Here is a 138787-nt window from a genome sequence, read left to right as displayed (position 1 = left end):
GGCCTGGGCACTGTCCTTGACCTCTTCAGCTCAAGGCAAGTGCTCTACCACTTGAGACACAGCGCCACTTCTGGTTTTCTGGTGGTTACTTGGAGATAAAAGTCTCAAGGACTTTCCTGCTGGGGCTAGCTTTGAATGGCAATCCTCAGATCTCAGCATCCTGAGTAGCTAGTATTACAGACTTGAGTCACCAGTTCCCGGCTGGTTATATTATTATTTTTTAGACAGGGCCTCTATAAAGAGCCTAGGCTGTCCTCTTTCATATACTTTAACTCATCTCCAAATTACTTATTATATCTAATACAATATAAAAGGCACCAGTGGCTCATGCCTGCAATCCTAGCTACTCAGGAGGCTGAGGTCTGAGGATCGTGGTTCAAAGCCAGCCCAGGCAGGAAAGTCCATGAGACTCTTATCTCAAATAAACCACTAGAAAACCAGAAGTGATGCTGTGGCTCAAGTGGTAGAGCACTCGCCTTGAGCTGAAGAGCACAGGGACAGCGCCCAAGCCTAGAGTTCTAGCCCCACGACCAACCAAAAACAAAAACAAACAAAAAAAATGCTATTAAATAATTATATTGATTAGAGAATAATGATAAGAAATGAAGTCTATACATGTGCTGGAGCTTGAATTTATACTGGCTTAACTTGCTTAGGGCTGGTACTCTACCACTTCAGAACCATGTCTCCAGCCCAGCTTTTTGCTAGTTAATTGGAGTGGAATCTCATACATTTTTCCTCTCCAGGCTGGCTTCATACCTTGATTTTTCAGGTTTTAGTCTCTCAAGTAGTGAGGAATACAGGCCACTGTTGCCTGGCACAGAAGTACTATATATACATATATATATATATACATATATATATATAATATATGTACATATATAATATATATATATGTATATGTATATATATATAGTTAACTTGTTGTAAAAAGTGGCTTATATAGCCGGGCGCTGGTGACTCAGGCCTGTAATCCTAGCTACTCAGGAGGCTGAGATCTGAGGATCGCGGTTCAAAGCCAGCCCAGGCAGGAGAGACCGTGAGACTCCTATCTCCAATAAACCACCAGAAAACCGGAAGTGGCGCTGTAGCTCAAGTGGTAGAGCACTCGCCTTGAGCTGAAGAGCTGAGGGACAGTGCCCAAGCCCAGAGTTCAAGCCCCATGGCCGACAAAAAAAAAAAAAAAGTGGCTTATATATACATATTATATACATGCTATACACACAAACACATTAGGAAAATGGAGAAAAAGGAAAAAGACTGGACTCAATGCTCAGCAGGCAAGGACTGTTTGTTAAGATACCACATTAAGAGACATACTCTTCCTGTGGGATTGGAGTTTGTTTGTGGAGGTGGGGGAGAAGCTGGGCTTTTATAGGGTTAGGGTCAAGGACAAATGGTTTCAAAATCAAAGGACCTTTAGGTCTGGTGAGGAGGGAGTTTCTGGTCAGGCTCACAATGGAATATTCTGCTTGAGGTAGCAGGAACTTGTGGTCAGGCCTGGAGAATGTCTATTTCTTCCATCTTGCTGGTTTGGGGGCAAGAAGACTACTTGTGAGGGAGGGAGTATGATAGGGTTAGAACCCAGGGCCTAAGCACATGCTTTACTTCTGAGTCACAACTAGTCCAGGAAGACAAGTTGGGTCTTAAAAAGTGAGGAAGGGCCTGGGAATGTGGTTTAGTGGTAGAGTGCTTACCTTGCATGCATGAAGCCCTGGGTTCAATTCTTCAGTACCACATAAACAGAAAAAGCCAGAAGTGGCTCAAGTGGTAGAGTGCTAGCTCAGGGACAATGGCCAGGCCCTCAGTTCAAGCCCCAGGACTAGGGGTGGGGAGGAGACTGATTTCTGGGGTCCTGAGTTCAAACTTCAATACCAAAGGAAAAAAAGAAGATACTTAGGTCAAAGTACATTAGAGTCCATGATAAAACCAACAAAGGATTTTTGTGGGAGAATAGACTAAAAAGTTGGGAGTAAATCATGAGAGCAGAGGCCATTGGAGTTTGTTGTTCTAAAACAATGAGTTTTGGTGAGGTATCACAACTGTGCCCATAGTTTCAGCTACTAGAAAGGCTGAGGCAGGAAAATGTCCAGTTCCAGCTCAAAGTGGGTGACACAACAAAACCCTATTTCTATATAAATAGCTGGTATTTAACAACAACTTGCTTTGTATAAAAAAAGATTGCTTCATTTAGTCCTTCCAATTACCTTATGAGCTAGTTAGAATTGTTTCCATCGATTTTTTTTCTTTTATTGTTATTCCAAAGATATTATACAGAAGGATTACAGTTATATAAGTCAGGTGATGAGTACATTTCTTTTTGGACAGTGTCACCTCTTTCCTAGCTCTCTCCCAGTTTTTCCTTCCCGTTTCCACCCATAAGTTGTATAGTTTATTTTCCGTTGTTCGTTTTTGTAGGTTGTGGGGCTTGAAGTCAGGGCCTGAGCACTGTCCCTGAAACTCTTTGTGCTTAAGGCTAGGGCACTTGAGCCACTCAGCCACTTCCGGTTTTTGAGTAGTTAATTAGAGATAAGAGTCTCACAGGGGGCTGGGAAGGTGGCTCAGTGGTAGAGTGCTTGCCTTACATACATGAGGCCCTGGGTTCGATTCCTCAGCACCACATAAGCAGAAAAAGCTGGAAGTGGCTGAAGAGCTGAGGGACAGTGCTCATGGCCCAGAGTTCAGGCCTCACAACCGACAAAAATAAATAGATAAATAAATGAAAATAGTTCATAATAAACATGTTTTACCTTCAACACGAAAAGCTCTTGAGGCCAATAAAATATTAAAAAAAAACAAAAAACTTGATTTAAAAAAAAAAAGGTCTCACAGGGACTTTTCTGCTCTGGCTGGCTTCCAACCGTGATCCTCAGATCTCAGCCTCCTGAGCAGCTAGGATTACAGGCATGAGCCACCTGCGCCCAGCTTTTTTTTTGTTTTAGTTCATTTTCCACATAGTGTCTGGTGAGTACCACTGTTCATCTTTTGTCCCTCCATTTCTGTGCCCACTTCCTCTCCCAAAGACAGACAAATAAATAAACAAGAGAAAAAGAAAACAACGACAAAGAAAAAGACCTCTTGTTCATTTCCATGTAATTTTAAGGAAACCTGGTCTATAGTAACATTATTTCTTCAAGGTGAAGTCACAGCTAGGAGTTGATGGATCCTGGAGTCTGTTCTCTTCATCGTCATACTGAGAGGGTGGGTATGGACATGAGGGAGAGCTCTGAGAATATTTAAAACAGAATAAACCCCAGAGTCTACATCCGCCTGTGTCAGAGCGAGGATCAGGGTGTTGTCAAGGATGAAGCCCAAGTTTCCGACTTCGATGTTTGGGACCTGCATGCAAAAGCTCAGAGAGCCCGGCTGCTAGCTAGTAGCCACAGCCCCAGCCCCAGCCCGTGATCATCCCTAAGGGTGGGAGCAGAGGCGGTCTCGGCTGCGGTCTCTGCTGGCCTGGCCCCGCGCAAGCCCAGAAGAGGGGGGAACGCAGTGCCATCTAGCGGAAGTCTCTCGGTAGCACCGAGCCTAATGAGGTCACTGCCAGAAGGCACGCCGGGAAAGGGAGTTGCCGGGGCTGCATGCTAAGGGAGGTAGAGATGGGGAGTGATGGACATAGCCCGGGACAGTGCGCACCTGGCCTGGATCTACTTTGGGGACTCAGTATGCACCCAAATGCAGGACTTCCTGACCCAGGGTCTTGAATGTATAGCATCACCAAGAACCCTACAGTCCCTTCCTTTCCTTTGTAGCCTGTGACCTTTGCCAACAGCTTTGGTCACCCTGACCTGTTTCTCAGACTGCATATCCAAGTTCTTCCTGCCCTCATCACACTCCTCTGACTTGTACAACGTACTATAGGGCTCTGGAGGTCCTGTGGATGCCTTCTGCACCTCCAGTTACATCACTTTTCTCTGTCCCAACCGTGTTTTCCCTAATTCCTGCCAATATCCATTTCAGTGGTAAGACCATACCAGGCACATTCAATCTATTTTCCTACCCTACAACTGGAGGAGGGATCTTTAAAGATTCCGTTGATCCCAAGACTATTGGGCAAGTCGTGTATATGGGCGCCTGCGTGCAAACGCATATGCCAGTCTTGGGCTTCAACTCAGGGCTTGAACACCGTCCCTGAACTTTTTGCTCAGGTCTAGCGCTCTACCTCGTGAGCCACAGCTCCACTTGACCCAGCCATACCACTCCTAGGCATCTACCCTGAGCATCATGAGCCAGGATACAACTAGGATACCTTCATTGCTTCACTATTCACAATAGCCAAGATATGGAAACAACCCAGATGCCCCACTACAGATGAATGAATCCATAAATTGTGGAACCTATATACAATGGAATATTACGTAGCCATTAGGAAGAACAAAATAACAGCAGTCGCAAGGAAATGGATGGAAATAAGCCAAGATCAGAGAGACAAAAGGCATATGGTGTCCCTTTTATGCAGATTTTTTTTTTTTTTTTTTTTTTGCCGGTCATGGGGCCTGAACTCTGGGTTTATGCAGTTGTTAAATTCAAAATACAACACGATATGAGAAAGTAAACAGGACTCAAGAAACAAAGGACCGGAGCTGGGAAGATGGCTCGGTGGTAGAGCGCTTGCCTTCCATGCATGAGGCCTTGGGTTCGATTCCCCAGCACCACATAAGAAAAAAAGCCAAGCCGGGCGCTGGTGGCTCACGCCTGTAATCCTAGCTACTCAGGAGGCTGAGATCTGAGAATCGCGGTTCAAAGCCAGCGCGGGCAGGAGAGACCGTGAGACTCCTATCTCCAATAAACCACCAGAAAACCGGAAGTGGCGCTGTAGCTCAAGTGGTAGAGCGCTCGCCTTGAGCTGAAGAGCTGAGGGACAGCACCCAGGCTCAGAGTTCAAGCCCCACGACCGACAAAAGAAAAAGCAAAAGAAAAAAAAGCCAGAAGTGGCACTATAGCTCAAGTGGTAGAGCACTAGCCTTGAGCTGAAGAGCTGAGGGACAGCGCCCAGGCCTAGAGTTCAGGCCCAACGACCAGACCCAAAAAAAAAGAAAGAAAGGACCTCTTCTTAATTTGTCGTATTGTTTTTAATGACTGTGTGTTCTAGACTCCACATATTGAATGTACATGTGACATATGAGGCAGCTAGGAGGAGGGCACAGCATTAGAGGGAAACAGGTGAAAAAATACAGCAGAGGGGTGCATCAGCTGCACTGGACATTCATGAAAGTGAACTAAGCAACTCAAGGGCAGCGATGGGAGGAAGAGAATGAGAGAGAAAGAGGGAACAGCTCACACTAAGCAAAAGGAAAGAACTATACATATCACCTGATTTGGAAGAAATAGTTGTATTGTCTAAGTTTGTAGAGTTCAAAAGCTTTATGGACCATGATAATGACAATTCGCCTTGTTTGTGACTCTAGCTAAGTATCACCATCCCACAATATTGTGAAATTTATATAATCACTGAATCTCAATAGAGAAACTTAAAAAAAACAAGCAAACAAAATGCTCATGGACAGTGCTCAGGTCCTGAGTTCAAGCCCCAGGCACCAAAAAATGAAAGAAAATTTAACAATGTCATCCTCTCCCTGCTCTCCTGATGCCTTCACTCCCCACCAAAATGCAAGTGCCAAACCGGTCTGCCTTGTTCAGGGTTAGGTGCCTGAACTGAGAAGGGACTCAGTAAGTCCTTGTTGAGTATTGAATGAATGAAAATCTCCTCTCCCTCTCTCATTCCCTCTCCTCTCCAAGGAATAGTAGTAGGAAAAACTCATCAGGGAGGGAGGGAGGGTCTTCTCCCAAGCCCTTGAGCTAGGCCAGGTCTAAATTTTGGGTGGGAAAAAGGCTAGAAAACTTCATTCCATTGCCTTCCTTACTTCTCTCAATCCATCTCCCTCTACTTATCTTACTGGGGCTTGAACCCACACTTTTGCATCAAGGGTGATGCTCTACCATTTGAGACCCACTACACTTTCTGACTTTGCTGGTTGAACTCTTGTCTGAAAGAGGCATTCCTTAGGTACTTTCAACCTACTGGTCTCTAATCATAGCTCCTGAGGACAACTAAGCCCAGATATAGGAACAGATTTAACTCATTTCAGTCTTTTTTCATAACAGAGTCTCAGATTGAAGCCAGCGGGGCTGGGCGGGGGTGTGGGGGGATGAGGGGGTGGAGAAGGGATCTCTGAGACTCTTATTTCCAAGTAACCAGCAAAAAGTTGGAAGTGATGGTGTGGCTCAAGTGTTAAGAGTGGCATCATTGAGCGGGGGAAAAAAAGCCTAAAAAGCCATCCACACTTCCCTGTCTCAGCCCATCTCTTTTCAGGCCTGTGGGAGGCCATGTGACTTACGTTAGTGACACCTGGTGGCCAGTTAGACTAGTTCATGCCTATAAGGCAGAGCCTAGTACCATGCCTGGGACACAGAAGGTCCTCTCCTTTGAGGATCACAAGAATGAATGAATGTAGACTGGAGAAGGATAAGAAGGAAGAGATGTATGTTGGGGCTTGGAGACCCACCAGGGGAACAAAACAAGATTGCAGGAGTGGGTTAGACAACTCATCTACTCAGGGTTGTACAAACAAGTAGGCCTCTGCTGCTCTTTCTTATCTATCCTGTATTCTAGGGGCACAAGGAAGTCTCTCACAACTATTTGGGAAAAGACTGAAATGAATTAAATTGTGAGTTGCATGGTGTATGATATATCTCAGTAGAGCTGTTTCCAAAGTATATAATCCTGTTGGATATTCTTTCCTAGAGGATGGGGTTCATTATTCATTCCCGAAAGGTATTCTAGCTCATCCAGCTGGATGTGGAGCTGTGGCTCAAGAGGTAGAGTGCTAGTCTTGAGCAAAAAAGCTAAGGGAAGGCTGGGAAGGTGGCTCAGTGGTAGAGCGCTTGCCTTGTATGCCTGAGGCCCTGGGTTCGATTCCTCAGCACCACATAAGCAAAAAGAAAAAAGCTGGAAGTAGCACTGTGGCTCAAGTGGTAGAGCGCTAGCCTTGAGCTGAAGAGCTGAGGGACAGCGCCCAGGCCCAGAGTTCAGGCCCCACGACCAGACCCAAAAATAAATAAATAAACAAACAAACGAAAAAGCTAAGGGACAGTGCAGTGCCCAAGCTCAGAGCTCAAGCTCTAGTAGCAGTGCATGTACGCATGCATGTGTGCACACATGTGCACGCATGCGTGTGCGTGCACGCGCGCGCACACACACACACACACACACACACACACATGGTCACTGGGGTTGGGTGGGCAAGAAAATAGTTCTTCATATCTTGTCCAGGGCCAATGTTCTCTGAACCAGTGCATGGAAATTTATTTCTTTTCCAGGAACACGGGTGACTAGTTTCAGAGAAGACTTGTGGGAAATGTAACTGAGCCTGAAATAGAAACAAGAGACTGCCCAGACCTGCACTTCTGGGGCGTATGGAAAGAAAAAACAACCAGAACATTGGCCTGAAAGGGGCAGCCTGGAAGTTTGGCAGCCTACAACGGGGGCTTCACTGCCTTCTACAGCCTTTGGCTTCCTTCTTAGATGACCAGAGGCCAGTCTGGAAAAGCTGTGAATTCCCTGCTTGTCAGTACAACTGGCCTGACTAACAGTACCATACAAGTAGCTACCATACAAGCATGATTCTTCCCAGGCCTGTGCCACAGCCCACATTGTCTGCCTTACTCTCCAGATCCCCATTTGTATCATTGACCCTATGAGAGATAAAATTGTATCCCAAGGAAATGTTCTGAAACCTCAACCTCTAGGACCTATGTGATAGTCTTTCTGTTGCTAATAACACAATACTACAAACTCAGTAGGCTGAAAGAGGTTTATTCTGGCTCCCAATTCTGGTTCAAGGTCAAAGGGCCTTGTAGGGAGTTCTTGCTGGCAGAGTCCCAAGACAATGCCAGATATCATGTGGCAAGAAGCAGGAAGTGTGTGTGAGTGTGTGTGTGCTCGGAAACGCACGTCTGTCTGTCTGTGTCTCTGTGTGTCTCTACTCTCCTTCTCTCTCCTCTGTCTCTGTCTCTCTCTCTTTTGCCAGTCTTGGGCTTGAACTCAGGGCCTGGGCACTGTCCCTGAGCTTCATTTTGCTCAAGGCTAGCACTCTACGACTTGAGCCACAGCGCCACTTTTGACTTTTTCTGTTTATGTGGTACTGAGGAATCAAACCCAGGGTTTCATGCATGCTAGACAAGCACTCTACCACTGAGCCACATTCCTAGTCCTCACTCTCCTTCTTATACAGACACTAGGACTTAGTCATGGGTGGCTTCATCCTGATAACTTTATCTAATCCTAATCACCTCTGAACTCCACGCCTGGATTGTTTCAATCTTCTAAATGCCTTGCAAATGAGGATTATACTCTAAAATGACTTTCTGGAGGGAATGAATCATAACAACCTATAAAAATGACTTTAGTGCTGGGTGCCGCCAGAGGCTCATGCCTGTAATCCTAGCTACTCAGGAGGCTAAGATCTGAGGATGATGGTTTAAAGCCAGCCCAGGCACAAAAGTCTGTAAGACTCTTATCTCCAACAAACAACTCAGAAAACCGGAAGTGGTGCAGTGGCTCAAGTGGTAGAGCTCTAGCCTGAAGCTGAAGAGGTGAGGGACAACATTCAGGCCCAGAGTTAAAGCCCTGTGACTGACCAAAAAATTAAAAAAAAAAAAAAAAAGTATAGCTGAACATATCTTTTCAGAAGGCTGAGATCTGAGGATCAGAGTGGAAGGAAGCCAGCCTGGGCAGGAAAGTCACTGAGACTCTTATCTCCAATTAATTATTGAAAAGCCAGAAGTGGGGCTATGTTTCAAGTAGTTGAACCTCATCCTTGAGCAAAAAAGTTCAGAGAGAGTGCCCAAGCTCTGAGTTCAAACCTCAGGACTGCCTCCCCCTCAAAAAGAAAGAAAAAGGTTGGGGATGAGGCTTAGTGGTAGAGTGCTTGCCTAACATGCATGAAGCTCTTGGTTTGATTCTTCAGTACCACATATACAGAAATAGCCAGAAGTGGCACTATGGCTCAAGTGGTAGAGCACTAGCCTTGAACAAAAGAAGCTCAGGGACAGTGCCCCAGGTTCAAGCCCCAGGTCTGACAAAAAAGAAACAAACAAGAAGGAAAGAAAGAAAGAAGAAAAGAAAGAAAGAGAGAGAGAGAGAGAAGGGAGGGAAAGAGGGAGGGAAGGAAGGAAGGAAGGAAGGAAAGAGAAAGAAAGAAAAAGGAAAAAAATGACTATAGCTGACTGCCGGTGGTTTAGGCTTGTAGTCCTAGCTACGCAGAAAACTGAAATCTGAGGATTGAGATTTGAAACCAGCCCATTCAGGAAAAAGAAAAAAAGAAAAAGAATAAAAATCACCCAGATTCCTATTGCTAGAGTCACTGTTGATAGTATTTTGTCTTCTTTCTTTCCATCCCTTTATGTAAGCCAATTATAGGGAACAGAGATGGTAGGGGATTCCCTCCAGTCTTAGGAAATGATTTTTTGAAAAACCAGAATTTCCAGGAATGCCTGGTATTTATGGGAACTCATGGGCATCTGTGAGTGTGGTTTTCTTCCTGTGTCTGCTTGCAATGTGGGAAAGGGTCCAGGCAAAGACCTGGACAGGAATGAACTACTGCTTCTTTACTTCGACTTGCTAGGCCCTCCCCTGTCTGGGACTCAGCATTCTAGACTTGCTTGACAGCAGGCAGACACACCCTATGAAAGTAGAATTGTTCCAGGGGTTTTATGAAATCAAGCACAGAGCTGGGCTTTGGAGTGTATCACCAGATTTTAAGACTTCTCTATTTCCTCATTTGCTAGGGCAAGTGAAATGGGTCATCTGAGGCCCCACCTCTAAAGCAGGGCTAGAATTCTAGCTTCCTGACATAGGGCCTGTGAGGACTAAGTGAAGTGGTACATTGCAGCACATGAGATAGGGTCTGCACTGATGCAAACTCTTCACTGCCTTTCTGAACGGTCTGTCTGAGAAGGCTTAGGCATGGCCACCTCCTATGCAGAGCCAGAATACTTCTCCTGGTAGCTGATAGTAGAGAGAATCCTGGGGGCTTGAAGGGAAGCTGGTGTATTAGGTTGTGGCTGCAGGTAAGTTTCTGACTTTCTTAGTACTTTTAATTTTGGGGTAACCAAGGGCAATTGAATGGAGGTTGTTTTATTCACATTCTGCCCCCCCTTTTTCCCCCCAGGTCCTGGGGCTCCAACTCAGGGCCTAAGTGCTGTTCCTGAGCTGCTTTTGCTCAAGGCTAGCATTCTATCTCGTGCTCTACTTTAGGCTTTTTTTTTTTTGGGGTGGGGGAGGATGGGGAGGGGGAGGGTCGGTCGTGGGGCCTGAACTCTGGGCCTTGGCGCTGTCTCTCAGCTCTTCAGCTCATGGCTAGCGCCCAAACACTTGAGCTACAGTGCCACTTCTGGCTTTTTCTGCTTATGTGGTGCTGAGGAATTGAACCCAGGGCCTCATGTATGCAAGGCAAGCGCTCTACTACTGAACCACCTTCCCAGCCCCTACTTTAGGCTTTTTTTAGTAGTTTATTGGAGATAAGAGTCTCTAGGACTTTCCTGCTCAGGCTGGCTTCAGACCATGATCCTCAGATTTCAGCCTCCTGAGTAGCTAGGATTACAGACATGACCTGCCAAGCTCCAGGCTTGGAATGGAGTTTTCTCAAGCCTTATTCCTACCCTAAGAGTCTGGCCTGGCTTAAGAGTTTAGGGGTTAAGAGCTTAGTGGGAGGGCCCTCCCTCCCTCCCTCCTTCCCCCCCTCCCCAAGTCTCAGGAAAAACCCTTCTCCATAGAGTACCTAATAGCCTTGGCAAGGTGCCAGGGCTGAAGAGGAAGCTGCAGTCATTTTTAAAGTTTCATTTTTAGAGGGTTTTTTTGCTGGTAGTGGCTGAGCCAGCCTTTTGCCTGCCATCTCTCATCTTCTAGGAACAAAGTGCATCAGGAGGCAGAAGGTAGGGTTGGTAGCCCTGGGAAACGGGAGCAGGGCAGGCTGAGGACAAGGAGTCCTTGGTCCTCAAGGGTTCATGGATGAGTTGGCCACATGGGTGACACTTCCGGGTCTGGATCTGGGCTAGTTAGTGCTTTTTTTTTTAAAAAAATCATGCCTGTGGTCGCACTGGGGCTCTGCACTCTTGGCAACAAACCTTTCGTGGATAGATCTATGGCATGGTGTGTGTCCTGGTTGTCCCTTAGAGGTATCTCCAAGAGCAGCCTGTGGGAATGGCTGAGCACCCAGGAAGGGGAAGCTAACGGAGGTGCCCTGCTAGGGCCTTACTCTCAGAGTGCCAGGAACATGGCCATGGATTTTTTTGGTGCCTACAGATGCCGTATTCCAGCCTTCATTCATCCATACCACGGCCCAGGGGTCAGCGGGCCCAGCAAGCAGCTTTGGTGTTGCTGGCAGCCTGCCTGGTGGTTCTTTGGGGGCTGGGGGAGTCCCCAGTCCACACTCTCCGTTGCCTGGTACTCTACTTAGCTACTCTACAGTTTGAACTGCTGTTAAAAAGGATCTGCTGTCTGGCTGAAGAGGTGTGTCACATTCAGTCCAGGTAATTCCCTGCAGTTTCTATGATGGCTGGGCATCCAACATGTCTCACTCCCTTGATTCCTAGCTCTATTCTTCCCTGGCTAAGCTAGGCTCCGGGCTGAGGCTGGGCTGTCCTCTTCAGGTACCAAGGAAGCTACTGGAAGGCTATAAGGGCCTGTTTGGGATGCCCCATTCGCCATGGAGCCCTGCTGCTGCTGTCCTGTTATTTCTACCCATCCCTCCGAAACATCACTGGCCTGTCCCTCAGCTGGGTGCTTGTCATTTTGGTCCTCTCACAGGCTCTGAGCATCCTCCTGGGCCTTCAGGTATGCTATACAAGAAAAGGTCTGGGCAAGTGGAAGAAGTGGCTAGTGTGACCTGCCTGGGCTCACTACTGGGCTTGGGGAGGGATTAATGGTTAGAGTCTTGGGAGTGGAGCCTCGAATGTCCTAGGGAGGAAGCCAGCTACTGGCTGGGAGAACTTCCTGAAAGAGGAAGGCTATGGGTGTATCTTTCACAGAAGTTCTCCAGCCCTATCTTTCTGTCCACAGAGCCTGACTCCAGTTGAGATCTCAGCAGTTTCTGAAAAAAGGAACCTTAATGTGGCCCAAGGGCTGGCATGGTCGTATTACATAGGGTACCTGAGGCTGATCCTGCCAGGTGGGCCATTCTCTGGACCTCCATGTCTAGATACATGGCTTTCTGTGTTTCTAGAACTCGCTGTTCTTTTTAAAATGTTTTTGTCTAACAAATCATTGGCTTCCCAAATCAGCCCTCTCAGCATGAAGGAGATTGCCGTTATGCCCATATGGAGCACAAAAGCCATTTGGTGACTTGCCCAAGGCAAAACCTTGAAGGCTTTTGATATTTACTCTGTGCCCTGTGCCCATCACGTGCCTAACTAATCATCATCCTCATCATCTATTTTAGATAAGGAAAGTGTGATTCTGAGAGATGACTTCTCCATTTTACATGCCTTAGTGAGAGAAGGCAGGATTTGAACCCAGGTCTATCCAGAGCCTGAACCCTAGATCACATGGAGCTCATGTGTCTCAGTCCTCTGCCTTGCAAGCCAAGGCGGTTGCTTTGTGTATCTCATGCCTCTCTTTGACCCTAGGGCTTCTGCAAGGAAGCACTCTGGAGCTGGAGGCTGGCTCTCTGTGCCTTGCAATACTGAGAATGTCTCCTCCAGGGCTTTGCCAGCCTCTCAGACCCTGATGGCTGAGATGGAGAGGGATGGGGTTGACACAGAAATCTAGTGGGGAAAGAAAGAGAAGCTAGAACTTCTTCCCCTGCAGCCTCCTGTATAATGAGAGTGGGGTAGACCCAATTCTCTTGCACCCACACTGAGGAGGCCAATGCTTGGGTCTCAGTCCTGGCCTGGAAGGGAAGGTTCATGAGGATGACTTCTTCATCTTCCCTATCCTAGGGCTCCAGGCTCGGATCCAAACTTACAATCAGCTCCATAACAACATACTACAGGGTGCAGGAAGCCAAAGGTTGTACATCCTCATCCCATTGGACTGTAGGGTACCTGATGACGTGAGTGGGGCTGACCCCAACATCCGATTCCTGCACATGCTGCCCCAGCAGAGCATTGACCGTGCTGGCGTCAAGGGGAGGATTTACTCCAACAGTGTCTATGAGCTTCTGGAAAAAGGGCAGCCAGTGAGTGTGCAGGGTGATGTGGGCCCCTGGGGTGGAATCAAGGCCCTGGAGAACGCTTCTCTGAGCCTGTTTCTCCCGTGGGTCCCAGGCCAAGGCAAGATTCAATTCTGAATGATAATGATAAGTAACCTATATTGAGTACTTACTAAATGCTACTCTGGTTGCATCATGACCGCCAGTTAATCCTCACCACCATCCTGAGACTCTGACCCTATAAAGGAGGAAACGGAAGCTCAGAGATACAGTGAGAAAGTGGACAGTTTCAGCTGGAGTTTATCATGCTCTCAACCATCAAGCTTCTTTATAATGAAGTCTGTGAAAATGTCTGAAGGAATTCATGGAGGTGTGGGAAAACCCAGAGCAGAGCCGAACCCCAGAGCCCTCCCCGAGGAATTGATTTCAACAACAACAGTTGACAATTCAGTGCAATGATTAAGAAGGTTCTGGGAAGGCTGGTTTATCCCAGCCTGGCCCTGGATTCAGGAAGGGAGATGTCAGAGGCAAAGGCAGACCAGACAGCAGAGACTCCATTAACCTAAGGGAGGGAAGTGTCAGCCCATGGCACTGGGGTCCAGAGACTATCAGCCTAGCTTAGTCTGGTCTTTCTGTCACCAACTCTAGGCAGGCATTTGTGTCCTGGAGTATGCCACACCCCTGCAGACTCTGTTTGCCATGTCACAAGATGGTAGAGCTGGCTTTAGCCGGGAGGAGCGACTGGAGCAGGCCAAACTCTTCTGCCGGACACTTGAAGACATCTTGGCTGATGTTCCTGAGTTTCAGAACAACTACCGCCTCGTTGTATATCAGGGTGAGAAGTCGGTAGGGTAGAGAGGTCCTAGGATCTCCCAGAGGTCAGGACACGGACAGCACCCTTTCTTGGGCTTTCCCAAGTCATCAGAAAAACTAAACCATACCCTTTCCTCCTGAGAGGTCCCCCTGCTGCCCTAAGATGTTAGTCTTTGGATGTAGAATTTCAGTGGAGTATAAAGAATGGGGTTCTAGAAGCCCTTCACTTCATCTATTGACAGTGTAGGAAGCAGAAGTGTCTGGAGCCTTGGCCCTGTCACTCCCTGGCTACATGACTTGGCAGATTTCTTTCCCTCTCTAAAAGTGAGAGTGGGCTTCCACTATCCCTAAACCTACTTCTAAGCCAGGCTACACTATTATACTATGTAATTGCAGCTACTCAGGAAGGCAGAGGTGGGGATGATTGTGGTTTGAGGTCAGCTCAGGGAAAATATTAGCAAGAACTGATCTTGGTCAACAAGCTAGGTATAGTGACCTGTGCCTGTGATTCCCAGTAGTACTAAAGAATCAAGGTTTGAGGCTGGGAAGGTGGCTCAGTGGTAGAGTGCTTGCCTTGCATGCATGAGGCTCTGGGTTTGATTCCTCAGCACCACATAAACAGAAAAAGTGGCGCTGTGGCTCAAGTGGTAGAACACTGGCTTTGAGCTGAAGAGCTGAGGGACAGTGCCCACAGCTCAGAGTTCAGGCCCCACAACCGACAAAAAAAAAAAAAAAAAAAAAGAATCAAGGTTGAAACTGGCCTTGGCAAAAATCTACCTGAAAGCAAAATCTACCTGAAACTCTAACTGAAAGCAAAAAAGAGCTGTAATGTGGTTCAAGTGGTAGAGAGCCTGCTAGTTTCAAGTTTAAACTCAGTATTACCCCCCCAAAATCAGACAAAATAAAAACCGGCTCCTAGCTTTAGGGTTCTATTAGATTCTAGTCCCAGAGGTTGAAGGGTAGGTGGGGAGAAGGGGGTAGGGAGGATGTCTCAGTGATTCCTCTGGGCATGTTCTAATGGCAGGGTATAAGATTCCTACCATTTCCTAATCCCCTGCTCATGCCCTGTTCCAGAACCTGCAGAGGGAAACAGCTTCTCACTATCCCAGGAGGTTCTCCAGCACCTGCGGCAGGAGGAGAGAGAGGAGATTACTGTGAGAAGCTTCCAGACCTCAGTGATGCCTCCTTATTCCGTGCTGTCCCAAGAACCCAAGCTCCTCATCAGTGACATGGAACAGCCCCTCCCACTACGCACAGATCTCATCTGAGGCCCAGGGCATCTCTCCTGAGCCTCCATGACTCCCAAGACTGATCTGAGTGCTTCTTTTAGTGGCTGGAGTCCCAGCAGTTATTTTTTCCCACTTTACAGAGAAGGGCCCTGAACTTGACATCTCTAGAGAAGTCCTACATTTCTTGGGCAAGTCAATTCTTTCTGAGCCTTAGTCTCCTCTGTGATGTAGGATTATAACTGCTCCTCCAGCCACCTCGATAGGAGTGTTGTAAGAGACTGTATATACGTGTAGGGTGTTTTATAAACTAAGGGCCAGTTAAACTTAAAGCAGGTGTCAGGCTTGTCCCATTGGCTATCTAGGCCTCCTCTACCTTGAGCTGACCTATCTACATGGTATCAACAAACTCCCTTTGTCCTCAAGCTTCTGGACATGTTGGCTCAATGGGGAGGTCCAGCAAGAGAATGGGGAGAAGGAGAGACATAGCCAGGGTATTTATTTCCCCTGCTCCCTTCCTGAGTATCAAAGTCACTATGGGTTCTCCTGCCAGGTAACCTTCACAGTAAATCCTCTCTCTAGGTTTCTGGCAGAGCTTCTAGCAATGCTATTGGTTCTCCATTGGAGAACTGCTGTTTGTTTGTTTGTTTTTGTCGGGCTTGGGGCCTGAACTCTGGGCCTGGGTGCTATCCCTGAGCTCTTAAGCTCAAGGTGAGTGCTCTACCACTTCCAACTTGTTTTGTTAATGTGGTGCTGAGGAATCGAACTCAGGGCCTCATACATGCAAGGCAAGCACTCTACCACTGAGCCACCGTCCTAGCCCTGCTTTTTCGTTATTGTTATTGTTTGTTTTGTTTTGTTTTGGAAGGGGTCCTGGGGCTTAAACTCAAGACCTGGGTACTATCACTGAGTTTCTTTTGCTCAAGATAGCACTCTACCATTTGAGCCACAGCTCCACTTTTGGCTATTGTTGGGGAGGGACGGGGGTAGATTAGTTAATTGGAAATAAGAGTTTTACAGTCTTTCATGGGCAGGCTGGCTTGGAACCACACACCTCAGATCTCAGCCGCTTGAGTAGCTAGGATTATAGTAATGAGCCACTGGCACCCAGCGAGCATTGTTTTCTTGTGATTTCCTTATATTCTGTTTTCTTCTTATATTCCTTTTAAAAGCCACTTCTGAGATTACCCAGTGTGATTGTGTTATCTTTTTGCTGCTAGACTGACACCTACAACAGACTGATATTTATTACCTCAGTGAGGTTTGAGGAGTTTAATGCTTGCCTACCAGGCTGGAGCCCTGGGTTCTATCTCAGCATTCAAAAGAAAAATAACTAATGAAGTATGGAGCCAAGTTAGAAATCAATAACAAAAAGAAACTTAGGAAATTCACACATTACATACTCCACAATAACCAATAGATTACAAAAAATCACACAAAAAACCTGGAAAATGTTTTGATGTTTTTCTAGAGCTAGAAATAGATTTTAATTTTGTCTTTGATAACAAAAACATCACATATTACCTCTGATGCCCAAATCTGCTTACATATGTGTGTTGCTGCCTTCCTCTCTCTGTGGACGGCCCAGCAGTTGGGTGGTGGGTAAGGCACTGAGCCCAGCAGTCTGACTAAGGGCACAGAGTTGCCCTTTCCAGAGGGGAGCTGGGGAACAGGAGGATCAAGAGCTGGGCTGAGCTAGCACACAGAAGCCATGACTGGAATACAGATGCAACTTGGGGAAGGGCCACTCAAAAAAGCAGTGGCCACTGAACATATGTCCCCAGAGAAGAGAGCTTGCAAAAAAAACACAAAACACAAAACGGAGTGCAGTTGGACGCCGGTATCTCATGCCTAATTCTAGCTATTTAGGAGGCTGAGGTCTGAGGATCACAGTTCAAAGCCAGCCCAGGCAGGAAAATCCATGAGATAATTTTTTTTTGCCGGTCATGGGGCCTGAACTCTGGGTCTGGGCGCTGTCCCTCAGCTCTTCAGCTCAAGGTTAGCGCTCTACCACTGGAGCCACAGTGCCACTTCAGGCTTTTTCTGTTTATGTGGTGCTGAGGAATCGAACCCAGGGCCTCATGCTTACAAGGCATGCACTCTACCGCTGAGCTACCTTCCCAGCCCTCCATGAGATTCTTATCTCCAATTAGTCACCAAAAAATCTGGAAGTGAAGCTATGGCTCAAGCTGTAGAGCACTAACCTTGAGCACAAAAGCTCAGGAACAACACCCAGGTCCTGAGTTCAAGCTCCAGGACTGGAATTAAAAAAAAAAATTAGGGTGAGAATATGTTTATGTGAGGAAACAGGACATATACTTTGAGACTTAGACAATACATCTAGTCACCATGCCACACCTACGTTGCCAGCACTGAACCAGTGCAAAATAACCATGGTGGGATAATTGTGAGGCAAGGCAGCCCATTTCTACTCGTTCCACCCAAGCTAGATTTGTTCCCTCCCTCCCACCTTGTTTTTACGCATTTCTAAGTGCAGCCTCTTCCTCTCTCCCCTCCACCCCCAAATCCTGGGGCTTGAACTCAGGGCCTGGGCACTGTCCCTGAGCTTTTTTTGCTCAAGGCTAGCACTCTACCACTTGAGCCACAGTGCCACTTCTGGCTTTGCCATTTATGTGGTACTGAGGAATCGAACCAGGGTTTCATGCATGTTAGGCAAGCACTCTACCACTAAACCACATTCCCAGCCCCCTTCAGCCTCATTTTGAGCAAAGTCTCCACACAAACACACATGCCAGAGGAAAGCAGCTGCCCTTAAAGATGGCCGAGCCATGGGATTTGAGAAGGAAGCACTTTCTTTTCTCTCCAGCTGTCCCAGTCATCTTGTCTCCAAGACTTGAGGACTCTAGCATATTAGCAGCTCCTGCACCAGGATCTAGCTTCACCTTGCCCCATCCATCAGCTATAAGCATGATACAGAGGCTGTGGAGTCTGACAGCCTCAAGTTCAAATCCTAACTCCATCATTTAGTATCAGTGTCCAGCTGGGTGCTTCAATAAGTCACAATCTTCCCAAGTATAAAATGGAGGTAAGATGGCACTTCTTATCAAGGTTATTGTGAGGCGTGAATGGCATAGTGTCTGTAGTCTCACAGATGGCTCGGTGTCTGGCACATAGCTGACCCAAAGAAGTAGCAGCTATTAAGATGATAGCTTTCCTCTCTCCACTCATTGTTTTGCCAGTCCTGGGCTTGAACTCAGGACCTGGGCACTGTTCCTGAGCTTTTCAGCTCAAAGCTCTACTTCTGGCCTTTTGGAGGTTAACTGGAGATAAGAGTTTCACAGACTTTCCTGCCTGGGCTGGCTTTGAACTGAGATCCTGAGATCTCAGCCTCCCAAGTAGTTAAGATTACAAACATGCATCACCAGTACCTGGTCTTTTCTCCAGTCCTTTAAGGAAAACCTAGGCTCTGTACAAACTGCAACTCTACCTCTGCTCCTGGCCATCTTCCATTATTTCACAGCTCCCCCTGACTATATAGGATACTCACTGAGGGTGGGCCCTGGGGTTGACTTGTCCTCAGGAGTTCCCCAGCGTAAAGCATCAGCAATCCTTTCATAAATATCTATCCACATGTTCTTGACTGCACATGGGTAAGGTTCCAAGGTGTCAGGGAAAGGGGTGCCTTCCCAGTGAGCCACCAAGAGGCCTAGTTTTGTCTTCCTGGTCCCTGCCTACATATTCCTGGCCCCACGGCTGACTTTCCCTAAGCTCTTCCTACAGGGAAGGGCACCTTTCCCCAAACAAGTTCCATGAACCTCCTTTACCTTTCCTGTTTTCCACCAACTGGCAAATTCTGGAACTGAGAAATGTTTTTTATTTTTCTAGTTATTTTAATTTTTGTTAGTCATGGGGCTTAAACTCAGAACCTGGGCTCTGTCCTTGAGCTCTTTTGCTCAAGGCTAGTGATATACCACGTTGAATCATGGTGCCACTTCCTGAGAAATGTTTTGTAGTAAATTCTACATGTTTCCTCACAGGCCTGTATATGCAGAAAGTGGGCAGAGCTGAGTTTCAAACTTCCCATCACATCCTGGAAAAGCAAGACAATCAGGAAGCAATTCAAAGTCAATCCTCCAACTCTGAATGGTGCTTAGGGTTTCCAAGGTCTTGAAAGGTTAGCAAAAGGCCTGGGCCCTGTCAGCCAAAGAGCTGCTCTCCAGTGAGTGAAAGGTAACAGACATTCCTGCCTTCCCCAAGTCCCCAGAGTCTAGAACTATGGCCCATCATGGTTATCTATTCCAGCTTTTCCTGGCTAATCTTTATAGGACCCAAGGCATGAGACTTCTGACATTCCTGTATGAGGAATTTTCTTTTTCTCTTTGTTGTGAGACTGGGACTTGCACGAACTCAGTCTCTGATGCTTCACTCATTGGCTTGGCCCTCTACCAACTAAGCCAAACTTCCAATCTCTAAGCTGAATTCTCTTTACATCACAAGGAAAGAAGACTTAGGAGTGCAAGGAGAGAATAGGGACTCAGAAGAGGTGGTTTAGGGTCTAGAGGGCCCTGAAAAGAGGGAACAACTTCCTAAGTCTGGCCTTGGGCATTGGGAACATCCACAGTAACTTGTCTCTGGGGATTGTCAATCTGCTTTTATTTTCCTGGCACAGCTGAGTTTTCTCTATAAACACGGAAAGTGGAGCATTAGCCGAGTCCTGTGCACCTTCTGTAGCTCTGATGCGCACACTCCAACTTGCTTGTGCTTGAATTTCTAGTTCATTATCATCATTATTATTATTGTTGTTGTTGTTGTTTTATGCTGGTCCCGAGGCTTGAACTCAGGGCCTGGGCCATTCCCCTGAACTTTTTTGCTCAAAGCTAGCACTCTACCACTTGAGTCACAGTCCTATTTCTGGCTTTTTTGTAGCTTATTGGAGATAAGAGTTTCACAGACTTTCCTGTCCAGGCTGGCTTCAAACTCTGATCCTCAGGTCTCAGCTCCCTGAGTAGCAGCATCACAGGTATAAGCCCCTGGTGCCCTGCCCCATTTCTAATTCTGAGTTAAGGAAAGTTCTTTCAAAATCTCCATGTCTACAGATATGTGTCTTCCCCGATGCTGCGCCTGGGTCCATCTGGTGCAAGGTCAGAGGCAGGGACAGGAGCTCCCTGCTGGACGTCTTTATGAGTGTCCTGGAAGCCCAGAGGCCTCCAGTGGATGAGGTATATGCCATCCTTTGGCTTTGAGGCTGGTGGCTCTGTAGGAAGAGTGGCATGGCCTTGATACAGCTTTGGCCCAATGTGGACTGCCAACACGATACAAACTGCCAGCAGGACAAAGGCAGCAATGATAATAGTGAGCAGCGGCAGCCCATCCTCAGGAGGTGGCTCCCAGGCCCCACCTAGCACCTCTGGGAGCTGCTTCTGGGGCTCCTGCTCCAATGAGCCATTCACAGCTTGAGAAGCCTGGAATGGGATAAAAGGCAGAAGGGAAAGGTTGGCAAGGGCATGTATATAGAGAGAGGAAGTACAAAATATAGAGAAAAGGAAACAGAGACAGACAGTTCCAGGGAAAGACAGGAACAGAAGCAGAGACAGAAACAACAAGAGTACATAGAACGAGGGCCTGGGAAGGTGGCTCAGTGGTAGAGCGCTTGCCTTGCATGCATGAGGCCCTGGGTTCGATTCCTCAGCACCACATAAGCAGTAAAAGCCAGAAGTGGCGCTGTGGCTCAAGTGGTAGAGCACTAGCCTTGAGCTGAAGAGCTCAGGGATGGCGCCCAGGCCCAGAATTCAGGCCCCACGACTGACAAAAAACAAACAAAAAAAATGGCATACATAGAACAGCAGAGACAGAAAAAGTCATTGAGAAAGGGGCAAAGAAAGAGGCTTCAGCACAGTTCAGCATAATAGAATTTGTCCCCAGAGTCACCTCCCACTGCCTCTCTTCCTACATCTCCAGCAAATACCTAAACAGATCCTGTATCAGTCTGAGCCTATGTCCTGGGCAGTGAGCAGGTCTGGAAAGAAGAGTTCTTATCCAGTCTCTGAGGCTCCCATAACCCTAGCTTACTAGAAGGTAGAAAGGGGAGAAGGCTTGGGTCCTTTCCTCCAGTTCTCCTGGGGCCTGGAGTAGGGGCCACGGTAGATTCCTAGCTGTACTCTAGCCAGTCCATTTGTCAGGGTTCCTGAGTTGTTTTACAAGAGTTAGAGGTATGTGCTTTCTACTTCTGTCTCCAGCCTGCTACATGTTGAGTGAAAGTGGGAGGATTGCAGTGAAGTATATAAGCCATAAAATCACAACCCCAGGGCTGAATGTGGTGGTATATACCAGTAATCCCAGCTACTCAGGAGGCAGAAATTGAAGGATTGTGATTCAAAGCCAGCCTATATTAAGAAACAAAACCAACAAACAGGTGCAAGAGACCTCATTTCCCTCCCCAACCACCATCCTGCCACAGACAAGACTGCATTGGCCCCCTCTCTCTAGCCCTGAGCCCTGAGCCTGGGCCTCCCTGTGGTTAGGCAATTGGGGTCCAGGAAAGGGTGTCAGGGCAAACCCATTTCCTTTAGCCACACAGTTATGTCCCATCTCCTATATGTGTCCCCGTGGAAATACTGCCCACTTCCCCTTACAAAGTGGAGCTTCTCTGGGTTCTCTGGGAGCTCTCTGAGCCGCTGACCCAGGGTTCCCAGGGCAGGGGGCAGGAAAGCAGCTCCGGTTGTATAGGGAGAGAAGGAAACTCAGGCCTGGAAAGGCATGGGGCCCCTAGAGGGAGTCAGGCCAACCTGGCAGGAAGGGGTGAGCAAAGAGTCTACCTGGTGCATTGTCCGGGACTTTCACAGGGCTCCTTTGGGACTGGAGGCCAGCTGGGTAAAGCAGTGCTCGCTGCCCTCGCTCCCCTACCCAGAGCTGCCACGTCTGCGGGGCACACGCCCTCTGCATACACCCTTACTGCTCTTTCCCGCGCTCATACTTCCGGGAACATCTGAGCTACCCCGGGCCAGCCCCTAGCTCTGAGAGTACCTTGATCTTCCTCCTTGGCACCTGCCTTCTGAACTTTAAGAACCTGATCAGCCTGCTCACTCCTCAACCCTTCTCTATCAGACTCCAGCCACCCAGCCAACACTGTTTCTTCCTACTAGATCATACTGACTCCCATCTCTACAGATTTCCTGCTGTCTTTTGATGGTTTGGTTTGGTTTGGGGTTTTAGTTTTTTTGTTTTTGTTTGTTTGAGATATGGTCTCTAGACAGCCTAGGCTTGTCTCAAACTCACAATTCAGTGGTGGGATTACAGGCATATCCTACTGTACCTGGATCGATCTTTTTATTTTTTCTTTTCTTTTGTTTTTTGTTTATTTTTGAATTCAGGGCCTCTCTGCTTTCAAGGCAGGAACTCCATCACTTGAGCCAAATCCCTAGCCCGTTGTTGTTTTGAGACAGTCTTACTGTTGTAAGGTAAATCATTCCAGAAGCCACATTTTAAAATTTAGAATATTGGAGTCTTTATTATACAGTTAACAGGCTGCAGGTCGCCAGTTGTTACAAAGGCCTGCAGCATGCAAATACACATAACCCTGCTCGGAAAGATACTAAAGAGGAAAGAAATAACAAGAACAATACCAATAAGCCAATTCAGCTCCAATGGAGAGCTGAATTGGGATGCCATGAAGAGACTGGAGGTGAGCCAGGAGCCAGGAGACAGGATAGATCTCAGATACACAGGTGGCATGGATTCCTGGCTGCTAGGCTGGTCTGGGCCAGGTCCATACAGGGGGCAGATCCTCAGGAAATTCCCAGTCCTAGGCAGTAACCTATCAGCCAAGTACCTGCCCCTGCCTCCAGGGGGCAGTTATGGAACTTTCTGATCTCACCTTAATCACACCCTACATCTAAACGTCTGATAAAAAGTTCTAAGTCCTAGGCATTTATCCAAATGACTACAAAGCAGGCCACACTAAAGTCACAAGCACAACCATGTTCATTGCAGCTTTGCTTACCACAGCTAAGATATGGAATCAACACAGATGCCCCTCAGTGGATGAATGGATCAAGAAAATGTGGTATAAGCCAGGCACCAGTGACTCACACTTGCAATACTAGCTACTAAGGAGGCTGAGATCTGAAGATCATAGTTCAAAGCCAGCCTGGGCAGGAAAGCCTGTGAGACTCTTATCTCCAATAAGCCACCAGAAAACTGGAAGTGGTCCTGTGGCTTAAGTGGTAGAGTGCTTGCCTTGAATTGAACAGCTGAGGGACAATGCCCAGGCCCAGAGTTCAAGCCCCACAGCTGACAAAAAAGAAAGAAGAAAGGAAAGAGAACGTGTTATATATACACAGTGGAATTCTATGATTCTATGCTTTCATCAGAAAGAATGACATTGTCCCACTCATGAGGAAATGGAAAGACTTGGGAAAAATATTAAGCGAAGTAAGCCATACCCAAAGAAACATAGGTTACATGTTTTCCCTCACTTGTAATAAAATGTGCCTATAAATCTACAAGTAATGGATCGTAAAAGGCAAAAAATGACACCTGGATATGATTAAACAGGACCCCAAAAATTCACACAGTGAGACCAAAGGCAGATATTCTTTGGAGAGGATCCCAAGAACTCAATAGCTGTGTGCATATGATCATATAAAATGATGCTTATCAAAATGAACTCCAAGAGATAGTAACAAGAGGCTTTAAAAAAAATTATACTTTTTTTTTTTTTTTGCTTTTGTCATTGTTTTTGATTTCTGCACCTTTGTCTTGTATGTAAATTTGTCTGATTTGGGAAAGGGAAAGGGAAGCACAGAAACAGTGGGACAAAGGATGAACTAATTCAGAAGTGATAGTCATTAGCAGTTATGTTGGAAATGAACTATACAACTTGGGGGCGGAGGGGGTCAGGATGGGAACAAAAAAAAACAGAAAATGAGGGAAGGGGTGACACTGCTCAAAAAGAAATGTACTTACTACCTGACTTTTGTAACTTTAACCCCTCTGTACATCACCTTTACAATAATTTTTTTGGGGGGGGGTCAGTCGTGGGCCTTCAACTTCTGGGCTTGGGCGCTGTCCCTTAGCTCTTCAGCTCAAGGAGAGTGCTCTACCACTTGAGCCACAGCACCAATTCTGGTTTTCTAGTGATTTAATAGAGATAAGAGTCTCACGGACTTTCCTGCCAGGCTGGCTTTGAACCAAGATCCTCAGATCTCAGCCTCCTGCGTAGCTAGGATTATAGGCGTGAGCCACTGGCATCCAGCAATTTTTTTTTTCAAAGCTGTAGATTGCAGGTACTGATGGATAACACCTAGCTATTTAGGAGACTAAGATCTGAGGATTGAGGTTCAAAGCTAGATTAGGCAGATAAGCCTCTTCTTTTTCTTTTTTGGTCGGAGATTGAGTTTGAATTTGATCCTTGACGCTTTTACTCATTGGCAAGCACTCTAACCCCAAGACTTTTAGCTCTCATTAGCCAGAGCTGGAGGTATGATCCAAGCTGCTTTAAACCCTGTACTGGTGTGTGCAGGTGCACACACACACAGACACACACACACACACACACACACAGAGCTATAGGAATGTGGGAATAAATTAAAATATACTAAAATTGATTTTCGATGTGATGACTGTGCTCATCTAAAGTAGTATGGTCCGAACATACTAGAATGATTGAATTTTGAAGAAGAAAACATCCAAACAGTAGGAACAGAGCTTGACACAGTGTGTAAGAGCCTAAGTAGGGTGTGGAAGGCATCTGTGAGGCAGGGAGCAGGCAGAGACGGCAGCTTAGTTACTGCAAGGAGAATGATCAAATAAGTAAACATACTAAGGACAATGTGAACCAGATTTCAGAGAAAAGCCTTGGAGAAGTGGTGTAACTGGATGTAATGAGTTCACACATTGATGAATGCAAAGCCAAAATGCACAGCCAAGAGATAAAAGAGTAGAGAAAGACTTATTACCTACAGCAGAGAAGAAACTGGTGTTCTTTCCAAATTGTCAAGAAAAGTCAGCCTGAGGTTTTTATTTAGGGATCTTATACATATTAATATAGAAAATCATATTAGAAATAAGCACATTCCTAAGTATGTTCAGCTTTCAGGTGAAAAGCCCATTCTGGTGGTGCAGGCCTATAATCCAATTCTAGCCTTTGAGAGGCTGAGGTAGGAAAGAGATATTTTGGAACTAGCATGGGTACATAGGAAGTTCCCTGTTTCCATGCCCATACCTTTTTTTTTTTCATTAGTTATGTTTAAAATAGGGTGTTAAACATCTGTCAGGGGATAGTCTCAGACTTCTGGCCACAATCCTCCTACTTACAGCCTCCTGTGAAGCTGGGATTACAGGCATGAACCACATTGTTCAAAATTGTTAATTGAGCTGGTAGCTAACACCTGTAATCTCAACTATTCCGCCAATCTAAGGATTGACTTTCTAAGCCAGCCTGGGCAGGAAAAATCTATTAGACTCTTTTTTTTTTTTCTATCAGTCATGGAGCCTAAGTGCTGTCCCTGAGCTCTTTTGCTTAAGGTAACCCTCTACCACTTTGAGCAACAGTGCTACTTCAAGTATTCTGGTGGTTAATTGGAGAGATGAGTTTTAAGGAGAGCCCAGTGCTGGTGGTTCACGCCTGTAATCCTAGCTACTCAGGAGACTGAGATTTGATGATTGTGGTTTAAAGCAATCCTGTCAGGAAAGTCCATGAGACTCTGATCTCCAACAAACCCAGAAAACCAGAAATGGCACAGTGGCTCAAGTGGCTGAGGGACAGCACCCAGGCCCAGAGTTCAAGCCCCACAACCAACAAAAGCAAAAAACAAAAAAACAATCTCATGGACTTTCCTACCCGGTCTGCCTTTGAACCATAGTCCTCAGATCTCAGTCTCCTGAGTAGCTAGGATTACAGGCGTGAGCCATCATCACCCAGCTTCTATTAGACTCTTATCTCCAATTCTACATCAAAGTCCAGAAGTGGAGCTGTGGCTCAAATGGTAGAGCTCTAACCTTAGCTTTGAGCACAAAAACTCAGGAACAGCACTCAGACCCTAAATTCAAGCTCTAGGACTGGAACACACACACACAAATTATTAGTTGGGATGTGTGTCTTGCTAACTTTTTTTTTTTTTTTGGTCGGTCATGGGGCTTGAACTCTGGGCCTGGGCGCTGTCCCTCAGCTCTTCAGCTCAAGGCGAGCGCTCTACCACTTGAGCTACAGCGCCACTTCCGGTTTTCTGGTGGTTTATTGGAGATAGGAGTCTCACAGTCTTTCCTGCCCGGGCTGGCTTTGAACCGCGATCCTCAGATCTCAGCCTCCTGAGTAGCTAGGATTACAGGCGTGAGCCACCAGCGCCCGGCTCTCTTGCTAACTTTTTGTCCAGACTGATCTCAAACTGTGATCCTCCTGATTTCTGCCTCCTGAATATCTGGGTTTACAGGTGTGAGGTAGCACTCCTGGTCTACAGCATATATTTCTGAGCATGCTCAGTTTAAAGTCATAGTGGCAAACAGGAACACTTCTGGGAATGCACAGTTTAATTTTATAACAAGCCAAATTTATTTCAGGTCACCTTAAAGAGAGAGTAAGAGTGGCTCAGTGACATTGGCCAGTTCTAGACAAGTTTCTCCAAAGAATTTTAGCTAAAAAAAAAAAGGAACTATACTCTGAAGATACAGTAATACAGGCATTTGCCCCGAAAGGAACTTGCCCGGATTAGTAGTCAACATCTATACCTGAGTACCACTGTATACATCTGCCACCTAGATCTCAGTCTGTAGACATCACTTTAAATAATAAAGGTTATTGTAGAAATAATTGATTCTAAGGCTACGGCAGGTAAATAAGTACAAGATAAACTTGGAATATTTCTTCCTACTGGAAAATAAAGAAATGTTTAAAGAACGATAGGTCAGAAGGATTCAGAAACAAGTTTGAAGGGCCTCCCTTCAAGGGACAATTTGAGCAACAAAATCCCAAAATATTATATTAGAGCTCATTAAGCAAAACATATGACTCTAGAGAGATATAAATTTAAAAAATGAGTACATTGACATGTGATAAGAAATGGAATATTTGCATAGTTTTTAAGTATATGCCCACAAAACATTCATTGATTACCAAGTGGAAAGCATAATTGTAGAGTGGAAAAAGTGGACTCTTCTGTGCTGCTTGTCAGTCTCCCAAAAGATATGTCCACATCTTAAGCCCCAGAACGTGTGAAAATTAGTGTCTTTGGAATAAGAACTTTTGCAGGTGTATTAGGCAAGGACCTTGAGATGAGGGAATCAACTTAGATCATTCAAATGGGCTGCAAATGTCTTTCTTGTTTGTTTGTTATGCTGGTACTGGGATTCAAATCAGGGTCTCAAGCTCTTGCTCAGCTTTTCCTGCTAAAACCTCATGTAATATACTTGAGCCATGCCTCCAGCCTTTTTTTCACTGCTTAATTAGAGATGGAGTCTTGTAGACTTTTTAGACTGGGCTGGTTTGGAACCTTGCTTCTCTGGATCTCAGTCTTCTCCTGAGTAGCTAGGTCTTAGCTTCTGGTCCCTGGCTTTAAGTGTCCTAAGAGACACACAGAAGAGGAGGAGGATAGATGAAGTGATGTAGTTAAGACCAAGGAATCCCAAAGAAATCAAACTCCACCCAGAAGGTGGAAGAGCAAGGAACAAATTCTCCCCTAGAGTCTTGAGAGGGAGAAGGGCCCTTCTGCACCTTGGCTTTGACTGCTGGCCTCAAGAGCCATGAAGCAATAAAATGTCTGTCTGTCTGTCTGTATATATGTATGTATTTTTGCCAGTCATGGGGCTTGAACTCAAGGCCTGGGCACTGTCCCTGAGCTTCTTTTGCTCAAGGCTAAGACTCTACCACTTGAGCCACAGGGCCACTTCTGGCTTTTTCTGTGTATGTGGTACTGAGGAATTAAACCCAGGGCTTTGTGCATGCTAGGCAAGCACTGTACCACTGAGTCATATTCTCAATTCAAATATCTGTTATTTAAAGCTACTAGTCTATTGCCACTTGTTACAATAGCCAGACGATGTGAATATACTGGCCAGTAGCCACTTTTAAACAAACAATCAACATGAACAATCAAAGTCATGCCCGTGCCCAGCATCATGGCACAGGGTTGTAATCCAAACATTTGGGAAGGAGTGGAGGCAAGATGACCAAAAGTCTAAGTCCAGTCTGGCAGAAGGAGAGATATTAGAGATGTTGGTCCTCAGTTTTTCTTTTTGTTGGTTGTAGGTTCAAAACAACCAGAACACTACATCAACTCATACACAAAGCTGTTTGAATTCCAGTATGATACACACACACACTCTCTCTCTCTCTCTCACACACACAAGCAACAAAAATTATACACCATTTGATAGGACACAAACAGAGGGATACCATATTGCTTCTGTGATATTCCTGCCAAAGAAAAACACCTGAATCTCATCATAAGGACACATCAGACAAACCCAAGTTGAGGTATAATTTATTTTTCTGGTACTCAGAACCTCATGCTCACTCAGCTTGCTTGCTCTCAGCAGGCTCCCTACCAGTTTAGCCACACCTCTAGCCCATAGATGTTCTATAAAGTAATTAAACTAAAAGTTTTACAAATGTAAAGGTCTTTAAAAGTTAAGAATAGAAAGCTGGATGCTGACGGCTCACCTGTAATCCTAACTATTCAGAAGGCTGAGATCTGAGGATCACAGCTCAAAGCTGGATTGGGCAGGAAAATCTAGGACACTCTTACCTACAATTAACCAAAAAAGCCAGAAGTAGAGCTGTGGCTCAAATGCTTGAGTGAAAAAGCTCAGGGACAGCACCCAGGTCCTGAGTTCAAATCCCAGGACTGGCAAAAAAAAAATCTGGGCTAGAGATGTGGCTCAATAGTAGAGTATCAGTTGAACAACTGTGAGGCCTTGAGTTCAAACTCCAGTATTGTTTCCAAAAAAACCAAACCAAAGCCGGGCGCCGGTGGCTCACACTTATAGTCCTAGCTACTCGGGAGACTGAGATCTGAGGATCGCAGTTCAAAGCCAGCCTAGGCAAGAAACTCCAAGAGACTCTTATCTCCAATAAACCACTAGAAACCAGAAGTGGTGCTGTGGCTCAAGTGGTGGAGCACTCACCTTGAGCTGAAGAGTTCAGGGACAGCACCCAAGCCCAGAGTTCAAGTCCCACAACTGACAAAAAAAAAAAAAACCCAAACCAAACAAACAAAAAACAAAGGTATGATTATGGGTAAGATTCATCTGCTCCTAAGGTTTTTTTGTTTTGGCAGTGCTGGGGATTGAACCTATGCTCTTGAATTTTTTGAGTTTACTCTAACAAATATTTGCCACATGACAGTCATTGTGTCTGGTCCTAGGGATATTGGAAAAGTTGCAATGCAAGCCTGCAGTCTGCACAAGAGAGGGTTATGGGAGGTGAGCTAAGTCTAGGATGGAAGCTAACAACTCCCCAATGGAGTATGGGAAGGCAGAAAGAGAGATACTGGAGAATTTGGTCCTCCGTTTTTCTGTTTTTATTGGTTGTAGGGCTTAAACTCAGAGCCTGGATGCTGTCCCTGAGCCTCTTTGTGCTCAAGGCTAGAGCTCTACCACTTGAGCCATAGCACCATTTCATTTTGATTGGGTAATTGCAGATAAGAGTCTCAAGGGGACTTTTCTCCCTGAGTTGGCTTGGAACGGTGATCTTCAGAGTAGCTAGGATTACAGGCATGAGCCACCACTGCCCAGCAGTTTTTCTCTTTAAAATAATAAAGTCCAGGCCTCCTCAAAGGATGCTTCAAGTTCCATCTGGATTGAGAGCACATAGGAGGGAGAGGAATGTGGAGAATTCAGTCTACAAAGCATGGGTGGTTGGTGGGCGGAGCTTAGGGCTCAATATTGGGTGAAGAGAACCTGGTATAAAAAAGCAGACTGCAGGGGAGAAATCTCCATGTGGTGTGTGGAGGCTCTGGACATACCCCTGGGAGGAGAAGGTGGGAATGGGGGCAGGCTATTGTCATTAGTCATTATGCATAGGTCCTACAGACCAGAGTAGCCCTGGCTAGGCCACATGGTGGCTGTTGCTCAGCCTCACATCCTCATCTGGGCTGCTTGCTGAGCAGGGCCCCTGGAGCCAGGCCCAATCTGTTTCCTTCTATTCTTTGACAGGAAGCTCCTGGAGAGCCGGCCCCCCCCCCCCCCACCCCGCCCCTGCGCTCCCTGTCTTTTCTTCACTATGGACAGAGTCTCCAGTGAGTGCTTGCCTGCTGGCCACATACCCAGCTGATATGGGAACCACTGGGGCCACACAACTGTTCTGGGCAATCCTGGGCTTGCTCCTGCTTCAAGGTAAGGGATGCCTGCCACTTTCCTCTGATTCCTGCTTTTCCATTCTCTCCAGGACACATACCAGGGTTCTGCCTATGGAGGGAAATTCCACAGCCTTTCCATGGAGGATGTTACTTGGATTCAGAAGTGGGTATTGCCATTTGTAAGACGTTTTCAAGGGTGAATCCTAAAGAAGCTGGGCATTCTCCTCTTAAATGTGGAAAAGGGCTGACTAGAGTGAGACTGAGGCCAGAAAGCTTTTTCTAGGGAATGCACAGGAGAAGCCTGCCGCTGCCTCAGTGAGCCTTCCTTCTGGTCTCATTGCCGGGGTCACTTTGTGGACAGTTCTAGCACAAAATTGTCTACACCTAAGGCTTCATGGGTGTCCTCCTCCTTTTCTTCCTTCTTCTTTTTCTTCTTTGTGCTCTTCCTGTGGTTTGAACTCAGGGCCTGAGCACTGTCACTGGCTTCTTTTGCTCAAGGCTAGCACTCTACCACTTGAGCCACAGCTCCACTTCTGGTTTGTTAATTGGAGATAGGAGTCTTATCTTCTTTTCTACCAGGGCTGGCTTTGAACCATGATCCTCAGATCTTACTCTCCTGAATAGTTAGGATTATAGGCCACCAGCACTGGGTTTTGTTTTGTTTTGTTTTGTTTTTTTCATTTTCTTCTTCATCTTTTTTTGTTGGTCATGGGGCTTGAACTCTGGGCCTGGGCACTGTCCCTGAGCTCTTCAGCTCAAGGCTAGTGCTCTACCACTTGAGCCACAGCGCTACTTTCTTTTTTTCCTTCTTTCTTCTAAGCAGTTTACAACCTGGGAATGCCAAATGCTGACCTTAAGCTCTAATCATAGCAAGAAGGCCTCAGGTCACAGACAATTATTCACTAAGGAGGATGTGAATGGCATTGGGGAGTAGATGACACAGAGTCCCTCTCCTCCAAGAGATGGCTCAGAGGCAATACCTCTCACACAGGCCTGTAAGTCCTGAAGCAGCTTATAAGAATCCATTTTCTCATGGCTGCTGGGAGCCATGAGAAAGACTAGGACACTGACTCACAGGGCAGCAACTTCCCCTTAGTCACCCTTCCCCCCTCCCTCTCCCACCCCAAACTCAATCCTCTGTGGAGATTTATAAGGCTTGTTCTATACAGCAAAATCCCCAACATACCTGGATGGAGAAGGTTGACGGCCCTGCTTGGTGGTATGGTACCAGAGTACCAGAATATACTCTGCCTTCTGGAGACATCAAACATTTCTCTGAAAGCCCATGGGCTGAGAGTAAACCCTGACAGGTTCTCCCCTCTCAGGAGACAGATTTGAGCTGGGGCTGGTAAACCAGGTGAAATTGCAGTAGGGAACTTGCCAGGTCCAGACCTTTCCTGGCTTCATAGCCATTGTGCAGGCCCAGGTGTGGGCCAGGGCTTCCAAATGTCTGAGCTCACTCTACCTAACCTTATCACCTGGAGTCTCTCCTATCTTTCTCTTGTTTTTTGGCAGATTGGAACTCAGGGTCTTGCTTTTAGTAGGTAGACATTCTACTCTATCTCCTAACTTCTCAACTCTAGAGCTCCGATCGCTTACTAAAGCTTTGTTTTTGATGGACTGAGGGCTCCTTTTGAGCATATTCATGCTGGCAAAGGGACTTGAGTGTGCATAGAGACAGAGTGGACTTCAGACCTAGAGGATTTGAAAGAATCTGTAAATTGAAATGTCTGGAACTGACTGAGCGTGGACTGAGTGTGTCAGGCACTGTATTATTAGGTGCTTTATATCCATTTTCTATTCCTCACAATAATTTATAGGCTATAATATCATTTGCTTGTTTTTGGTGCTGGTGACAGCGACCCAGCAACCAGGGCTTTGAGTATGCTAAGAACATATTCTAGCCCAGGGTTACATCCCAAGCCCCTCCCTTGCAATTTTTTATTTTTATTTATTTATTTTGTGATGATCCTGGGCTTAATCTCAGGACTGTGTCTTGTTCCTGTTCTTTTTTTCTTCTGAAGGCTGGTGCTCTATCACTTGAGCCACAGATCCAGTGCTGGCTTTTTGCTGGTTAATTGGAGATGAGTGTCTCACAGACTTTCCTACCTTGGCTGACCACGAACCATGATCCTCATACTTCAGTCTCCTGAGTAGCTAGGAATACAGGCATGAGCCACTGGCTCTTGGCTTTTCCCTTGCATTTTAATGAAGAGAAAACTGAAGCTCAAGTCAGACAGTAAATGACAGTAAGAACTTGAATTCAAGCCAACCAAGACTGTATAATACATGGTTTGAGAGGTATACTAATCTATGCTGCTAAGGAAAACTGGGGCATAGCTGTAAACAGGCAGGAAGGAAATGAAGCAGGTAGGGTTTGAGAGTGAAGACCAGGAAAATCAGAAACCTATATACCTAGAGTTCTTTAGGTGTCTGCATACCCAGTAATTAGAAACCCCAGCCCCACAAAAAACATGTTCCCTAAGTCCCTCCCCTACTCACAAGGAATTGTTACAGGTAAGAAAGTAGGAGAGGAGAGGGTAGCAGAGATATAAAGGAGCAGCTCATTGAGACTTGGTGCTTGTGACTTTGGAACTCCTCCCAAACTTCTAGGTTGTTTTCTTTTTCAGGCCTTACAGAACTCAGACAGTACATAAGGTATGCTTGATCAGTAACTGATAGTTTCAAGAAGGCCTTGAATTGGAAAGATTCATTTCTCAGCTAAAAGGGGTCCTTTTTAGGTTGGGTTTCTTATAAATTTTAATTCTTCTCTGGCCACTCCACTCACAAGGGAATGTAGCTACCAGATCTTGACCTGGAAAAGCATGGCCCAGGGTTTGGAAAGCCTGGGCTTGAAAACAATTCATTTTACACTATACAAGTGATAGCCCTATGGAAGAAGGTAATGGCTTGAGGAAAATAAACAAGCAGAGCAGGTTGCCACAGGCTGAGGCGGGTCCCTGGCATCCAGCCAACTCTGGCCTCCCAGGTCTGGGCTCCATATTTCTCTGATGATGAGAGGCCAAGGGAGCAGCAAGGCCAGACCCTGGGGTGGCTGTCCCAGCCCGAACGGAGGGACGGGAACCCAGCTGGGCGGTTCCACTTCCCCACGTTGTTTTCCTTTCACATTGTTCACAGGTTTCAAGAATGATTTCATTGTGGAAAGCGGGCAAACACAACCTGACCTTTCAGGGCCCACACACACATAGCTCATACAACATCTGCAGAGACCCACAGAAATACATATGTCCATAGAGAGCAGCGAATGAGTAACTAGGGACTAGTAACTAACTCCTCTCTAGCTTTGACCGGTAATGAACATCTTGGAAATCACGCCTGCTTGTGAGAATAAAATGGTCCTCCTTCTAGAACCTTTATTCTTCTGCTGCTTATACTTTTGGTCTTGCTTCCTGGGCAGACCTCTGGCAGTGGGGGAAAGGCAGAGAGAACCCCAATATAAGCCCCATTTTATTCACCTTCTCTTATTTCTCTTCTCTTTCCCTTGGGGCAGGGCAAGGGACAATCTTCACAGAAAAAACAATGGGCCATGCCTAGAGATCTAGAGTACCGGGTCCTTGTCCACATACAGTAGCTTATTGTTTCTCTGTCTTTAGATACATCACTAATTAAAAATAACCTTTGGGGCTGGGAAGTTGGCTCCATGGTAGAGTGCTTGCCTTGCATGCATGTGGCCCTGAGTTCGATTCCTCAGCACCATATAAGCAGAAACAGCTGCAAGTGGAGCTGTGGCTCAAGTGGTAGAGCACTAGCCTTGAGCTGAAGAGCTGAGGGACAGTGCCCAGGCCCAGCGTTCAGGCTCCACGACCGACCAAAAATAAATAAAATAAAACATAAAATACCCTTCCTTTGACCTTGTGTCAGGTTGCCTTAACTTCCAAGGAGGACTGGAGAGAGAAGAAACTCTTCTGGGACTTTGAATCATATGGTGATTGTGATGATACAACCAAGTCCCAGTCTCAGAGGAAGCAGCAGTATAAGCTAGTGTCCACATCCCTTAGCTCTCTGCCAAGTGTCTCCCTTCCGCCATGGGAGGCCTTGGATGGCCTGGAGACTTACTAAGCTTAGTAATTTGTGTTTTGTTTTGTCTTGCAGGTCACAACTCCCAACCTACAACAACCCAGACCTCTCAAGGTAAGATGACTTTAAAGGGCCCACTCCAACGTTTGGGCCTAGGAATTTAGGACTGGGACTGGGACTGAGGCAAGAGCTCTCAGAGGCCCAGTCATCTTGGCCTAAATCTAATGTGCCTTGAGGAGAAGAGGGATTAGCATGGCCAGTGGCTCATGCCTATAACCCTTGTTACTGAGGAAGCTGAGATTTGAGGATTGTGGTTCGAAGCCAGCCGGGGCAGAAAAGTCAATGAGACTCATCTCCAATTAATCACAGAAAAAGCCAGAAGTGTAGCTGTGGCTCAAAGTGGTAGAGCACTAGTCTTGAACAAAAGAGCTTAGGGACAGCACCCAGGCCCTGAGTTCAAGCTACACAATCAACAAAGGAAAAAGGAGGAAAGAGATTAATGGTTGAGATAGAGAAAGTATGGAGTAAGAGCAGAAAATACCAAATATGAAGAATAAAGAAGAGTCAGAAGCCAGGCACCGGTGGCTCATGCCTGTAATCCTAGCTACTCAGGAGGCTGAGATCTGAGGATCACCGTTCAAAGCCAGCCCAGGCAGGAAAGTCAGTGAGACACTTATCTCCAATTAACTACCAGAAAACCAGAAGTGGTGCTGTGGCTCAAGTGGTAGAGCGCTTGCCTTTAACTGAAGAGCTTAGAGACAGTGTCCAGGCCCAGAGTTCAAGACCCATAACCAATAAAAAACAACCACCACAAAAAAGAGTCAGAGCAATAGGAAGTAGAACCTCAGCTACTGATCATTTGTTACAGGAGTCTTCAACAGTCTCAGACTGACCATAGAGGCAACTTTGCCTAACACAGGTGAGTGATTACGGCTACCCAGATGCTAGCCTCCTACCTCCCACATCCCAACCTCCAACCATTCAGACCTGCTTGGATCCCAGAGATTCTTAGGTGGGTAAGGGAGTGTGACATCACCTCATCATCTGCCTCTGTTCTTGTAGGAAACCAATCTTCTTCAGAACCTGGTAGCCCAAAGATTCTGTCCAGTACCAGTGCCCCAGGTACTCTGCCAAATGGCACCCAGGGAAAGTACTGGGGTGCAGAGGAGCTAGACAGTTTTGCTCTACAGAATATAGACATGTAGAGGGCTGGGAAGGTGGCTCAGTGGTAGAGCGCTTGTCTTGCATGCCTGAGGCCCTGGGTTCAATTCCTCAGCACCACATAAGCAAAAAGAAAAAAGCCGGAAGTGGCACTGTGGCTCAAGTGGTAGAGCGCTAGCCTTAAGCTGAAGAGCTGAGGGACAGCGCCCAGGCCCAGAGTTCAGGCCCCATGACTGGACCCAAAAAAAAAAAGAATATAGACATGTAGGAAAAGAGATAAGCAATCAAGCCTCACACTGGCAATTCCAAAGCAGGGGGACAAGTTCTGGGGGAGGGAATATATGAGGAACAGAAGATACTGAGGGGCCCAGGTAAATATCAGCTACTTTATATTTGGGGTCCAGAGACAGGGTCCAAAAGAAGTAGCCTCAGGAGTTGAGCCCAAAGAGGAATTAAGCCAACAAGTGAAGATTGTGAAGACTGGGTGAAGGGTGGGAAGATATATTCTGGGCAAAACAAACTGCAAAGACAAAAAGTCCAGAGATGAACCAGAGAAATCATCCCTTTCAGAATGAAAGCTGTAAAGGATTTAGGCCTAACAAGCCCTTTGTGCACTTGTGCTGGCTTTTGGCCCTGACCAGGCCACACATGCTTCCTAATCCACAGGCGTTCCACAGGAGGCCTCTTGGAGCTCCCCAGTGTCCCCTAAGCCTGTAGTGCTGAGGTCAAGCACTGTGGATGGTCATTCCCCATCTTTGCTGGGCCTGACTCAGCCTCAGACACAGAAGCTCACATCAGGACTTGGTGAGCACTGAGGGTTGATGGAGCAGAGGTGACTCTGGGATTTTGTCTGGGTGGATTCTCTTCAGGAGGCCCTGGAGCTGGGGGCAGGAGAATGGGGTGCTCTTGAGGCCAGGAGCCCACATCAGTGGCTGGTTGAAAAATAGAAGTTTGAAGAGTAGAAACAGGAAGTTGAGTGTAGTTACAGTGAAGGTAAAACATATTTGGGCTTGGGACTGAATGGCATAAATTGCAAGGGGAGGGAAAGGAACCTCCCAAAATGAAGGGGAAGAGAGGCTGGGCAGGGTTAGGCCCTTCTCGGAGCAGGCTAGAGAAGGGTGGGTGGCCTACATCTTTGCCATTTGCTTCAGGTACAGACACAGGGACCCCACACAGCAGCAGCAGCACAAAGGGAGGTATGGCCTGTGACCTTTTTTTTCAAAGCTCCTCAAGAGCTATAGCTCTTAAGAGTTTTCATAAGCCTGCACTGATTTGGGAGGGAGGTGATCAGGGAGAGAAAAGCGGAGCAGCTATCAGGCCTAAAGTACAGTGAATTGAGCAAGGGAAGGAAGGGGGGTATATACTACTTTTTAAAAGAGGCATAAATGTGTACCCCTTAACTGGAATCCTGACTTGTTGGATCAGGACCAATGATAAGCATCTGGTATCTTCTTTTCTGCGCTCTTAGCCATTGGCCAAACAGAGATTACTCTACTCTGACCAGTCTGGCTTCCTAAATCGGCAGCATAAATCCCTTTACTCTGGGTCTCAAGGGATGTTGAGAAGAGCCTTCTGAAGGCCTCTAGAATCAGGAATATGAGAAATCAATGGTATTGGTTACATCTCCAATTATGACTTCTGTCCTCATGGGATCTAGTCACTGTGGCAGAGTTGCAAGTCTTTTCTTTTAATTTTTTAAATAGATTGTGAGGTCTCTGTAGTCTTACCTGGAGTCGGAGTGGAGTGGGAAGCAGGAAGGAAGCTAGCTGTCTCTAGTAGGCCATGCTGATCTACTTCACTGGTATGCTGAACTCCATCCTATTTCAGAAACATCTCAAAATGCTACTCCCAGTTCAATCACCACGAGCCTGAGGACAAGGGGAAATTTGACCATTGTGCCCAGCCCCACTTCAGAGACAGTGCTCACTGTGGCTGCCTTTGGTGAGTGAAGAAGGGAAGGGAGGGATGTGGAAGGGGATTCCACTTTAGGAAGTGATTTGGAGTCTGGGTTTAGGAGCACAAGTTTGAATTTCAATCACTTTTTCCAAGGATGGTTTGATAAGCAAGGCCCTAATTGAAGAAAGGCTCAATTGGCTTATCAGCCATCTTTTCTTGACTCCATTGGGCTCCGTGGATGCCTCTGGGCTGAGCAGCTTACTCTGCCTACAGAGAGCAGGCTGATAGCTCCTTTGTTGCGTAGAGAAGTGGAATCCATTTTGCTCTCAGAGCCTGTCTATATTATACTTTGCTTTATGCTTTTTTTCTCTTTCCTTCTTTTCTTTCTTTCCCTCTTTCTTTCTTTTCCTTTCTTTCTTTCTTTCTTTCCCTCTCTTTTTCTTTCTTTCTTTCTTTGTGTGTGTGTTAGTACTGGCTCTTGAACTCAGGGCCATGCACTCTCAGTTGACTTTTTCCACTCAAGCTTTTCTTTGTTTCTAGCTTTTCGCTAGTCAATTGGAGATAAGACATCTTAAATTTTTCTGCTCAAACTAGCTTCGAACCTCAGTTCTCAGATCTCAGTTTCCAAAGTAGGTAGGATTATAGGCATAAGCCACTGGATTATTCAACTAGGTTACGGTAGGATATTGGACTCTAAATGCTCTCTCCTCTACCTCCTCTTCACTTCATTCTTCTCCCAATTCAGGTGTCATCAGCTTCATTGTCATCCTGGTGGTTGTGGTGATTGTCCTAGTTGGTGTGGTCAGTCTCAGGTTTAAGTGCCGGAAGAATAAGGAGTCTGAAGGTACTAGTGTCTACCTGCTGTGCTTCTTTTCCTCTCCTTCCCTTGTGCTGAGGGACCTGGTGCTAGAGGCCAAGGCTGGTACTCAGCCTGGGCTGAGGGAAGAAACAGCACAAAAGAACCATTTGATGACTTAAGAGAATCCCCATTGTCGGGCATCGGTGGCTCACACCTGTAATCCTAGCTACTCAGGAGGCTGAGATCTGAGGATCACGGTTCAAAGCCAGTCTGGGCAGGAAAGACCGTGAGACTCCTATCTCCAATAAACCACTAGAAAAACCAGAAGTGGTGCTATGGCTCAAGCTGTAGAGCACTTGCCTTGAGCTGAAGAGCTAAGGGACAGCACCCAGGCCCAGAGTTCAAGCCCCATGACCGATAAAAAAAAAAAAAAAAAAAAGAGAATCCTCATGAGGGAAAGTGGGCTTCTGAGTTCCAGCATGTGGCCATAGTACAGCTGTGCCTTTGTGTTTTACAGATCCTCAAAAACCAGGAAACTCAGGGGTATCTGAAAGGTAAGACTATCAAAAGAACAAGAAAGAAATGTATATGACTTCAATTCCTGTAGTACAAGAGGAAAACACTTCATATCCTCTACGTGTGTAGAGGACATAACACACAAAAGATCCCCCCCACAGATACACCACACACACACACACACACACACACACACACACACACACACACACACACACACACTACAACAATCCTGAAGCTTTCACTGAGGCTAGCATGTAGTGTCAGGGCAGAGATACACAGATATTAGGTGAGTAGAGATGGACTGGACTCTTCAGCACCAGAGATAAACTTGTCTTCCCGTCACAAAAAGCATAGAAATAGATTCTAATATGCACCATGTCCTCTCTCTAAGCTGAGGAAGGTCTTATTGAATACCTATCACATGACGATCTACCACGTGCAGTACTATCGAGCTCATATAGCATGTGACTTCTTTTTAAGAAAGTTTATAACCTGGTCAAGATCAAGCAAGCAATAGGTAGCAAAATTAAAGTTTCAGTATGTCTTTGTGTTTCAAAACACTTTGGTCCATTCCCTTGGTAGAGATTGTGTGTGTGTGTGTGTGTGTGTGTGTGTGTTACTGGGGATTTAACTTAGAGCATTGCACTTGTTAGGCAGGCTTTCTACCACGAGCCATTCTATCAGCCTCTACTATGCATGTTTTTGAAACCAAAAAAAAGTTTGAAGCATCAGCCTCCACAGTCCTTTTTTTTGGGGGGGGAGGTGGGAGTCCGATCATAGGGCCTGAACTCTGGGCCTGGGCCACAGCACCACTTCCAGCTTTTTTCTTATGTGGTGCTCTGGGCCTGGGCCACAGCACCACTTCCAGCTTTTTTCTTATGTGGTGCTGAGGAATCGAACCCAGGGCCTCCGGCATGCAAGGCAAGCACTCTACCACTGAGCCACCTTCCCAGCCTCCAGTCCAGTGATTCTTTACTCCCTTGTCTCCTCCGGTCTGTAATCTCCACTCCCTTCCCACCCAGCTGTTCCACAGCCAACGGTGAGAAAGACAGCATCACTCTCATCTCCGTGAAAAACATCAACATGAATAACAGCAAAGGCTGCCCCTCAGCAGAGAAGGTGCATTTTTTTCTTTCCTAAATTCATTTGCCCAGCTCCTGCTGCTACTTAGTTCCCTATCCTGTTTCTCCAAAGAAGTTAACCCTTCCTTGCTATGTATTTATTTATAGGTTCTTTAAAAGTGACTGTGGGTCTTGGCGAGTCCAAGGATGTTGCAGCTGTTCCAAGACAAAGAAGAGGTGACATTGGTAGAGGCAACAAACCACATAGAAATTATTTTGTGTCATGTCTGCTCCCCGTTCTAAAGGATCCTGGAGCTCCTCTAGATTTGGGAGAAAGCTACCCATATGAGACACTCCTGCTCATGTGGAAGCCACTCTAGAAATCTGACCTCAGAACCACAGAAATGAGTTGATACAGCAAGAGCAAGGAAGATGATGAGATGGACTGATCCTTTCTACTTGCATTAAAATTATGTTCTGGCCTGCAGCCTAATTTCTTTTAAGGTCAATATGATTACCATAGCCTGCCTGCCTGTCTGCCTTTTCTTTCTGTTTTTCCTCCTTCTCCCTTTCCTTCTTTCCCTCCCTTCTTTCTTCCTTCCTTCCTTCTTTTTTTTCTTCCTTTCTTGAGACAAGGTCTTTGTAGCCTCAGCTGGCCTGGAACTCGTGTGTAGCCCAGACTGACCTTGAATATGAAACTCTCCTGCCTCAGCCTCCAGAATGCAGAGAAGGATTACAGACATGTGCCATCTTGCCTAGTGCCATGAAGTATTCCCTCAAAATCATTGGAGCAGCTTTGGGGCTTCTTTCCCAAGTCAGCATGGATGTATGGAACATCCTCTGGATAGCTCTCCAAGTAACTTGTGAGGTAGTGGAGACTTCTTGTCAGGTCTACCTCTTTTCAACTAGTTTAATAAGTAGGGTTCACAGACGAATCACTTCAATAGAAGAGAGAAAGAAGCCGGGCGCTGGTGGCTCATGCCTGTAATCCTAGCTACTCAGGAGGCTGAGATCTGAGGATCGCGGTTCAAAGCCAGCCCGGGCAGGAAAGACTGTGAGACTTCTATCTCCAATAAACCACCAGAAAACCGGAAGTGGTGCTGTAGCTCAAGTGGTAGAGCGCTTGCCTTGAGCTGAAGAGCTGAGGGACAGCGCCCAGGTCCAGAGTTCAAGCCCTATGACCGACCAAAAAAAAAAAAAAAAGAAGAGAGAAAGAAAGGAATGTGAATAGTAACCCTCATCAGCAATAACGAAGCTTGAAATCTGCAAAGCAATAGGAAGCTCAATACATTTAGATTAAAAACAACACAAAGACAAATGTTCTCTGCCTGCCCCAGGAAAGACAGGCATTACTTTGGTTCTAGCCATGCAATGAGCATTGGGAAATTTTGTCTTGAGGATAGGTCTGTTATGTTTACATCTCAGAAAGAGAATCAAGAATCACAGCTTTACTAGGAAGGAAAATAGGAATAGGTATATCTTAGAAATAGGTATGTCTGCTATGAGATTAGTTTGGAAAAGAATCTCAGTTGGGAAGAATCAAGAGAAGAGTTGTTTGTATGCCTACAGAGAATGTTTGGTTTTTATCACCATCTGCCAGCCGGCAGTTGAGAACACAGGGATAACATAGCTTCCTCACTGCCCAGCAACAAGATGCTATTTTCTTCTAGCTTCACAGAGGGATATGACAGAATACTTAGAACAAAGACTTCCATTACCCTTTCTCATTACAAACTCTATTAAAACAAGACTGGAGAGCCAGACGCTAATGGCTCATATTTATAATCCTAGCTACTCAGGAGGCTGAAATCTGAGAATTACTGTCAGCAATAGCCTGGATAGACAAATCTGGGAGACTTATTTCCAACTGACCAGTAAAAACCCAGAACTGAAGGCATGGCTCAAGCAGTAAAGTGAAAGCACAAGCAAGAGCTTGAGGCCTTAAGTTCAAGACCCAGTACCAGCACAAAACAAAAGCAAAAAACAAAAAATCAAGAAACCTACTGAATTCTACAAATTTCCAGTGCAGGCTGTGAACCTGTTCATATGTACATACTGTGTCCAATACACTAGATATTAAAGACTAGGTCATGGGCTGGGATGTAGCTCAGTGGCAAAGCACTTGCCTAGCAAGTGCAACGTCCTGGGTTTGATCCCCAAAACCAAAAAAGAAAAAAAAATAACAGTTAAAAAAAAAAGACTAGGTCATGACATTTTCTAAAAAGAAATGTTCTCATAGCTGGGCATGGTGGTTCATGTTGGTGATCCTAGCTACTCAGGAGTCTGAGATTTGAGGATCGTAGTTCAAAGCCAATTAACTAGCAGAAAACTGCAAGTGGCACTGTGTCTCAAAATGTCAGAATGCTAACCTTGAGTAAAGGAGCTCAGGAGCACTATCCAGGCCCTGAGTTCAAGCCCACGACTGACAACAAAAAAATGTACTCATTACCTGACTTATGAAACTGTAACCCCTCTGTACATCACCTTTATAATGACAATAAAAAGTATTTAATAAAAAACTTAATGAAATACTGTTAAAAAAAAAAGTGAGGGGCTGGGAAGGTGGCTCAGTGGTAGAGCGCTTGCCTTGCGTGCATGAGGCCCTGGGTTCGATTCCTCATCACCACATAAGCAAAAAGAGAAAAGCCGGAAGTGGCGCTGTGGCTGAAGTGGTAGAGCGCTGGCCTTGAGCTGAAGAGCTGCGGGATAGTGCCCAGACCCAGAGTTCAAACTCCACCACCAACTAGAGAGAGAGAGAACCATCCAGACAGTAAAAGATAACAAACAAATTTATTTACACTCTACACCAGAAAGGGGACCTGCGACTACCTTGTCCTGGGCTAGGTACCCAGAACCAGGAGCAGCCTTGACCACCAAACCTCCAAGCCTCCAATGAGTCGGTCTGCAAAACCCCAAACCTCAGACCTCCAAAGCTCCAACGCTCCCAAGGGGAAGGCTTTTCCTTTTTTCCCTTCCTCCTCCTGGGCAGGCCTCTCCACTCTCCACAGGCCTGCCCTGCCCTCCTCAGGCCTGCCCTGCTCCCCTCCTGCTGTCCCTCTTTCCACTCCATCTCACTACTCCCCCACCTCAACGGGACTACTCTCCACTCTGCTCTCTACCCACTGCCTCCTGCTCTCCCTCTCCTTCGTTCCTCTCTCCCCACTACTCTCCTCAGGACTCCCTGCCTTCCCCCTACTCCTACTTGCGACCACACGCCCCCCCCACCCCCCCCCCACCGCCCCCCCCCACCCCTCCGGCGGCAGGGCCTCCGGCGGCAGGCCCTCCGGCGGCAGGCCCTGTGGGTCCTTGACATCAGCCTCTCAATGCCCCACCCCCTCTAGCGGCCGGGCCTTGGGGCCAAGCTGATTAGCTGCTAGTTATTACACAAATGCCTATAATCCTACCAGGAAGCAGAGATCTGAGGATGGAGATTTGAATAGTTTGGTCAGACTTTTTATCTCCAATTAAACAGCAAAAAAGCCGAACTGATGGCATGACTCAACTGTTGGAGTGCCAGTGTCAAGTGGAAATAAACCTCTCATGAGCTTGAGGCCCTGAGTTTAAGTGTCAGTACCAGTTAAAAAGAAAAAAAGAGAAATCTATTGAGTAGAGATCATGCAGGGTGGTAGCCAGAGACCAGTTCTAGGTGACTCCATGCAAGTCTCTGACACTCTCTGTACTTCTTTTTTTTTTGGGGGGGGGGGTCCGGTTGTGGGGTCTGAACTCTGGGACTGGGCTTTGTCCCTCAGCTCTTCAGCTCAAGGCTAGCACTCTACCACTTGAGCCACAGCACCACTTCTGGCCTTTTTTTTTTTTTTTGCTTATGTGGTGCTGAGGAACCGAACCCAGGGCCTCATGCATGCAAGGCAAGCGCTCTACCACTGAGCCACCTTCCCAGCCCCTCTCTGTACTTCTTTTCCTTCTGTCTTAGCAGAGGACAGTGAGCTCTACCTCATACATGCTCCAAGGTAGGCAAATACAAGAACAAAGGCAGAGATATTGGGAAGTAAAAGGACAAGTTAGCCATTTGTAGATGCAAATCGAGCCTTGCTACCCATGTCCCACTTTGGAATCAAGACATTGGTTCCCCAGATGTAGGCAGTATTGGATGCTGAGATCTCATAGCTGGATGATGTTTGGCTGATGGGGGTAAGTGAGAGGATAAAGATCTGGACCCTGTGCTTCAGTTTCTCTGCCCTGCCCCAGTCTTGTTTGCCTCACGGCTATTGTTGCCAGGAGCCCTCCCGAATAAACCTTTGGTAAGTACAGCTCAGAGTCAGATTTGCTGGAGGACCCAAATCAACCAGATGTTTTTCTTATTTAAATCATACTATAAAAGGCACATGAAACCGTGTGTCAGTGGCTACTCAGTAGGCTGAGATCTGAAGATCATGGTTCAAAGCCAGTCCAGACAGGAAAGGCTGTGAGACTTTTTTTTTCTTTTGTCAGTCGTGGGGCTTGAACTTTGGGCCTGATCGTTGTCCCTCAGCTCTTCAGCTCAAGGCTAGATCTCTACCACTTGAGCTACAGCACCACTTCCGGTTTTCTGGTGGTTTGTTGGAGATAAGAGTCTCACAGACTTTCCTGCCCAGGCTGGCTTTAAACTGCGATCCTCAGATCTCAGCCTCCTGAGTAGCTAGGATTACAGGCGTGAGCCACCGGCACTCGGCTTCTGTGAGGCTCTTATCTCCAGTTAACCGTCAGAAAACCCGAAGTGGTGCTGTGGCTCAAGTGGTAGAGAGCTCACCTTGGGCTGAAGAGCTCAGGGACAGCGCCCAAGCCCAGAGTTCAAGCCCCACGACCAACCCCACCCTCCCCACTCCCCACACAAAAAAGGCACATGACTTACTAGCTAGTTCTTTTTCACTTTCATTTCATTTCTTTTCTTTTTTTTTCTGGTTGGTCATAGGGCTAGAATGCAGGGCCTGGGTGCTGTCCCTGAGCTTTTTTACTCCAGGCTAGTGCTCTACCACTTTGAGCTACAATGCCACTTCCAAACAGTTTTCTGGTGGTTTATTGGAGATAAGAGTCTCACGGACTTTCCTTTCAGAGTTGATTTTGAGCGTGATCCTCAGATCTCAGCCTCCTGAGTAGCTAGGATTACAGGTTTGAGCCACCAGCACCAAGCTATTACTATCTGGCTTTGGTACAAAATTCAGTCACTGAGATAGAACCTCTAAGTGACATAACAATGTGCAGAAGTTCTGGGTTCTGTTTTAATTATTATTCTGCCTTGAGCACTTAGCTCAGTTGCTTAGCATAATGGACTCATCAGATCAAGAACAAGGGTCTCATTCTAGGTAACTCAGTTAATGTCTCTAATACAAGGCTACACATTCTCACTTGACTCTGGAAAATGTCCAACAAATATGAACTCTTAGTCATAAGGTACTTATATATGGGGGAAGGGGTGAGTTGGTAGTAATATCTTTGAGATTGCAAGGCTGTCTTGCTACTGATGCCATTTTGCTTTTCCTGTTACTGAGGAACTATTCTTTGGGAAGAGGTAGAGGATGTTGTACCCCCTTAATGCTGAGTCCTGCTCTCAAGCAAACTATATTTGAGGGGTTCTTTGGGAGGATCCTACTATTTATGTAAACATAAGACCACACCTCTGACAGGAAATCTGAGTGCAGCCTTCTGCTGCCCTTATAGTGTCCCTAAGACAACATCTCTTCCTGGATGTCTGGACAACAGGATGGTGGCCATTTACAAGAAGCTTCCTTCCTTTTCTTACCCAGGACTACTTGGTCCTGAAGTAGGAACAGGTGTGTGTGGGAGGACTTTAAAATGCTCTCTCATATCTTCTCCCATCTTACGGGTTAGCAATCAACACACCAGTTCAGGCACACAGGCCCTATTGGACAAGAGGAACATTAATATATTACCTGAATGGGTTAAACTGTTTTATCAGCAAAAGCTCCCTTTAATTCCACAAATACCTTTAAAAAAATAGAGCTGGGTGCCGATGACTCACATCTATAACCCTAACTACTCAAAAGACTGAAATCAAGCCAGGTGCTGGTGGCTCACGCCTGTAATCCTAGCTACTCAGGAGGCTGAGATGTGAGGATCGCGGTTCAAAGCCAGCCCGGGCAGGAAAGACCGTGAGACTCCTATCTCCAATAAACCACCAGAAAACCGGAAGTGGCGCTGTAGTTCAAGTGGTAGAGCGCTCGCCTTGAGCTGAAGAGCTGAGGGACAGTGCCCAGGCCCAGAGTTCAAGCCCCACGACCGACAAAAAAAAAAAAAAAAGACTGAAATCTGAGGATTGAGGTTCAAAGCCAATCTTGATAGAGAAGTCTATGAGACATCTCCAGTTAGCACCAGAACTGTTGCTGTGACTCAAGTGGTAGAGCGCTAGACTTGAGCAAAAAAGCTTAGGGACAGTGCCCAAGACAGTACCCAAGCCCCAGGGCTGGCACACACACACTCTCTCTCTCTCTCTCCCTCTCTTTCTCTCTCTCTCTCCCTCTCTTTCTTTCTCTCTCTCTCTCTCCCTCTCTTTCTCTCTCACACACACACACACACACACACACACACACACATGTAGAAAATATTGATAGAGGGCTGGGAAGGTGGCTCAGTGGTAGAGCGCTTGCCTTGCATGCCTGAGGCCCTGGGTTCGATTCCTCAGCACCACATAAGCAAAAAAAGAAAAAAGCCGGAAGTGGCGCTATGTGGCTCAAGTGGTAGAGTGCTAGCCTTGAGCTGAAGAACTGAGGGACAAAGCCCAGAGTTCAGGCCCCACAACCGGACCCCCCCCCCCAAAAAAAAAAAAAGAAAAGAAAATATTAATAGAAACTTGGTTACAGGCATGTTGGTCCTCACCCTGTCAAATTCTATGCACTGGGCACTGGTGGCTCATGCCTGTAATCCTACCTACTCAGGAGGCTGAGATTTGAGGATCATGGTTCAAACTAGTCCATGCAGAATAGTCCATGAGCCTCTTCTTTTAAAAAAATTAATTAATTAATTTTTTTTTTGTCAGTCGTGAGGCTTGAATTCTGGGTCTGGGCGCTGTCCCTGTGCTCTTCAGGTCAAGGTGAGCATTCTACCACTTGAACCATAGCACCACTTCCGGTTTTCTAGTGGTTTATTGGAGATAAGATTCTCACGGACTTTCCTGCCTGGGCTGGCTTTTGAACTGTGATCCTCAGATCTCAACTTCCAGAGTAGCGAGGATTACAGGTGTAAGCCACCAACGCCTGGCCCATGAGACTCTTAACTCCAATTAACCACCAGAAAACTGGAAGTGGAGCTGTGGTTCAAAGTGGTAGAGCAAAAAGCTCAGGGACAGCATCTAAGCCCTGAGTTCAAGGCCCCTACCACCACCATCACCACCAACAACAACAAATCTATTCAAATCTACTGGAAAACTCTCATGGCCCTGCTCACCACTATCCTCTTGGATTTTTGTATATGTCCTTTCTTTGAACTTCTTTCTGAACATACTTAGGCTTGTAGATCCCAATATTTCTTATTTCCCTCCCAGCTGCTCTCTTTCCTGGCACCTTTACCCAGTAAACTCTGAGCCTACAGATTTTGAATTTGACAGTGGAGACTATTTTTGCTAAGTGGTTGCAGAATATAAGCAACAGCTGGCACAGTAGTATTCTCAATGTTAGGATTTGGAGTTCTAAGTTTGTCCAAGTGATGCAGTCAAAGACAGACTCACTTTCTTTCTTTCTTTTTTTTTTTTTGGTCCAGTTGTGGGGCCTGAACTGTGGGCCTGGGCGCTGTCCCTCAGCTCTTCAGCTCAAGGCTAGCACTCTACCACTTGAGCCACAGCACCACTTCTGGCTTTTTTCTTTTTGCTTATGTAGTGCTGAGGAATCGAACCCAGCGCCTCATGCATGCAAGGCAAGCACTCTACCACTGAGCCACCTTCCCAGCCCCATCCTAGAACAATCTTATGCCGATCTCTTAATCAGTAGCTAAGTTTTCCTTCCTACGTAAAATGAAAATTATCAAATATCTAGACAGCTGTCATTTTCTCAGAGCTTATGGGGGGGCAGAGCACTATTTTTAGGTGTTCCATTAGTAACTGATGATATAAATGACATAATCCTTTAGTGGTCAACTCGTTTGGTAGTTTTCAAGTATATGGGCTTTTTTTTTTCTTTTTAAAAAAGTAGGCCACAAAATCTCCTTGATGAACACAGATGCAAAGATCCTTAACAAAATTCTAGCCAACAGAATCCAGAAACACATAAAAAAAAAAACAAACCATACATTACGACCAAGTAGGCTTCATCCCAGAGATGAAGGGATGGCTTAACATACATAAATCAATAAATGTAATCTATCACATCAACAGATCCAAGGTCAAGAACCACATTGACACGGAAAAGGCCTGTGACAATATACAACATTCATTTATATTAAAAGCTCAGGAGAAAATAGGAATAGAAGGAACATTCATTAAAACAATAAAAGCCATATATGACAGACCAATAGCCAATATTATACTTAATGGGGAAAAACTACAACCAATTCTCCTAAAATCAGGAACAAGGCAAAGATGCCCACTCTCATCACTCCTCTTCAATATTGTTCTGGAATCCTTAGCGAGAGCAATAAGACAAGAAAAAGATATTAAAGGCATCTGCATAGGAAAGTAAGAAGTTAAACTATCCCTATTTGCAGATGACATGATCCCAAAAACCTCACCCCCAAACTCAGAACTTATAAAGCAGGTTGGCAAGGTAGCAGTATAGAAAATCGGTCTTTTTTCTGTACACCAACAATGTACAAGCAGAAAAGGAAATCAAGGAATAAACCCCATTTACAATAACCTCAAAAAATATTTAAGAATTAACCTAACCAACGAAGTAAACGAACTATTTGATAAAAACTTAAAGAAATTATAGAGGACACCAGGAAATGGAAAGACCTTCTATGTTCTTGGTTAGGCAGACTTAAAATAGTGAAAATGGCCATACTGCCTAAATTTATATACAATTCAATGCAATTCCTATTAAAATCCCAATGACATTGATCACTGAAATACAGAAAACAGTCCAAAAATTCATTTGGAACAACAAAAGACCTAGAATAACCAAGACAATTCTAGACAAAAAAAGACAACACAGGAGGGATCTCAGTGCCGGACTTCAAACTCTACTATAGAGCCATAATAACAAAGACAGCTTGGTACTGGCACAAAAACAGACCTGAAGAATAGAAGATACAGAAATAAAACCACATACTTATAGTCAGCTGATATTTGACAAAGAAGACAAAAACATACAGTGGAAGAAGCACAGCCTCTTTAACTACTGGTGCTGGGAAAACTGGGCAGCCACATGCAGAAAACTAAAAGTGGACCCCAGCCTATCACCACGCACCAACATCAACTCAAAATGGATTAAAGACCTTAACATCAAACCTGAAACTCTGAAATTACTGCAGGACAGAGTAGGAGAGACACTTGAACTTATAGGCACAGGCAGGAACTTCCTGAACAGAGTTCCAGAGTCACAACAAATTGGAAAGAGACTCTACAAATAGGACTACCTTAAAATAAAAAGATTCTGCATAGCTAAAGACATAGCAATCAAACTAGAAAGACAGCCAATTAAATGGGAAAAAAATATTTACCAGCAATATCTCAGACAAGGGGCTAATATCCAGTATATACAGGGAACTCAAGAAACTAATCCCTCCCAAACCTAACAAACCAATTACTAAATGGACAAGGGAACTAAAGAGACTTTTCAGAAGAAGAGATAAAAATGAAACACATGAGGAAATGTTCACCATACCTGGGTGTAAAGGAAATGCAAATAAAGACAACCCTGAGATACTACCTTACCTCAGAATGGCCCACATCCTAAATTCAGCCAACAGCAAATGCTGGAGGGGATGCGGAGAAAAAGGAACCCTATTACACTGCTGGTATGAATGTACATTTATTTTATTTTATTTTATTTTTTGGTCCGATCGTGGGGCCTGAACTCTGGGCCTGGGCGCTGTCCCTCAGCTCTTCAGCTCAAGGCTAGCACTCTACCATGAGCCACAGCGCCACTTCCAGCTTTTTTTTCTTATGTGGTGCTGAGGAATCGAACCCAGGGCCTCGAGCATGCAAGGCAAGCACTCTACCACTGAGCCACCTTCCTAGCCCAGGAATGTACATTTATACAACCACTTTGGAAAGCAAAGTGGAGGGTCCTCAGAAAGCTAAATATAGACCTCCCCTATGACCCAGTCATACCATTCCTAGGCATCTACTCTTAACAACAGGAACCAGGATATAAGGACACATGCACCTCCATGTTTATTGCAGCACTGTTTACAATAGCCAGGATACAAAAACAATCCAGATGCATCACTACAGATGAATGGATCCAAAAATTGTGGTACCTAAGTGGTGCTGTGGCTCAAGTGGTAGAGCTCTAGCCTTGAGCTGAAGAGTTGAGGAAGAGTGTGCAGGCCCAGAGTTCAAGCCCCACAACGGACAAAAAAAAAAAAAAAAAAAGAAGGGTCAGGACAAAAATTGTGGTACCTATATACAATGGAATATTATTTACCCATTAGAAAGCACAAAATAATGGCATTCGCAGGGAAATGGATGGAACTAGAAAAAATTATGTTGAGCGAGGTAAACCAAGAGCAAAGAGACAAATGGCACATGATCTCCCTGATAAGTAGATGTTAAATCCAAAACGTAAGGGATATGACTAAACAAGACTCAAGAAACAAAGAATCTCCACTCAGGTGGTCGAATCATTACTAAATGACCCATGCTGCTGACTACATATATGGTATATATGTGCACATCGGAGGGAAACTAGGAGAAGGACACAGAAACAGGAAAACATACAACAGCCGGACCCATCAGCTGCACTGGTCATTGATCAAAACGAACTAAGCAACTCAATGGCAGCGATGGGAGGAAGGGAATGACTAGGAAAGAGGGAACAGCTGACACTAAGCAAAAGGAAAGAAATGTACATATCACCTGATGTGGAAGAAATAATTGTATTGTCAAAACTCATAGAACTCATAAACTTTATAGACAATTTGCCCCATGAAGGTTAGCATGTGTTTGTGACTTTAACTAAATATCACTATCTCACAATACTGTGAAATTTGTGAAATTTATGTAATCACTTAATCACAATAAAAAATTGCTATAAAAAAAAAGAACCTCTAACCTTGTTGGAGGACACACAACTAATGGCCAGGCTTTGAAGTCCAACACCAAAGAAAGAAGGAAAGAAAGGAGAGGAGAGGGTTTTTTTTTGGGGGGGGGGGTTAACTTGTTAAAATATTTCAATTATGCTTTTCTACAATGTTTACTTATTTGTGCCCATTTTTTCTACAAATGTAAGAGAAAGAGAGAGAGAGAGTGTGTGTATGTGTGTGTGTGTCTCAGCCTGTAATCCTAGCTAGCTATTCTAGAGGATGAGAATGAAGGATCACAATTCAAAGCCAGCTGGGCAAACAAAAAGTCCTTGAGACTCTTATCTCCAATGTATCCTTCAAAAACCTGAACTGGAGATGTGGCTCAAGTGGTACAACACCAGATTTGAGGGAAAAAGCTAAGGGACAGTTAACAGACTCTTGAGTTCAAGCCCTATTACCAGCACACACACACACAGTACATTATAAGCATTAAGACACTCTTGTTTTCTTTTATGTTTTTCTGTGCTTGAGAAAAAACTTAACACATATAATAGCATATATTCTGAAAACCTGTTTGTGCCAAAAATAAATAAAAAATACACACACACACACACACACACACACACACACACACACACACACACACACAAACACAAAGTAGGCCACAAAATATAAAGCAGAAAAAAGCAGAACTGCTTTGACTGAAGAAAGGTAAAGTTCTGGAGCTTTTTCTGCCATGCCCACCTCCCTTCCTACTCCTCATATGGGATCCCAGAGACATGTGCACACTGAACCTAAAGGACTCCTCTCTTTAAAAATGACTAGTCGGGGCTGGGAAGGTGGCTCAGTGGTAGAACACTTGCCTTGCATGCCTGAGGCCCTGGGTTCCATTCCTCAGCACCACATAAGCAAAAAGAAAAAAGCCGGAAGTGGTGCTGTGGCTCAAGTGGTAGAGTGCTAGCCTTGAGCTGAAGAGCTGAGGGACAGCACCCAGGCCCAGAGTTCAGGCCCCAAAACCGGACCCAAAATAAAATAAAATAAAAATGACTAGTGTACTTTAAACGTTTCATCTTTCAGCTAAGAAGATTGGGGCAGAGGAGGAGAATTATAGTGTGACCATAGTGTGGCCAGGGTCACACTATAATTTGTAGCAAAACCCCAACTACATCCATATCTAACTTCTAGGCTAGTGTTTTTTCTTCAAGAACAAAGGGAATGATGTCAAGATGGCAGGGTTATGATTGCAAGGAAGGACTAGAACTTTATGCCAGCTTGAGGCTCTTGTCCTTCTGAATCCAAGGGAAGCCAGACTTTGGGAAACAAGAATAGTTCCTGGGGCTGGGAAGGTGGCTCAGTGGTAGAGCGCTTGCCTTGCAAGCCTGAGGCCCTGGGTTCGATTCCTCAGCACCATATAAGCAAAAAGAAAAAAAGCAGGAAGTGGCGCTGTGGCTCAAGTGGTAGAGCGCTAGCCTTGAGCAGAAGAGCTGAGGGACAGCGCCCAGGCCCAGAGTTCAGGCCCCACAACCGGACCCCCCCAAAAAAAAAGAATAGTTCCTGCCGGGTGCTGGTGGCTCACACCTGTAATCCTAGCTACTAAGGAGGCTGAGATCTGAGGATCGCGGTTCAAAGCCAGCCCAGGCCGGAAAGTCCATGAAACTCTAATCTCCAATTAACCACCAGAAAACCGGAAGTGGCGCTGTAGCTCAAGTGGTAGAGAGCTCACCTTGAGCTGAAATGCTCAGGACAGCGCCCTGGTCCAGAGTTCTAGCCCCACAACTGACACATGCACACACAACAAAAGTTTCTCATTTCCTTTTCTTTCTTTTTTTTCTTTTCTTCCTTTTTTTTTTTTTTTGCTGGTCTTGGGGTTTGAACTCAGGGCCTGGGCCCTGTCCCTGAGCCTTTTGGTGCTCAAGACCAGCGCTCTACCATTTGAGCCACAGAGCCACTTCTGGCTTCTTGTGAGTAGTTATCGGAGGTAAGAGTCTCGCGAGGACTTTTCTCCTCGGACTGGCTTCGAACCTTGATCCTCAAATCTCAGCCTCCTGATTAGCTAGGATTACAGGAGTGAGCCACCGGCGCCAGCCTCCTCTTCCGTTTTACTAACTTCTTTGAGTTTGGTCCTTCAGAAAATAAAGGACCAAGGAAAAGAGTGAGCTGGAAGTGTGGAAATAAGTGTCTGAGAGGGACACTGGAGTAGAATGGGATAGAGTAAGATAGGGCTCCGGTGTGGCCCTAAGCCTACCCTTTTCCTCTTTCTCTACTCCTGACCCCTAGAGAGCCCTCTGATACCTGAGTAGGTGGGCAGGGCTTGGGCTCCTACATCTACTGCACTTTTCTATTTCCATGGCTCTTAAACTTCCCAGAGGTGCAAAGGCTTCTTCAGAAGGGGCTGGGAAGGTGGCTTGCCTTGCATACATGAGGCCCTGGGTTCGATTCCTCAGTGCCACATAAGCAGAAAAAGCCGGAAGTGGTGCTGTGGCTCCAGAGGGAGAGCACTAGCCTTGTCAGGGACAGCGCCCAGGCCCAGAGTTCAGGCCCCACGACCGACAAAAACAGACCAAGACAAAAAAACACCCCGCAGTGGGTATTTACAAAGGACCTCCATCCCTGAGGAGCCTTCTAGTTTATAGCACCGAAGAACTTTCCCCGGCGAGACCCAGTGAGGCCTTCTTGCATGCTCTTAGAACCGCCGGGCAGGGGCTAGCTGCGCTCCCGCAGGCCTCGCTCCCAGGGTGAGCCCCTTTACAGCTCCGCATCCCCGAGGGCTTTTCCACTCGGGCCTGCCGGGAGTTGTAGTCCCATACCCCCGTAGTCCACAAGCACTGAACTACAATGACCAGAGTGCCCCGCGCTTCGCGCCCCCTTCTTTTTCAGCCTCGGGGACCTAGGAGGCTCTGTGAACCTGCGGACTGGGAACGGATATGGCGGCCACGCTGGGCAGCGGGGAACGCTGGACAGAAGGTACCAGGTCCTGGCGGGAGGGTGGGACAAGGCGGTGTTCTGGAATGGTCAAGGATAGGCGGCAAGACCCTGGACCTGAGGCGAAGGGATGGAGGCCTGCGAGAGGATGCTAATCCTGAGTATGGCTGGGGATGCAGTGGGGACGGCTCAGGGCAGAGGCCGGAGCCGGAAACAAGCAACGCCCGAGCAAGCTGGGGTGTTGGCCGGGAGCCCAGAATCTCCGGCGCCGACTTGTTGCCTCCGGCCCCCTGTCCTCCGCCGCCCCCCCCCCCCCCCCGCCTCGGCCGTGCCCGCCAGGACCTGCGGCCGTCCCCAGTCCCCACCCTCATCCACCTGCACCCGCCCGCTGTCGAAGTGACCCGAAGGCAAGGGACGGGCTGTATGGTTCGCTGCTTGCTTACAGATCCTATGTCCACAATTCTGCAAAACGGGTCCGTCCGACCCTCCGTCCAGGTTTGATCTTGTCCCGTTAGTCCTCATCAGAGCCAGCTGGCCGTCTTTCTCCATCTTGCCAAAAGGCAGAAAGTACTGATCCGATACCTCCGTGTGTCTCGCATTATGCTTAGGCTGCCCCGGGATTTGACAGACATGAGCTCACAGAGCTGTCAGCCTATTCGGGTATTGGACGGGTTAATAGCCAATTACAAAATAGGGCCAATAAGTCCTGGACTAACACGGCAAGGTCAGGAACTTGGGAATCATGTTGTCAAGGCATCCAGCACAACCGGGGTGTCAAGGCAGCAAATACTACATATGAAGGCATAAAGGATGTATTGAAGTTAGCCAGGCAGATTCATGGTGTTAAAGAACAGTGGGTAAATATTGAGGGATGGTAAGAACAAAGATGTTTTTAAAGCCTTTTCTAGAACCTCTAATAAGTGCTCTGGACTCTCTGGATTGCATTCTTTAGGCCATTATGACAATGAATCCTCTCTCATTAAACTGTAACTTCTTTGTAGTTATTTACATCCTCCTGATTGATCTAGCCAAACTTCTTTCTTTCTTTTTCTTTCATTCTTTCTTTCTTTTTTTTTGGTCGGTTGTGGGGCTTGAACTCTGGGCCTGGGTGCTGTCCCTCAGCTCTTCAGCTCAAGGCAAGCACTCTACCACTTGAGCCTCAGCGACACTTCAGGTTTTCTAGTGATTTGTTGGAGATAAGAGTCTCACGGTCTTTTTCTGCCCTAGCTGGCTTTGAACTCTGATCCTCAGATCTCAGCCTCCTGAGTAGCTAGGATTACAGGCATGAACTACTACGCCTGGCCAAAATAATTTTTATGGGTAATGGTACTTCTGATTGTGGAGCACATAGAAATAGGTTTGTCTTTGTGCTGCACTGAAGGCAGAGTATTGGGTAGATAACTCTTGAGGCTCCTTTCTGTCTCTTTTTTGTTAACAAGGTTTGATGAATGACCAATCTAAGTATGGTGAATTTATTATGCCTCAAGATTCTGGGATTTATAGAATTTTCTTGGGTGTTTCCCATGCTTTTTGTATAGTTTTTCAGGGAGGATGTTTATTCATTGTGAATGGAAAATTAAAAGCTTTTTAAAATTAAAAGCCACCTATTCATCATATTAATTTGCTCATTCCTATAAGCATCCTCCCAGGGAACAAAGTGTGGTGGTACATACCTATAATCCCAGTACCAGCAAGGATGAAGCAAGAGGATCATGAATTAGAGGTTATTCCAGACTACATAGCTGTCCCCTAAAAAAGGGAAAAAATTACAAAGTTAATTTGTACTGAAGGGGTTATTATTTTGAAGCTTACATTGATGCAGTTAGAAGAAACAAATATCCAGAAGATAGACCTACTGAAAGTCATGACCCCTGTGGTTGCTGCAACTGCATGAAGGCGCAAAAGGAAAAGAACTCTGAGAATGAGTGGAATCAGACCCGGCAGGAGGGGAGCTCTACTTATACAGAAGAACAGCTGCTTGGGGTACAAAGGTAAGCATGAAATGGACCTACATGAGTAACATGCTTAAGAGTATATGACATTGAAGATGTCTACATAAAGATTGTTGTTGTTATTATTGAAGCATAGTAGCATCTTAACCTCCAAGGGTAGACAGGTAGACTGGGTAGAAATGGGGTATTAGAGTGTAATGTGAGCTCTTTTAGCTTTAAGAGAGGCACCAAGCTGTAAGAACCTCCGAGATGACACACATGTTTAAGGAACATTCTATTCAGTAATCACAGAATATAATTTTCTCAAGGATACTTGAAATGTCCCCTAGGATTTTAAAATATTAAAATAAATCATACCTATAATCTGCATTAAAAAAAATATAGAGGCTGGGAATGTGGCTTAGTGGTAGAGTGCTTGCTTAGCATGCATGAAGCCCTAGGTTTGATTCCTCAATACCACATAAACAGAAGAAGCCAGAAGTGGTACTGTGGCTCTCAAGTGGTAGTGTTTAGCTGAGGGAAGCCAGGCGCTGGTGGTTCACTCCTGTAATCCTAGCTACTCAGGAGGCCGAGATCTGAGGATTTCGGTTCAAAGCCAGCTTGGGCAGGAGAGTCTGTGAGATTCTTTTTTTTTTTTTTTTTTTGTCTGTCATAAGGCTTGAACTCTGGGCCTGAGTGCTGTCCCTCAGCTCTTCAGCTCAAGGCGAGCTCTCTACCACTTGAGCTACAGCGCCACTTCCGGTTTTCTGGTGTTTTTTTTTGTTTTTTGTTTTTTGTTTTTTTTTTTTGTCGGTTGTGGGGCTTGAACTCTGGGCCTGGGCGCTGTCCCTCAGCTCTTCAGCTCAAGGCGAGCGCTCTACCACTTGAACTACAGCACCACTTCCAGTTTTCTTGTGGTTTATTGGAGATAGGAGTCTCACGGTCTCTCCTGCCCAGGCTGGCTTTGAACCGAGATCCTCAGATCTCAGCCTCGTGAGTAGCTAGGATTACAGGCGTGAGCCACCAGCGCCCGGCTTTTCTGGTAGTTTATTGGAGATAGGAGTCTCACAGGTCTTTCTTTCCTGCCCGGGCTGGCTTTGAACCAAGATCCTCAGATCTCAGCCTCCTTAGTAGATAGGATTACAGGCGTGAGTCACCAGTGCCCGGCATCTGTGAGATTCTTATCTCCAATAAACTACTCAGAAAACCAGAAGTGGAGCTGTGGCTCAAGAGGTAGAGCACTAGCCTTGAGCTGAAGAGCTGAGGGACAGTGCCTGGGCCCTGAATTCAAGCCCCAGGCCCCAGGACTGGCAAAAAAAAAAAAAAAATACAAGTGAGTGTGGCATGGTAGCACATACCTTAAATTGTAGCACATGGAGAACCAGTGGCAAAAGGATTATAAATTCAAGCCCAGCCTAGGCTACATAGATGATTCTGGATTAGCCTGGGATCTGAGACCCTGTCCTAAAAAAGGGGATGCTGGCTCATGTCTGTAACTCTAACTACTCAGGAGGCTAAGATGTGAGGATCAAAGTTCAAAGCCGGGAAAGTCTGTGAGAGTCTTCTTTTTTTTTTTTTGTCAGTCCTGGGGCTTGAACTCAGGAACCAGGCTCTGTCCCTGGTCGTCTTTTGCTCAAGGCTAGCACTCTACCACTTGAGCCACAGTGCCCCTTCTGGCTTTTTTTTCCTGTTAATGTGGAACTGAGGAATCGAACCCAGGGCCTCATGCATGCTAGGCCCACACTCTACCATTAAGCCACCTTTCCAGCCCCATGTGAGATTCTATCTCCAACTAACCACCACAAAAAAAAAAAAAAGAGCTGGAAACTTAGCTGTCACTTTAAGTGGTAGACCATTAGCCTTGAGCACAAAAGCTCACAGACAGTACCCAGGCCCTAAGTTCAAGCCCCAGGACTAGCACGCACGTTTGTATGCAGCACATGTGTACGCACACGCGCGCGAGTGCACGCGCACACACACACAGAGCAATAAATGAGAGCCAGCTTCTGGTGGCTTACACCTGTAACCCTACCTACTGAGGAAACTGAGATGTGAGGATTGTGGTTTGAAGCCAGCTCTGGCAGGACAGTCTGGGAGACTTTTTTTTTTTTTTGGTAGTGGGTCTTGAACTCTGGGCCTGGGCACTGTTCCTGAACTCTTCAGCTTAAGGCTAGTGCTCTACCACTTAAGCCACAAAGCCACTTCTACTTTTCTGGTGGTTAATTGGAGATGAGAGCCTCATGATTGATCCTGCCTGGGCTGGCTTTGAGCCATGATCCTCAGATATCAGCCTCCTGAGTAGCTAGGATTACAGGCATGAGCCACCAGTGCCCAGCTTGTGAGACTCTTTATCTCCCGTAATAAAACTATTCCCCAAAAGCCAGAAGTGGAGCTCAGGCTCAAGTAAAAGAGTCATTAGCCTTGAGTAAAAGCAGCTCAGGACAGTGCTCAGGCCTTGAGTTTAGGCCCCAGGACTGGTTCATGCCCATGTATACATGAACATACACACACACACACACACACACACACACACACACACACACACACACACACACACACACACACACACACACACACACACACACACACACACACACACACACACACACACACACACACACACGAGTGGAGAAGAGCCAGGCATTGATGGCTCATACATGTAATCCTAGCTACTCAAAAGGCTGAGATCTGAGGATCACAGTTTGAAGCCAGCCCTGGTAGAAATGTTTGTGAGATTCTTATCTTCAGTTAACTAGCAAAAACCTAGAAATGGAGCTCAAGATTATCAGTTTAGCCTGAATTCAAGCACCTCGTTCTAGTCCCAGTACTGGCAAAACACAAACAACAACAACAACAACAGCAAAAAACCCACTGGGGAGGAAAAATAAGTGAAAAAAATACTTTTCAACTAATTCTATTAAGCAGTATTACCATGAAGCCAATGCCAAACCAAAAGCTATTACAAGAAGACAAATCTGCTGGGTGCTGGTGGCTCACACCTGTAATCTAGTTACTCAGAAGACTGATATCTGAGGATCAAGGTTCAAATCTAGCCTCGGCAGGAAAGTTCATGAGATTCTTATCTCCAGTAAACTACTTAGATAAAGCCAGAAGTGGCACTGTGGCTCAAGTGGTAGAGCACTATCCTTGAGCTGAAGAGCTGAGGAACAGCACCCAGGCTCAGAATTCAAGACCCACGACTGACCAAAAAAATAAAAATTAAAAAAATTCTAATTTACTTTATTGTTGTTTTAGAGGTGATAATACAGCAGGGTTACATTTATACATGTCAAGTAATAACTACATTTCCTTTTGCATAGTGTCAAATGTTCCCTCATTCTCTCCCATTCCCTCCCTCCCTCCTATCTGTATCCACTAGTTGCATAGTTCACTTTTATCCATGTCCAGTGCAGCCAGTGAACTTCACTGCTAGTTTTTCACCTTTTTTTCCTTTAGTTCTGTGTCCTCCCCCCAACCTTCCACAGATGTGCATGTGAATACATATATAAAGTAAAGAATACAGAGTAATCAGAAAAAGAAAAAAACAAATTTAGAAAAAAATTCAGCCGGGCACAGGTGGCTCATGCCTGTAATCCTAGCTACTCAGGAGGCTGAGATCTGAGAATCAGGGTTCTAAGCCAGCCTAGGCAGAAAAGTCTGTGAGACTCTTATCTCCAATAAATGACTAGAAAACCGGAAATGGTGCTGTGGCTCAAGTGGCAGAGTACTAGCCTTGAGCTGAAGAGCTGAGGGACAATGCTCAGGCCCAAAGTTCAAGCCCCACAACTGACAAAAAAAAAAATTCTTTGTTTCCATATCTTTGGAGTTTGTTTCATTATGTATATTATTTTATATATATTTGAAGAGGCACTTGGGTATTGCACCTTTGTGATTTTTCTCCTAAGACTATCCTTTTTTTGGTCTTACTTAGTAAGTTTCTAGAATTCTGTGTAATTTGTCATATCACAGTGGGTTTTAGATCTAACTTCTGCATATCAAGTAGAACCTGCACTGTTTGTCTCTGATTCTGGCTTACCTCACGTAACATGATTTGTTCTAGTTCCATCCATTTCCCTGTAAATGACATTATTCTTTCTAATGGCTGTGAAAAATTCCATTGTACATAGATACCACATTTTTTTGGACCAACTCATCTATTGTGGGACATCTGGGTTGTTTCCATATCTTGGCTATTTTGAATAGTGTGGCAATAAACATAGATGTGCAGGTGTCTTTATATCCTGGTTCATGATGCTCAGGGTAGATGCTAAGGAGTTGTATGGCTGGGTCATAGGGAAGGTCTAGTTTTTTCAGGAACCTCCAGACTGCTTTCCCATAACCAATATATTTTATGGCTATAAATTCAACAATGGAACAAACTAACTCTAGCATCATATAAAAATGATTATGCATATTGGTCAAGTAGGGTTTATAATAGTACTGCAAAAGATCTATTAATAATAGTACATGTTAGTAAAATAACAAAAATATGCATTCGTTTCAGTAGACACAGAAAAAAATTTTTTTTTTCTTTTTTTGTCCGGTCATGGGGCCTGAACTCTGGGCCTGGGTGCTGTCCCTCAGCTCTTCAGCTCAAGGCTAGCGCTCTACCACTTGAGCCACAGTGCCACTTCCGGCTTTTTTCTTCTTTTTGCTTATGTGGTGCTGAGGAATTGAACCCAGGGCCTCATGCATGCAAGGCAAGTAGTCTACCACTGAGCCACCTTCCCAGCCCCATACAGAAAAAATATTTGACAAAATCCAGATCATTCAAAAAAACTAGGACCAGAGGGAAACTTCTTCAGCCTTATAAGTCCATTTACAACAACAAACAAACAAAAAAGCCCACACAGCCAACCTTTTTATTTAATGATAAATAACTGGATATATTGACACCCAGATTAGGAACAAGATCACTGTTACCTCTCCGTTCTACTCATTTTTCTAGAGGTTTGAACAATTGTGTGTAAGACAAGAAAAGGAAATAAAAATTGGAAAGAATAAAATTGTATTCATAGATAACATCTACTTACACACAAAAGTAGCATTAGAATTAGTTCAGCAGAGTTACAGGGTACAAGATCAATATACAAAATGGATTGGTTTTCTATATACTAGAAATAAATAAGCTGACAATGAAATGAAATGAAATGAAATGTCAGGCTGGGACGTAGCTTGATGGTAGAATGCCTGTTTGCTTAGTATGTATGAAGCCTTGGCTTCAATTTAATAACTGCATCCAAAAGAATAAAATGCTAAGGAATAAATTTAACAAGGATGTGCAAGACATACATTAAAAACTATAAAACTGGCCAATTCTAATGGCTCATACCTGTAATCCTAGCTATTCAAGAGACTGAGATCTGAAGATCATGGTTCAAAGCCTGGGCAGGAAAATCTAAGAGACGCTTATTTCCAATTAATCACCAAAATGCCTGAAGTAGAGATGTGGCTCAAGTGGTAGAGTGCTGCTCTTGAGCATAAAAGCTCAGAGACAGTGCCCAAGCCCTGAGTTTAAGCCCCAGTATTGGCATGTGACACTTATCTCCAGTTAATCACAGAAAAAGGCCATAAGTGGCACTGTGGCTTAAGTGACAGAATGCTAGCCTTAGCAAAAGGAGCCCAGGAACAGTATCCATGCCCAGATCAAAGAAAGAAAGGAAGGGCTGGGAAGGTGACTCAGTGGTAGAGCCCTTGCCTTGCATGCCTGAGGCCCTGCGTTCCATTCCTCAGCACCACATAAGCAAAAAGAAAAAAAAAGCCGGAAGTGGCGCTGTGGCTCAAGTGGTAGAGCTCTAGCCTTGAGCTGAAGAGCTGAGGGACAGTGCCCAGGCCCAGAGTTCAGGCCCCACAACTGGACCCCCCCCCAAAAAAAAAAAAAAAAAAGAAAGGAAGAAAGAAGGAAGGAAGGAAGGAAAGAAAGAAAGAAAGAAAAGAAAAGAGAGAGAAAGGAAAGAACCCTAAGAAAAAAAGACAATCATAAGAAAATGAAAGAGGAGGGGCTGGGAAGGTGGCTCAGTGGTAGAGTGCTTGCCTTGCATGCATGAGGCTCTGGGTTCGATTCCTCAGTACCACATAAGCAAAAAGAAAAAAGCTGAAAGTGGCGCTGTGGCTCAAGTGGTAGAGTGCTAGCCTTGAGCTGAAGAGCTGAGGGACAGCACCCAGGCCCAGAGTTCAGGCCCCACAACCGGACCCCCCCCCCCAAAAAAAAAGAAAATGAAAGAGGAAATAGGTAGTTTAGCTTCCATTTAAGGACTAGCTTACTTGTTCTATACTTTTATAGTATTAGAGGAACAATAAAGGAGTAGATGTAAAAGTACTTAAAAAGACATTAAGGTTTGGGTGGGAAAATTCAAATTTTTCATTAATGGGTTTAGGTTCTCACAGATGAGAAGCATGTATTATTTATATCTTAGTTGAACAAATGGGCTTTTGTAGACATACATATTTCTTATTTATTTTTTTAGGATCAAGAAATGCAGAAACTACTATGAAATTCTGGGAGTTTCTCGAAATGCTAGTGATGAAGAACTTAAGAAAGCATACAGAAAACTTGCCCTGAAATTTCACCCTGACAAAAACTGTGCTCCTGGAGCAACAGATGCTTTCAAAGGTCTGATCCTGAACTGATGCTTAATTCATTTTTTGACTCTAGCATTGGGGATTGAACACAGGGTCTTGTGCATGCTAGGCAGCACTCTTATTTGTTGTTGGTCATGGGGCTTAAACTCTGGGCCTGGGCTGTCCCTCAGCTCTTCAGCTCAAGGCAAGTGCTCTACCACTTGAGCCACAGTGCTACTTCTGGTTTTCTGGTAGTTAATTGGAGATAAGAGTTTCATGCAGCCGGATGCTGGTGGCTCATGCCAGTAATCCTAGCTACTCAGGAGGCTGAGATCAGGCTCACGGTTCAAAGACAGCTTGGGCAGGAAACTCCATGAGACTCTTATCTCCAATAAACCACTAGAAAACTGGAAGTGGTGCTGTGGCTCAAGCGATAGAGCACTTGCCTTGAGCTGAAGAGCGCAGGGAACTCGCCCAAGCGCAGAGTTCAAGCCCCACAACTGGGAAAAAAAAAAGTTTCATGGACTTTTCTGCCTGGGCTGGCTTTGAACTGTGATCCTCAGATCTCAGCCTCCTGAGTAGTTAGGATTACAGGCATGAGCCACCAGCACCCAGCTAGGCAAGCACTCTTAACACTAAGCTACATATCAAGCAGCCTCTCCCCATACACACATCTTTTTTCTTTCTTTTTTTTTTTAATGTTGCCCAGGCTGGCCTTGTACTCACAATCCTCCTTAGCCTCCTAAATGCTGAGAATGCAGATGTAGACTACCAAACCTGACAGTAACTTGCTATAATAGAAGTTGTCTTTAACCTTTCCTGAAGTTGATTTATAAAGCCATTAAAGCCAGGCACTGGCGGCTCACACCTGTAATCTCAGCTACTCCAGGAAGCTGAGATCTAAGAATCTTGGTTAAAGGCAGCCCAGGCAGGAAAGTCTATGAGACTTTTTTTTTTTTTTTTTGCCATTCCTAGGACTTGAAATCAGGGCCTGAACACTGTTCCTGAGCTTCTTTTGTTCAAGGTTACCACTTTACCACTTGAACCACAGCACACTTCTGGCTTTTTCTGTTTATGTGGTACTGAGGAATCGAACTCAGGGCTTTGTGCATACTAGGCAAGCCACATTTCCAACCCTCGTGAGACTCTTGCATCCAATAAACTACTCAGAAAAAGCCAGGAGTGGTACTGTGGCTCAAGTGGTAGAATGTTAGCCTTGAGCAAAGAAGCTCAGGGACAGAGCCCAGGCCCAGAGTTCAAGCTCCAGGACTGGCAAAAAATGATGATAATTATAATAAAGCCATTAAGTGAGGCGTTTTCCCTCTACCTTTTAGTGATTATCAGCATAGCTGATAGTAGTTTTCATCTACTTACCTTAGTAGGTTTTTTGGGGGAAAAAAGTTTTTTTTTTTTTGTAACAGCCTTTGGAATTGATTCCAATGATGTTTATTGAAGACCTTCTATCTAACTGGTACCATAGTAAATAAAACAAACATGCTTCTTATGGCTACTACAGAATAGGGCCTATGCCATGGAAGTTTTTGTTCAAAAAGCTATGTATGAAGAGCATAAATAAGAAGTAGAGCTGTGGCTCAAAGTGGTAGAATACTAGCTAGCCTTGAGTGAAAGAGCTCAGGGACAGCACCCAAGCCCTGAGTTCAAGCCCTCTGACCAACAAAAAACTAAACTAAGCATAAATACTATTTTAGATCAAATCTGTTTTCCTCCAGTTTTTCAGAATACTTTTTCCCACACTTGTTTTACTAGCATCAATTAGTTGTGTAAGGGGACCCTCAGATCTCAGAATCCTGAATAGCTAAGATTATAAGCATGAGTCATCAGTATCTGGCTCAAGAACTCATTTTTGTGGGTTTTTTGGGTTTTTTTTTTGGGGTCCCGTCGTGGGGCTTGAACTCTGGGCCTGGGTGCTTTCCCTCAGCTCTTCAGCTCAAGGCTAGCACTCTACCACTTGAGCCACAGTGCCACTTCCGGCTTTTTTCTTTTTGCTTAGGTGGTGCTGAGGAATGGAATCCAGGGCCTCGGGCATGCAAGGCAAGCACTCTACCACTGAGCCACCTTCCCAGCCCCCTTTTTTTCTTGGGTCCAGTCATGGGGCCTGAACTCTGGGCCTGGGCACTGTCCCTCAGCTCTTCAGCTCAAGGCTAGCGCTCTACCACTTGAGGTGAACTCTGGGCCTGGGCACTGTCCCTCAGCTCTTCAGCTCAAGGCTAGCGCTCTACCACTTGAGGTGCCACTTCCGGGTTTTTTCTTTTTGCTTATGAGGTGCTGAGGAATCGAACCCAGGGCCTCAGGCACGCAAGGCAAGCGCTCTACCACTGAGCCAACTTCCCAGCCCCCTCCCTTTTATTTTTTTTTAAGTCGGTCATGGGGTTTAAAGTCAGGGCTTGGGTACGTCCCTGAGCTCTTTTGCTCAAGGCTAGTACTCTACAACTTTGAGTCACAGCTCTACTTCTGGTTTTCTGGTGGTTAGTTGCAGATAAGGGTCTCACAGACTTTTCTGCCCTGGCTGGTGTACAACTGCAATCCTCAGATCTCAGCCTACTGAGTAGCTAGGATTACAAGACTGGGCCTCAGGAAAACATTTTTGATGAATTGAGAGTGTTGGCCAATTGGAGGACCCTTTTGAATATGTTTGACACTTGGAAGTGGCGCTGTAGCTCAAGTGGTAGAGCGCTCGCCTTGAGTTGAAGAGCTGAGGGACAGCACCCAGGTCCAGAGTTCAAGCCCCACGACCGACCAAAAAAAAAAAGACTTTATACAGAATATGTTTGACACTTGCACAGATTGGCTCTCTGAGCTGAGGGGCAGGGCCCCAACTTTCAGGAAAACTAGGATACTCAAAACTCTTGACTAGATGCCAGGTGCTGGGGTTGGAGATATGGCTTAGGTGGTAGAATGCCAGCTATTAGTGAACAAACAGAATGAGAATGTAAGGCCCTTAGTTCAAGCCCCAGTGTCAGCACACAAACTCTCTTGTTTTGTTTTGTTGTTTTTGCTGGTAATGATGATTGAACTCAGGGCCTAGGAGCTGTCCCTGAGCTTTTTGTTCAAGGTGAGCACAGTACACAAACTATTTTTTAGGGCTGGGAAGGTGGCTCAGTGGTAGAGCGCTTGCCTTGCATGCATGAGGCCCTGGATTCGATTCCCCAGAACCACATAAGCAAAAAGGAAAAAAGCCGGAATTGGCTCTGTGGCTCAAGTGGTAGAGCGCTAGCCTTTAGAGCTGAAGATCTGAGGGACAGCACCCAGGCCCAGAGTTCAGGCCCATAACCGGACCCCACAAAAAAAACTATTTTTTAATTTAAATATTTAATTTTTTAATATTATAAAGGTGATGTATAAAAGGATTATAAAGAGTATAGTTTGCTAGGTGCCAGTGGCTCACGCCTGTAATCCTAGTTATTCAGGAGGCTGAGATCTGAGGATCTCAGTTCAAAGCCAGCTTGGGCAGAAAGTCCATGAAACTCTTATCTCCAATAAACCATCAGAAAACTGAAAGTGGCGCTGTAGCTGTAGTGGTAGAGCACTAGCCTTGAGCTAAAATGCCGAGGGACAGTACCCAGGCCCAGAGGTCAAACCCAACATTTAACAACAACAACAAAAAAGAGAGAACTTTTTTTTTTTTTTTTGCCAGTCCTGGGGCTTGAACTCTAGACCTGGGTGCTGTTCTTGAGCTCTTATGCTCAAGGTTAGTGCCCTACCACTTGAGCCACAGCTCCACTTCCAGCTTTTTCAGTGATTAATTGGAGATAAGAGACTCATGGACTTTGCCTGCCCAGGCTGGCCTTGAACCACTACCCTCAGATCTCAGCCAGGATTACAGGTGTGAGCCACCAGCACCCTGCAAGAGTGCATTTCTTTTCTTTCTTTTTTTCTTTTTTTTTTTTTTTGAGTCCAGTCCTGGGGCCTGAACTCTGGGCCTGGGTGCTGTCCCTCAGCTCTTCAGCTCAAGGCTAGCGCTCTACCACTTGAGCCATAGCGCCACTTCCGGCTTTTTTCTTTTTGCTTATGAGGTGCTGAGGAATCGAACCCAGGGCCTCATGCATGCAAGGCAAGCACTCTACCACTGAGTCACCTTCCCAGCCCTCTTTTTTTTTTTTGCTGGTTGTGGAGCCTGAACACTGAACCTGGGTGCTGTCCCTCAGCTCTTCAGCTCAAGGCTAAAGAATGCATTTCTTTTTAGACAATGTTACCCCTTCTCTCACTCTCTCCCAGTTTTCCCCTCTCATCCACAAGTTGTATAATTCATTTTCATCATAGCATCTAGTGAGGTCCATTGCTGCATTTGTTTGCCTTTTGTCCCTCTATTTCTGTGCCTCCCCCTTACCCTCCCAAAGATAAATAAATGAACAAATGGGACAAAAAGAAAAGAAAAACAGCAACAAAGAAAAAACGTCGGGGCTGGGAAGGTGGCTCAGTGGTAGAGCGCTTGCCTTGCATGCCTGAGGCCCTGGGTTCAATTCCTCAGCACCACATAAGAAAAAAGCTGGAAGTGGCGCTGTGGCTCAAGTGGTAGAGCGCTAGCCTTGAGCTGAAGAGCTGAGGGACAGCGCCCAGGCCCAGAGTTCAGGTCCCAAGACCGGACCCAAAAAAAAAAAAAGAAAAAATGTCTTCTTATTTCCATTTCCTGGAGTTCATTTTGATACATATTATTTTATATGATCAGATGCACATAGACATTGCAACTTTGAGCGTACAAACTATTGATTAGAAATTTGTTCTCAGAAAAAAAAAAAAAAAAAGAAATTTGTTCTCAGCTAGGTGCCAGTGGCTCACACCTGTAATCCTAACTACTCAGGAGGCTGAGAAATGAGGATCATGGTTCAAAGCCAGCTCATGCAGGAAAGTCCATGAAACTTTTTTTTTTTGGTCAGTCGTGGGGCTTGAACTCTGGGCTTGGGTGCTGTCGTTGAGCTCTTCAGCTCAAGGCGAGCGCTTTACCACTTGAGCCATGGTACCACTTCAGGTTTTCTAGTGGGTTTTATTGGAGATAAGAGTCTCACAGACTTTCCTGCCTGGGCTGGCTTTGAACCATGATCCTGAGATCTCAGCCACCTGAGTAGCTAGGATTACAGGTATGAGCCACCAGCACCCGGCTTTCCATGAAACTCTTATCTCCAATAAACCACCAGAAAACCGGAAGTGGCGCTGTGGCTCAAGTGGTAGAGTGCTGGCTTTGAGCTGAAGAACTAAGGAACAGCATCGAGGCCCAGAGTTCAAGCCCCAGGACCGACAAATAAATAAATAAATACCGGAATTGGCACTGTGGCTCAAAGTGGTAGAACACTAGCCTTGAGCAGAAGGGCTCAGGGACAGTGCCCAGGCCCTGAGTTCAAGCCCCAACACTTAAACTGAATCAAGAACAACCTCAAAGGCAAGCAGGCACTTTGGGGAACTTCATAGATCCAAGCATCTCTCCTTGAGCTATTGTGAAGTTATCTGGCACCAATCAACTTTGGCCTTTTACAGCTGTGGGGTGGGGGTGGGAGGGTCTGTCTGTCTGTGTGTCTGAGTATGTGTGTGTGTCTGTGTGTGTGTGTCAGTCATGGGGCCTGAACTCTGGGCCTGGGCACTGTCCCTCACCCCTTCAGCTCAAGGCTAGTGCTCTACCACTTGAGCCACAGCACCACTTCCGGCTTTTTCTGCTTATGTGGTGCTGAGGTATCAAACCTAGGGCCTCATGCATGCAAGGCAAGCACTCTACCACTGAGCCACCATCCTAGTCCCCTTTTTGCAGCTTTTGTGATCACCCTAGACATAACAAAGATGTGTTGCTTATATGCTATGTCTTGTTGCAGCGATAGGAAATGCCTTTGCAGTCCTGAGCAATCCTGATAAGAGGCTCCGCTATGATGAATATGGAGATGAGCAAGTGACTTTCACTGCACCTAGAGCCAGACCTTATAACTATTACAGGGACTTTGAAGCTGACATCACTCCAGAAGAGCTATTCAATGTCTTCTTTGGTGGACATTTTCCTACAGGTTAGTATCCCAAAATTGTGATTTTTTTTTCTCTCCCAGTACTGGAGGCTTGAACTCAGGGCTTCACACTTGAACTACACTCCAGGCCAACTTTTTCTGACTTTTTTTTGGGGGGGAGGGGTCTGTTGTGGAACTTGAACTCGGCAAGGGAGCTATCCGTCAGCTCTTAAGTTCAAGGTGAGCACTCTACCACTTGAGCCACAGCACCACTTCTGGTTTTCTGAGTGGTTTATTGGCTTTGAACTACAATTCTCGGATCTCAGTTTCCTGAGTAGCTAGGATTATAGGCTTGAGTCCGGCATTTTTTTCTGACTATTTTGAAGATGGAGTCTCATGGACATTTCTGCCTAGGCTAGCCTTAAACTGTCACTTTCCAGATCTCAGCCTTTTGAGTAGATAAAATTACAGGTAGAGCTACTGGTTTTTGGCCATTTTTTTTTTTTGTGCCTCTTAGCAGGTTTCTGTTTGAAGATCATAGAGGGACAATAATTTGTTGAAACACCAAGAATTTAGAATTGACTCTCATACCAATTGCTCATTTGAAAATAGGACTGATAAAATTATATTTACTTTGGCAGGTTGCTGTGATGATTAGATTTTTTTTTCCCTTTTTCCCTCCCCTTTTTTAGATATTCACAACACCTCTATAGAGGCTAACAGGAATATGTCTATCTATTAAATTTCTGTGTGCATGGGGCTGGGGGTTTAGCCCAGTAGAAGGGCCCCTGCCCGGTGCGCGCAAGGCCCTGGGTTCGGTCCTTAGCCCTGGGGGAAAAAAAAATTTCTGTGTGCATGCATGCTGGTGCTAGTACTAGGGCTTGAACTTGGGGCCTTTCAGTTTTACTCAGCATTCTACCCCTGTACCATACTTTTAGTCTGCCATTTTACTTGTTTGCTTGGGCTGGCTTCAAGCCAAGATTCTCAGATCTTAGCCTCCTGAGATTTCAGACATGAACCACGAGTGTCCAGCCAGGTTTAGATATTATAAAATACTTTACAAAGAAGTGGTGCTGTGGCTCACATGGTAGAGCGATAGCCTTGAGCTGAAGAGCTGAGGGACAGCACCCAGGCCCAGAGTTCAAGCCCCACGACCAAAAAAAAAAAACAAACCAAAAACCAAAAACCTAAAATACTTTACAAATCAGTAGCAAGGTGTCTACTATTATTATTGCAAAGTAGTAGATATAAAGATGAATAAGGGCTGGGAATGTGGCTTAGTGGTTGAGTGCTTGCCTAGCATGCATGAAGCCCTGGGTTTGTATCCTCAGTACCATATACGCAGAAAAAGCCAAAAGTGGTGTTGTGGCTCAAGTGGCAGAGCACTAGCTTGAGCAAAAAGCTCAGGGACGCCGAGTGCCAGTGGCTCATGCCTGTAATCCTAGCTACTCTGAGGATCTGAGGATTGTGGTTCAAAGCCAGCCCGAGCACAAAAGTCCATGAGACTTTTTTTTTTGGGTTCGGTTGTGGGGCCTGAACTGTGGGCTTGGGTGCTGTCCCTCAGCTCTTCAGCTCAAGGCTAGCGCTCTACCACTTGAGCCACAGTGCCACTTCCGGCTTTTTTTCTTTTTGCTTATGTGGTGCTGGGGACTCGAACCCAGGACCTCAGGCATGCAAGACAAGCTCTCTACCACTGAGCCACCTTCCCAGCCCCTCCATGAGACTCTTATCTCTAAGAAACTACCAGAAAACCAGAAGTGACTCTGTGGCTCAAAGTGGTAGAGCTCTAGCCTTGAGCTGAAGAGCTAAGGAACAGTGCCCAGGCCCAGAGTTCAAAGCCTTATGACCGGAAAAAAAAAAAAAAAAAGATAAATAAGAAACTCTCCCCACTTGGAAACAGTAAAAAATCCAAGAAGAAAGGAGAAGGCTGAGATCTGAGGATTGTGATTCAAAGCCTGAGCAGCAGAGTCCAAGAAACTCTTATTTAACCACCAGAAAACCAAAAGTGGCGCTGTGGCTCAAGTGGTAGAGTACTTTCCTTGAGCTGAAGAGCTGAGGGACCGAGCCCAGGCCCAGAGTTCAAGCCCCACATCCAAAAAAAATTTAAAAATCACAACAAAACCCCTTATTTTATATAATTATACCCTAAAAAAAACATCAAAAATGGGCTGGGAAGGTGGCTCAGTGGTAGAGCGCTTGCTTTGCATGCATGAAGCCATGGGTTCAATTCCTCAGCACCACATAAGCAAAAAGAAAAAAACCTGGAAGTGGTGCTGTGGCTCAAGTGGTAGAGAGCTAGCCTTGAGCTGAAGAGCTGAGGGACAGCGCCCAGGCCCAGAGTTCAGGCCCCACGACTGGACCCAAAACAACAACAACAACAAAAAAAAAACATCAAAAAGTACCCAGTAGAGCTGACTCACATTTGTAATCCTAGCTACTTGGGAGGCTGACATTTGAGGATCATAGTTCAAAGCCAGCTTGGTAGCAAAGTCCATTAGACTCATATCCAGCTGACTACCAAAAAGCTAGAAGTAGAGCTGTGGCTTAAATGGTAAAGCATTAGCCTTGAGTGAAAAGGCTGTAGGACAGTGCTCAGGCTCTGAGTTCAAGCCCCAGGACCACCACACACACACACACACACACACACACAAGTAGTTCAAGCCCCAGGACCAGCGTGCGCACACGCGCGCACACACACACACACACACACACGCACACACACACACACACACACACACACACACACACACACACACACACACACACACACATACCTTGTAGAGAGTTAGAAGTTGGGATAATTCAGTGCCCAGAAAATAGTCTGAATGTTTTTGTGGTGCTGAGGATGGAGCTCATACTAGGCACATATTAGCAGTGACAGAACCTTTTATTGAGCACTGAAGCAAACATGAGTTAGGTAAGATCCAAATCCTTCTTCTAATTGCTTCTAATTCTGCTTCTGCCTCCAGAGTGCTGGGATTATAGGTATGGGTTACCACACCCAACCCTACAAAATACTAAATGAAGGCTAGAGAGCTATACACATTTCATTCTCAGGTAGCTCACTTAACTACTATCTTATTTTTCTACTGGGTAAAATAGACCAATATTTTATCTTCAGATAACCTAGTTGGGAACAAGGAACTCAAAGGCAAAACAAAACAGAAATGTTTGCTGCATCTTATCCTAAGTGTTTGTTTGATTTCTTTCTTTTCCAGGAAATATTCATATGTTCTCAAATGTGACAGATGACACTCACTATTACCGCCGGCGACACCGACATGAGAGGACACACACACGAAAGGAAGAAGAAGAAGATAAACCTCAGGTACTTAGGGAAAGGAAGAGAGCTGCTCATAAAGTTTACCAAACCAGCCTTGATGGAGTGTAATCTAGTTCTAGAAGTTAACCTTGAGCCACTCCTAAAATGTGTAGTAGGGAAGTAGAGGTGGCAGTTTGAAGGGCTGGGTAATCAGCCCAAATAGGCCAGAGTGGTAAGTCAGGGCCACCCCCCCCCATCTCTCCCCCCTTCTCCCCCCCCCCCCCCCCCCCCCCCCCCGCCTATCCATTGTTTTGTGGCTCTCCCAGGATCTTGGTTTCCCTCTGAAAGAAGTTTAAGGTAAGGGATCGAGAGAGTCTCATGAAGCTCAAGTGCACAGCTGGAACCAAGAGCTGGGTACTGTTAGGCTCCTGGGTATCTGCACTCACCATGACTCTTCAGAGCCAGCTTGTTTCCAGTTTTCCCATCACTCTGACTTTGTTTTGCTCTTTCTAAGCAGTCTGGCCTGTTCTCCTTCCCCTTGCAAATGACTAGTTCATAGTGCATGAGAACATGTGCCCTCCCTCCTCTCTCTCTCTTTCTTTCTCTCTTTCTTTCTTTCTTCTTTGTCTTTTCTTTTTTTAGTACTGGGGATCGAACCCAGGACATCACACTTGTTAGGCAAGCACTTTGTCACTGAGCTACATCCCAGCCCAATGTTTCCTTTCTTGAGGTGATGAACCTCAACCCCAAATTCTCGAGAGGAGAATGCAATGATCTCAGCTAGACTTTAGTTCTCCCTAGATCAATTAGCTATAGTTTAGGCAAAAGAACTACATAACTCCGTTGTGCCTCTTAGAACCCCACCCCAGGAAAGTCCATGTCTGGACATATTTATGTAGTGGTGCCTGCCTCATTGATCTTAGAAAAGTGGCTGCAGAATTATTGGGTGTCAGATTGTGAGTAAGCCCCCTTCCGCCTTAGCAGGAAGCATACAGGTTACTTGGTCATCCCAGAAAAATTATGGGCTTTGTATAGATGCTTTTTTTCTCATCTGTGCATTGGCAATTTGTATTTTCTCTGGAGATCTTTTTCTTTCTTTCTTTCTTTCTTTTCCTTCCTTCCTTCCTTCTTTCTTTCTCTCTCTCTCTTTCTTTCTTTCTTTCTTTTTTTGTCATCGTAGGGCTTGAACTCTGGGCCTGGGTGCTGTCCCTCAACTCTTCAGCTCAAGGCCAGTGCTCTACCACTTGAGCCACAGAATCACGTCTGGTTTTCAGGTTGTTTATTGGAGATAAGAGTCTCAGGGATGGGCTGGGAAGATGGCTCAGTGGTAGAGTCCTTGCCTTGCATGCCTGAGGCCCTGGGTTCCATTCCTCAGCACCACATAAGCAAAAAGAAAAAAGCTGGAAGTGGCGCTGTGGCTCAAGTGGTAGAGCGCTAGCCTTGAGCTGAAGAGCTGAGGGACAGCGCCCAGGCCCAGAGTTCAGGCCCCACGACCGGACCCCAAAAAAAAAAAAAAAAAAAAGAATCTCGCTGCAATGCTTGGTAAGAAATGTATGCATTATCCTGCCCATGTAATTGTAACCCCTCTGTACAGTATGTTCTCAAATAAAATAAAATTAAATTAAAAAAAAAAAAAAAAAAAGAATCTCAGGGACTTTCCTGCCCAGGCTGGGTTTAAACCACAATTCTCAGATCTTAGCCTCTTGAGTAGCATGAGCTACCAGTGCCCAGCTTCTCTGGATTTCTTTGTATTTGTATTTTCAGTAAGCTTTATATTGATGAATAATGTTAATATCATACTTTTTCTCCTTTTTTAGACTACATATTCTGCATTTATTCAATTGCTTCCAGTTCTCGTGATTGTGATTATATCTGTCATTACTCAACTTCTGGCTGCTAATCCCCCATATAGTCTATTCTATAAATCGTAAGTCAAATATTTATACTTTTTTTATTTTTTATTTTTTTGTAACAGGGTCTCACTTGCAGTTCTTGAACTCACTGTGTAGCCTTGGCTGGTCTCAAACTCAGGATGTCCCTGCCTCCACCTTCAAGTGCTAGGATTACAGGTGTTTGCCACCATGCCTAGCTTTTAAATCTTAATAATTTAGAAGATGGAAGAGTTGAAGGTTTTGTAGATATATTACTAGTATTTTATCTCATCTTTCAATGAAACACTGATTTTATGTTAACACTGATCAACAGTGGAGATCAAAAATACTTGTCTCCTGTGCTCCTCACATGGATTATTTTGTTCTACAGTGACATCATCTGGACAGCCCTGGAAAAGCAACAGCTAGTTTCTGAAGCATCAATAGAATAATTTGAGACTCAAAGTAAATTCTTCTCTCACCAGTAACAGAGTTAGAAAGGAGTCCACTGAGCTTCAAATATGATTACTGAATCCTGTGGACCTCAGGTGTTAGAAATTTGGACCTAGGGATTATTTTCAAAAAATTGTGGGGAGAGGACATTTATTAACTATAAGGGTAGACATCAAACTATACTGTTATGTTTCTTGCTCTAACTGAAAACAAAAATTCATTGTAGCAATTATAAATGCATATAGGTCAATATAAAGCATGATAGAAATGTTTTTGGAGATAGGATTTCTCTATATAACCCAGGCTGCCTTAACCTTTCAATCCTCCTGCCTTAGTCTCCTAAATTCTGGAATTACATGTGTGAAACACCATAGCTAGCTCTTGAATTCGTTCTTTCAGTTGTTTTTTCTTTTCTTTTTTCTTTTTTTTTTTTCCAGTTCTGGGGCTTGAACTCAGGGCCCAGGCACTGTCCCTGAGACTCTTTTGCTCAGGGCTAGCACTCTACCACTTGAGCCACAGCTCCACTTCTGGTTTTCTGGTGGGTTTATTGGAGATAAGAGTCTCACAGACTTTCCTGCTCGGGATGGTTTTGAACAGCGATACTCACATCTCAGCCTCCTGAGTAGCTAGGATTATAGGATGAACCACTGGCACACAGTACTTCCAGCTTTTTCTGAGTCGTTTATTGGAGGTAAGAGTCGCACAGACTTTTCTACATAGGATGGCTTCAATCCATGATCCTTAGATCTTAGCCTCCTGAGTAGCTAGGATTACAGGTGTGAGCCACCAGCACCTGGTTGGGCTTTTTGCTTTGTTTTTGTTTGTTTGAGACAGGATCTGATCTTGCCTTAAATTCTTGATCCCTCTGCCTCTACTTCCCAAGCACTTGGATTATAGGCACGTGCCACCCCAGACTCAAATTGTTTTTCGGCATTCAGTACTCTCTTCACATGAAAAGTCAGCTAAGACATACAAATCTTTGAAGGAAATAACTATATATGCTGGAGTTGTATCTGCAGTATGAACCTGCTCATGTAATACATCAATAATGATGATTTTCTATTTACCACTTTGTTAGGGAATCGTAAGGGTTGGGTATATTAGCTAATGGAATCTCCTATGAAGTGATTACGAGCATGATCGCTAACAGCCTGAGCTAGAGTTAGAGTGCCTAATGTTACAAGCTCACCTATGCCCCTCTCTCTTTGTTTCAGAACCCTAGGCTATACCATTTCTAGAGAAACTCAGAACCTGCAGGTGCCTTACTTTGTGGATAAAAATTTTGACAAGGCCTACAGAGGAGCTTCTCTTCATGACCTGGAGAAAACAATAGAGAAAGATTATATCGATTACATCCAGACGAGTTGTTGGAAGGAGAAACAGCAAAGTAAGATGCTATGGAAGCAGCTTTTGCTAATGGCTGTGACTGTCAGCATGTGGTGATTTCAGCTTCCTGATCCTCTCTCTGTGTCCGGGTTATATGTTTATCTGAACAGAGACACAGGACAGAGGCCCATTCAGGATACTACAAACAAAAGGGGGAAGTGTATTGACAAAATACATGTAGCAGGATTTGGAGAGCTGAGGAACCTAGAAAGCATTCATCATCCTTGTCTATTTGACTGTCTTTGGGTCTTATCTCTGACATACTCTCTTCTTTCTTTTCTTCCTTTGTCTCCCCAAATGTTTCTTTTCCTTTTTTTCTATTCTTTTCTTTCCTTCTTTCTTTCTCTCTCTCTCTCTTTCTTTCTTTTTTTCTTTCTTTCTTTTTGTTTTAGAGATAGACTCTTACTATGTAGTCCAGACTGGAATTAAACTTGTGATATTCCTGCCTGAGTCTCTCAAAGTGCTGGGATTACAGATGTGTACCATCAAAACCTGGCAATACTTTCCCTTCCACACCCCACATAGTTGCTGCTCTTTTTATTGCTTTCCCAGTAGCCCTCAATCCTTACCACTGTCCCCTTTCTGTATCACAAGCTTCCTTATAAAGTTCTTAGTGCCATCTAGTAGTTTGATCACAGTTTCCAGTTTCCACATCAGAAGGAAATCTGATTGAGCCAGCCTATCTTTTTGAGCCAAATCAACAATTTAGAGGTTGCTCATACTGAGTCAGGTATCCCCTACATCCCTTTTGTAATCAGCTGTGCAGATAGAACAAAAGTGACCCTGGGTAGGATTTCTCTGAAGACTAGAAATAACAACGTCTGCCTCTTGACTTACAACTCCAGTTGTTGCTAGGGGATGCTGGCAGTGGCAGTTGCGCTGTCTTTCAGCCAGCAGCTTCACTTTTTATCCCACTTAAATTACACAGACACACACTGGGCTGGGAAAGTGGCATTGCCACACTGCCATTTCTGCTTTTTCTGTTTATGTGGTACTAAGGAATTGAACCCAGGGTTTCATGCATGCAGGGCAAAGCACTCTACCACTAAGTCACAGCCCATGTAGTTATTGCTCTTTTTATTGCTTTCCCAGTAGTCATCAATCCTTATCACTGTCCCCTTTGTGCATCACAAGCTTCCTTACAAAGTTCTTAGTGCCATCTAGTTTGATCACAGTTTCCAGTTTCCATATCAGAAGGAAATCTGATTGAGCCAGCCTATCTTTTTGAGCTAAATCATTCTCAAGTTTGAGGACAGCTAGGCTGCATAGTGAAACCCTGTCTTAAAAAAAAAAAGGGTGGGGGGTTGGCTGGGAATGTGGCTTAGTGGTAGAGTACTTGCCTAGCATGCATAAAGTCCTGAGTTCAACTCCTTAGTACCATATAAACAGAAAAGGCAGAAATGGCACTGTGGCTCAAGTGCTAGCCATGAGCACAGAGAGGCTCAGGAACAGAGTCCAGGCCTTTAGTCCAAGCCCCAGGACTGGCAAAGAAAGAAAAAAAAGGGGAGGAAGGAAGGAAGGGAGGGAGGGAGGGAGGGAGGGAGGGAGGGAGGGACGAAGGACATAGGAGCAAGAGAAAAGCCTTAGGTTTAAAGGCTGAATATATTGCCTGTCATTTATGGTTCATACCTTGTAATCCTAGCTAGTCAGGAGGGTCAGATTGGAGGTTCTTAGTTCAAAGCCAGCCCATAAATGATTAATTAATTAAGGTCGTTAATTGGATTAGCCACCTAAAAACCAAAAGTGGAGCTGTGGCTCAAAGTAGTAGACCCCAGGGAGCTGGGAATATGGCTTATTGCCTAGTATGCATGAAGCCCCGGGTTTGATTCGTTAGTACCACATAAACAGAAAAAGCCAGAAGTAGCACTGTGGCTCAAGTGGTAGAGTGCTAGTTTTGACCAAAAGAAGCTCAGGGACAGTGCCCAGGATTGACCCAAAGAAAGGGGGTAGAGCACTAGCCTTGAGCAAAAGAACTCAGGGACAGTGTCCATCCCCTGAGTTGAAACCCTACAACCAAAAAAAATAAAGAAAGAAGGCTGACTATGTATGGATCCAAATCAAGGAGAAACCCAGTGCTTATCCTACATATTTACCATTGTTCTAGCTAGGCATTAAGAGAGCTTTGAATTTACTGCTTTCTGCTAGAATTGGATGAAAATCTGCATTTCGCATTCTTCCCCCACCCCCAACACATGTTTTGTGACTTAAGATATAGAACTATGGGGGCTGGGAAGGTGGCTCAGTGGTAGAGCGCTTGCCTTGCATGCATGAGGCCCTGGGTTCGATTCCTCAGCACCACATAAGCAAAAAAAAAAAAGCTGGAAGTGGCGCTGTGGCTCAAGTGGTAGAGCACTAGCCTTGAGCTGAAGAGCTGAGGGACAGCGCCCAGGCCCAGAGTTCAGGCCCCACGACTAGACCAAAAAAAAACAAACAAAAAAAAAGATATAGAACTATGTAAACAGCTGATAGTAGGGACTGTACCAACCAAAGGTGGCTTACTTTGAGAGCTGAGGTGCTCTCCAAGTAGAAATAAAAATGCAGTGAGTAAGCATAGTGTTGTGAGCTCCCTGGTTCCTAAGGGGGGTTGTCAGCACACACCCACCCCTTCAGAATCTATTTCTGGATTTGACAATGGCTGTGCAGAGTTTCCACACTACCCAAGTGCCATTTGAGAACAGGCAGCGTCTGCCCTCTGAATCCAGTAGCAAGCACAGCCAGCAAGGTTATATTTAGCTCTTAGAGCTTGTAAAAATAAACCTACTTGAGAACAAAGTTCACTCTTGGCAAAATACTGAATGGAAACTGTTTTTACCTAAGTTAGTCATTATCTTTTTCAATCTTTTGTTTACTTCTTTTCTCTGCTTTTCCTTAGAATGCTTAATCTGGGTGAGTGTGTATGAATATTGACACTAATTACCTAGTTTACTCCTTCACTGGTCTACATGCCACTGGGTGAGGCAGGACCAGCCTCCTGGCCCACACAGCTGAGCAGAGATCCTGGCCCTGACTGGTTGAGGAGCATGTCTTTTCATGCCCTTGCACAGGGTTGCTGAGTGGTAGAAGGCTTAGCTTTGGACTAGGGCAAGAATTAACTAATGTCTAGAGAAGTCATGTGGATTACAGATGATGGTGTAGGTATAATTCTTAGCATAATATCTGACAGATCATAAGTGACTCATTCTTGGTGAAGTCCAGGCATTATGTAGCCTTAAATTGTAGTCCAGAAGGTAGCCTTATCTCATGGGGTTGGATTATGGGGGTAGTTGGGGTTTACCAGAACGTTCTAACTGTCAGGTTCCACTCTGGACACTCAGGCTGAGTATTTGTGGGAGAGACTCTAGGACTTGCTTCTTTAGGCAATATGCCAATCAGTTTACCTTTAAGACTCAACACTCGGGCTGGGAAGTTGGCTTAGTGGTAGAGTACTTGTCTTGCATGCATGAGGCCCTGGGTTCGATTCCTTAGCACCACATAAGCAGAAAAAAGCCAGAAGTGGTGCTGTGGCTGGAGTGGTAGGGTACTAGGCTTGAGCTGAAGAGCTGAGGGACAGCGCCCAGGCCCAGAGTTCAGCCCTCACAACCAACAACAACAACAAAAAAAGACAATACTCTGTCCATCTTATTACACTGGGCCTTTAGGGAAAAGGGATATTTTGTTTAGAAAAAAAAAGGAAGTGTTCTCTTCATCCTGCCTTTTCCCAATTTTTTTCCTAGTTACGTGAAAGTTACAGAATATTAGTAGAACTTGTCAAAAGCAACATATTCTTGAGTTAATTCTTGGCTGTCACTGGCAGTTTGAGGAGAAGTTTGGGACTGGTTCTTGGAAACACTGACCTTGTACAAGGTCACTGTTCAGAAATGGGTCTCTAACTAGGTTTTGATATGGAAAACAATGTGATGTTTTGAGAAAAACACATAATGTGCAATGGTCTTTCATCTACTTGATATAGAGGTCTTCAAGACAGAAAATATTAAGAATTACTAGCCTTTAATATTCTCTAGAATGGGACTCCAGGGAATGAGACATGGAGAAAAGGCCAATAAACAAACAAACAAAAATGCCTAAGGAAACTGTTTTAACAAAAAACAAAACGGAAAAAAAAAACCCAAAGCTACAGATTATGCTCCATGCACTGGTGTTAACTGTGACTCTAAAGAAACAAAGGCATAGAGCTCTCTTGAATAGGATTCCCCAATGCCAAAAAAGCTTGAGAAGTAGACTTAGTGCTGAGTGCTGGACAGGACTCAGGAGCAGGGACCTTCACATGATCCTTCATGCAGTTCTGTTACCTGCAAGATGACTATGCCAAGGCAGGCCATGGCTGCATCACAGGCACCTGGCCATGGGTGAAAGCACATTGTTCTGCAGCCTGGGAGACCTGCTGCTTGCCAAGCCACTACTGGGCTAGCGCCCGGGCTCTGCAGTACATTGTACACAGAGTGTTTTGATGCACAGCCACCCTTCACCCTGGAGTCCTGCACTTTATTTGCACTCCTCCCCCTCCCCACTCCCCCTACCCCACTCTCCCACCTCCCCCACCCCCCAGTCATGGGGCTTGAAGTCTGGGCCTAGATGCTGTCCCTCAGCTCTTCAGCTCAAGGCTAGCGCTCTACCACTTGAACCACAGCACCACTTCCGGCTTTTTCTGCTTATGTGGTGCTGAGGAATAGAACCCAGGGCCTCATGCATGAGAGGCAAGCACTCTACCACTGAGCCACCTTCCCAGCCCCTTCATCTACACTTTGAACCTAACAGTGTAAAAAAGAATCAAAGCTACGTAAGCAGAAAAATCCAGAAGTGGCGCTGTGGCTCAAGTGCTGGAACACTAGCCTTGAGCCTTGAGCTGAGGGACAGCGCCCAGGCCAACTGACCAAAAAAAAATCCCTCAAAGCCAAGCCACGTTTTGTGTGGATAAGAGACTTACTGAGAAATCAGTGCCCATTGTTCTTTCTGGCTAATGTTAATTCCTGTTGCCTGGCAGTTTGCTGATTAATCGAACAGGTGTGTCTCCTTCCACTAACAAAAAAATCTGTCAGCACGATGCTTGAAAACGCATAGGCATATTTGAAAGTGATTAAAATAGCGTTTTCACAAGTATGGTCTTTTAAACATTTTAGCTGCCTGCTTGTTGGAGGCTCTGGGAAGCTGCCTGCTCATCTAAGCTCATCCTCTTATTTCACAACATGTCTCTCTGAAGGCGCTTTTCAGGCAGTCCTTCCTGAGAATGTCTCTAAAAGAATAAAAAGTTGAGGTTGTCCAACCACTGTGGAGTCAGGAAATACAGCAGAGATGACACTCTAGTTAAAAAATAGAATGACCTTCTCCACCATGAACAGAAAATGCAATTCACTTAGTCAAGGAGACAAAGGACACCGGATCCAGATGATTTCACTTTTAAAAGAACTCAGCTGCCTTGCCCTTTGAGTGGAGGACTTCGTATGTGGTGGGGGAGTGAAGAAAGCTGCCGGCAGCCTGGCCTTCTGTGGCACTACCCCACCAGAGGTGGGCCCTGTGTCATGAGTGAATTATGGTCCAGCAACGCTGGGAAAGAATGAAGCAGCTGTCTTTGTTTCAGATGACAGGAATAGGCAATTGGACTCTAGTCTCTCCAACTGCCTTGTGAATACCCGAGAGAGGAAGGCTGCAAAAAGTCTCCTCTTACTGCACACGTGCACATTTTCCTAAGTCTGATGCCAAATGATTTATTGATAAGAACTAAGTCCAGTGCTTTTCTAAGAGCACAGATAATGTAGGATTGCAGGATCACAGGTGCCTGTTAATCCTCAGCATATGGTGTAGCACCTAATGTGCATTTCTTGAATAAAAAAGTGAATGCTGCATTAAAAAGCATTCAAGTAAGTTGGGCGCTAGTGGCTCATGTCTGTAATCCTAGCTTCTCTGGAGGCTGAGATCTGAGGATCGCAGTTCAAAGCCAGCCCAAGCAGAAAAGTCCCTGTGAGACTCTTATCTCCAATTAACACTCAAAAAAAAAAAAAAATAAGTTGTGTTTCAAAGTGATAGAGCGCTAGCCTTGAGCAAAATAGCTCAGGGACAGTGCCCAGGCCCTAAGTTCAAGCCCCACAACTGGATTGGGGGAGGGGGGGAAGCAGTATTAAAGTAAAAGATACTTTGATTCCAGAAATGTGAAATGAGACAAAGAGCTTAACTCCCTTGATGAACTGGTTACCTCTTTTGTCTTTCAGAGTCGGAGTTGACAAATTTGGCAGGATTATACAGAGATGAACGGTTGAAACAGAAAGCAGAGTCGCTGAAACTTGAAAACTGTGAAAAACTTTCCAAACTTATTGGCCTCCACAGAGGTGGTTGAGAGGATGATGGTCCTACACAGGGTTTGGGGTTTTGTTACTCGTTACTACTTATGTTCCCAAGTCCATTTTATAATACAAAATTAGGAATAATGAACATTTTACTATTTATGAACTTTGGGCAGGGTTGAGGGGGCTTTAGCATGAGCCAGACTTGTCATCACAGAGTCCTTCCTGGGGAGTGGCTCCTGGGACAGAAACATTTCATTTAAGTTATATGAATGGCAAAGCATCCACTCAGCCTCCCTGCTTCATGCCTACCCTGCCTTTGTGAATATTGTTCAGGGCATCCCAGAACACATCAACGATTCTCTTCCTTTTTCCCATCTTCAGTGATCTTAATACCCAGGCATTCCTGGGCTTCGCCAGAGCAGTTCCATATTATGTATAGCATCTGCCAAGAATCATCTTCCTACATAAAAGTCATTATCTCTCTTGAGAAATAGCCCTGGGAACTTAAGCTGTCAAGCCAATAGCTTTCTGTTATCCCAGCCTCCATTCAGAGAATCCAGAAATTAAAATCAGTTGTGCTGTGAAACAGATAGGGGAAATTCAGCAGCAAGAAGCAGGGTCAAGGAGAAGATGAAATGGAAGACTTCATTTCAGCTCCTTAGTGTAGATCCCTAAGACAACGTAGAACCAGAGAATGTTTTGTGTCATTTCCCTTTATTGTAATTGTTTAGTATTATCACCCCTGAATTGAGTCCCTCCATTCCACAGAGGTACAGTCATTAGATCCAAGAGGAGTCATACTCAGAAAATCAGGTTATGGCTCAAGCCTAGAGATGGAAGGCGAAGATTCCCCCTCTATGACTATGGGGTAAGGGTAGAGGTTAGTGTTGGGTTCTGCTGTCATTTTGTTTAACCCAGTGCTATACATAGTTTGTAGTGTAAGGTGATTTTTTATTCATCTTTTATTTGAGTGTGGCTGGTCCTGGGTTTTGTTGGTGGTGGTGGTGGGTTTTTGGAGGTCTTCAAGCTTGAATTCAGGGCCTAGGTGCTATCCCTGAGCTTTTACGCTCAAGGCTACCACTCTACCACTTTGAACCACAGTGCCCCTTCCAGGTTTTTGGTAGTTAATTGGAGATAAGAGTCTCACAGATTTTCCTAACTGGGCTGGCTTTGAACCACCATCCTCAGATCTCAGCCTTATAGGTTCTTAGAGTTACAGATGTGAGCTACCAGTGCCCAGGTTCCTGGGGCTTTTTGTTTGTTTTTGTTCAAGGTTAGTGTTCTACCACTTGAGTCTCAGCTCCACTTCAGGCTTTTCTTTTTTCTTTTTGTGGGTTGTGGGGCTTGAATGCTGGCATGGGCACTGTCTCTCAACTCTTCAGCTCAAAGCTAGCACTCTACCACTTAAGCCACAGTGCCACTTCCGGTTTTCTGAGAGGTTTATTGGAGATAAGAGTCTCAGGGAATTTCCTGCTGGGGCTGGCTTTGAACCACGATCCTCAGTTCTCAGTCTCCTGAGTAGCTAGGATTAAAGGTGTGAGCCACCAGCACCCAGCAACTTCTGGCTTTTCTTTGGTGGTTAATTGGAGATGAAAGTCTCACAGACTTTCCTGCCTAGGCTGGCTTCAAACCATTATCCGCAGATCTCAGCCTCCTGAGTAGCTAGGATTGCAGGTGTAAGCTACCGGTGCCCAGCAGTTTATTCAACTTTTATTGAGTGCCTACTATAAATTATAGCAAGGAGGGGGCTGGGAAGGTGGCTCAGTGGTAAAGTGCTTGCTTTGCATGCATGAGGCCCTGGGTTCGATTCTTCAGTACCACATAAGCAAAAAAGAAAAAAGCCGGAAGTGGCACTGTGGCTCAAGTGGTAGAGCGCTAGCCTTGAGCTGAAGAGCTAAGGGATAGCGCCCAGGCCCAGAATTCAGGGCCCACGACCGGACCCAAAAAAAAAAAAATTATAGCAAGGACCTCTTGTGTTTTTACTTAAGCTTCCACACAGTTCTGTAGATTATTAATCTCTTTTTATGAGAGAGCACTGGCCTGGAGAGGATAATGGCTAACCTGTGAAAATATGAGAGATTGTTCTCATTTTTCAGGTGACTCTAGCCAGATTGGCAAAGCAGAATCTTGCCCCAGGATACCTGTGTCCTCCAAACCTTCCTGCCCCTGCATCTATCCTTCCCATATCCAGGATAACCTCCCTTCTGGTCTTTAAAATGCAAGATAACTAGGACCTCCCAACATACATTGAGGTCCCTGGAAGGCAAAAAGTCAGCCTTTCCCACTAGTAACAAGGCAGACATTGCCTGGGCTCTGAAGTTCCAGGCCTTACTGGGGAGGTAAGCCACTAGGATTAAGCTCTCCACAAGTCCCTGAATTGAAAGGACCACTAGGTGACTGTAGTTTACACTCTTCTTTCTATTCCTTCTTTGTTTTGGAAGAAAAGCTCCTGTTGGAAGGAAAGTCTACAGCACAATTGAGCTCCAAAGTACTTTCTCCATTCGGATCATCCATGTTGCATCAAGTTAGGACATGGGTAAAGAAAGGAGGCTTTGATGGCTGGTAGGGACAACTACCAAGTTCTCTCTCCAGCCTCAACCACTGCTACGTAATGGGCCACAGTGAAACTGATTTGACAGAGTAAAAGACCCTCCTGTAGATGCCCATGAATAGAATAGTCATGTTTTATGAATTTCATGGTAGCAATCAATTATCTGTGATAATATTAATTAGAGGCAATACTAACAACATTAAATGTCACATCGATTGCTTTTATAACATTAGTGGTCCTATTTATTACTAATAGACCATAATGCTCACATCTGGCTTTTTTTCTCAAGGGAATTACATGTTTTTTGTTTGGAGAATAGTTAGATCTATTTGGTACTATCCAGAATATTGTTAAACTCTTAATTTCCATGGTTGTATTTTAGATGGTTGTGTGCATGGTGCTTTTTCCTCTTGTCTGCATCCTTTGGAAGACTTCCTGACGGTATAAAGTCTTTAGATAAGCCTGTTCTTGCTGTCAGAACATGGCACGCAGCTTGAATACTGTTTCTTGCAGTGCTGCTGAAGATTGGAGAAGTGTGAAGGGAGTGGGGCGAAGAAATAGAACTTGAGGCTCACACAGGAACTAAGCTGAAGCTCTCATTCAAATGAAGGTGCTCTCCATAGCAAAGAGGGAGAGGGTGAAAATCCTCATCACAAAGAACCAGGCTGTTTAAGCAATCCATGTCCACAAATTAGCAGTCCTAGGATTTATCTACTCAAACTGGAAAAACTAAGTTTCCTTGATCGGTTCCAGGACACACAGCTTGGGAGGAGTGACATGGAAGAAAAGAACATGGCATGCTTCCTGTTGGAAACTGTTAGAAATGGCAGTGAACTCCCAAGCCCCAACTGAACATGGGACCAGCAGCCTGGCTGAGCTGTGTGCTGTTGCCATTTGCATCCTCACACTCCTCAGGAGTGGCAAGGAGGAGGCACTCTGGGATGCCAGCAGCCACACAGTCAAGTTCATTGTCTCTGCATGCGCTGCTCCTCACAGGAGCTTAGCACTTCATTTCTATTTATTTTGAACTCATTTAAGATGTAAGCTTAATGTCCTAATATATTTATTTTTGGAAAGGGCCAAGTTACTATACATCTTTATTTTTTTGAGCTTGCATTGTTGATATCTTGTGCGATGGCCACCATATAACCATAGGCACATATGTTAGGTAGTGATTTTATCATCTGCATCACAATACTAAAGACATGGATGTTCTGTGACCAGCTTCTGGGATGACACAGGTGAAATCAGATCCTGGTGGAGTAAGAATTCTGAAAATCTGGTCACTTGATTCATTGCATCTAGATTGAGTGTATTTTAATGGGAAAAAAAAAATTAAAAGATTTTTATATAAAAAGAATGGCTTTATATCTTGATTCTTTTACCAGAAGTGGAAGTGTGGCTCCAAGTGGTAGAGTGTTGGCCTTGAGCAAAAAAAAACAGGGATAGTACCCAGGCCCTGAATTCAAGCTGCAGGTCAGCACAATAATAATAATAATAATACATTTAAGCAGGGCACCAGTGGCTCATGCCTGTAATCATAGCTAAGATCTTAGGATCACGGTTCAAAGCCAGCCCACGAAGAAAAGTCCATGAGACTCTAATCTCCAATTAACCACCAGAAAACTGGAAGTAGCGCTGTGGCTCAAGTGGTAGAGCACTTGACTTGAGCTGAAGAGCTCAGGGACAGTGCCCAGGCCCAGAGTTCAAGTGCCACAACCAATAAACAACAACAACCAAAAACACATTTAGGGGGCTGGGAAGGTGGCTCAGTGGTAGAGCACTTGCCTTGCATGCCTGAGGCCCTGGGTTCAATTCCTCAGCACCACATAAGCAAAAAGAAAAAAGCCAGAAGTGGCGCTGTGGCTCAAGTGGTAGAGCACTAGCCTTGAACTGAAGAGCTGAGGGACAGCGCCCAGACCCAGAGTTCTGGCCCCACGACCAGGCCCCCCCCCCCCAAAAAAAAAGTAGGGTATTTTGTTGGGCAGAAAGAAATAGCCAAACCATCAACCAGGATGGCAAGCCTGTGTAAAAGGCAGCTTTTCCCAGAGAAGAATCATAGAGCTTCTTGTGATATCATGTCATGCTAAGCCTCATTGAGCCCTTGTTGGCTAGAAGCCCAGAATGCTTGCTGACATGTGTAGAAGTGTGTTATGGTCTGTCATGTCCATGCAAGTTTGAACTTGGAGTGTAAGAGTCTCATTCCTTATAACCTCCCAACCCCAGGGAACTGGCTGTGTTCTAAAGTGGTACCCCAAATACATCTACCACTCATTCCAGCTGGTGGAGATAAACATTGGCAAGTAACACCAAGCAACACCACAAGGAAGATTAGAGGGAGGGAAGAGAACATAGTTCATGGGGAACACTCGAGTCACTGCCCCAGTGGAATGTGCAGCTTAGTCCAAGGTGACCATAGGTGGGCACATTGGCAGACAAAGTTCAGAGAGAGCTCTGTGCTAGTGCAGCAGCAACACAGCAGCCTTTAGGCCCACACTGGCCAACACAGTAGCCAATAGCCAAATATGGCTATTAAGCCAGATATCAGTGGCTTACCCACCCCTGTCATCCTAGCTTGTAATCCCACCCTCTATTTGGGAGGCTAAGATCTGAAAGTTACCAACCTGGGCAGAAGAATCCTAGAGATGCTATTTCCAATTAACCAACAAAAAAGTTGAACTGGAGGTATGGCTCAAGTGGGAGAGTAATAGCTGTGGGCAAAACCAAGCAAGAACTCTGAGTTCAAGCCCCAGTAGTGGCACAAAATAACACTGCTGGGGTTGGGCACTGCTGGCTCCCATTTATGATTCTGTGTCTAGCTAAGATCTGAGGATCATGGTTTGAAGCCAGCTTGGGACAGGAAAGGCCATGACACTTTGACCTTCAATTAACCACCAAAAATGTTAGAATAGAGGTGTGGTTCAAGTGGTAGAGTGCTAGTCTTTATCAAAAATGCTCAGGAACAGTAACCAGGCCCTGCCTGAGTTCAAGCACCAGAATCAAAACACACTCTCTCTCTCTCACTTTCTCTCTCTCTCTCTCTCTCTCTCTCTCTCTCTCTCGCTCGCTCGCTCGCTCTCTCTGCCAGATGCCTGTAGCAATTCTAATTCTGGGCTGGGATCTGAGGATCTAGGTTGAAAGCCAGCTAGAGCAGGAAAGTCCATGAGACTCTTCCCTCTAACCACCAAGAAGCTTTGTTGGAGCTTTGGCTTAAGAAGTAGTGTACCAGCGTTGGATGAAAAAGCTGAGAGACAGCACCAAGGCCCTGAGCTCAAGCCCCAGTACTGGTACCCAGACACACACACTAAAACACACACACACACACACAAACAACACAAAAAATCCACTGAAGCCAGGTACTGGTGGCTCACACCTGTAATCCTAGCTACTAAGGAGGCTGAGATCTGAGGATTACAGTTCAGAGCCAGCCTGGGCAGGAAAGTCCATGAGACTCTTATTTCCAATTACCCACCAGAAACCCAGCAGAGCACTAGCCTTTAGCTCAGAGACAGTGCCCAGGCCCAGAATTCAAGCCCCATGACAGGCAAAACAACAAAAAACCACTGAACATATAAATGTACATGTTAAATTGTAATCTGTTTAAAGTTTAAAAAGAAAAAAAATACAGTGACAAATACCTAAAATCCCAGAACTCAGGAGAATGAGCAGGAGGCTCATAATTTCAGGCCAGCTCGGGCTATATAGTGAGTCTATGTCTCAATACACCAAAGGCTGAGGCTCAGAGGTAGAGTGCTTGAGGCCCCGGAACAGTGCCTTGATTCACTAACACTTTCCTTTCCCTCTTTTCCCAAAACAGATAAATTTACTCAGAAGGCACAGGACCAATATTAACCTCCAGCTTAGACTTGACTCAGTGACCTCCCCTGCCTCCAATTGTGACATTATTTCCCATTATTTATCCCACTGTCAGTTACTCTCAAACCACCTGTGCTAGCCTGTTCTAGTCAGGCCCGGATTGTAAGCAGGGGGTGAATCTCTAGCTTTGGCTGAAGGTTCCCCCTTGCAGATTTCTTCCTAATAAACCTGTGCTGGTGTTGAGCAGCTGCTTTGTCTACTCTTTCTCTGGACTTTTTCTTCCTCTCCCGGGTGGGCTCCCGTCTGCCCCCTTCTTTTTGCACCTAACAGAATTCTCCTTTTCTATCTTCGTCGGGTTAGGCTTAAGCTTCCTAAGTTTGAGGAGCCTGGAATCTCATACTACGAGAAAACTTTGGACATTAGGATAGAGGAAAGAAACATGTGAAGCTAAATATGTAGGTGTGCCCAAGTTACCAGGCCCTGGGCAGTGTCTGAGTATGGCCTGCTCACACTCCTAGACATTGAAGAGTGAGTAGGACCTTTCCAGTTCCTCAGGACTGTGTGAAAAACAGAAGAGTCAAGAGAGGGACAGATTTCCTAGACTCAAATTCTCCGAGATCGTTAGCGACCAAGCTCCCCCGCGGCTAGGCCTCGGCCGCTCCTTTTTGTTGTTGTTTTGTTTTGTGATGCAGGGGTCTAACCCGCTTACTACGCAAGCGCCTAATTGAGCCACGCCCTCCCTAACCCCCTCTCCCCCCCCCGCCCCCCGCGGGGCCCCCTTTAAGAGGCCGGCCCTGCTCCTGGTAACAGAGGAAGTCCCCGCCTCCGGTTGCCACGGTGCTTTGTGGCGTCGCGTTCTCATTGGTGGGCGACAGCGGCAGGGCCAGCAGCGGTAGCCATTTCCAACGAGCTGGCGGGGGCGAAAGATGACGACGCCCCTCGGGTGGTCGCCGGGGGGGTCCGGATCTGTGTGTCTCGCCTTCGATCAACTGCGAGACGTGATTGAGTCTCAGGAGGAGCTGATTCACCAGCTGAGGAATGTGGTACGCAGTTAGGAAAACTAAGGGGAAAGAGGCCGAGCTGAACCCCTCGCTGGTGGGGCGAAGCCCGACCCCGTCTCGGAGCAAGGGGTGTAGCTAGAATCCTTGGCCGAGAGGTGGAGCTCCGTTGGGCCCTGGCTGGGATAGGTGGAGCCAAGAGGAAGAGGGTGGTGTCTTCCTGAGTATTTTCTAGGTTATTTTATGTAACTCAAGCGACTTTTCTGTACTCTGCCTAGTAGCTGCGAGACCTAGTAGATATCCATTGAGCCTGTGTGTCCATTGTTAGTGGAAATGACTTCCCTGAGTTCCTGAGCCCTCACGTGCAGAGAAGCATTGTAGATACCCCTCGCTAGTGACAAATGCAGTGCCATGTTGAGCTCAGTAGGCACAGATTTAGCCCGAGTGACCATGTTGACTCAAGAACCTTCTGCCATGTCAGTTTGCATTTTCAAACTCCAGCAAAGCATTGGAGCCACAAGTCATCTCCAGAGCTGCTCTCTGGAGTACTCCGTGGTTTTATTTTTCTGTTTTGGCAACAATATTGGGATGTCTGTTCCATTTCAAAAGCAAAACTGGCTTCACATCTGTTTTTGACTCTAATTCTTAAACCTGGGAAGTTAGATTGGTAGGAAGAAAAGACACTGTTGACTACTCTAATACCCCGTTTTCAATCAAATACGTGCAGCTGTAGGCCCTGAATTAGCTCCAGTTACCGGAAGGTATCCAGATGTGTTTTTTTGGTAGTTGGCCTTGGCATGTATGTTCCCACCATCTGGAACCCTCCCCTAACCCCTTTTCTGGCACATACTATTTAGCAGATTTCAGGATTAACTTTACCATCTTTAAAAGCAATTTTAGTCGGACGCCTCAGGAAGCTGAGATCTGAGGATTGTGGTTCAAAGCCAGACAGGGAAGGAAAGTCCATGAGACACTGATCTCCAATAAACCACCAGCAAACCAGAAGTGGCACTGTGGCTTAAGTGGTAGAGCACTACCCTTGAGTTGAAGAGCTGAGGGACAGCACCCAGGCCCAGAGTTCAGCCCCACAGCCCTCAAAAAATAATTTTAACAAAGGGACAATGCCTCTGTACCTCTGATCATATAATTTTTATCAAAATGAACTCCAGCCAGGCGCATGTGGCTCACACCTGTAATCCTAGCTACTCAGGAAGCTGAGATCTGAGGATCACAGTTCAAAGCCAGCTCAGGCAGGAAAGTCCATGACACTCTTATCTCCAATAAGCCACCAGAAAACCTGTAGTGGTGCTGTGGCTCAAGTGGTAGAACGCTAGCCTTGAGCTGAACAGCTCAGGGACAACGCCCAGTTCCAAAGCATGCCTCATGACCAAAAAGAAAAGGAGGGGGGCGGGGAGGTTTATGGACCTTCCTGCCTGGGCTGGCTTTGAACCAAGATACTCAGATCTTAGCCTCCTTAATAGGATTATAGGCGTGAGCCACTGGCACCTGGCCAGACCTCCATATTTTTTTAAGCACTTTGTTGTTGTTGTTGTTGTTGGCTATGGGCTTGAACTCAGGGCCTGGACACTGTCCATGAACCAATTCATGCTCAAGGCTAGCACTTTACTACTAGAGCTACAGCACCACTTCTGGTTTCAAAAGCAATTTTGACCTATCCTCGGGCTGGGCCAAGCACTCCTTGGGCACCACAACCCACACTGTTCAGTCTGGCTGTGCACCGTCTCCTCCACTAGCCTAGTTTCTACTGCAATGAAAGAGAAACCTGGGCCTCAGTGAATCTGTCGAACTGAATTCTCCCTGTTAAATCTTAGATCCCCTGGGTTTACCTCATTATCCATTCTTTGCCCTGGTCCCTAGAGGGCACCCTTCTTACCCTGACCCAAGTCCTTGCTGATCCAAATTTTGTTGCAGATGGTACTCCAGGATGAAAATTTTGTCAGTAAAGAAGAGTTCCAGGAAGTGGAGAAGAAACTGGTGGTAAGTAATGCTTCTAATCTCTATTTCCTGATCCCTGTAGTTGGACAGACTCATTCAGTATTGGCCTTTGGGAACTTCCATTCCTGCTAGTAAGGAGAGCATCTTCATGTTCCCTGGTTTTTACATGCTCTTCTGAGAAAGAGGCTAGTGAAGGGAACCTAGGAGGCCCAAGGTGGCTTGAGGTAATGAGGTGACTGCTTACTGTTCCTTCAGGAAGAGAAAGCTGCCCATGCCAAGACCAAGGTCCTCCTGGCCAAAGAAGAGGAGAAGCTGCAATTTGCCCTCGGAGAGGTGGAGGTTCTGTCTAAGCAGCTGGAGAAAGAGAAGCTGGCCTTTGAAAAGGCGTAAGTTGGCCTCAGGAGTGAGCATGGAGGTCAGGGGTCTTAATCTGCCTGCAGGCCTACCCACTCTCTGATCCTATCCTTTCCACCCAGGCTCTCCACTGTCAAGAGCAAAGTCCTGCAGGAGTCCAGCAAAAAGGACCAGCTCATCACCAAATGCAATGGTAGGCGGGAAGCCCGCTCTGCCCCCCATGCTAACTTACACGGGCTTTTCCCTAATAGCCCAGGGCCTATGCCAAAAGCAGGGTTTCACCCCACCTTCTATCCCCGGCTGAGGATACAGGCAAGCCCAGGAGGGGCACACCTTCGAAAAGGCCTTCAGGGACCAGGCAGGCCACGAAAATGAGGAAAGCAGTCGTTGTACAATATTCTTCACGGCCATAAAGAAACGGGTTTGCTCCCATTTTTCTTGAAACATGCAACCTTCTTAGTCCAACTTTTATTTCCCACTTTTGATATGTATTAGAAGTAGTACATTTTACTCTTAACCCTGCTGCAAGAACAACAGGGCAAGCATTTTGTTGGAAAGCTGACATTAGTCTCAGCAACATGAAAGCCATCTCCCTATCAAGGTCTTACCCCTCCTCTGTGGGAATGAGGGCTCAGGATTGCTAAATTTAAAAAAAAAAAATCTAGCAGCCAAATTTAATGGAGACTTTTCTAACTCATTAGCATTAATTTAAACAGTTAAAATGTAGTATTATATGGCCCAAGTAAAATATGTTTGGGCCACCAGTTTTCAGCTCCGCTCAGTACACATGCCTTGGCCACTTGCTGACTCTGTTGGTGCTGTTAGTTGAGGGGTACTTTTTATAGTCAGCCCCTCAGTGTCCCCAGACCTAGGAAACCCTTTATTTAAGTAGTAGTAGATACAAAAATCCATTCATCACATCTGCTTCAATCACTGTAGCAGATTTCAAGTAGGCCAGAGACCAGTCCAAATCAAAAAGAGGGTTGAGACCTCTCCTAGTAGGGCTCCCTTTGGAGCCCTGGGCAGCCCTCATCTACCACTCCAGCCCTTGGGCTCCTGGTGAGCCGTCTCACTGGAAAATGCTGGCAGGCTCATGTCTTTGATCTAGCTAGATAGGCTGACAGATATCACCCTGGCTCCCACCAGGACTTCCTGAATCCCAACAAATAAGATTATCTCCACACTTCTGCCTGGACCCATTGGCTCATACCTGTAATCCTAGCTACTCAGAAGGCTGAGATCTAAGGATTGCTGTTTAAAGCAGGATGGGCAGGAAAATCTGTGAGATTCTTAGGTCCAATTAACTAGCAAAAAAGTGGGAAGTGGAGCTATGGCTCAAGTGGTAGAGTTCTAGACTTGAGTAAAAAAGCTCAGTGGCAATGAAGGCCCAAGCCCCCTGAGTTTAAGTCCCAGGACCCACACACACACACACACACACAACACTATAGATTCCTTTACTTCTCCATAGGTATCTCCTTTTCTTTCCCCAGTAAAACTAGGAAGGATAGGTAGATACTTTTCCTTTAGGGCATTCCTTTTTTTTTTTTTTTTTTTAATTTAATTTAATTTTATTTATGAACATACTGTACAGAGGAGTTACAGTTACATGGGCAGGATAATGCGTACATTTCTTACCAAGCATTGCAGCCTCCTCCTTTGTTTACCCTTCACATCCCTTCCCAGCCTCCCCCCTCCCCCACTAATCCCAATCCTTCTCCATAGGGCATTCCTTTCAACTAAGATTTCTTCCATGTGTGTGTATCATGGGATCAGGGTCTCTTACTGCCTCTCCCCTGCATGTCAATCATTCCAGTGGGCCACAAGCCCTTACTTGAGCCAGTCTGCTGGATTGTTGTTTTTTTTTGGGGGGGGGTCAGTATTGGTGCTTGAATTCAGGACATTGGTGCTGTCCCTTAATAGTTTTGTTTTATTTACCAGTCCTAGTGCTGGAACTTGGCCTACCCAACTGTCCCTTAGTTTTGAACTCTGGGCCTGGGCATTGTCCCTCAGCTCTTCAGCTCAAGGCTAGTGGTCTACCACTTGAGCCACTTCTGGTTTTCTGGTAGTTAACTGGAGATAAGAGGCTCATGGACTTTCCTTCCCAGTCTGGCTTTGAACTGTAATTCTCAGATCTCAGCCTTCTTAGTAGCTAGGATTACAGGCCTGAACCACCAGCACCTGGCTGTCCCTTAGGGTTTTTTGTTTTGTTTTGTTTTTTTGGGTCTGGTCGTGGGCCTGAACTCTGGGCCTGGGCACTGTCCCTCAGCTCTTCAGCTCAAGGCTAGCGCTCTACCACTTGAGCCACAGCGCCACTTCCGGCTTTTTCTGCTTATGTAGTGCAGAAGAATTGAACCCAGGACATCATGCATGCAAGGCAAGTGCTCTACCACTGAGCCACCTTCCCAGCCCCTATCCCTTAGTTTTTAATTCAAGGCTCGCACTGTACTACTTGAGCCACAGCTCCATTTCAGACTTTTTGGTGCTTTTTTTTTTTTTTTTTTTGGTCGGTCGTGGGGCTTGAACTCTGGGCTTGGGCGCTATCCTTGCGCTCTTCAGCGCAAGGCAAGCGCTCTACTGCTTGAGCCACAACACCACTTCCGGTTTTCTAGTGGTTTATTGGAGATGAGTCTCACGGACTTTCCTGCTCGGGCTGGCTTTGAAACCACCATCCTCAGATCTCAGCCTCCTGAGTAGCTAGGATTATAGGCGTGAGCCACCAGCACCTGGCTTGGTGCTTGATTTGAGATAAGAGGCTCACAGACTTTCCTGCCTGTGCTGGCTTCAAACCTCAATCCTTATGTAACAGCCTCCTGAGTAGGAAGGATTACAGTTGTTAGTCACCAGTGCTCAGCCAGTCTGCTGCTTTAAACTTTAAACTGTTTTAAACCTTGACTTATACCATACCACCTCCCTTTGTGGTTTCTGCTTGGTTTCTACACCTACATAGTTCTTTATTCTTCTCAGACTTTACCATTCTCTCATGGGTGCCTCAGCCTTTTAAGAGTCACAAAGATTTCTAATGTTTTTCCTAAAGGAATTCCCAAGCAGGGCTGGGAAGGTGGCTCAGTAGTAGAGTGCTTGCCTTGCATGCATGAGGCCCTGGGTTTGATTCCTCAGCACCACATAAGCAGAAAAAGCCAGAAGTGGTGCTGTAGCTCAAGTGGTAGAGTGCTAGTCTTGAGCTGAAGAGCTGAGGGACAGTGCCCAGGCCCAGAGTTCAGGCCCCACGACCAACCAAAAATAAATAAATAAAATAAAAAATCCCAAGCAATCTGGATTAGCTGGACGACCTTGGGAGGGAGAGTCAGTACTCCCAATGAGCTCATGTTTTCATTCTGTCTCCATCTGTATCTCTCCTCCTCTCCCCTCCCCCAAATACTGGGGCTTGAACTCAAGACTTCCCACTTGCTCATCTGGCCCACTACCATATAAGTCATACCTCCAGCCTGGCTTTTTGGTAGTTAATTGGAGATAGGGAGTCTTAAAGACTTTTCTCTCAGGGCTGAGTTAAACCTGAGCAGCTAGAATTACAGGTGTGAGCCACTAGCACAAAGTTCTTTTCTTTTTTTCCATGTTGTACCTTGATTTGTACCAGATCTTCCCTTCTGGAATCCTCAGTGCTTTCTCAGCATTCCTACACAGTCAGAACTATTATGTTGTAATTTTTGTTCAACCTTTATGTATGTATTTAGCAGTGTTGGGGATTTCTAGTGCTAGGCAAGTTACTCCACCCCTGAACTATGTCCCCAGGCCTACCTAAGATTTAAAGGCAGTAGGATTTTCTTCCTTTGTGAAGGAAGAAAATTGTTCCACAAGGAACAATTATATAAATGAAGAAACATCTCTAGATACCTATACCTTTCTTGAATTTTGACCAAGACACCAAAGTTATGCCTGCATCCCATGTGTACTTAATTTGGCATGGGCTTGCCACCACTATCACATTGGGTCTTCCCTCCAACCCCCACCTCTCCCTAAACATTAGGGCTGTCTGTAGGTGGGAAATAGGTCTGAACATAGAAACTTTGGTTTTTATTTTTGTGTCCGTTCTGGGGCTTGACCTTAAGGCCTCACATTTAGCTTTTTCATGTAAGGCCTGTGCTCTACTACTTGAGTCATACCTACAGTTCCAGATTTTTTGCTGGTGAATTACAGTGTATCTGATTTGTCTGCCTGGGTTGGCTTTGAAACTCGATCCTCAGATCTCAGCCTCCTGAGCAGCTAGGATTATAAGGATGCGCCACTGGCACATGGCTTCAATGTGCACTTCATTGAAATGAAGTTTTATCCAATTGTCTGATCAGTTTTTGAGTCTTTTTTTTCTTTTTGGGTGGTGGTGCAGGGATCAAGCCCAATCCTTACACATTCCACTACTGAGCCATACCCCCAGCTCTCTGAGAGCAACTGAAGTCAGAGAACTTCTCCTCAAGTAGAAGCTCAAGTACAAAGATGGGCATTGAACTGACCCTCCATAGATCTAGTTGGTCTGAGCATAACTAGGAGATATTTCTAAGTCATAAGCCCCCAGGGGACAGTTCATTCCACAAATACATTTATATATCTTTTTTTTTGGGGGGGGGGGTCCGCTCGTGGGCCTGGGCGCTGTCCCTCAACTCTTCAGCTCAAGGCTAGCGCTCTACCACTTGAGCCACAGTGCCACTTCTGGCTTTTTTTTTTTCTGCTTATGTGGTGCTGAGGAATCGAACCCAGGGCCTCATGCATGCAAGGCAAGCGCTCTACCACTGAGCCACCTTCCCAGCCCCACAAATACATTTAATGTATACCTATTGTGTGCCAAGTACTGGTTTTAGCCTCAGGGAAAAGCAGCAAATATGATAAAGACAAATGAGTAAAAATATATGGTATTTTGGATATAGGTGTGAGGGGAAGAAAGTACTGGGAGGAATTGGAATTTTGAGACTTAAGTCTTGTTAAAGCAGAGAGTGACATCTGTAAAGACAGCAGTTCATGACAGGAGTAGTTTGGTCCCTCCTGCCTTTGGATAGACCACAAATACCTCTCTTCAAGAACCTTCACTTACTCTCACATTCTAGGCAAATACTCTAGAACTAGTAGAATGGTAAAGAATGGTGGATGAAGTCCAGAATAGCGTGATAAAGTCACTGGCACAATCATCAAGACATTGTCATCCCTCTCAAGACACTCCATAAATTCACAATAAAATATTAGCATGTTCATGGAAAAACCCAGGGTGGGGGGGGAGAACCTCCTTCCAGGAAGCCCTATGAGGGAAGCCTTAGCCCAGGAAGGGGCCCATGGATGGGAACCACCCCTCCTCCTGCCTCTCTCCCCCACAGAGATTGAGTCTCACATTATAAAGCAAGAAGATATACTTAATGGCAAAGAGAATGAAATTAAAGAGTTACAGCAAGTTATCAACCAACAGAAACAGATCTTCAGGTGAGGGGCTGGGCTAGGCTGGGGGTTGTTGATGGAAGTGGGGAGCCTGACCTCTGGCCCCTACCCTGGGCTTTCCAGCCCACGACACCGGCTCCATTGCAGGAATCACATGTCTGACTTCCGGATCCAGAAGCAGCAGGAGAAATACATGGCCCAGGTGCTGGACCAGAAGCATAAGAAAGCGTCAGGAAAGCGTCATGCCCGCAGCCACCGTCACAGGGAAAAATAAAATGCTGGTTGTCTTCGTGCTCTCTGGCTCTAATACCCAACTTCTCTGCCTTTTCTGTCTGGTCTGAGGAGTCCAGCCCTGTCTTTCCCACCCCTTTGAGTCCAGGGAAAGGGCAGTGAGCCGATGTCACTTCTGCCTGCCTTCCTTCTAGGCCTTGGTGACCTAAGCATCAAAACACCAAGGACTAGGTAGCCAGGCATTAAACAGTAACCTGTCAGGCCACTTCCTGAGCTCAGACGGGAATGCTGCTCTGGTCTCTAGACTCTGCTACTTCCCTCCTTCCCTTGGGTAGTGGTAGAGTCCACTGGAGTGATGGAAGTTGTAACCTAGGGAAGGGGCTGGGTCTTTGTGGTCTAGTAGGCACCCCCCCCCCTTGAGCATGCTAATCCTTTTCTATGTAAACAGTCATGGTTACTCCAGTAACATCCCACACCACTCCCTGTAAATTTAGCTCTCAAGTTGGTTACAGGACAGTGGCTCTGTGTGTGTGTGTGTGTGTGTGTGTGTGTGTGTGACAGAGGCAGAGACAAATTCCCACAAGAACAAGTCTGAATCTAGGAAATCAGTTTTTTCAAGAATGTCATACCTATGTGTAATGTTGGCTCCAACCAGAAGTTCATCAGTCTTCACAAGTGGATGGGGGGAGAGGGGAGGATGATAATGCTGTATCCATTTGAGAGTGGAAGAAGTGTCTTGAAAAGGGGGCCACAATTAGCTCAAGCTGCTGTGATGGACAGGCCAGAGTCTTTCAAAAGTCATCCATGTGCCCTCAGTGATCATGGGGACATCAGGCAGGGGACCCAGGAGGCTGAGTCAGATCTGTCAGCTTTAGCTTCTGCTGGGTCACTGTGAGAGTGTGAAGGAGGGGCAGTGCTGTTGCTCCAAAGCCAGCAACCTGAGTCATAGCAGGACCTTGAAGCCAGGAGTTTAAGGGCAAGTTGGGACCATTGTCATAAGACAATGACAGATGGTAGTGGTTTCCCCACCACCAGGACCAAAGGCTGGGGGTGGGGAGCACCCTAACAGTGGGGGACTCAGGAGGCTTTAGAGGGAACCACCCTCTAAAGCTAAGCTTGTGAATGCTAGCACTATCCAGCTCCTTCCAATAGGTCTCCAATAGGGAGGGGGTGTCGTCGAAGCTTAGGAGGAGCCATGAGACGATCAGGAAGGAGTTAAAAAGCATGGAGAAGATGAAATCGCTAGCCAAAAGAGTTCCCTGGTCTGGAGGTCAGGTTTCCTGACTCCAACGTGGATTAGCAGACTTCCGGGGCTACATCGCAGGCAAGCCCCTGCCTGGCCTGGCCTGTGATAGGTGGTGGTGGGCCTAGCTGGGGCTCCGAAGTTCTCAAAGGAGGGCCTGCCTGCCTCTCACCTGCCTGTCAACCAAAGCCTGGAATGCCGTCCCCGCAGGTGTTGGAGGCCGTCTGAGGTCTCTCCTGCTGCCACTGCCGCCGGCTCCCGAGGGGACGCGGCCGCTTTAAGGCGCTCTGACCCCACGGCATCCTCGGGCGGGCGGGGCGGGGACAGCGGGGAGACGCCGCCACCGGGCGGAGGCGTCGCGAGGGTGGTAGTGCGAGGTGTCCGGCCCACCATGCTGACGGCGCTCGCCCCGCCAGCCCTGCTTGGGCTCCCAGGGCGGCTGCCCACGGCCCCCGCGCGGCGACAGGACTCTTCAGGTTCTTCTGGCTCCTACCACACGGCTCCGGGTTCTCCGGAACCCCCAGACGTTGGGCCGGACGCAGAAGGCCCGGCGAATTGGCTCTGGGTGGCCCCAGGGCGGGGGGCGGGCGCGCAGCCTCTCCTGTCCGTCAGCGCCCAGAATAGCCGCCAGCAGCCCTGGGCAGGCTCGAGTTTCCCGCGAGGCCCGGGCTCCGGCCCGCCGCCACCCCGGCCCCAGCTGCGCATGCTGCCGTCGGGGGAGATGGAAGTCATCTTCGGCGCCCGGCCTCTACCCAGCCATTCGGACGCGGAGGATGACAAGGTGCCACAGCTCCCGGCGCCGGCCTTCGGCAGCCCCTCACTACCGGAGCCGGCTGCGCTCACCCCACTGCAGCCCCGGGCCCCCGACAGTGGCTCCCGCTGGGCCACCTACCTGGAGGTGCGGCCTCGCGGGCAGAGTCCTGAGGTCTCCACGCAGTTCGAGTGTGTGGAGGTGGCGCTGGAGGAGCGCGCCGCGCCCGTCAGGCCCCGCACGGTGCCCAAGCGGCAGATCGAGCTTCGCCCCCGGCCCCAGAGTCCCCAACAGGTGACCGACACGCCGCGCCCACGACTGCTCCTGCGCACCGGCTCCTTGGATGAGTCGCTGGGCCGCCTGAAGGCAGCTGCGGGGCTCGTGCAGACAGCGTTGGCCAGGAAATTGGGCACCGAGGCTCCTGCCCCAAACCTCACTTTCAGGCCCACGGGACGGCCAGAACCTAAGACGCAGGAAACATCTCGTGGCTCCCGCGTGGTCCTGGAAGAGGGGAGATCTCGGCCGTCCCGTGCACAAAATAGTTCGGCCCCCGCCAGAGCCCCACGGCCTTGGCCCAGCCTCCGAGAACGCGCGATTCGGCGCGACAAGCCCACGCCCGGGACCGAGCCACTGGGTCCTGTTAGTTCCAGCATCTTCCTACAGACTGAGGAGAAGATTCAGGAGGTACACAATCAAGAACCCAAGACTCGGTTCCCTGGAGAGGCTCCGGATCGAATTGTCACAAGGGCACCGAATCCACCGTTGCAGTCTAGGGCCCTGTGGGAGGATCAGAGTAGGGCTGTGAGACCCAGGAGCCCGTCCCCGTCCCCGCCGCTGTGGCAATCTCCAAATGGGGCCCTGCGGGATCCTCCCTGCCCATCTCCCCAGAACCTGCCCCAGTGCGGTCGGACTGTTTGGAGGGTGACTAACCCGTCTTTTCCTGAAGCATCTTCTGCGTGGGGAAAGCGGAATGCCAAAGGTGAGAAAACTGTCAGCAGGAGAAGCCCTTCCCCTCCAACTCTTTCCCCGCGGACTCAGGCTGCTGCGAGGGCAAGGAGCCCATCCCCCGAAGCTCTTTCCCCCTGGGAAGCTCCGCATCCGGACGTCCGGGAGGGTGGAGGGCGGGGTAGGGGCCAGTCTCCTCTAGCCTCGTTCCCCTGGGAGGCACCAGATGGTCCCGTGGAGACGCGGAGCCGTTCGTCCCAGGAGACAGGAGGTCCCGTGGAGCAGGGCTCATCCACAGCATTTACGCGGGAAGCTATGAACGGCATGGCTGCAGAGTTGGCGTCACCTACACCCTCGTCGCCCGGCACTCCAGAAGAAATAGAGGTGCAGAGCTCGCCCACTCGGGAGATTCTAGATCTTGCCTTCCGAGGCAGTCAGCCATCGCCAGAGGTAGAAGCGCTTGAGCCGCCCCGTGGTCATCTCGTAAACATCCTGGACGACCATGAGCGCCCAGAGGCCCTGCGCTCGGGAGAAGCAGCTTCGGGACGCCCGCGCGTGGCTATTCCGCGGCCGCGAGACGTGCGCAAGATCGTGAAGAACACTTACGCGCCAAGCTTTCCCGCGGGAAGCCCCGGCTCCGGGCTGCCCAAGCCTCCCGCACAGCCTTGCGGAGAAGAGGGCGTCTCATCCAAGGCGCAAGAGCCTCCGGCGCTGGGGTCCCCCGCCCCAGCTCACTACACTTCTATTTTTCTCAAGGATTTTCTACCCGTCGTGCCGCACCCCTACGAGTCCTCAGAGCAATCCCTCCACACAGCACCCCCGGACGCCCCGCAGCCTAACGGGCTCCCACGGCGGAGGGCAGAGAACAGCACCGCCAAACCCTTTGCGCGCACGGAGATCCGTTTGCCTGGCGCCCTTACCTTGGGCCAACGTCTTGAGAGAACCCCGGGAATCCAAGTTCGAGGTACTAGCCAAGAGAAGCCCGAAGCCGGCGCGCAGCGTCTCGTCCTGGACGGCGAGGGTCGGACCAGCCCCCTAGAGGGCGCTCGCACCCTACCCAAGCGGCCCCCCGTAGGGACAGTCGGGACCCGATTACCCAGCCCCGGCTCCCCACAGGCGCGCCCCAATTTGAGCCCTGGGATCGCACCCAAAGTGGAGACATCTCCTGTGGCCCCCGAGCCCCAGGTGTCGGCCAGCAGGCCCACCCCACCCCAGCCGCAGCGCCGAGCTGCCTCCGCGCCCCCCACGGATGGGATCCCGCAAGGCCCCTCCCAGGGGGTGCGGAGGCCGCCCGGAGCCGCACCCCCAGGGAAGGTCCTCGTGGACCCCGAGAGCGGCCGCTACTACTTCGTGGAGGCGCCACGGCCGCACAGACTACGGCTGCTCTTCGACCCCGAAAGCGGGCAGTACGTAGAGGTGCTGCTGCCGCCCTCTTCCCCCGGGCCACCCCGACACGTGTACACCCCGCTGGCCCTGGGGCCCGGCCTCTACCCACCCGCCTATGGGCCTGTCTCTGGCCTTTCCCTGCCGCCGTCCCCTAACCCACCGGCCCTTGGCAGTCCCCAGCTGCCCTGGGCCTCTGAGGCAGGGCCCCTGGACGGGATGTACTACCTGCCCGTGAGCGGAACCCCCAGTCCCGCCCCACCCCTGCTTCTCTGTGCCCCGCCCCCCAGCTCAGGTCTAGTCCAGCCCAGCAAGGGCTCTGCGTTCCCATTGTGAGGCCCCCAGGACCCAATCCCCCCAAGGAGTCCGGTTCCCAAACGGCAGGAGCTTACAATCCCCTAGCCTTCTTTTCTATTAACTGTTTGATCTGTCACAGGGAGGGTCCTTTGAAGAAGGTATCTGAGATTTCCCGGCTGGTGGAGCTGGAGCTCAGGAAATGACTGATGACTTCCTCCCCTCAGCAACATTGCAGATCCCCATCCCAGGCATCCCCCGGTGTAGTGTGTTTGTGTATGTGTGTATACAGGCAAGAGAATAGGTAAAAGTGAGGAGCAGCTGGTGGAGCTGATAGAATTTCCCGCGGGCAGCAGGGAAGATATCTGCTCCTGCCTGACACTGAGCGCAGTTGATGTGACACAGGACAGGAGAGTGGAAGGTATTGAAAGTGGAGATAGAGGGGAAGGACTCTGGCTATCAAAGTTTTTGTTTTGTTTGGGACAGGCTCTCATTATATGGCTCAAACTGGCCTAAAATTGTGTGTGTATATGTGTGTGTGCCAGTACTGGGACTTGAACTACAGGCCTGCGTGCTGTCCCTGAGCTCTTTTGCCCAAGACTATTTCTCTACTAGTTGAACCACAGCTCCACTTCTAGCCTCTTGTGGTTAACTGGAGATAAGAGTCTCTTGAGCTTTTCCTACTCTGGCTGGCCTCAAACTACAATCCTCAGATCTCAGCCTCGTGAGTAACTAGGATTACAGGTAGGATCCATGGACACCTGGCCTGAAGGTTTTGATCCTTCTGTCTCAGTCTCCCAGGTGCTGGGATTACAGGTTTACTCTGGGTGAAAGCAGTCAGTGCTGGTCTCAGGCCAGGTTGAGTTTCAGAAAGGGAACTGAAGGAACAGCAGGTGGAGGAGGGGCTATGGATAACCAGACTGGAAGTGGAAGAAGACTGGAGTGAGGTGGCTAGGTGGTGGTGGTCCCCGTGGGGAGCCTGCCTCCTCTTTCTTCACTTCAGGCCAGTCTTTGACTTGCTTCTCCTCTCAGCCAGCAGAGCTGTGTTGGCTCATTTTGAGAATGGGGACTTCAGCATTCTTACATAGGTAGGGGGCAGGTGAAACGAGTCAACAGGGAGAATGGTTGGGTTATTGTCCCAGGAGAACCCTCTTATTCCTCTGGGGACCTGAAACTAAGTTAGAGTTGGCAGCAAGAGGAATACAGGGTATAGTGCAAGCTGATGGGCCCCAAGGCTCTAGCTCACTACCCCAGGAACAGATGTGACAACAATGTCCCAGAAACGCTGACCTTATAAGTCACAACACAGGAAGGACTCAGAACTTGTGCTGCCCAGAGCCTCTGAGAAAGGCTGAGGGAACATAGGGGGAAATCTGTAGGAGGTGGCCTTCATGGGGGGGGGGGGGGGGTATAGCTGTCTGTATAGCTCTGAGCCTGAATTAGACCTTTCTGGGCTAAGCTGTAACATTGTGAGTTTTAGGAAGGACAGTGTCAGAAGCAGTGACAGGGATGGAGATCAATGTTTTCCTTATTCCAAGCCCTTAGGGGTCCAGATCCCTTGGAGTCTTTGCCCCCTTGCCCTGGACTAGAAGCTGACTAGATAAACCATGAGTCTTCTGGAATATAGGGAATACTGTAGTCTTAACATCTCTTGGTCAGAGACACTGATCCCGATGGCATGCCTTTGGGTGCTTCACCTCATCCTAGTGTGCAATAAATGGCTGACCATGGAGCCATCATGGCTGAAATGATGACTGCTCTTAGGTGCCTAATTTCCTGCCGCCTCGTGTGTGTGCACGTGTGTGTGTTGTGTGTGTATGTACTGGTACTGGTACTAGGGCATGAACTCAGAGCCTAAGTACTGTCCCTTAGCTTTTTCTACTCTACTACTTGAGACATAGCTCTAGTTCTGGCTTTTTTTTTTAAATTTTTTTTTTGGTCCGGTCATGGGGCCTGAACTCTGGGCCTGGGCGCTGTCCCTCAGCTCTTCAGCTCAAGGCTAGCTCTACCACTTGAGCCACAGCGCCACTTCCGGCTTTTTTCTGTTTGGTTATGTAGTGCTGAGGAATCGAACCCAGGGCCTCATGCATGCAAGGCAACCACTGAGCCACCTTCCCAGCCCCTACTTCTGGCTTTTTGGTGGTAGTTAATAAGAGATAAGAGTCTCATGCACTTTTCTGCCTGGGCTGGCTTTGAACCTCAGTCCCAGTCCACAGATCTCAGCCTCTTGAGTAGCTAGTTACCATCAATGTCCAGTGCTGCTGCTATCTCTTGACAGACTCCCTCCTCATGCCTTCAAGACCTGGGCAGAGGGGACTCCAGGGTTAGAGAGTGTGTGTGCTTTCATACACTGTGCCCCTGTCCCACTTTAGCAAATTTGTCTTCCAGGGAGGATGCCCTAAGCTAGCAGCCACACTTGTGGCTGGTATCTGAGTGACCAATGGGACTTAGTTTCCAATTTTAGCATAGCTCCTTTATCTAGAGTACTTGTCACTTTTCTCTGAGCCTCCCTGTCCTCACCATCAGAATAAAGATGACGTTGTGACCAGACACCTTCCTCCATAATGTACTCAGCTTAGTACCTGCCGCTTGGCCTGTTCATAGCACGTGAGAGCCATCGGCCCCCATGAGTCCTTGCCCAGCTCTAACAACTCTCCTTGCCTCGTTGTTTCCTGTCTATGCAATGGAGCCAAGCTGGCTGGATCCTGTAGAGTGCAGCATGCACACGTGGCATCTCTAGGGAGGAGGGCGGAAGAGAAGGACAAGAGGGGTGAGGTGTCGGTTCCCCATTGGTCTGGGCCACCACAGTGCACAAGTGCACCTGCACTTATGTGCCCCAACCACAGCCCACGCTCGCTGAGCCGACTCCAGAGACCATGAAGCTGCCACTGCCACTGTTGCTGCTGTTGGGTGCCTGGGCTATCCCAGGGACCCTTGGATCCAGTGCCTCACTTTCAGCTACTGCCCCACAGTTAGATGAGGAGGAGAAGTACTCAGCCCACATGCCTGTTCACATGCAGTGTGATGCCTGTAGGGCTGTGGCCTACCAGGTGAGTTCTTCTCCCCAGAATCCCCCCTACTCCTATCAAGACCCCTCCTAAGTCAGACCCACCTCTACCTCAGATTCCACCCCTGGCCTTTGATCCTCAGGCCCCTACGGCCCCCCCTCCCCTGCCCCTGGCACTCAGCCTTCCATGATAGTGCCATCCTACATGCACCACCATCCCTTAGTTCACATATCTGCTGCCCAACAGAGAGCAGACAATTCACAATACCCCTGTAGTACTTTGAGACCCCAGGGGATCACTCTCTTGAGTCCTTAAGCTTTTCACTGTCTTTGCCCACTCTTAGGTTTGGACTCCCTCCCCAAGCCCACAAGATAACATCATATGTGTGTACCTGGTGCCCACACCGGCGGCCGGGGGGAGGCATGTGTGTATGCGTGTCTGAGTGTGTGAATGTCTCAGGGCCCTCTCAGGATGAGCAGGCTTCTGTGCCTAGGTCACGTGTGGGGGTGAGGGAAACTGCAAGTATATGTGTCACTGAACACTGGGCTTTGGTGTTGTTCTTTCTTGTTTTCTTCCTTCCTCTTTCTTTTTTTTTCCTTTCCTTGTTCTTGTGGTCTAAACTAACATGTATAGACTGGGTGCTGGTGGCACACTTGTAATCCTAGCTACTTGGGAGGCTGAGATCTGAGGATAACAGTTCGAAGCCAGCCCACACAGAAAAGTCCTGACTCTTATCTCCAGTTAACCATCAAAACAGCTGGAAGTGGAGCTGGTTCAAGTGATAAAGCACTAGCCTTGAGAAAAAGAGCTCAGGAACAGTGACCAAGCCCTGAGTTTAAGCCCCAGGACTGGCACATATAACAAACAACAAATAAATAAATGACATGTGCCCTGGAGGAAGAGCCTTAGTAACCAGGCCTAGCCTTTCACCTTAGCATTTCCACCCTCACCCCAGTGTAGGCGGCCTTGCCTCCATCAGCACAGAGCAGCTTTCAGGATCTGGGCAAGGGGCCTGCTCCCTTGCTAGTTACCTCATTCCCCCCAAATACTTCAGTTTCTGTCCTCCCGTCCTTCTTCCAACTGGCCAGCAGTCCCAAAAGCCTGGCTCCCAATCCCTCCTCATTCCAGATGTGGCAACATTTGGCAAAAGCAGAGGCCAAGCTTCATATTCCAGACTCCAGGGGGCGGCTGGAGCTGACTGAGTCGGTTTACATGGACGTCCTGGACCAGAGTTGCTCCCAGAGCTGGCAAGAGTGAGTTGCCCCTGCCTCTCTCCTCCAGGGGCAGGGCCGGTGGGGACAGACTCCTCCTACCCTCCCACTTCACAGCACAAACAAGACTATGGCTTAAGGGAAGAGCTGGCTATGATGAAGTCTGGGCTCTGGTGCTAGGAACAAATGGGAGAGCAGATAGCTGGTAGAAAGATCATTATGGAGTCCCTGACCAGACTCCCACCAATACTATAACTCTTGCATCCTACCCACTGCCATCAGCTATGGGGTCCGAGAAGTGAACCAGGTGAAACGTCTCATGGGCCCAGGACTTGGCAAGGAGCCTCAACCGAGAATCAGAGTGGTGGTAACCGGGGGGCCCTGGCCCAGCAGGTGATGATGGGGGTGTGATGGGGGGGGCTGGGGCAGAGCCCTTGAAGCCTTGGTTTGCCCCTTTACTTTCCCATGGACTGGTAGAGTCTGAGGCTCTGCGGGCTTCCCTAGGCTCTCCAAAACATGCCTGTACTACCTGGGAGAGTTTGGAGAAGACCTAATCTACGAAACACACCAACAAGGCCAAGAGGCTCTGGAGGCACTGCTGTGTGAAGGTCCTCATGGGGTCTGCATCGAGGAGGCACCAGTCTCAAGAGAAGAGCTCTAGTCCATGATTCTTCCTGCCCCTAAGGAGAACCTGAAGCCTCTCCAAGATCTTTCTTATACGTACCTATCAGCACTGGGAAACCATTCCCCCACCCCACCTGAGAACAGGAGGTCTGACTCAGTGCAGTTACTCTCCTCCCTGCTCACCCCAGGGCACTAGGTCTGACAGGGGACAAGGCCTGCAGCCTCTAGATTCAAATAAAACCCAGTGGCCTTGAAACATCTTTGCAAATGATATTTGGGGGACTGGGAAGAGAGACATCAGGGTTGCTGCTGATATCCCTCTTACAGAGGGCTACATCCACACCTGAGGACTCCCAGATGTAAGAGCACTGGCATGGTTGAAACAGTGAGCAAGATTTGAAGGGCCTATGAAGCCACTTGGCTCAGGGACAGACAGCTCAGATCCTCAGAGCCATTAGCAAGGAACCATATGCAGCCACCTTGTGGCCATTCAGGCATCTACTTATTACCCACTATGTGTCTGTCCTGTTTTGTCCCTAACAGCCCTCACTCTCGCTACACTTTGTCTCTGCCCATAGTTGGTATGGCTGGGTTATGAAAGGACCCTGTGGTGCAGGACAGGATAGGACAAGGTTCCCAGAAATAGCCAACTGAGCATCTTAGCTCTCTCCAGAAATTCTCCAGCTCAGGGCCCTTCCCATGGGAAAGGATCTCTGCATCCCCCCTGGGTCTGAGAACCTGGGATCAGGTAGTGCTCCAACTTATAGTTTCCCTTAAGTGTCACTGACTCACTGACCCACAGAAGTGTTTGGCAAGGTTGGGAAGAGATTCAGACTTTGAGGGTAAGGTAAGGCGGGCTGCTAGAGAAAGGGAAATATCCCAGGTAGGCTGGGACCCACACCCAGGCCCTGGGGGCTGTCCTGGAGCCCTAGCCCTCCACATACCATCACCTACTCTATGATCTACGTTGTTTCCTTCTTCCCTGGTCCTTGCCCCAGAAGAGAACCTTGGGCACCAGGAAAGCCAGGGCCTAGGGAACTGGCTGAGCTCTCAGGGGTATAAGATGTGGGTTTGAACAAGTGTGTGCCTGGGACAAGGACCTGTTTTGTGATTCTGTGCTTATGTAGACTGCACCAAAGTCTGGATAGTATAGGCCCATTTGGACTTCTTTGTAATTCAGGTATGGACAACTTCCAGACCTGCCCTGCATGCCTGTGAGATTTGGGCTGAATTGTCTGATGTGAATTGTATGGTGAATTGCGTTGAATTGAACTGGGGGGAGGGGAAGGGTGTTCACTGCCCCCTGCAGAGCACTAGTTGAGGGGTGGGAAGGCAAAGAGACTCAACAGGTTAGGCAACTTTGGGAGCCAGAGCCAAGAGGGAAAGAAGAGGACAGAGGAAGGAGCTGGAGCTTGGACAGTCAAACTCAGAGCTGTGGCATGAAGTTATTGGAGAGCAGTGCTGCCTGTGCCCTAGGCCTGGCCTTTGCCTCACCCTGGCAATGGGCACAGCAACTCAGAAGTAGGTGGTTCCTGGGGTGGCTGGGGCAGCCCACAGAGGAGCAGGTGGCGACCCCAGTCCTAGCCTCCGCCAGCTGTGCCCTACCTCTTTGTCCCCACTTTCCCCCTCTACCAGCTCTCAGGCGTTGGGTCCAGCTAAGGCTGGTCCTGCTAAGAGAGGAGATGCCCAAGGCACAGGCCTGGCTTTTTTTTTTTTGGTAGGTTGTGGGGCTTGAACTCTGGGCCTGAGCACTGTCCCTAAGCTCTTCAGCTCAAAGCTAGCATTTTACCACTTGAGCTACAGCACCACTTCCGGTTTTCTGGTGGTTTATTGGAGATAAAAGTTTCCTGGACTTTCCTGCCCGGAAAGCTTTGAACCGTGATCCTGGGGGTCTCAGCCTCCTGAGTAGCTAGGATTACAGACGTGAGCCACCGGCACCTGGCTTTTTGAGCTATGTGATACGTGGACACACAGGGCCTTGTCCTTAGAAAAGCCACAATGCCTGCTCTTCTCAACTTTTATTTGGGTGCGGGGGGGCGGGGGAGGAAGGGAGTGGGGAGGTACAGTACTGGGGTTTGAACTCAGGGCCTTGTGTTTGTTAGTCAGGTGCTCTAACACTTGAATCTCTCTCTCAGCCTACCATTACAATTTTTTTGTGTGTATATGTACTAGTCCTGGGGCTTGAACTCAGGGCTTGGGCTCCTGGCTCATTATAAAATTCTTAATACTTTTGGTTTGGGTGCTGGTAGCTCATGCCTGTAATCCTAGCTACTCAGAAGGCTGAGATCTGAGGATCCTGGTTTCAAACCAGTCCAGACAGGAAAGCCTTATCTCCCATGAATCACCAAAAATAGAAATGGAGCTGTGGCTCAGTAGTAGAGCATTAGCCTTGGCCAAAGCAGCTCAGGGAAAGCACTTAGGCCCCTGAGTTTTGGCTCCAAAACTAGTACCAAAAGAAAAAAAAAACATAATTCTTTTGGAAAAAGGGTCACTTCCTCAATTGTGCTGGGTCCTACCGACTCCACAGCTAGTCCTGGCTGGCAGGGAATTGAATCTTCTTCCTGGCAAGGGTATAGGCCACAAGGGCCTATCTGTTGCTGCCTTGGGGATCCTGTGTGTTAAAAGGGTAGTAGGGTGGGTCAGCCCCCACCAGCCTGAATTTAGGCTTTTTAATGGGGGGGAAGGGGGAGGGAAGGTAATGCTGATTCTGGGGCTTGAACTTAGGGCTTCTGGGCACCGTCCTTGAGATATTTTGATCAAGGACAGTGCTCTACCATTTGAGCCATAGCTCCACTTCTGCCTTTTGGGTGGTTAATTGGAGATGAGAGGCTCATAAAGGTCTCATGGACTTCCTGCCTGGGCAGGAAATCACAATCTCAGATCTTAGCCGCCTGAGTAGCTAGGATTACAGATGTGTGCAACCAGCAGCACCTGGCATAGGTCTGTTTTTTTGAAACCTGTATGGCTTTGGTCAAATTACTCTATTTCCTCAGCTCTAAAAGAGTTAATACTACTAGTGGCAGGGAATACAAACATGTGTATCACTTGACGCTTAATACTTCCTCAGTAAGACAATGGTTTCAGTGATGATAAGGATTAACTTGTTAATAAACAGGGAAGGGCTTTGTGTGGAAGGTGGTTGGTAGTCTCAGTGCATATTCCCCCTCCCTTTCCACTCACTTCACAGAGTTAAACATTTGAGACTGTCCCTTCCTCACCTCCTCCACACTGGCTGTCTCCAAGCAAACAAGAACAGGACTTATGCCAGGCTCAGCTAGCTGCAGGCAGGGAAAGGAATTCTTGCAAATGTGTCTTTGTGATACTTGGATGGCCTTTACCACCATAGCTAGGAGTTAATACCTTACCTCTGCCAGTGTCCCCCTTTCGCAATCCACAACTAGGGACCTGGTTACAGATTTACTTTGAACAATGTCTGATATATGGAGTAAAGTCCTTCCTGGCCTTTGTAAAGTCATCCTCTCTTCTCCCTCAGGAGCTTCTCAAACCTGTGTCCCACAGATGAGGACTCAGGAAGACTCCGAGGGCCAGACACAGGTGCTGGGGGACTGGGGGAGCTGGGTTGGGGGCAGGCAGATGGACACTGGAGGGCCTATGCAGGCCTCTCTGGCAGGGAAGAGTCAAAATTTGTAATTAACTTGCTAAAACGTGAGTCCTGAGCTGAGTGGGGCAACTAAGGGATGGGTGGGGGTGAAGGAGCTTTGAACCCCACTGAGGAGGGTGGTAGTCAGTAGAAGCTTGGTCTCCTCCCCAGTGACACCCCCAGGGACCACTGAAGGGAGGGCGGGACTAGAGTGGGCTTATCCAAAGTGTGGATCCCTCTCTGCCCCTCCCCTGGTGCTTCCCAGGTCTTTTGACTTAGGAGCTTGTCCCTGGCTAGAATGCTCTGACTTGTGGACTCCAGGGGTGAGCAGAATGTATTCTTCCTGGCAGGCAGCAATTTGAGGAGCTGCCAGGCCCAGTAACTACCAGGCAGATGGACTGGGGGCACAGGGTGGGTACCCCAGGCGGGTCACTTGGCCTCCATGAGCGACCCTGGGGGGGGGGGGGCCAGCATGGACTTTGCCTATTCATTACTCCCCCTGATCAACTGCTGTCTCCTGCCCCAGAATGAGTCCCCAGGCTCAGCAGAGACTTCTGCTAGAGACCCGAAGATGACCCAGTCCATGGAGCCTAAATCCGACATGTTGTACAAGATCGAGGATGTGCCACCTTGGTACCTGTGCATTCTGCTCGGCTTCCAGGTGGGCCTCCCCACCCCCAGCCCACAAGCCCCAGGGTTTCCCACCCCACCCCTGGAGAACAAGGTCATCTCAGGCAAGAGAGAGAGACCTAAGGTCAGCCAAGAGACTGCCACCACGCAGGGAGGAGGGCAGAAGAGGGCAGGGAAGAGGAACAGAAGATTGTGGAGCATCAGTTACAGACGGAAGGCCCATCCACAGGAATCAAAGGGTGGGGTGGGGCAGACAGGGGTTAGTGACCCCAAAAGTGGTGACCAGTGGCTTTCTGGGAATCCCTTGTGGAGAAGGTCAGTGTGTGGGGGCACACCTGTAGGGTAGCCCAGGCTCCCCCCGGTTCCATGTGAGCTCTATAGGCCCTGCCTCACCCACTCCTTTTGTCGCCTCAGCATTACCTGACATGCTTCAGCGGCACTATCGCTGTGCCCTTCCTCCTGGCCGAGGCTCTGTGTGTGGGCCGTGACCAGTACATGGTCAGTCAGCTCATCGGCACCATCTTCACATGTGTGGGTGTCACCACTCTCATCCAGACCACACTGGGCATCCGGTGAGCGGCCCCTCCCCACTCACAAGCACGTATGTACCCTGTGCGCATGCGTACATGCTGTGCAGGCAGCAGGAGCAAGCGGTCTTGCCCCACGGGAAAATAAAAAACTTACCTGAACACATCTGATGTTCCTGCTTCCAGGCCAATCTTAGAGCCTAGCATCTGGTCTGCTCTGGAACTCCTCAAGGACAAAGAGTCTGTAGATTTAAGGAAATGTGCCCAAGCCCCCAGTCCTTTCTACCCAAGCCCTACTCTGAATGCTCAGGACCCTCTTCCCTGTGCAGGCCTGGGGAGTCCCTCTCCTGTTGTGAACTGTCAGTCCTGGTGGCAGATAGTTGTTTGAATGTTGATGATAAGAAACAGTGATGAACAGAGCCAAAGTTCATATGCCAGAACTGAAGATTACCACTCACAGTGAGGAATTGGTATGCACAAGGAAAGGGTCAGGTATTTTGTGTTTGTGCTGGTACTGGGGCTTGAACTTACAGCCTCACACTTGGTAGGCCTGCATGCTCACAGCTGGTACTCTACCCCTTGAATTAACTGGAGATGGAAGCTCTCTTTTTTTTTTTGTTGGTTGTGGGGTTTGAATTCTGGGTCTGGGCACTGTCCCTCATCTCTTCAGCTCAAGGTTAGAGCTCTACCACTTGAGCCACAGCACTACTTCCAGTTTTCTTGTGGTTTACTAGAAATAAGAGTTTCATGGAGGGCTGGGAAGGTGGCTCAGTGGTAGAGTGCTTGCCTTGCATACATGAGGCCCTGGGTTCAATTCCTCAGCACAACAAAAGCAGAAAAAGCTGGAAGTGACATTGTGGCTCAAGTAGTAGAGCGCTAGCTTTGAGCTGAAGAACTAGCCGGGCGCTGGTGGCTCACGCCTGTAATCCTAGCTACTCAGGAGTCTGAGATCTGAGGATTGCGGTTCAAAGCCAGCCCGGGCAGGAGAGACCCTGAGACTCCTATCTCCAATAAACCACCAGAAAACCGGAAGTGGCGCTGTAGCTCAAGTGGTAGAGCGCTCGCCTTGAGCTGAAGAGCTGAGGGACAGCGCCCAGGCCCAGAGTTCAAACCCCACGACCGACCAAAAAAAAAAAAAAAAAGAGCTGAAGAACTGAGGGAAAGCACCCAGGCCAAGAGTTCAGGCCCCACAACTGGCAAAAAAAAAAAAAAAAGACTTTCCTGCCCAGGCTGGCTCTCAAACCTCAGAGCTCAGCCTCCTGAGTAGCTAGGATTATAGGCGTGACTCACCAGCACCCAGCTCCCAGTTGGTTTTGAACCATGATATTCTAGGTCTCAGCTGAGTAGCTGAGATTATAGTCACTGGTGGCTGGCAGGAGCCAGGTTTTGAGCTAGAGGCCCCATTTGAAAATGTTAGAGACTTTTGCCACTACCCTTGGTCCTCTGTCTCTGTCCCCTCTGTGCCCTTCCTTACAGTCTCCTTGCTTCTCCCCCTGCCCCTCCCTCCTAGGCTGCCACTGTTCCAAGCCAGTGCTTTTGCATTTTTGGTCCCAGCCAAAGCCATCCTGGCCCTAGAGAGATGGAAGTGTCCTCCTGAAGGTAGGCATATTTTGGAGGTGTGGGCTGGAGGAGAGGGAGGCCCAGGGACTTGAAGGTTTGGGCAACTGTCCCAAGTCCATGTCCAAGACACAAGATTGTATTCATGAGCCAGGCACTGCTGGCTCATGCCTGTAATCCTAGCTACTCAGGAGGCTGAGATCTGAGGATCACGGTTCAAAGCCAGCCCGGGCAGGAAAGTCCATGTGAGACTCTTATCTCCAATAAACCACTAGAAAAACCAGAGGTGGCACTGTGGCTCAAGTGGTAGAGCACTCGCCTTGAGCAGAATTGCTGAGGGACAGAGCCCAGGCCCAGAGTTCAAGCCCCATGACGGACCCAAAAAAAAAAAAAAAGAGAGAGAGACTATATTCATGGCCCTGTCCTTTCTTTCTTTGTTCTTGTCTCTGTCCCCAGAGGAAATCTATGGCAATTGGAGTCTGCCCTTGAACACTTCTCATATCTGGCACCCTCGAATACGTGAGGTGAGAGGCCACTCCTAAGGAAGGGCTAGATGGGAATAAGGACCACTGCTTAGTTGTGGAATTTAAGGAGATGGTTAAAGAATTTTCATCCTGCTAGCAATGAGGACATGTAGTAACTAATAGTTGATTTTGTCCTTTTAGGTTCAGGGTGCAATCATGGTGTCCAGCACAGTGGAGGTGGTGATTGGGCTGATGGGGCTGCCTGGGGCCCTTCTCAGTTACATAGGCCCTCTCACAGTCACCCCCACTGTCTCCCTCATTGGCCTCTCTGTCTTCCAAGCTGCTGGCGACAGAGCTGGCTCCCATTGGGGTATCTCAGCTTGGTGAGTTAACACCAGGCCTGATCCTTGCCCAGCTCCTGCCCTCCAGCCCCTTTATGATCTGCCCTCTTTGTCCTGCCTCCTGGTCTCGGTCTAGCCTACTAACCATCTCCTCCTTGTGTGCCTAGCTCCATTCTCCTGATTGTACTCTTCTCCCAGTATCTGCGCAATCTCACTTTCCTGTTGCCAGTCTACCGCTGGGGTAAGGGCTTCACTCTCTTCCGCATCCAGATCTTCAAGATGTTTCCGGTAAGGAGCTGGCAGGCAGCAGGGGCTGGGTTGGGCAGGGGAGGGACTAAGGCCGGAGCTGGATTTGTGCCCAGAGCCAAGGGCAGGTAATACATAGGAACCTGAGCCAGAACAGTGATGAGGTTCCAGCCATAGTCTAGATCAGGTACTGGGGCAGGGTTCCAAGTGAGGGCAGAGGCTTACACTTGGGTCAGGGCTGAAATAGGAATAAGCCAGTCTGGACAGAGAACCCTAGTGCCTGTAGTATATCCCTCACCCTACTTCCTTCAGATTGTGCTGGCCATCATGACTGTGTGGCTGCTGTGCTATGTGCTGACCCTGACAGACGTGCTGCCTGCAGACCCAACAGCCTATGGATTCCAGGCACGAACTGATGCCCGAGGGGACATCATGAGTATCTCACCTTGGATCCGCATCCCTTACCCCTGTAAGCAATCTCTTTTGGCTCCTCTGCCTCCTGCTGACACCTAGGAGACGCTGGCAACCCCAGTGTAGCTACCAACAACACAACTAGCATTAATTGCATGCTTATGGCATGCCAAGTAGTGTTTTACTCAGATGGAACCTTACTTCAGGTTCACACCTCTGAGTGACTCAAATAAGTTCCACCAGTGGTTACCATTCCAGCCCTAGACACCCCCACAAGCTGCTCTTCCCCTCAAGAATTCACCTCCCTGTCCAATCTAGACCTACCACAGGCTCCTTACTGTGTATCTCCTGTCTTTCCCCCAACCCAGGTCAGTGGGGCCTGCCCACCGTAACTGCGGCTGCTGTCTTGGGTATGTTCAGTGCCACACTGGCAGGCATCATCGAGTCCATTGGTGATTATTATGCTTGTGCTCGCCTGGCTGGTGCACCACCCCCTCCAGTACATGCTATCAATCGGTATGTTTACTTCTACATGAATCCCGAGGGCCCCCCACTGAAGGAGAAAACATAGGAATGGGGCTGAATCCAGAGGTGAGACTTGGACAAGTCACTCATCTCATTGTCCTTGCTTATGGGATGGGATTGCACTCATCACTTACTCCTTGATTGTTGGGAAATGCTGAGATAATAAATGGAGTCCTAGGGAGCTATAGTCATGGATGCCCTCCATATGCCCAGTTCTTCATGTGTATTCTTCTCATGCAATCTGCTAACCATTCTGAGACAGGTACCCTTATTAAGCCCCATTGAACAGATGAGGATATGAACCCAGAAGCGCCTCTGGGAGTAAGTACCAAGGCACTAGGTCTAGGGCTGGTACAACAGCTACTGGCTCTCAAGAGCTCCCTTTGGTCTGGAGTGAGTACAATGGATGTGTTTAGCAGCCTGCACAGCCCCTGTGAGGACACAGGCTGACCAAGATCCTCACTCACCCTTTTCTTACAGGGGTATCTTTACTGAAGGCATCTGCTGCATTATCGCTGGGCTGTTGGGCACAGGCAACGGGTCTACTTCATCCAGTCCCAACATTGGTGTCTTAGGAATTACCAAGGTGCCTTGCAACAAGCCAAAGTACCACGAAGTCCCATCTGGCTACCATGGGTCATAGTTCTGGTCCCAAATTCATCCCTATCTTGGACTTGCCCTATCCAGTTTTCAAGAGACCTCACGAGTCCCTTGACCCCACTCCCACTCCTGCATCATGCCCCTGTTAATTTAAGTCTAGTTCTTCTAACAGGCCCTGCCCCCAGAACCAGCCTTGTCTTGCCTGTCTAGCCCCATCCTGTCCCTGGCTCCTTGCAGGTGGGCAGCCGGCGAGTGGTGCAGTATGGTGCAGGTATCATGCTGGTTCTGGGTGCCATCGGCAAGTTCACAGCCCTCTTTGCTTCGCTTCCTGACCCCATCTTGGGGGGCATGTTCTGCACCCTCTTTGGTGAGTACCTGGAGCAAACCCAGGGATGAGGCACGAGTCACTGAGTGGGAGACCTACTCAGTCAAAAGGCATCTTTAGTGGATTCCCTGCACCTGCAGGCATGATTACTGCCGTGGGGCTATCCAACCTGCAGTTCGTGGACATGAACTCTTCCCGCAACCTCTTCGTACTTGGATTTTCCATGTTCTTCGGGCTCACGTTGCCAAATTACCTGGATTCCAACCCTGGTGCCATCAACACAGGTGCCTCTTGGCTATCTGCTATTTCTAGAGGTGGGGGAGGTGGGATGGATTCAGAATTGAGCACAGGGGCTGGAAGTGTAGTTAGCTCAGTGGTCAGAGCACTTGCCTAGATATGAGAGGTTCATTTCCTAGCTAGCACCACAGCCACATTCTTTTAGTGGCTCCACACTGGCAGAATCATAAACTGTTTCCAACTCTGGATCATTAACGAGAGCTGAGCAGCTAATTAAAGTAGAATACTTTGTTCTGTCGGGCACTGGCAGCTCACACCTATAACGGTAGCTACTTGGGAGGCTGAGATCTGAAGAGCTTTGTTCAAAGCCAGTCCAGGCAGGTAAGTTTGTGAGACTCATCTCCAGTTAACTACCAGAAAACCAGAAGTGGAGCTGTGGCTTAAAAGTGATAAAGCGGGCCGGGCGCTAGTGGCTCACGCCTGTAATTCTAGCTACTCAGGAGGCTGAGATCTGAGGATCGCGGTTCAAAGCCAGCCCGGGCAGGAGAGACCATGAGACTCCTATCTCCAATAAACCATCAGAAAACCGGAAGTGGCGCTGTAGCTCAAGTGGTAGAGAGCTAGCCTTGAGCTGAAGAGCTGAGGGACAGCGCCCAGGCCCAGAGTTCAGGCCCCACGACCGGACCCAAAAAAAAAAAGTGGTAAAGCAGGTCAGGGAGGGTGGCTCAATGGTAGAGCGCTTGCCTTGCATGCCTGAGGCCCTGGGTTCAATTCCTCAGTACCACATAAGCAGAAAAAGCCAGAAGTGGTGCTGTGGCTCAAGTGGCAGAGTGCTAGCCTTGAGCTAAAGAGCTGAGGGATAGCGCCCAGGCCCAGAGTTCAGCTCCCACAACCAAAAAAAAAAAAAAAGTGGTAAAGCACCCAAGCCCTGAGTTGAAGCCACACCACTGACAAAATAAAAAAAAAAAAAAAACACTTTCTGCGAACAACTACTGAGTTTTACATGTGCTCATTTACATGTGAATGTCGAGCAGATACCATTTCCACTTTACAGATGAGGTCATAAGGCTAAATGGTGTGTCTCAAGTTAATATCTAGCACTGGGCAAAAAATATGACAGAGATCCAAAAATATGACAGAGATACAGATAGGTGCAAAAGTCAAATGTTATACCACTCAAGAATTGTCAGGCGCTGGGTACATGTGGCTCATGCCTATAATCCTAGCTACTCAGGAGGCTGAGATCTGAGGATCACAGCTCAAGCCAGCCCAGGCAAGAAACTCCTTGAGACTCTTATCTCCAATAAACCACTCAGAAAACCAGAAGTGGCCCTGTCGCTGAAGTGGTAGAGTGCTCACCTTGAGCTGAAGAGCTGAGAGACAGTGCCCAGGAGCAGAGTTCAAGCCCAACGACCAAAAAAAAAAAAAAAATTGTCAGGCTGCACAAGTAGCAATACCTGATACCCATTGGTTCTTGGCTTATTTCACAGGCATTCCTGAAGTGGACCAGATTCTGACTGTGCTGCTGACCACAGAGATGTTTGTGGGTGGGTGCCTTGCTTTCATACTGGACAACACAGTGCCAGGTACTGGTCAGCCCTGAGAGGCTATGAAGAACTAGGCTGGACTCATGGACTCCAGCAGATGTGGCTGGGTCAGATACCATACAGGCCCTGTAGCGAACAACAGGAAGTATTAGGCTGATGGAGTGATTACTCCTCTCAAGAGCGGGTGAGGCCAGGAGGTATTTCTGGGTGCGTTCCTCACCAATTCTTTACAACTACTGGGCAGAGTGCACCTGCATTCATAGTTGGACATATAAGAATGCAGTATCAGTTCATTGGTAAATTCTACCTCAAGTATATTAAAAGCTGGTTAGAGCGGACAATAGAGCCACTAAATGATTCATTTGGCACCAGAGATTTTTGTAGAGATTGTGGAGAATACTTCATATGTGTGACTTTGTGTGTGTGTGTGTGTGTGTATATATGTATGTATATATATATATAGAACGCTATGGGCTGGGAAGGTGGCTCAGTGGTAGAATGCTTGCCTAGCATGCATGAGGCCCTGGGTGCAATTCCTCAACATCACATAAGCAGAAAAAGCTGGAAGTGGCACTGTGGCTCAAGTGGTAGAGTGCTACCCTTGAGTAAAAAGAAGCTCAGGGACAGTGCCCAGGCCCTGAGTTCAAGCCCCAGAACTGGCAAAGAAAAAAAAAATTGCTTGTGCCTAAAAACCTCCTGGAGGTGCTTTGAAATAAGATAATGCAATTAACATAGCATGGAGCCTGGCACACTGTAGTCACAAAATACAACATCTATTAGGGTTTCCCAGAGACCTGGCAAAGTTTGGAACTCAGAAATCATGGATTCAAGATGAGCATGGTGACTAAAGTCTGTAATCCTAGCTATTTGTGAGATGGAAATCAAGGGATTTAGGTTTGAGGCCAGCCCAAGAATAAAACCAGTAACTAGTCATGGTGATGCACACCTGTTATCCTAGCTACAGGGGGAGCATGAAGGGTACATGCAGTGGCACATCTCCAGTGACACAGGTAAACACAGGATCACAGCCCAGGCTCCTCAGGCATAAAGGAAGATCCTACTTTTACCCAAGACAAAAAGTGGCTAGAGGTGGGAGCTGGTGGCTCAGCTACTCAGAAGGCTGAGATATGAGGACCATGGTTCAAAGTGGGCCCAGGCAGTTAAGTCTATGAGACTCTTATATCCAATTAATCACCACTAAAATACCAAAGTGGAGTTGCAGCTCAAGTGAAAGAGCACTAACCTTGAGGGGGAAAAAAGGGGCAAGGAGGAGCTGAAGCATGGCTCAAAGTGATTGAGCACCTGTTTTGAAGAGTTAAGCCTGGAGTTCAATCTCCAGTACCACCATGGGACAGAGGAGCAGAAGATGGATTCAGAGTAGTTGAATGCTTTTTTTTTTTTGGTCAGTTGTGAGGCTTAAATTCAGGGCCTGGCTGCTATCCTTGAGCTTTTTCACTCAAGGATGGTGCTCTACCACTTTGAACCATAGTACCACTTGGTTTTTTGGTGGTTAATTGGCAATAGAAGTAGCAAACTTTCCTGTCGGGGCTGGCTCAAATCTCAGACTCCTGTGTAGCTTAGGAATATAGGCATGAGCCACTGGCATGCGTGTGCACATGGATTAGAATGCTTGTTTTGTTGTTGTTGTTGGTAGTGGGGCCTGAACTCTGGACCTGGGCACTGTTCCTCAGCTCTTCAGCTCAAGGCTAGTGCTCTACCACTTGAGCCACAGACTTTTTATGTGGTGCTGAGGAATCAAACTCAGAGCCTGGTGCATATGAGGCAAGCACTCTACCACTGAGCCACCTTCCCAGCCCCAGAATGCTTGTTTAGCAAGTTGGAAGTCCTGGGTTCCTCTCCCATACCACACAAACACAAAGAAATGAATTCAACATTTCTTTCCCCCTGGGTGCCAGTCCTGAGACTTGGACTTAGGCTGGATGCTATCCCTGAGCTCTTTTGCTCAATGCTAGCATTCTGCCACTTAAGCCACAGCTTCACTACCAGCTTTTTGGTGGTTAATTGGAGAAGTCTTGCACTTTCCTGCCCAGGCTGGCCTCAAGCTGCAGTCTCAGACTGCAGCCTTCTGAGTAGCTAGGATTACTGGCGTGAGCCACCAGGGCCTGGCTTCAATTTTCTTTTCTTTCTTTTCTTGTGTCGGTCATGGGTCTGAATTCTGCCTGGGCACTGTCCCTCAGCTCTTCAGCTCAAGGCTAGTGCTCTACCACTTGAGCCACAGCGCCACTTCTGGCTTTTTCTGCTTATGTGGTGCTGAGGAATCGAACCCAGGGCCTCATGCATGCAAGGCAAGCACTCTACCACTGAGCCACCTTCCCAGCCCCATGGCTTCAATTTTTTTTTGGGGGGGGGGGGGGAGGGGGGGTCCAGTCGTGGGGCCTGAACTCTGGGCCTGGGCGCTGTCCCTCAGCTCTTCAGCTCAAGGCTAGCGCTCTACCGCTTGAGCCACAGCACCACTTCCGGCTTTTTTCTTTTTACTTGTGTGATGCTGAGGAATCGAACCCAGGGCCTCATGCATGCAAGGCAAGCGCTCTACCACTAAGCCACCTTCCCAGCCCCAGCTTCAATTTTCTTTGTACCAGTATTGGGGCATGAACTCAAGGACTCTCTTCTTAGTCTTTTTACTCACAGTAGGCAATGTACCACTTGAGCCACACGCCCACTTTTGTTTTTTTTTAATTTAGAAATAAAAGGCCTCTCAGATTTAGCTGCCCATGCTGGCTTTGAACCATAGTCTTCATATTTCAGTCTCCTGAGAAGCTAGGATTTTGAGTGTGAGCCATCAGTGCCAGGTTATCAGACAGTATTTTTTTGTTTGCTTAAATGTAAGGATTAGAGAACTATTACCTAGCATGTAGACAACCCTTAATTTGACTCTCAGTAATATGGGGGGAAAAACACAAAACACCAGACATTGGATTCTAGAAATCATCCTTGGATTATGAGAAGGGAAGACAGCTGAAGTTTTGGGTTGTGGTAATGACTATATTGTCTTTTCTCCAGGGAGCCCAGAGGAACGAGGCTTAATACAGTGGAAAGCAGGGGCTCATGCCAGCAGTGCAACATCTGCTAGTCTGAAGAGCTATGATTTTCCCATTGGAATGGGCATAGTAAAAAGGATTGCCTTTCTGAAATACATTCCTATATGCCCAGTCTTCAGAGGATTTTCTACAAGGTCAAAAAATCAGCCTTCAGTTCCAGAAGACACTCCAGAAAATATAGAAACTGGGTCTGTGTGCACCAAGGTCTGAAATACTACTTCCAAGAAAGGTAGGATGCATCTATGGCTTTTGTAGGAGAATTTAATATTCAAACATTCCATTTCAGCAAAAGGAAACCAAATTTCTATTGTTTTTTTCCCCCCATATACTTGAATATTCCCAAAGAGTAGGTATACTGAGTTAACACCTCAATTGGACTCTGGGTGGAATTCTTTCAACATTTTATAGTAAGAAGTGAAATTTCCAACTAGTATAGACCAGTAGTTACGTCATAAATATGATGACCTATTATTCTTCCCAGTTACCTGGGTAGAACCTGCACCAAGTGGAGCCCACAAGCAGTCATGGGCAGCCTCATCCTTGCATTCCAATATGCTAAATACTTGACATTTAGCTTGAAAAAGTTTGATAATACTAATACAGAAAAGTTTTGTTTCAATAGTGGCCATAAAATTAAAACATTCTGACATGACTTGCCATCAAAACTATGCAATACAAGCCCTAATGAAGTGATCATTTCCCTAGGGTTTCAAAACGTGTAGGAAGCTGATGCTCTGAAATGTTCCATCCCCATTTGGTTTAAATGTGCCTCTTTTCTAAAAAGTTAGTTTCAATCAAAGCAAGTGGAGCCTGGTCTACACTGATTGATTGATTGATCTATAAGACAGAGAGTTGGCTATGTTGCCAAGGCTAGCTTTAAAACATAAGATCCTGTCTCAGCTTTCTGAGCCCATTTCAGTGCTGAGATACCTGTATCACTTGATATGGGTTTTTTTTCTTCTTTTTTTCCTTTTATTGGTTGTGGGGTTTGAACTCAGCATCTGCGTGCTATTCCTGAGCTTATACTCAAGGCTACCGCTCTACCACTCTGAGCCACCTCCGGCTTCCTGTTGGTTAATTGAAGATAAGATTCTCATAGTTTCCTGTATGAGCTGGTCTTGAACCATGATCCTCAGATCTCAGCCCCCTGAGTAGCTAGGATTATAGGAATGAGCCACTGATACCCTGGTTCTTGCTGTGGTTGTTTTTGGATGCTTTACCACTAAATTACACTTCCAGAGTTAAGTCTTTTTGTCAGTCGTGTGGCTTGCACTCTGGGCCTGGGTGCTGTCCCTCAGCTCTTCAACTCAAGGCTAGTGCTCTACCACTTAGCTACAGCACCACTTCCGGTTTTCTGGTGGTTTAATCACTCAAATAAGACTTCCTATGTGCCAGAACAGTCTTAAGATCTTGATGTGTATTCAATAAATCACATAATCTAGAAACAGGTGTTGTTATGATAGGTATCAAAATGCTTTGTATGAGAAGTGTTCCTGATTTTGGAGCTTTTTTGATTCTGAAACATTTACAGACTATTCTGACAATTCCTAATCTAAAAGTCTGAAATCAAGTATTCTAATGCTGAGGCTGTGGGTCATGTGGTAGAGTGCTTTCTTACCATTTATGAAGCCCTAACATCAATCCCCAGAATCAAACACACAAAAATGCTTTGAAGTCTAAAACTCTTTTGAATATTACCTCAGCAATCTAGAGAATATAGAAACTAAAGCATAGTAAAATTAAGTGACTTATCCATGATCACAGGACTCTCATCTAGGAAGTGTGGCTAGAATCTTTGCTCTTCATAATTAGGTCATAGTGCTTAAATCTCTGATTGGTGCCCATTACACTGCATTGTAACAACTTAGCAGTATGTGCAGATGAAGTCATTTGCCCTGTAAGTTTAGAGAAAGGACCAATAAACCCCATATATATACATACATATTTTTAAGTCTCACATTTTGACAGCTGGCAACACAGCCTATGCCAACTGAGCAGAAGAAATATTCTGAATTTTGTTTCCAGAAAGAACAAGAGTCAAATATGATTAGCTGTTTCAGAGTTATTTTTTTTAAAGCCTATTTAGGGACTGGGAAGGTGGCTCAGTGGTAGAGTGCTTGCCTTGCATGCTTGAGGCCCTGGGTTCGATTCCTCAGCACCACATAAGCAGAAAAAGTCAGAAGCGTATTGTGGCTCAAGTGGTAGAGCTTGAACTGAAGAGCTGAAGGACAGCACCCAGGCTAAGTTCAGGCCCCATGCCCGACGACAAAAAAAAAAAAAAAAAAAAAGGGCCTGTTTAGTACTTGGTTAAGACAGCTATTGAAAAAAATAAAGAAAAAAGAGTCCTATTGGGGTGTAGCTTGGTCATAGACAGCTGACTACCATGTGTAAGGCTCCTAGGTGATCAGTACAATGAAAAGAGGGGAAGCCACCTGCTACGCCTTCCATGAAGAATGTAAACAAGAAATGAATAAATCTTAATCTTTAGCCAAAGAAAAGCCAGTGCTAAGCAAGTACTCTGCCACTGCCAGAGGTATGGTTGAGCCATACCTCAGCTCAACCATAGTTTTGTTAACATAGCTACCTACAATGCCCTGACACTGCAGTCTCAGGCAATAAAAAGGACAGAGCAATGGGGTTTATTTTACTGCTGTATTGTGGACAGACACTTGCACAGCAGTATACTTACTACTGTGGCTTTTAATAAATCCTGTTCTCAACACATTTTGCCAGTAGGGTTGTCCTGAGGTACTGGGTCCCCACTAAAGTATCACTACTGGAGAGTCTGCAGTCTATTGCCAATAAACACAAGCATCAGCTCAGTTCTACTATTATTTATTTTTTTAAATATTTTTGAAAAAATATAATTTTTTTACAATATTTTCAACTTAAACACTATTCACACTGAACACGTATGGCAGCTTAACCTACCCAAATATAAAGTTTAAGAAGCCAAAACTGTTCTAGCTTTGTTAAAAGAAAAATTGTGCTGCAGACTACTGTCATGATGGTTAACAATGCAAGGAAAAGCACCACTCAAATCATTTTATAATCTCTTTGTTCTACTGGACTACGAGCTGGTGTGGGTCCTAACTTACACTTTACACAGTTATGGCTATGGATACGAATCCTCAAAGGACGCAGTTCTCAAATCAAATACTTCTTCAGATACAACCTCAAGAGAATTCAATTTCTACTATGATAACAAACCAGAAAAGCCAAACTAGCTATTTATCAGTTCACGTTTTGTACTCTCAATCACCAAAGACATATCTGTCTGTAATGAAATTAACAAATGAACCAAAAAAAGGAGATTCTTTCTGATGAGGACAAATGTAATTGAGAATTCTGCTTAACAATTAGAATTCTTTTTTTTTTTAAAACAAAGTGTAGATATTAAAAAACATTAGTAATTTCTAGGGACCAGTTTAGCCTTAAAAACGACAATTCAGTAAGATTTAGAGTTTTTTTTTAATTTGGTGCTTTGTCACAACTTGACTGGTGCTTCTTTCCTCGCTGTCTTTACATTAAGCCATGGGGCCAATTCTATTTTCAGTAAATGTTTGACAGCTTTTTACTTAATAACAGTCTCAGCACTTTTATTAAGCATGCAAGACTAACAAAAACTTTGGCAATGCATAAGTGTAACACAGTGACAAGAGAGAGCTTTTACAATTAAGTCTTCTAATACTGCCTTCACAGTGTGGAAATTGTGCTACATCCACCAAAAGAGGGCCCCGTCTACTGAAATATTTTAGTACTTCACCCCAGGAACAAACTCCTTTGCATTTGGATTCAGATTGCTCTTGACCTGGAAAATAAGTACATAAAAAAAAGCAAGTTCATTACAGATGGCTTCAATAACTCAGAAGCATTCAGTTTAGATCCATATGCAAAAATATTTTTCAGAAAAATACAAACAAAAGAATTCAGATTATAACACTATACTTGGCCACTCGCACAAACTAACCAACCTATGGCAGGGAAATGGAGTATGAGATGAAAGCCATATTTTGTATGATATCAGCCTGTATCAACTTTCTTAGAGCAAGTAGGAATTGCAATTAAGCTTGCTTAAGTGTAAACAGAAACCCACTATTTCATATATATTAAAGAGACAGGACTGAATAAGGAATTCAATATGATACTTAACTTTTGCAAAATAGTTTGAAACTATACAAACATGTTAATGTTGAAATTATGCTTAAAATAACTAGTAGGTTGTTGGTAGATTCATTTTATTTTTTTGGTCCTCACTGAAAAGTTGGAGTAGTCTTTCTACAATTGCTGTCTTCTAATTCCCACAGGAGACATGGTATAATAACAGAAAAAGAAACTACAAGGGGAGCCAGAAGACCTAAATTGGAAATCTCAGCCCTGCCCCTATCTAACTTCCTGTGTAACCTCGGATAAATTACCCTCTCTGGGACTCCATTTTTGTATCAGCTTAAAAAAATGGAAACACTGAGCCAATGTCTCTAAGAGCTAATAGAGACTTATTTAAGTCTTTACTTTCCTAAGCCAACATGACAATGTATAAAAAGAATAGCTGAAAATTCTCTGATTTTCACATTTTGAGTTGTAAATTGACTTAAAAAAATAAAAAAGAAACCAGGACAGATTCCAGATTTATGTAGGCATTTTGGTAGGCTATGATGCTGGATATAACCCCAATGTTACTTACTTTTAGACCAAATAATAACATTAAAACAACGTATTAGAGCAATAATTTTACTTTCATAATTTGTACACAATGGTTTTCTTTAGATACGATATACTTTCACTTCCCCCAGGGGAAATGTTTTTACAGTGTACAGTTTAGGGTTGGAGATGTAGTGTAGTCATGGAATGCCTGCTTAGAATGCACAAGGTCCTGGGCTTATTCTCCAGCACCACCAAAAAAACACACAAAAAAACCCCCAACAAAACAGTAAAATAAATAAAGTTTTAAATAAAAGCATAATACTTGTTTATACACTCTTTTGGCAGCTATGGAAAAATAGACTGGATCAAACTAGTTTCTGTATTATATAAATTTATATTGAGCCTGGGTAAAATACAATGAGCCTACCAAAAGGCTTTATTCATCAGGGCAACTGGGATTATTTGTGACAGGACTAATGTCCATTAGCAAGCATGCATCAACAGATTTTTTTTTTTTTTTGCCAGTCCCATGGCTTGAACTCAGGTCCTACTTAAGTACTGTCTCTAAGCTTCTTTTGCTCAGGGCTAGCACTCTACCACTTAAGTCACAGCAGCATGTCCAGCCTTTTCTGTTTATGTGGTACTGAGGACTCGAACCCAGGACTTCATGTATGCTTAGCTAGGCAAGCACTCTACCTCTAAGACACATTCCCAGCCCACCAACAGACTTTTAAGATCACGATCTGTTCAACTGGATTACTATCATTTACCATAACAGAGACGACAGAGTTTCGACAGACTCCTTTGGGAAAATGAGTTTCCAAATGGCTGGTGGAAGGATGGCTATATAATAAATTGTATGGAAGGCTGTTTAAAAATACTTACTTCTAGAAAAATACTTCTAGAAGGATAATTCTCCAAGCCAAGGATGAAGCCCAGACATTGATTTTTGTTTTGGATGTTTCATAGATAATTATGATATACAGATTAGGAACTAATCCATAGTGGAAAGAAGAAATGGCAAAAACACTTCAGAGTCCAGTGAGTAAATTCCACAGAACTATCTTGACAATCAACTAGAGATTATAAATGTGAACAAAAAAGGTAACCACTTAGACCTATAAAACATTCCTTTTTTTTTTGGGGGGGGGGGGGGGGGGGGAAGAACTGGTCAAGTTCAGGGCCTGCGCGCTGTCCCTGAGCCTCTCTGTGCTCAAGGCTAGCATTCTACCACTTGAGCCATAGTACCACTTCTGGCTTTTTTGGTTTATGTGGTACTGCGGAATTGAACCCAGGGCTTCACTCATGCTAAGCAAGCATTCTACCACTAAGCCACATTCCCAGCCCTATAGAACATTTTGACTTTAAAATATTCTTTAATTTAGCTAGGGACTAGTGGCTCATGCCCATAATCCTTGCTACTGAGAAAGCTTGAGATCTGAGGATTGCAGCTCAAAGCCAGCTGGGGAAGTAAATTCTAGGAGATTCATCTCCAATTAACCACCAGAAACCAGAAGCAACAGTATGGCTCAAAGTGGGAGAGTACAACCCTTGAGCAAAAAGAATTCAGGGAGAGTGCCCAGGCCCCATGACCAACAAAAAAATAATTCTTAGTAAGAAGACACTGACTCAAGAATAACTAAAAATGTAAAGTAGGTTTGTGTCACTTTTCTGCCAAGAGCTTGTAGTAAAATTCCTTACTACAAGTTCCAAATGAACTAGGTTACCGCAACAAAAACTTGAATAGGAAGACTTCCACAATTTTACCTTGCATATAAAATTTCCCACCCCCTCTCCACTTTTTTTATTTTGCCAGTCCTGGGGCTTTTTTGCTCAAGGTTAGCACTCTACCACTTGAGCTACAGTGCCACTTGTGACTTTTTCTGTGTGGGTGGTATTGAGGAATTGAACCCAGGGTTTCATGCATGCTAGGCAAGCATTCTACCACTAAGCCACATTCCAGCTCAAAATTTTCCATTTTTTACCAATCTCACCAAATATTTATGTCAAGATGAGAGAAAACTTCTCATCATGCTACTTTCATATAGGCAAGTCATATGTAATATTGCATTTCTTCATTAATTCTTTAACATATTTGTGTATCCCACCTACAAAATAAAAGGCAACTTCAAGGCCAAAAGCAGTAGCAAGAAGTCTGTTAGTGGTCTAAGACTCCACACTGTTGCCAGAAGTCACTCTTTGTCATCAATGAAATTGGGAGGCCCCTGCTCCCACTCTTAAGCAGTACAATTTTTGGAAGGGAAGAGGTGTAGAACTCTTCTTAATAGAAGGTAGCTGGCTTTTCCACTTACGGGAAAGATGTGGTAGGGTCTAAAAAGATTTTAAAAAATAACATTTTTACCACAAGATCTTCCAGAGAAGAGCCATCACTGATAACAAGGTCATTAAATTGGTCTTGGATTTGGTCCATAGTTTGTGGGAGATCTCGAGCTGGAATAAACCACTCATGTTCTTCTTCCTCCTCCAGCATTTCTTGGAAACAACGTTCAATAAATTCTTCTTCCCACAACTCTTCTTCTATCTAGATTTACAATAAATAGAAGATAAATTACAGCATATTTAGTAAGACATCATGGGTGATAGCTTAAAATATCTTAAACTAAATAACTTAAAGCCAAAATGTTCAGTAGTGTGTGATAGCACTTGCCTATAATTCCAGTTATTTGAGAGGTAAAGAAGATAGGATGAGGCTGGGCGCTGGTGGCTCACGCCTGTAATCCTAGCTACTCAGGAGGCTGAGATCTGAGGATCGCGGTTCAAAGCCAGCCCAGGCAGGAGACACCGTGAGACTCCTATCTCCAACTCCTATCTCCAATAAACCACCAGAAAACCGGAAGTGGCGCCGTAGCTCAAGTGGTAGAGTGCTCGCCTTGAGCTGAAGAGCTAAGGGACAGCGCCCAGGCCCAGAGTTCAAGCCCCACGGCCGACCAAAAAAAAAAAAAAAAGATAGGATGATGATAATATGAGGCTAACCCTAGGTAAAATACTAAGATCCTATCTTAACAAGGCAAAATTGTGGCATATGCCTGTTATGCCAGCTACAGGGGAAGAGATAGGAGTGGGGCTTAAGGCCTACCAGGCAGAAGGTATAAGACCCTAAATCTGAAAAATAACTAAAGCAAAAAGGGCATAGCAGAAGTAGTAGGACTCTAACCCTTGTTTTATTATTCTCTTCAAGGGGTTTAAATTTATTTATTTTATTGTAAAAATGTTGTACAGAGGGGTTACAGTTACATGAGTAGGGTAAGAGACATTTCATAGCGAGCATTGTTACCTCCTCCTTTTTTTCCCCCTACCATCACTTCCCTCCCCACCTCCCTCAAACTCCTCCCACCCCCCTCAACTCCTCCCACCACCACCCCCAACCCCGAATTGTAAAGTTCGTTTTCAATATAATGTCTGGTGCATCTTGTCGTCACAATGGGTCAGCCTGCATCCTCATTTAAGCATTCTGCAATATCCCTTCCCCTCCCCAATTACAAAAAAATATATAATACAAGATGCAAAGCACCAGCATCAAATCCAGTGAAAACAGGGGTTATACCATGGGGGAAGAACATATAATAGAAACAAAAGAATCACATAGTGTATGAAAGAGGTTTAAATTTAACAGGCCCCTTTATTTTTGTAAATTTTTATTTATTTATTTATTTTGTCAGTAGTGGGGCTTCAACTCTGGGCCTGGGCACTGTCCCTGTGCTTTTCAGCTCAAGGCTAGCGCTCTACCAACTGAGCCATAGCATCACTTCCAATTTTCTAGTAGTTTATTGGAGGTAAGATTCTCATGGACTTTCTTGCCTGGGCTGGCTTTGAACCACGATTCTCAGGAGGCTGAGGCCTCCTGAGCAGCTAGGGTAACAGGCCCTGTTATGTGTATAAAGCATCTTGATCAGCATCACCTTTCCATCATTTTCCCCCTCAGAATGTTTGTTTAGCAAGGAATAGGCACCAAGTTGAAAGCCCCATATCACCAAAAAAGCAAAAAAAAATAAAGGTATAGGTATGCACCTATAATCCTAGCAAAGATCAAGGCCAGTCTTGAGACCTTGTCTCAAAATCAAAAATAGTTCAGGTGCTGGTGACTGATGCCTGTAATCCTAGCTACTCAGAAGGCTGAGATCTGAGGACCATTGTTCAAAGCCAGCACGGGCAGGAGACTCATGTCTAACCACCAGAAAACTGGAAGTGGAGCTGTGGCTCAAAGTGGTAGAACACTAGACTTGAGGTAGAACACTAGACTTGAGCAGAAAAACTCAGGGGATAGTGCTCAGGCCCTGAGTTTAAGCCCCATTACTGGGGGGGAAAAGGGGAGGTGGGCCACCCATGGCTCATGTCTATAATCCTACTCTGGAGGCTGAGATCTTCAAATCTCAGTTTGAAGTGAGCCTGGGCAGGAAAGTCCATCTCTAATTAATCACCAAAACCAAAAAGCTGGAAGTGGAGCCATGGCTCAAAGTGGCAGAGCACTAGCCTTGAGTGAAAAAGATGAGAGACAGTGCCCAGGTCCTAAGTTCAAGACCTAGTACTGGCACACGTGTGTAAACACACACATACTCTGGATTTGATCCTCAGCACTAGAATTTTTTTTTGGGGGGGGGGGGGGGTGTCAGTCCTGGGGGCCTGAACTCGGGTCTGGGCGCTGTCCCTCAGCTCTTTAGCTCAAGGCTAGCACTCTACCACTTGAGCCACAGTGCCACTTCCGGCTTTTTCTGCTTATGTGATGCTGAGGAATCGAACCCAGGTCATGCATGCAAAGCAAACGCTTTACCATTGAGCCACCTTCCCAGCCCCAGCACCAGAAATTCTAAAATAATAAATCATACTTTCTTTGCTTCTGTGCAAAGGGAAAAAAATGCTTAGCATTAAGACCTGAGAAGATCTGTTTAAAGGTTTTCTAGGACTTATTCTTAGAATGCTTTTATTTTTCATCAACTGGTAATGAAGAAATAAAACAAAGGAGTACACTCTTCAAGGAATGTATATCAGAATTTCCCATGAAACCTTACTACAAGCCCTCATCCAACTCCTACAGTGCCTAGAAAAGCATCATTAGCTGATAGGGCAAGGCAGGGCTAATCTGAATTCCTTAGTGACAATCAGTTTTACTATGGAATGTACAACTCTGGATATAGAGAAAAAAAGCTAGATACTGATTATTAAAACCATGATTAGACAGGGAAAGGAGAATGGAATAAGAAAGAAGATGAAAACAGATGCTACAATATATGAGCATTCTCTACAGAAAACAGTGCTGCCAATTGTTTAAGCTGATGAATTAGGGCTCTCAGGTGAAAAACTGTCCGTTTTGCATCCTAATATCTATGCCTGTCTATTCCAAATTCTTGAATTCTCTTAAACTGCATAGGCCGTGTTTTCTAAACTTGATTGCTTACTGGAATTATCTAGGAGCTTTTTGAAAGTTTCCCACCCTATTTCTCCTGAGTCAGAATCTCCAGGGTAGGACATGAAACAAGTAACCCAAGTAATTTCAATAAACACACGCGTGCACGCATATGCCTGCTAATCCTGGAGCTAACTCAGGGCCTAGCTGTCCTTGAACTTCATTTGCTCAAGGCTAGTACTTTACTACTTGAGCCAGAGTTCCATTTCTGGCTTTTTTTGGGACAGTTTATTGGAAATAAAGAGTTTCATGGACTTTCCTGCCTGGGTTGGTAGCTAGGATTACAGACATGAGCCACCAGTGCCTGGCTACAATTGCATTCTTCGAAGGCTATTATGTGCTACAGAAAAGTACATGCTTGTACACAAAAACTAACTTGTCTGTTGAATTCCTCTTCATTTTCCATCCACATGTACTCTGCAAATGGATTGTCATCTTCATGAGAATGACCGTTAATAATCACATCTTCATTGATGATGCTTGGGCTAGTACTGCTGCGACTTGGATCTTTCATGGTTGGCGTTAGTTGTCGTTTTTAACCTTAAAAGTAGAACAATATAGTTAATTTAGTCATTCTTTTTTTTTTTTTGGTCATATAGCTTGAACTCTGGGCTTGGGCGTTGTCCCTGCGCTCTTAAGCTCAAGGCAAGTGCTCTACCAGTTGAGCCACAGCGCCACTTCTGGTTTTCTAGTGGTTTATTGGAGATAAGTCTCAGGGACTTTCCTTCCCCAGCTGGCTTTGAGCCGTGATCCTCAGATCTCAGCCTCCTGAGTAGCTAGGATTACAGGCGTGAGCCACCAGCACCCGACTTCTTTCAATCCTTTCTGAGCATATATTATTACCAGGCATCATAGTAAGGTGGTTAGAGGTAAAGACAGATCAGATAATTGGAAAACTTCTTATGATTTGTGTGTGTGTGACTCCTGGGGTTTGAATTCAAGAGCCTAGGTCCTATCCCTGATCTGTGCACAAAGCTAGTGCTCTACCACTAAGCCACAGATCCACTCCCAGTTTTTTGGTGGTTAATTAAAAATAAGAGTTTCATGGACTTTTCCAGTCCAGGAAGGCTTCAAACATGGATCCTCAAATAAACACCAAGTACATTGGAATACAGGTGCAATGCCACTACTAGTTGTCTTTTTTTTTGGGGGGGGGAGGCAGTCAGTTGTGGGCCTTAAATTCAGAGCCTGGGTGTTGAATTTCCCCCTCATGGCACTCGACCACTTTGAGCCACAGCTCTACTTTTAGTTTTTGGGGGATTAACTGGCAGTAAGAGTCTAAGACTTTCCCACACAGGCTGGCTTCAACCTGCAATCCTCAGATCTCAGCCTCCTGAGTAGCTAGAATTATAGGTGTGATTTACCCACATACAGCTTCTGTTGTCTTTATTTATTTAATTTGTATGAAAGTACTGGGAATCGCATTCAGGGACTGTGTGCTGACTTCGAATCAAGATCCTGAGATCTCAGTCTCCTGAGTACCTAGGATACAGGCGGTGAGTCACTGACGATGGATGGAATGATTCCCCCCTCCCTCCCTTGCAATACAAGAATCAGCATGCTAGATAAGTACTCTACTGGCTTGAGCCACACCCCCAGTATTCCAAAATGATTTTGATATTTAAGAAATAGCTACGATGGGGCTGGGAAGGTGGCTCAGTGGTAGAGTGCTTGCCTTGCATGCCTGAGGCCCTGGGTTCGATTCCTCAGCACCACATAAAGAAAAAAGCTGGAAGTACCACTTGAGCCACAGTGCTACTTCCGGCTTTTTTCTTTTGTTGCTTATGTGGTACTGAGGAATCGAACCCAGGGCCTCAGGCATGAAAGGCAAGCGCTCTACCACTGAGCCACCTTCCCAGCCCCTCCGTGAGACTCTTATCTCCAATAAACCACTAGAAAACCAAAAGTAGCACTGTGGCTTAAGCAGTAGAGCGCTTGCCTTGAGCTGAAGAGCGCAGGGACAGTGCCCAATCCTAGAGTTCAAGTCCCACGACTGACCAAAAAAAAAAAGAAAGAAAGAAATAGCTACGGCTAGAGTTGTGGATATAACTTAACAGTAAGGCACTTAGCTAGGGGCTGGTAGCAAAAAAAAAAAAAAAAAAAGTGGAAGAAGTATGGCTCAAGAGGGAAAATGCTGAGTAATCAGAATAACCTGAGTTCAAATTTCAGTACTAGCATTTGCATACATACACAAAGTAAAATACTTCACACACACACAGAGTAGAACACTTAAGTTGGGCACTAGTAGCTCATGACTGTAATCTTGGCTACTTAGAAGGCTGAGTTGTTTTTTTTTGTTGTTGTTTCTTGCTGGTCGTGGGGCCTGAACTCTTGGCCTAGGCGCTGACCCTCAGCTCTTTAGCTCAAGGCTAGCGCTCTACCACTTGAGCTATAGTGCCACTTCTGGCTTTTTCTGCTTATGTGGTGCTGAGGAATTGAACCCAGGGCCTCATGTATGCAAGGTAAGCACTCTACCACTGAATTACCTTCCCAGCCCAGAAGGCTGAGATTTGAAGACCAAGGTTGGAAACAAGCCTGGGCAGGAAAGTTTGTGAGATTCTTATGTCCAATTAACCCACCAAAAAGCCAGAAATGGAGCCGTGGCCCAAGTGCTACCGCCAGCCTTGAATGAAAAAGTCACTCAGGCCAGCGCGCGCGCGTGCACACATGCACGCACCCACGCGCGCGCGCACACACACACACACACACACACACACACACACACACGAAAGGGGGGGTGGAGGGGGAACTGGTGGCTTACACATATAATCCTAGCTACTGGGGAGGCTAATATGTGAGGGAATTGCAGTTCAAGGCCAACCCAGACAGTAAAGTCCATAAGACTCTTTTTTTTTGGTCAGTGGTGGGGCTTGAACTCTGGGCTTGGGTGCTATCCCTGAGCTCTTCAGCTCAGGGTAAGCACTCTACCACTTAAGCCACAGCACCACTTCCGGTTTTCTAGTGGTTTACTGGAAATAACAGTCTCACGGATGTCCCTGCCTGGGCTGGCTTTGAACCGAGATCCTCAGATCTCAGCCTTCTGAGTAGCTAGGATTACAGGCGTGAGCCACAGGCACCTGGCTTCCATGAGACTCTTATCTCCAATAAACTATTTAAAAAAGCTAGACTTGGCACTGTGTCTCAAATGGTAGAGTGCTAGCCACTAGTGGCTCATGCCTGTAATGCTAGCTACTCAGGAGGCTGAGATCTGAGGATTGCAGTTCAAAGTCAGCCCAAGCAGGAAAGTCCATGAAACTCTAATTAACCACCAGAAAACCAGAAGTGGCTTAAAGTGGCAGAGTGCTAGCCTTGGGCAAAAGAGGCTCAGGGATAGTGCCTAGGTCCTGAGTTCAAGCCCCAGCAGCAACAACAACAACAAAAGGCACAGTGGCCCCCACCTGTATTGACAACTACTCAAGAGGCTGAGATGGGATGTTTACTCTTCAGGGTCAGCCAAGCAGGGTTAATAAAATCTCATCTAAATTAATCCAGGTGTGATAGCAGAATGCTTGTAATCTCAGCTACTCAAGAAGTAGAGGTAGGAGAACAGAGAGTGAAACCATACATGAAAAAAATTAAACTAATAGTTAAAAAAAAAAAGCTGGAGTGCAGCTCAAGTAGTAGAGTACCTGCCTAGCAAGTAAAAGGTCTGATTTCAAACGCCAGTAGCACTCCACACTCTCCCACCAAAAAAGTATGGTTGCTAGATCCAGAATACCTTATTAGTTGTGTTAGTATGGATGAGTTACTTAACCCATCTGTTTCCTTATTTGAAAAGTGGGTAACTGTAAAAGTACCTAAGTAGAGCATCTGACACATAACAATTTTCCGCCGTGGTGTATATTAAATCACTTTTAAGAGATAAAATTTCTAGCAGAGGAATGTCCATCCTATAAGGTGTTAGAGACCCTTGAAATCATTTGGTACTTGGCACGACTAAAGTGTGTTTCTTGTATATTTCTCCTTCACTGCTACCAAAGGCCTGTTTGCCACCTGAGGCCTGCCTGCCTGCCTGTATCCACAGCTTGGTATAGTCTTCAAATGATGTTATATCCAAATAGCCATTACTTCCAAAAAAGGTACAATGTAAAAATTGCAGGTCTCTCACCTGTAGGCTATAACTGTAATCTCAACTACAGTGCAACAAAAGTGATTAGGATTAGATAAAGTAAGGTGGGCTCACCATTCACCATCATCATTAAAAAGCTCACCAACCTAGCTGGAGGTGTGGGTCAAGCAGTAAGTAGAGTGCTTGCTTACCAAGCAAAGCTCCAAGTTCAAACTCCAGTACTGCAAAAACAAAACAAGAAGCTGGGTGCTGATGGTTCATGCCTGTAATCCTAGGTACTAGGGAGGCTGAGCTCTGAGGTTTCAAGCCAACCAAGCAGGTAAATCCTGGAGATTCTCATCTCCAATCAACTAGCAAAAAGCCAGAAGTGGAAGTGTGTCACAAGTAGCAGAGTGCTAGCTTTGAGCAAAAAAGCTAAGGGACAGCACCACCTCTCTGAGTTCAAGTTACAGGTCCAGAACCAAAGAAAACCAAGAAACCTCATCCTAATGTTTTTATATAAACTGATATAAAAAATAAGCAGAAGCAATTCAAACCTTTTCAAACCCATGCCATCAATACGAGAGCCACTAACTACATACAGTCATTTAAATCAACCAAAACAGTTAGGTGCCAGTGGCTCACATGTGTAATCCTAGTTACTCAGGAAACTGAAATCTGAGGATAGCAGTTTGAAGCCAGCCTGGGCAGGAAAATATGTCAGTTTCTTCTTTCCAATTAACCACCAAAAGCCAGAAGTGGTGCTGCGGCTCAAGTGGTAGAGTGCTAGTCTTGAACTTAAAAAGCTCAGGGATAGTGCCCAGGCCCTGAATTCAAGCTCTAGGACAGACAGACAGAGAGAGAGAGAGAGACAGACAGACAGACAGACAGACAGACAGACAGACAGACAGACACACACACACACACACACACCCCAGCTAAAATTTCCAAGTTCTCTATAGCCACATGTGGTTAATGTCTACTTTGCTGGACAGCACTAAACAATGAGGAAATTTAAGAAAAAAAAACAAAAAACCTAAACTGTGTTGTATAAATGCAAACACCTGCTATACAGGTGATCCAGATGATAGGAAATGAATGATTTGGACACTAATTTTGAACTAAACTCAGAAGGACTAGAGTTAAACAGCCGTATTAACCACCTACATATCACTCACATGTCATTAAATCACATGCAGTACTGGGGCTGGGAAGGTGGCTCAGTGGTAGAGCCCATGCCTTGCATGCCTGAGGCCCTGGGTTCGATTCCTCAGCACCACATAAGCAAAAAGAAAAAAGCCGGAAGTGGCGCTGTGGCTCAAGTGGTAGAGTGCTAGCCCTGAGCTGAAGAGCTGAGGGACAGCGCCCAGGCCCAGAGTTCAGGCCCCATGACTGGACCTTCCACCCCCTCCCCCCCCCCCCCAAAAAAAAAAATCACATGCAGTACATACAGCACCTTGGATTTTAATTCTCTTCCTAGTATGTGATATTGGTCAAGTTACTTCAAGTTGGCTTCATCATATTGTAGTGCTTACTTCTTAGACTTGTTGATTAAATAGTTACCATCTGTTAAAATCACTTAAAAATGCCTGGCAGCCAGGCACCAATGGCTTATGCCTGTAATCCTAGCTACTCAGGAGGCTGAGATCTGAGGATCACAGTTCAAAGCCAGTCGGGGAAAGAAAGAGACTCTTTATCTCCAATAAACTACTCAGAAAAAGTTGGATGTGGCATTGTGGCTCAAGTGGTAGAGCACTCACCTTGAACACAGAGAAGCTAAGACACAGAGCTCAGGCCCTGAGTTCAAGCCCCAGGACCAGAAAAAAAATTTATTTCCCTCAATATCCACTAAATTTCTCTAATAGTGGACACTGCATAAATGATTTTCACTAAAATTAAAGTATAAAAAATGAGAGCACCAATCATTTTCTGGGATCATAAAGGATACTTGAATAGCCTTACTACTTATTCAAGGAAAAAACTGCTACAGGGGCTGGGAAGGTGGCTCAGTGGTAGAGTGCTTGCCTTGCATGCATGAGGCCCTGGGTTCGATTCCTCAGCACCACATAAGCAGAAAAAAAAAAAGCAGGAAGTGGTGCTATGGCTCAAGTGGTAGAGCACTTGCCTTGAGCTGAAGAGCTCAGGGGCAGCGCCCAGGCCCAGAGTTCAGGCCCCATGACCAGACCCAAAAAACAAAACAAAACAAAACTGCTATACACTTACTCTGTCTCAAAGAGGGCAGAAATTACATACCTCAATCTGAGTTCTCAGGGATCAATATGCACAGCCTTTTAACCATTACAGTAAATCGCCATTCCCCCCATCCCCTAAAGAAACAAATAAACAGGCTATAATTTTTTGGAATGTTACCTATCTTTATTTGTGTTAGTTGTGAGAAATAGTTGTATTTATAGTTGTGTTCAAGGTCACAATAAATAACTGCCCCCAAATCCTTTCACAAGCATGGACTACCAAACAACAAATACCATTTCACCAAAAATCCTTAGACTCAAACTGGCAAACACAACTCACATCCAATGACATTTCTAAAGTTATTTAATGAGAATTTAAACACCTGATCAACAGCTAAAATGAATTCCGTGAAAAACAACTCTCACAGCATAAGACTAGCCAATAAAAACGAAATGAGAATGTGTTTTTGCTGAAATAAATGTCAAAGGCTGTCTGCTATTTCAGATCGCCCCCCAAGGTAAATTCTACAGTTTTAAGTTTTTGTGAGATGGGGCTGCAAAATCAGGGGAAGCAAGAAAACACGAGGAAGCAGAAAAGGCACCTTTTAGTATTCATGAGAAGATTACTGCTGGCAGCTGAAACAACTGTTTTTAAAAATAACTTTACAAGTCCCCACCCCTTTTTCTGATGGTGGCTGTGGAGATTTTTATTCGTGAATGGTAAGAGGACCTGGATAGATCCTTAATTTAGCTCAAAGCCCTCCTACAGTAAGGGTTCCCTATCACCCCCAGACAAAGGCCCTCCTGTCTGGAGCACGGGAGTCAATAATATATCAAGTAAGGGTTAGGGATGGCGAAGAGATGGAAGAAAAAGGCCAGAAAGACTGAACGATACAGGCCGTTCGACGGTTAGGGAGTGCTCCTTTGGACCACGCCAGCCCGCCAGTCTCCCCGCCCCTCTCCCCCACCCTACCCTCGGCAGGAGCGCGCACGCGCAGCGGATAGGAGCTGCGCGTGGCGACGCGCAGGCGTAAAGTGGGTAGAAACAATGAGCTTTGTTGCCGAGGCGGCAGTAGGGGGGCAGGAGAAAGGGTACAAGGCCGGGAGGGGAAGCCAGGCGAAACAGACTGAGGGTTGAGGAACGCTACTAAGTGCTATCCCGGCAACCCTCGCGCGTCACCAAGGACCCGGATAGAGGGCTGCGAGATCCAAATCATCAATAATGACAACGAGAAAAAAGCGACGGCCATTTCTCGGAGGAGAAAGAAATGAAGTCTTCCTAAGCTTATCCCTCAGACGGGCGGAAATAGGCTAGGAACGACGGAGGTAAAGCGGCACTCCAGGGCCAGCAACCTGGGGGACGCTTTCGGCTCCTCAGCCGTCTCCGAGGTGCTGTCCCTCGACCACTAGGGCCGCCGCACCCTTCTCGTTGCACCGCCCGCAGGGACCCCTCACCCAGTGCACGGCAGCGGGGACGGCAGCCAACGAATCCTGTCGGCCTCCGCGGATCTCCACAGGCAGCGCCGCTCCCCCGCTCGACGTGCGCTTCGCCCGCCGCCTCCCTTCTCCAGTCCAAACAAACACCCAGGCCGGAAGTGACTTCACTTCCGCAGCTGGCCCCGCCCCCTCGTTCTGTCAGCTCTGCCCCTCTTGGGCCACCAGAGGGCGGAAGAGAGAACGCGTGACTCTAAAGGTCTTGTGCGCGGTACACGTATGCGTGGCTTGCGCAACTGCCTTTTCGGCGTGTCCTGGCGGCAGGCTGCTTGTTATACCAAACTTCTCACCGTCTTCCAGGGAGCAGGGTGTGAGCAGGTGTCCCCATTGTTCGAGAATGATGGGATGTACTACGTAGACACCAAAGAAAAACTTTAGCACGACGCGCCCGCGGGGACATACACACAAAAACTAATAAACAGTGCCACACTAAGAGGGACATGCACCGATGTCACATCGACATCTTGACACATAAAAATGAGACAAGTTTAGTGTTAGCAAATTGAGTCTCTTCCTATAGCCCAG

At 46.5% G+C, this 138787-nt stretch overlaps 8 protein-coding genes across 21 annotated transcripts; 6 read left to right on the top strand and 2 right to left on the bottom strand.

Annotated features, from left to right (window-relative positions):
* The first annotated feature begins 9870 nt into the window (after positions 1–9870).
* Positions 9871–15887, top strand: Sting1 (stimulator of interferon response cGAMP interactor 1). 3 transcript variants are annotated; one of them, XM_042692066.1, is made up of 8 exons: positions 9871–10071; positions 10910–10935; positions 11306–11532; positions 11653–11836; positions 12062–12170; positions 12940–13178; positions 13800–13986; positions 15039–15887. In XM_042692066.1, exons 3-8 carry the CDS (start codon positions 11306–11308, stop codon positions 15230–15232), a joined length of 1140 nt encoding a protein of 379 aa, XP_042548000.1. In that variant the 5' UTR covers positions 9871–10071; positions 10910–10935; the 3' UTR covers positions 15233–15887. The 3 variants fall into 3 exon arrangements, with proteins under 3 accessions (XP_042548000.1, XP_042548001.1, XP_042547999.1); XM_042692067.1 differs by lacking the exon at positions 10910–10935; XM_042692065.1 differs by lacking the exon at positions 9871–10071 and having other exon boundaries at positions 10844–10935.
* Positions 15888–20215: 4328 nt separating this feature from the next.
* Positions 20216–22046, bottom strand: Smim33 (small integral membrane protein 33). Its single transcript, XM_042691860.1, has 2 exons — positions 21967–22046; positions 20216–20613 (listed from the first exon to the last, which is right to left on the bottom strand). Exons 1-2 carry the CDS (start codon positions 21973–21975, stop codon positions 20242–20244), a joined length of 381 nt encoding a protein of 126 aa, XP_042547794.1. The 5' UTR covers positions 21976–22046; the 3' UTR covers positions 20216–20241.
* Positions 22047–30358: 8312 nt separating this feature from the next.
* On the top strand, positions 30359–40402 carry Ecscr (endothelial cell surface expressed chemotaxis and apoptosis regulator). 5 transcript variants are annotated; one of them, XM_042692073.1, is made up of 10 exons: positions 30359–30478; positions 34555–34593; positions 35348–35398; positions 35542–35601; positions 36792–36836; positions 37468–37581; positions 38282–38380; positions 38853–38889; positions 39877–39973; positions 40084–40402. In XM_042692073.1, the coding sequence occupies exons 1-10, from the start codon at positions 30418–30420 to the stop codon at positions 40090–40092; spliced, it is 612 nt and encodes a 203-aa protein (XP_042548007.1). In that variant the 5' UTR covers positions 30359–30417; the 3' UTR covers positions 40093–40402. The 5 variants fall into 5 exon arrangements, with proteins under 5 accessions (XP_042548007.1, XP_042548005.1, XP_042548006.1 ...); XM_042692071.1 differs by lacking the exon at positions 36792–36836 and adding an exon at positions 36307–36444; XM_042692072.1 differs by lacking the exons at positions 35542–35601; positions 36792–36836 and adding an exon at positions 36307–36444.
* A 13508-nt stretch (positions 40403–53910) lies between these two features.
* On the top strand, positions 53911–81796 carry Dnajc18 (DnaJ heat shock protein family (Hsp40) member C18). Its single transcript, XM_042692068.1, has 8 exons — positions 53911–54009; positions 55775–55958; positions 62366–62511; positions 68279–68464; positions 71620–71729; positions 73481–73590; positions 75202–75374; positions 81577–81796. The coding sequence occupies exons 1-8, from the start codon at positions 53970–53972 to the stop codon at positions 81699–81701; spliced, it is 1074 nt and encodes a 357-aa protein (XP_042548002.1). The 5' UTR covers positions 53911–53969; the 3' UTR covers positions 81702–81796.
* A 7075-nt stretch (positions 81797–88871) lies between these two features.
* Positions 88872–97011, top strand: Spata24 (spermatogenesis associated 24). 3 transcript variants are annotated; one of them, XM_042692054.1, is made up of 6 exons: positions 88872–89061; positions 90949–91014; positions 91228–91358; positions 91449–91519; positions 96645–96747; positions 96826–97011. In XM_042692054.1, exons 1-6 carry the CDS (start codon positions 88945–88947, stop codon positions 96974–96976), a joined length of 639 nt encoding a protein of 212 aa, XP_042547988.1. In that variant the 5' UTR covers positions 88872–88944; the 3' UTR covers positions 96977–97011. The 3 variants fall into 3 exon arrangements, with proteins under 3 accessions (XP_042547988.1, XP_042547989.1, XP_042547990.1); XM_042692055.1 differs by having other exon boundaries at positions 88875–89061; positions 96850–97011; XM_042692056.1 differs by lacking the exon at positions 88872–89061 and adding an exon at positions 89304–89393.
* Positions 97012–98438: 1427 nt separating this feature from the next.
* LOC122118207 (solute carrier family 23 member 1) lies at positions 98439–125358 on the top strand. 5 transcript variants are annotated; one of them, XM_042692142.1, is made up of 16 exons: positions 98523–100836; positions 109886–109947; positions 110520–110654; positions 111038–111195; positions 112661–112749; positions 113164–113231; positions 113373–113554; positions 113680–113800; positions 114071–114227; positions 114538–114685; positions 115175–115280; positions 115532–115661; positions 115760–115903; positions 117347–117403; positions 120425–120691; positions 124770–125358. In XM_042692142.1, exons 1-15 carry the CDS (start codon positions 98568–98570, stop codon positions 120670–120672), a joined length of 4074 nt encoding a protein of 1357 aa, XP_042548076.1. In that variant the 5' UTR covers positions 98523–98567; the 3' UTR covers positions 120673–120691; positions 124770–125358. The 5 variants fall into 5 exon arrangements, with proteins under 5 accessions (XP_042548077.1, XP_042548076.1, XP_042548075.1 ...); XM_042692141.1 differs by having other exon boundaries at positions 98529–100836; positions 117347–117442; XM_042692144.1 differs by lacking the exon at positions 98523–100836 and adding an exon at positions 107809–107913 and having other exon boundaries at positions 117347–117442.
* On the top strand, positions 104387–106648 carry Mzb1 (marginal zone B and B1 cell specific protein). The gene is made up of 4 exons (XM_042692146.1): positions 104387–104599; positions 105686–105810; positions 106051–106161; positions 106273–106648. The coding sequence occupies exons 1-4, from the start codon at positions 104426–104428 to the stop codon at positions 106427–106429; spliced, it is 567 nt and encodes a 188-aa protein (XP_042548080.1). The 5' UTR covers positions 104387–104425; the 3' UTR covers positions 106430–106648.
* Paip2 (poly(A) binding protein interacting protein 2) lies at positions 123847–138354 on the bottom strand. Of its 2 annotated transcripts, none has more exons than XM_042692147.1 (4): positions 138224–138354; positions 130905–131068; positions 127469–127648; positions 123847–124273 (listed from the first exon to the last, which is right to left on the bottom strand). In XM_042692147.1, the coding sequence occupies exons 2-4, from the start codon at positions 131040–131042 to the stop codon at positions 124217–124219; spliced, it is 375 nt and encodes a 124-aa protein (XP_042548081.1). In that variant the 5' UTR covers positions 131043–131068; positions 138224–138354; the 3' UTR covers positions 123847–124216. The 2 variants fall into 2 exon arrangements, with proteins under 2 accessions (XP_042548081.1, XP_042548082.1); XM_042692148.1 differs by lacking the exon at positions 138224–138354 and adding an exon at positions 136830–136899.
* Positions 138355–138787: the final 433 nt, after the last annotated feature.

Source organism: Dipodomys spectabilis, unplaced genomic scaffold, assembly GCF_019054845.1.
Source record: "Dipodomys spectabilis isolate Male_0828 unplaced genomic scaffold, ASM1905484v1 ptg000147l, whole genome shotgun sequence".
NCBI classification, from domain to species: domain Eukaryota; kingdom Metazoa; phylum Chordata; class Mammalia; order Rodentia; family Heteromyidae; genus Dipodomys; species Dipodomys spectabilis.
This window is presented reverse-complemented; position numbering and strand designations above follow the sequence as displayed.

Excerpts from the sequence above, each read along its gene's own strand:
- Sting1 (XM_042692067.1), top strand. The coding sequence starts at position 11,306 with ATGCCGTATTCCAGCCTTCATTCATCCATACCACGGCCCAGGGGTCAG. Across the intron at positions 13,179-13,799 it reads TTCTGGAAAAAGGGCAGCCA|GCAGGCATTTGTGTCCTGGA; the intron begins GTGAGTGTGCAG and ends CACCAACTCTAG. Across the intron at positions 13,987-15,038 it reads CCGCCTCGTTGTATATCAGG|AACCTGCAGAGGGAAACAGC; the intron begins GTGAGAAGTCGG and ends GCCCTGTTCCAG.
- Ecscr (XM_042692071.1), top strand. The coding sequence starts at position 30,418 with ATGGGAACCACTGGGGCCACACAACTGTTCTGGGCAATCCTGGGCTTG. Across the intron at positions 34,594-35,347 it reads AACAACCCAGACCTCTCAAG|GAGTCTTCAACAGTCTCAGA; the intron begins GTAAGATGACTT and ends CATTTGTTACAG. Across the intron at positions 38,890-39,876 it reads AACTCAGGGGTATCTGAAAG|CTGTTCCACAGCCAACGGTG; the intron begins GTAAGACTATCA and ends CTTCCCACCCAG.
- Dnajc18 (XM_042692068.1), top strand. The coding sequence starts at position 53,970 with ATGGCGGCCACGCTGGGCAGCGGGGAACGCTGGACAGAAG. Across the intron at positions 62,512-68,278 it reads AGCAACAGATGCTTTCAAAG|CGATAGGAAATGCCTTTGCA; the intron begins GTCTGATCCTGA and ends GTCTTGTTGCAG. Across the intron at positions 68,465-71,619 it reads TGGTGGACATTTTCCTACAG|GAAATATTCATATGTTCTCA; the intron begins GTTAGTATCCCA and ends TTTCTTTTCCAG.
- Spata24 (XM_042692054.1), top strand. The coding sequence starts at position 88,945 with ATGACGACGCCCCTCGGGTGGTCGCCGGGGGGGTCCGGATCTGTGTGT. Across the intron at positions 91,015-91,227 it reads AAGTGGAGAAGAAACTGGTG|GAAGAGAAAGCTGCCCATGC; the intron begins GTAAGTAATGCT and ends CTGTTCCTTCAG. Across the intron at positions 91,520-96,644 it reads GCTCATCACCAAATGCAATG|AGATTGAGTCTCACATTATA; the intron begins GTAGGCGGGAAG and ends TCTCCCCCACAG.
- LOC122118207 (XM_042692141.1), top strand. The coding sequence starts at position 98,568 with ATGCTGACGGCGCTCGCCCCGCCAGCCCTGCTTGGGCTCCCAGGGCGG. Across the intron at positions 113,801-114,070 it reads AGATCTTCAAGATGTTTCCG|ATTGTGCTGGCCATCATGAC; the intron begins GTAAGGAGCTGG and ends TACTTCCTTCAG. Across the intron at positions 114,228-114,537 it reads GATCCGCATCCCTTACCCCT|GTCAGTGGGGCCTGCCCACC; the intron begins GTAAGCAATCTC and ends CCCCCAACCCAG.
- Mzb1 (XM_042692146.1), top strand. The coding sequence starts at position 104,426 with ATGAAGCTGCCACTGCCACTGTTGCTGCTGTTGGGTGCCTGGGCTATC. Across the intron at positions 104,600-105,685 it reads GTAGGGCTGTGGCCTACCAG|ATGTGGCAACATTTGGCAAA; the intron begins GTGAGTTCTTCT and ends TCCTCATTCCAG. Across the intron at positions 106,162-106,272 it reads GGGGGGCCCTGGCCCAGCAG|GCTCTCCAAAACATGCCTGT; the intron begins GTGATGATGGGG and ends GGGCTTCCCTAG.
- Paip2 (XM_042692147.1), bottom strand. The coding sequence starts at position 131,042 with ATGAAAGATCCAAGTCGCAGCAGTACTAGCCCAAGCATCATCAATGAA. Across the intron at positions 127,649-130,904 it reads AAGAGGAATTCAACAGACAA|ATAGAAGAAGAGTTGTGGGA; the intron begins GTTAGTTTTTGT and ends TTGTAAATCTAG. Across the intron at positions 124,274-127,468 it reads CTTCTCTGGAAGATCTTGTG|GTCAAGAGCAATCTGAATCC; the intron begins GTAAAAATGTTA and ends CTTATTTTCCAG.